General features: G+C 36.8%; 7 protein-coding genes and 1 long non-coding RNA gene across 11 annotated transcripts in view; 1 reads left to right on the top strand and 7 right to left on the bottom strand.

The window, feature by feature from the left end:
• Positions 1 to 6,380: 6,380 nt before the first annotated feature.
• On the bottom strand, positions 6,381 to 6,980 carry LOC109192151 (agamous-like MADS-box protein AGL61). The gene has a single exon (XM_019342739.1). It carries the CDS (start codon positions 6,978 to 6,980, stop codon positions 6,381 to 6,383), a length of 600 nt encoding a protein of 199 aa, XP_019198284.1.
• A 49,904-nt stretch (positions 6,981 to 56,884) lies between these two features.
• On the top strand, positions 56,885 to 59,497 carry LOC109192116 (cullin-associated NEDD8-dissociated protein 1-like). 4 transcript variants are annotated; one of them, XM_019342716.1, is made up of 7 exons: positions 56,885 to 57,091; positions 57,190 to 57,321; positions 57,432 to 57,482; positions 57,909 to 57,993; positions 58,079 to 58,180; positions 58,286 to 58,384; positions 58,897 to 59,497. In XM_019342716.1, the coding sequence occupies exons 3-7, from the start codon at positions 57,475 to 57,477 to the stop codon at positions 58,963 to 58,965; spliced, it is 363 nt and encodes a 120-aa protein (XP_019198261.1). In that variant the 5' UTR covers positions 56,885 to 57,091; positions 57,190 to 57,321; positions 57,432 to 57,474; the 3' UTR covers positions 58,966 to 59,497. The 4 variants fall into 4 exon arrangements, with proteins under 4 accessions (XP_019198261.1, XP_019198262.1, XP_019198259.1 ...); XM_019342717.1 differs by lacking the exon at positions 57,432 to 57,482; XM_019342714.1 differs by lacking the exons at positions 56,885 to 57,091; positions 57,190 to 57,321; positions 57,432 to 57,482 and adding an exon at positions 57,517 to 57,633.
• A 362-nt stretch (positions 59,498 to 59,859) lies between these two features.
• LOC109192150 (protein FAR-RED ELONGATED HYPOCOTYL 3-like) lies at positions 59,860 to 60,708 on the bottom strand. Its single transcript, XM_019342738.1, has one exon. The coding sequence runs from the start codon at positions 60,706 to 60,708 to the stop codon at positions 59,860 to 59,862; it is 849 nt and encodes a 282-aa protein (XP_019198283.1).
• A 412-nt stretch (positions 60,709 to 61,120) lies between these two features.
• On the bottom strand, positions 61,121 to 77,837 carry LOC109192149. The gene is made up of 9 exons (XM_019342737.1): positions 77,774 to 77,837; positions 76,252 to 76,386; positions 74,650 to 75,091; positions 73,636 to 74,561; positions 73,251 to 73,545; positions 72,971 to 73,113; positions 72,329 to 72,877; positions 70,888 to 72,240; positions 61,121 to 61,959 (listed from the first exon to the last, which is right to left on the bottom strand). The coding sequence occupies exons 1-9, from the start codon at positions 77,835 to 77,837 to the stop codon at positions 61,121 to 61,123; spliced, it is 4,746 nt and encodes a 1,581-aa protein (XP_019198282.1).
• Positions 77,838 to 79,608: 1,771 nt separating this feature from the next.
• Positions 79,609 to 82,442, bottom strand: LOC109192147. The gene is made up of 10 exons (XM_019342736.1): positions 82,337 to 82,442; positions 82,155 to 82,251; positions 81,950 to 82,077; positions 81,748 to 81,835; positions 81,516 to 81,648; positions 80,797 to 81,078; positions 80,278 to 80,514; positions 80,009 to 80,187; positions 79,888 to 79,911; positions 79,609 to 79,786 (listed from the first exon to the last, which is right to left on the bottom strand). Exons 1-10 carry the CDS (start codon positions 82,440 to 82,442, stop codon positions 79,609 to 79,611), a joined length of 1,452 nt encoding a protein of 483 aa, XP_019198281.1.
• Positions 82,443 to 87,771: 5,329 nt separating this feature from the next.
• On the bottom strand, positions 87,772 to 89,840 carry LOC109192120. The gene is made up of 2 exons (XR_002056059.1): positions 89,632 to 89,840; positions 87,772 to 88,249 (listed from the first exon to the last, which is right to left on the bottom strand). It is a non-coding gene; the product is annotated as an uncharacterized LOC109192120 (long non-coding RNA).
• Positions 89,841 to 115,813: 25,973 nt separating this feature from the next.
• On the bottom strand, positions 115,814 to 116,851 carry LOC109192146 (uncharacterized mitochondrial protein AtMg00810-like). Its single transcript, XM_019342735.1, has 2 exons — positions 116,696 to 116,851; positions 115,814 to 116,584 (listed from the first exon to the last, which is right to left on the bottom strand). The coding sequence occupies exons 1-2, from the start codon at positions 116,849 to 116,851 to the stop codon at positions 115,814 to 115,816; spliced, it is 927 nt and encodes a 308-aa protein (XP_019198280.1).
• Positions 116,852 to 143,913: 27,062 nt separating this feature from the next.
• The window catches only part of LOC109192166 (transcription factor MUTE), a 2,089-nt gene continuing 1,823 nt past the window's right edge, over positions 143,914 to 144,179 (bottom strand). The window contains exon 3 of the mRNA XM_019342750.1: positions 143,914 to 144,085. Within this exon, the coding sequence (XP_019198295.1) occupies positions 143,984 to 144,085 (102 nt within the window). The 3' untranslated portion in view covers positions 143,914 to 143,983. The remainder of the gene's footprint in view (positions 144,086 to 144,179) is intronic.

The following is a 144,179-nucleotide window of genomic DNA, read 5'->3' as shown; positions in this document are numbered from 1 at the left end:
AACGTCTCCGTCTGGACCAGTGACAGAACCTGACACAAGTTGTCCTGAACCTAATCCAGAGTCTCCTATGCCATCTTCCACGTCAACTCAACCTGAGCAAGAAACTGAGTCTGAGTCTGAATCTGACACTGAACACGGTAACATTGATATTCCTACTCGCATCCAGAAAGCTCATCCAATACAAAACGTAATTGGAGACCCCAGTTCCGGCGTAAAAACCAGAGGTAAACCGAAATGCGATTATCTTCAATTAGCAGGATATTCTTGTTATACTTCGCAGATCGAACCGAAGAATATCAAAGAAGCTCTAACAGACGAACATTGGATCAAGGCCATGCAAGAAGAACTGGGACAGTTCAAACGAAATAAGGTATGGTCTCTAATACCTAAACCTGACAATGTCAATGTTGTAGGTACCAAATGGATCTTTCGCAACAAAACCGATGCAGCTGGCAACATCGCTAGAAATAAAGCGCGGCTTGTAGCCCAAGGCTACTCCCAAATTGAAGGAATCGACTACGATGAAACATTTGCCCCTGTTGCACAGCTAGAGTCAATATGACTACTTCTATCGATTGCCTGTGCCCTAAAATTCAAGTTGTTTCAGATGGACGTTTAAATAGCCTTCTTAAATGGTTACCTCTCGGAAGATATATACGTTGCTTAGCCAAAAGGGTTTGAAGATACACATCATCCAGACTATTTCTACAAATTACAAACAGCTCTCTATGGCTTAAAACAGGCCCCAAGAGCCTGGTATGAGAGACTCACTCAATATCTTCTTCAGAACAACTACAAAAGAGGAGGATCAGACAAAACGTTATTTATAAAACGGTCAGGTAAACACATAACAATTGCTCAAGTGTATGTAGATGATATCGTTTTTGGATCCACACAACCAGGAGAGACAGACCAGCTAGTCAAGGTAATGCAACAGGAGTTTGAAATGAGCGTGATAGGTGAACTAACCTATTTTCTTGGATTACAAGTAAGTCAAACTAAAGAAGAGATTTTTATTTCACAAGAAAAATATGCGAAAAATCTTCTATCCAAATTTGGGCTTGAATCTGCAAAAGATGCTCGTACTCCTATCTCTACGACTTCAAAATTGTTCAAAGAGGAAAAAGGAACATCTGTAGACTCTACTATGTACAGAAGTATGATAGGCAGTCTACCAGATATTATGGTAAGTGTTGGTATGTGTGCACGCTATCAAGCCGATCCAAAAGAGTCATACCTAAAGGCGGTAAAGCGTATTATAAAATACGTTAAAGGTACGATAAATTATGGTATTTGGTACTCGAACGATACTAATCTGAATCTTGCAGGATACAGTGATGCTGACTGGGCAGGAAATGCTGACGATAGAAAAAGTACATCAGGCGGATGTTTCTTTATCGGAATATACTCCGACAGATAAAAATCTTGCAGATCTATTCACCAAGCCGTTAAACAAATCGAGATTTGAACTGCTTAGAGCTGCCCTTGGTGTTTGCAATCCTACAACTTAATCATCAACACCAGGTACAACAAATAATCTTTAATTAATTTTCTTTAATGTAGTTGTTGTTTATTTGTTGCAGGAAAATTCTAAAACCTCTCCAACTTAGTTTTAATTCTTCTCGCTCATATACCTGCTTATTTCCTTAACCGGCTCGGCTACCTTATTTATCTATATATTAATTCCACCATTACATAATGTGTATTGAAGTATTAATTTCAAACAACATCCACCACTCTCTCCTAGTATGACTCTACTACTACCCCTACAAACTAGTCACATCACTCATCCCATCCATCACAACTTTTGAGAAGCTCATTAATTAAAAGCCTTCTTGTCTTTCTTGCTCTTACACGTCAAACCCACACCATTCATCTTCATCTTTACCACTCTCAAACATCGAACCTTCAACAATGGAAGACGACAACCCTTTCGCCATTTTCACAACCAAATTCGAAAGATTGGAGCTTTTCCGCCACATCATCAACGCCGAATCTCCGCTTACATCTGATGATACGGATAGAGTTCTCGCAACTATCAAGCACCATGCACGCCTTCTTGAAGGACCCTCGGACAAGGAAATCAGACAGATCCAAGCTCTAGCTAGGTTCATATCTATGGAGCCATGGACTTTTCCAGCCGAATCAACCAAGCCGCCTCCGCCACAATCTGAGTTCGTTCAGGTCTCATCCCCGGAAACTATGGTAGTATCTTCACCTTTAGATGAATCTGTTTCTGCTTCTAGAAAATTAAATTTCAACATCCCTTTGCCGAATCAGTTTGTGCCTGTCTCTAGTGATGTGTGTGCCCCTTACTTTCCTTTAAAAGGAGATCCGTATGATTCTTCACATAAATTGGCTGAAAATCTTGTGCCTTTATCTGATTTTGTGCATACTGTGACCACACCATTCTCCATTCGAAATATCAACCAATTTGTGTCTCCCATGACTTGTGCTGCTTTTTCTATTCCCATAACTATTCCTGTCCCATCTTCCACAGTAGAGGCTCCCATACCGGTGTCCACCTCTCATAACACTGTCCCTATCGTCTCTGTGCCCGTGAGCAAATCTTCCCGAAAAGGGAAAGAAAAACTTACTGTTTCAGGTACTGCCGGGAAAAGAAAAATTGGAGCATTTGAGGATGTTGTCTGCTTGTCTGATTCCAAGCAATCAAAACGAGGGCCCACAGTGCCACCCAGAATGACAAGGTCTAGATCAGTTTCGGGCCCAGTACCAAGTCCGGCCCCTGCACCAGCAGCTGCTACTGTCCCCTCTGGCTCAAAGATGAAACAACCCAAGAAGAAATATCATCCTATTTTACTGTCTCCAGATTTGATGTCTGACTGGAGTGTTCATGCTACTAGGGATTTTATTCTGGAGAAATCCATCAATGTGGAGGAGTTGACAGAAAAATGCAACATTGTGCCTATTTGGCGAGATCAATACCTGCTTACCTCACTTGTTCATGTTGGCCCGTATTCCAGATGGCTCACTGCCGAGTTCTACACGAATTTAACATTGGATACTTTTTTCGGAGGGGTTACCGCGATTTCAACAAGTTTTTATTCGGGATAAATGGTATCCCTTAAGTCCGGCCGTGATTAATTCCTAATTGGGTACTCTAAATCATCAAGCTGCTCCTGACCCGAGTCCTAATCTCCTAGCCGCTGCTTTAACTCATAACAAGATCGTCACTTGGCCAAACACCGGACTTGAAAGCCTAAAGCTCACCATGGTCTACTCTGTTCTGTTACGACTTTCCTCAACAAATTGGATGCCGGCTGTTCGTCGTCATCTTGTCTCTGATCAGCTTGCTGCCCTCCTTTACAAGATCAGGAACCGACTTCCTTTCAATCTTGGAGAAATCATTTTTGGTCATCTTGCTCAATTCATGCGACATAGGGAACCTAAGGTACATCTACCGTTTCCTAGTCTCATTTTCGGACTTCTACAGGAACATGGGTTAAAGCCCTACACAGATGAGGTGGTGATTGCTAATGCCTCAGTCTATAAATATGATGATCGTTTAACAAATAAGGATCACTATGATGATAGAGCTACGCTTTTGATCACTCCCGACGAACCAACTGCCACGCCCTCTGTATCTGCCCCTGCATCATCCGCTGACACTGCCTCTGCACCGAATCCCCGTCCTACGGCAGCAATCAAGGAACCTCCGACGCTCATGGATCGCCGTCAAATTGTTCTCACTCTTCAAGCGTCAATTGCTCAAGTTCGCACATTAGTTGCTTCTCAACAAATAACCATTGATGGCTTAGAAAAGTTGTTGAGTGCTCGGTTGGAAGAAATAGCCAGAATAGAGGCTATCTATGCTCGGATTCGATCTAATACTGGCGCTGGCTCTGGTTCTATTTCTAAGAGCGATGAATCTAGGTCGGGCACCCCGTCTGCAAATTAATCCAATCCACTAGTATGATGTTCACCGGTTTGTTTGTCATTTATTTGGCAAAAACAAAGGGGGAGTATTGGAGAAAGGGGGAGTATTTTGGAATGTTTGGATGTTTGGTAAGTTTTTGGTTTTTGGTACTTTTTGGTATGGTATGATGTTAATCCTTAGTACGGTTCGGATGTTATTAATAATTTTGATATGACTATGAATAACTTCTTGGTATATTTGGTATGTTGATCACATGATATAAATTGGTTTTAATTGGAATGCATATGAAGAAAGGAAAGCTCCAAGTTAGGGGGAGTAATTCAAATTACAGTATGGAAAGCGTGACATATATGGTATGTTTGATACAACACTTTTTCGTGCATGAGTCACTATTAATTGATTGGATGAAGTATGTGAGTCAACATCAACCAAGGTTCAAAATAAAATCCAAGTATGTGAGTCAACATTAACCAAGGTTCAAAATAAAATTCCACACACAATTAAACTTTGGTCTGGTCATAAAAGAATTAAAATTGTATATTTATTTTTCTCTATATGTTCAGTACGTATGCTACGGGATATTAATAAAATATTTGAAATATTTGTTCTTTTTCCCAAAGTATAATGATACTATTGTTTTACCAAATAAATTGCCAAAGGGGGAGATCGTAAGTGTACAAATTAGTAAACATTAGATTGACTAATTTATTAGTTTATTTTATTAATATGTAATGTTAATGTAATGTTAATTAGTATGAGTTGTAATTTAATTATTGGACCAAGCTAAAATGTGTGGTGGAGTTTTATTTCTAATGAGTTGGACAAAGAAGCAAGTCTGAAGATCTCAAATTAAAGAATGAGTGGTTGAGAAGAATTCAAGCCACATATGAAGCTACAATCAAGGCTTGGTGGAATGGGAATTGCGTACAGTATATAAGGAAGGGAAAACGAAAGAGGAAGTTGCCAATTCTGAAATTCTGATCTCATATGCAAGCTTCCTATATTACTGCTTTAATATTGATTATATTATTTGTGATTTAAATCTGTACTGCAAATCAGTACCTGTGACAGCTGAAGCGATACACCAAAGGTGGTTATGGCATGCACGGTTCAGTCCTGAGTAGGTGTTTTAGAAGAGTTGTAGTGGTAAAGGCTGTGAGCCGTTTGTAGTTACCTCTTGTAATACTCTGTGGTGAACATCTAGTGGATTGGGCAGACGTAGGTTGCCCCGCAGACGTAGGAGAAGGAGCTCCGAACTGCGTAACAATTCTACTGTCTTTACTTTGTTTATGCTTTCAAATTCGTTATTTATACGTTGATTAAATTGATTTAATTAACCAGCGAAATTGTCTAGTAACATAAAATCAAGTAGAATCCTTAGTGTTAAATTGATTTCAACATACACGGGCTTTTTCACAAATATACTAATATTGATAAATAATCATTTACAAAATTTAAGTGTCAACAGCCAGTATTAATTAAGCTCTTGGAGAATTAATGGAAATTTCTTCACCTTGAAAATTTATATTTTTGCTCTCCTCTTCTTCTTTTTTAATAGGTAAACAAAACTTACTCTATAGATATATTGACGATTGATGAGTTTGCATGAGATACTACCACAATTTATTAATTACATCTAAAAAGGGTATTGTAATATAATACTCCGTACCATATAATTACTACCCAAAAGAATATATCTTTGTTGACGGCATGCCACTCTTTATTTTCCTTACATTTACTATAATGTGCTTTAATAGCACTTCTATAGTTGCCATTGTAACTTAAAAATAAAAAAGGTAATTGGTCAAATAATTTTGTCTTTAATTTTCATAACAATGTAAACTCAAGATATTCTTATTAAAAGATATCCAAAATGCACATTTGCGTTCATATTATCTCTTAATAGATCATCTCTTTTTTTTTAATAGGTAAACAAAACTTACTCTATCGAGATATTGGCTATTGATGAGTCTGCATGAGATACTTACTGTATTGTAATATAATACTCCGTACCATTTAATTACTACCCAAAAGAAAATATCTTTGTTGATGGCATGCCACTGTTTTTTCCTTTCATTTACTATAATAACACTTCTATAGTTGCACAGGTATTTTGGCCTTTTATTTAGTTTCCATTGTAAGTTTAAAAAAAAAAAAAAAAAAAAAGGGTAATTGGTCGAATAATTTTGTCTATTTTATTTTTTTTGAAAAGAAATAATTTTATCCTTAATTTTCTTAGCATTGTAAACTCCAGCTATTTTTTTTGATAAATAATTTATTAAAATATCAAAACTGTAACTTGAAAAATATTAAAAGATATCAAGAGTGCAAATTTGCATTCATATTGATCAGCTGTAATAACTTTTTAAAAACATAATAAAATGCAGAGAAAACATATAGATATACTACTCAAATAAAATTCATAAATATCTTATTGCTTCTAATTAGGTCCCTCCATCATCAATTGTTTCGTACTGGCTCTTTATTGGGCACTAGCACCACCACTTGGGCCAACATTGTCATACGCTCCAAATTGTGAATAGCCAAATATGCTGCTTGTATCAAGATGAGCTTGACCAGGAACTTGCATTAGTTTTTGCAGAACAAGAGATCGAAGTATTTCCATTTTGTGTTTCATGGATGGTAGCTCCGATAATGGAAGTTCAGAAATAGGAGGATTGACCTTTTCGGCCTCACGCAAAGCTTGATTTACTTTCATTTCTTCTTCAATCTGCATTTCCAGGTAATTAATTTGGGAAGACATGATTTGCATCAAGGCTTCACGGTGAGCACGCAAGTTTTGTTCGGCAGGGTTGGGTTGTGCTGTAGGATTAGCACCAAAATATTTGGTTAGGATGGCATCCATACCAGGGTTGCTGAAAGTATAAGCCTTGCCAGAAGACGAAAAAATCACCAACAAAATCTCCACGCCACATAGTGTGGATATCTCATTGGCCTTCTTGACAAGATCATTGCGGCGTTTCGAGAAGGTGACACTACGACTAGTCTCACTTTCAATTCTAGATAGGGGAATCCTTTGCCTACCTCTACCCACCCTTCGATTGGCATTATTGCTAGACATTTTCAAGAAAAATATAATTCCCTCACAAAAGATGTAGAGACAAAGTATATTGATAGCATAGTGGTCTATTTATAATTGGGTGTGGTTGTTATTCCTTGAACGCTTTTCAATTCGATATTGGAAATTTATTATGCTACTAAAATAAATACAAATTAAATTGGAAGTGTACAACTCAACGATCAATATAGGTTTTCACAATTTTTTGGTATGTCGGATCTCTAATTTGGAATAATCAATAAAGATTTTCACAACTTGGTATGTTGAATCTTAAATTCGTAATATTATAACGGAATTATATAATGCCATCTTATGTGTTGTTAGGTAAGATCTAGAATTTGTAATATAATAGAAATTTTGGCCGTTATATAAAATTTATGTAGTTAATATAAAAATATATTTATTAATTATTCATTCTTGTATATTGTGTTGCTTCTTAATCGGTATAGACATAGAGCCAACTATTCAAAATATTAACTAATTTCATACACCACACACAAAATAAAGTCCGATAATTTGTAATAATGTAATATAAACTATAATGCCAGCTCATCTGTTGGTAGGTGCAGTGAGATCTAGAATTAGTAATATAATGAATATTTTTACAGCCATATAAAAAATGTTATTAATATTTAAATGTATTAATTAATTATTCGGGGTTGTATATTGTAACGGCTTCTTAATCAATATAGGCATGGACACAACAGTTAAAAAAATTACAACTAATGTTGTACACCACACAAAAAAAAAAAAAGTCGATTTTAACAAATTGGTACGTCGGATCTTAAATTCATAATTATATAATGAAAATATATAATGCCATGTCATGTGTTGGTAGGTAAAATTTAAAATTTGTAATATAATAGAAATTTTGAGTCTCATATAAAACATGAAATTAATATAAAAATATATTTATTAATTATTCGAGGTTGTATATTGTAAAAGTTTCTTAATCGATATACGCATGGACCCAATTATTCAAAAATTACAACTAATGTCAAACATCACAAAAGAAAAAAAAAAAGATTATGGACCCACTTATTCAAAAATTACAACTAATGCCGTACACAACAAAGAAAGGGAAATAGAAAACAAAAATGGTAAATGATTTATTCTCAAACAACGATAAACGATAAAGTTGATTTTAATTAATAAATTAATATATAAAAAGTTATAAACGTGCACAACACATGATTTTTTTTTTTAAATGTCAAATGGATTACACAAAATTAATGCTGAAAATAAATAACTATTATGATAAATAATTATAAAATATTATTATAAATAATTTTGTAAACTCTATTGCTCATAGCACCGGTGCCTCTTGCATATGATATAATTACTTTAAAAAAATTGAGCTTTTATTTTGTGCAATTATATATCACTTGATACAATCCCCAAAACTTTTTGGTTTTTACCTGGTGTAATTGCAGAATAAAATATTAATGAATAAGTAATACATTAGGTATGAATAAATTTTTAAGTTTATACCAAAGTAAGTACAATGTACAAGTTATTTGGTTTAATAGTTCACTTTTTATTGCTTTGCAATCTAGCATTTACAATTCAGTTTTAAAATTTAGCCTTTTCATTGATTTTAAAAAATTTACCAAGTTTTCATATTTAGTTGTTAAAGATTGCATATTTAAGTGTTCAAGTTTGCATAGTAAAGTTGATCGATAATAATTATGAAAATGTCACTGCGTTTTTTGTCTCAAGTCCAAAATATGCAACTCCGCCTCATCCAATTGCTCGCAGGGATTATTGAAATCCCACGGCTTTTACCTCTTTGATAATGCTATTTTTTTCGCTCTCATCGTGTTATTAGGTGAATTGTGTTGGGATGAATCCCGGATTATGTCATTCTCAAGGGATGGCCGCTTGGAGTTACCCCTAAGTTGCTAATTTTTGAAAGTAACGACATTGATAATGTTTGCAAGCATGTCACGCGCACACAATCTAAAAATGTCATAGTGAACAATGAAATGAATGATAACAAACAATGAATAAATGAAAGATAAGTAGGGTTGAATTGCTTAGTGTGCGTGAAGATGCAAAGGGGTTCATTTTTCATAGGGAAAGAGGATGTCATTGCTAAGTCTAGGGAGTGGGTTACGCCCTTTCGTAACTTAGACTACTAGGACTTGACTTAGGTTTTTACCTAAGCCTTTTCTCGAATACCTTGCCTTCAACACCTTCCTAACCAAGCCCCGTAGGGTTCCTTGAGCTAAGAAATGCTAAGGATAGGAGCTTGGATTGACCAAGCATAGGTCAATCCCTCTAACACCATAGGAGGTGATCAAGTTACTAGGTTCCATACAAGACAAACCTCAACAACAAGACATAGAAGCAATGTTATCAATCAAACCCTAATTTGAGAACTAAGTCATGGATGAATCATAAACACACACTTCAGAATCCAAACCCTAACAAGACTAGCTTACAATAGACACGGAAATCATATTAGCATTCATATATCTAACCCTAGCAAAGCAAGTAGAAATCGAAAAGAGTAGAAAGTATACCCAAACGTAGATAAGGAAAATGAAATCAAGTCTTGCAAGATCTCTTGAAATGGATTTTGTCAAGCTCTTCCTTCAATCAATCTCTCAAGAACTAAGCTTGGAACTATAAAATCTTCTCTACAAATGTGTTTCTCTCTAATTCTAAGTGCTAAGCTATCTATTTCTCTTTCTAAAATTGTGTCTCTCCCTTACAAATCTGATCTAAAACACTTTAAATAACCCCCCCCCTTTCATTTCCATTCGCAGCCCCTTCAAAGCAGCCTTCAACTCTCGGATAACGTGCGTTGTTCGGGAACTTATTCTGCCCAAAACGCACGTTGTGCTTGGCGTGGAAGTTTCTGTAAAGCGTAAAGATAAGTGCGTTGGAATATCCAATATAATGCAAAACATAACTAATTGACACAATATTGCTACACAAAGGATTGTTTTTAGCCTATAATTCACCCCAAACGGACCTTAAAAGTGTGCGTCTTTGACACATATCACCACACATTAGCCTTGCTTGCCCTCAAGCGAGTTTCAATCAAACCAATTATCACATAAGTGTCAAAGATACACCTAACCTTACTCAATGTTAACTTAGTTCATCCAAAGGCCAATCAAGATAAGTGGCATGTCAACGGAGTGGGTGAAATCCCCCACATTATGTAATAAATATGCTAGTCATGCACCACTACTAAACTACTCTAGGAATATACTAAGGAAGCCTCAAATTTTTAATCAAAAGAAGGTTACACTCTCACACCATTCATCAAGCATGCAAACCAAATTGGTATTCACCTCTCATCTTGCAAAGGCCTATATTCGAGCAACACTAGTAGGAACGATGTGTACAAACCAACCGACCCCATCCTTATACCGCCAAGGTCCTTTACAAGAAATTTAATGAATGGTTTGGCATGGGCCACTCACCAACCTTAAGCCAAGGTCCAAAATCCTCTGGCACGGAGCTCCGTGTATTAACCCCAGGAAAACTTTTTGCGGTCCCGATTTAAGCGTTGGTTCTCACCTACTTCCACCCTTATGCCAAGGATCAACTTCCCGCGGCCTAGATCTCTATGTTTTTACCCGAGGAAGTCTTTTATAATCCCGGCATAAGCAATGACTCCCTCTTTTTGCTCTATTATTTTTTCTCATCTCCTAAGACATTGCCATAGGGACAACCGACTTCATGTAGAGCTCTACGCTTTTTCAAAAACAGCGTAATCAAATTGCCCCAAATCCTAGCGAGATGACTTACCTCTTTTCTTATCTCACGGAACGACCATTTATTTTTGGTCTTTGCCGTTTTCTCATTGTCATTCCCTACTTCAACACTCATTATTTTTCTTTTGGGATAAGGGAATTTCCTCACTTCTCTCCTCAAGGCTTCACCTTTTGCCCCATACCTTGCCAAAATTAGATTCATTCCCGACCTTTCTTCTCGTATATTTTGATGGTTCGAAAGCACACACTCCCACTTTGAGAGATCGTTTACTAAGGTCTAAGCAAGATATGAGGTGAAACCATACAAGCATGCATAAAATATAAACCTAGATGGCTTATCTATGAAATTCCTCACTCGGGTGTGGAGGGGGTATAACTTCCAAAGGATATTTCAAAAGTAAAAATTTTGGACGGGCACATCACTACCACATTTACCACATAATATGAACAACGACGCACACTCCAAATCCAATACACTCGTCAATCAAGCACCAAAGAATCAATTAAGTAACATGAGACATTTAAGCACATGGTGCTTCCCTTTTCACACTTTAAACCGAACATCACCCTCGATGTTCTTTAAATTCAAATTGCAAGTGTACAAATTATTACACATTAGATTAGCTAATTTATTAGTTTATTTTATTAATATGTAATGTTAATGTAATGTTAATTAGTATGAGTTGTAATTTAATTATTGGACCAAGCTAAAATGTGTGGTGGAGTTTTATTTCTAATGAGTTGGACAAAGAAGCAAGTCTGAAGATCTCAAATTAAAGAATGAGTGGTTGAGAAGAATTCAAGCCACATATGAAGCTACAATCAAGGCTTGGTAGAAGGGAAAACGAAAGAGGAAGTTGCCAATTCTGAAATTCTGATCTCATATGCAAGCTTCCTATATTACTGCTCTAATATTGATTATAATATTTGTGATTTAAATCTGTACTGCAAATCAGTACCTGTGACAGCTGAAGCGATACACCAAAGGTGGTTATGGCATGCACGGTTCAGTCCTGAGTAGGTGTTTTAGAAGAATTGTAGTGGTAAAGGCTGTGAGCTGTTTGTAGTTACCTCTTGTAGTACTCTGTGGTGAACATCTAGTGGATTGGGCAGACGTGGGTTGCTCCGCAGATGTAGGGGAAGGATCTCCGAACTGCGTAACAATTCTACTGTGTCTTTACTTTGTTTATGCTTTCAATTTCGTTATTTATACGTTGATTAAATTGATTTAATTAACCAGCGAAATTGTCTAGTAACATAAAATCAAGTAGAATCCTTAGTGTTAAATTGTCTAGCAAATCAAGCTATGGTCCTCGGAGAACCGTTCACTCAAGAAAAGTTGGTGAAAAAAATTCTACGATCACTACCACCTCGGTTCCGGATGAAAGTTACAGAAATCCAGGAACACGACAACTGGGAGAAAAAGACTGTAACACAACTAATGGGGAATCTAAGAACTTATGAGATGGAAATCTTAACAGATCACACAAAAAAAAAAAAAAACAAAAAACAGTAGCATTTACCGCTGAAGAAAATAATTGTGCACCTGACTTAGATGAAATAGGTGATGATCCAGTTGTATTTCTTACTAAACAGTTTTCTAAACTTTTGAAACAGGTATCAAAAGGTTCACGAAACAAGAATACGCAAAAGGGGGCGTCATCATCTAAAACGAGTTCTAAATCCGGATCATCAACCTTCAAGTCTTCTGGTTCACGTACAGGATAGTCCAAAGAGAAATCCACCAGTAAAGGGATCAGATGCTATGAATGTGAGGGCTTCGGACATGTGCAAGCAGAGTGCCCCACCTATCTTCGACGCAAGAAATCCATGTCAGCAGTTACTTGGAGTGATGATGACTCGGACGGTGAAACAGGAGGATCTGATTCAGACGAAATTTCTTGTAATTTTGTTGCCTTTACTGCACATATGGCTGCTGGACCGTGTCATGAAGATGTTGCTGACTCGGAGGGAGGCGAGTATACCTCTGCAGAAGATTTAGAATCAAGTGAATCATCTTTTGAAATTGAGTTTAATAAGTTGTATCCCAAATGGGCAGCACTAAGAAAAGAAAATCGTAGATTAACTAGTGAAATATGGATTGTAACAACTGCAAAGAAAGTGTATCAAACTCAAATAGCCGATAGGGATCTGCTTCTTAAAGAGGCATTGGCCCGAGAAGAAAAACTGAAACAAGAGGTATAGACTCTGAAGCAGGAGCTGAACACCTACAAACGCCAAATCCAAATGATGGATACCACGTCTACACTTGATGAGATCCTTGAGTCTGGAAGAAAGACTTCTGCAAAGTTTGGTCTAGGTTTCACAGGAAACAGCTCAAAGGATAAAACGGTGTTTGTCAAAGCGTCAGGCCCTGGTCAAGGAGATATTCCAGAATCTAGCACAGCGACACATCGCGTTGGTACAGTAAGATCACTCAAGCCATATTATAAATCCTATAACCTGGTCTGTCATTATTGCAGGTTACGAGGTCATACAAGACCTGAATGCTACTACTTCTACAAGGATCAAAGAATCGTGAAGTTCAAACACAAGAACATCCAACCCTTTACAAGACAAATCTGGGTTAAAAAGACAGATTATATCTCATTCGTATCTTTCCACTCTAAAAGTACAGGTCGAGAAGAAAAATGGTACGTCGATAGCGGGTGTTCACGTCACATGACAGGAAATGCTAAATTTCTGAGTAACGTAAATACAAGCAAAGGTGAAGTTACCTTTGGCGACGGTATAAAAGGACAAGTCACTGGTATAGGCACGCTAAACGTAGTTGGTCTGCCAAAACTAGAGAAAGTTCTACTAATCAAAGGGCTTCATGCAAATCTTATAAGCATAAGTCAACTATGTGACCAGAACTGGAACGTGAGCTTCACCAAAAATAACTGCAGTGTCCTAGACAAAACAAATCAAAGCGTTATGGAAGGTACAAGGTCAACTGATAATTGCTATATTCTCACTAACAATGTTTTGTGTTGCAGGATCAATATAGATGAAACTGAGCTTTGGCACCAAAAGCTAGGACACCTAAGTTACAGACTTCTTGACAAACTTGTAAAGATTGAAGGTGTTCGTGGATTACCCAAGCTGAAAGTCAAACCAACCATATGTGGTGCATGTCAAGCAGGAAAGCAAACCAAATCCTCTCATCCAGCGCAGCACACCATAAACACAAGTCACTGCTTGGAACTGATCCACATGGATCTCATTGGTCCAACTCAAACAGAAAGTGTTGGAGGTAAGAAATACATACTAGTCTGCGTAGATGATTATTCTCGTTTTTCTTGGGTTACCTTTCTCAGGGACAAGTCTGAGACCCTCGAAGCTTTCAAAACTCTGGCATTGAAACTTCAAAAAGAAAGAAATGAACCCATCATTCGAATTCGAAGTGATCACGGACGAGAATTCGACAACAATCTGTTCGATACCTTCTGCAACCAATCAGGAATCACACATGAATACTCAGCACCGAAAACACCTCAACAAAACGGAGTTGTTGAACGGAAGAACCGCACAATTCAAGAAATGGGACGAGTTCTGCTCAATGCCAAAGGACTACCTCAAAAATTTTGGGCAGAAGCTGTGAACACTGCATGTCACATCATCAATCTGGTCTATCTACGTCTAGGCACGAATCAGACTCCGTATACATTTTGGAAAGGTAAGAAACCAAACATTAAATACTTTCATGTTTTCGGATCACGCTGTTTTATCTTGGAGGATCGAAACCCTGTCGCAAAGTTTGAATCAAAAAGCGATGAAGGCATCTTCCTCGGCTATTCAACGAACAGCAGGGCATATCGTGAATACAATAAAGTTACCAAAACCATCATGGAGTCCACAAATGTTGTAATTGATGATCAACCGAGCGATATTATCACAACGTCTCCGTCTGGACCAGTGACAGAACCTGACACAAGTTGTCCTAAACCTAATCCAGAGTCTCCTATGCCATCTTCCACGTCAACTCAACCTGAGCAAGAAACTGAGTCTGAGTCTGAATCTGACACTGAACACGGTAACATTGATATTCCTACTCGCATCCAGAAAGCTCATCCAATACAAAACGTAATTGGAGACCCCAGTTCCGGCGTAAAAACCAGAGGTAAACCGAAACGCGATTATCTTCAATTAGCAGGATATTCTTGTTATACTTCGCAGATCGAACCGAAGAATATCAAAGAAGCTCTAACAGACGAACACTGGATCAAGGCCATGCAAGAAGAACTAGGACAGTTCGAACGAAATAAGGTATGGTCTCTAATACCTAAACTTGACAATGTCAATGTTGTAGGTACCAAATGGATCTTTCGCAACAAAACCGATGCAGCTGGCAACATCGCTAGAAATAAAGCGCGGCTTGTAGCCCAAGGCTACTCCCAAATTGAAGGAATCGACTACGATGAAACATTTGCCCCTGTTGCACGGCTAGAGTCAATACGACTACTTCTATCGATTGCCTGTGCCCTAAAATTCAAGTTGTTTCAGATGGACGTTAAAATAGCCTTCTTAAATGGTTATCTCTCGGAAGATATATACGTTGCTCAGCCAAAAGGGTTTGAAGATCCACATCATCCAGACTTTGTCTACAAATTACAAAAAGCTCTCTATGGCTTAAAACAGGCCCCAAGAGCCTGGTATGAGAGACTCACTCAATATCTTCTTCAGAACAACTACAAAAGAGGAGGATCAGACAAAACCTTATTTATAAAACAATCAGGTAAACACATAACAATTGCTCAAGTGTATGTAGATGATATCGTTTTTGGATCCACATAACCAGGAGAGATAGACCAGCTAGTCAAGGTAATGCAACAGGAGTTTGAAATGAGCATGATAGGTGAACTAACCTATTTTCTTGGATTACAAGTAAGTCAAACTAAAGAAGAGATTTTTATTTCACAAGAAAAATATGCGAAAAATCTTCTATCCAAATTTGGGCTTGAATCTGAAAAAGATGCTCGTACTCCTATCTCTACGACTTCAAAATTGTTCAAAGAGGAAAAAGGAACATCTGTAGACTCTACTATGTACAGAAGTATGATAGGCAGTCCACTGTACTTAACAGCCAGTCGACCAGATATTATGGTAAGTGTTGGTATGTGTGCACGCTATCAAGCCGATCCAAAAGAGTCATACCTAAAGGCGGTAAAGCGTATTATAAAATACGTTAAAGGTACGATAAATTATGGTATTTGGTACTCGAGCGATACTAATCTGAATCCTGCAGGATACAGTGATGCTGACTGGGCAGGAAATGCTGACGATAGAAAAAGTACATCAGGCGGATGTTTCTTTATCGGAAAAAATCTAGTCGCCTGGCTAAATAAAAAGCAGAACTCGATTTCACTGAGCACAGCTGAAGCTGAGTATATAGCGGCGGGTAGTTGTTGTACACAATTACTCTTGATGCGTCAGATGTTAACTGACAATGGTATAGAATAACAAAGTATGAGTTGATCGATAATAATTATGAAAATGTCACTACGTTTTTTGTCTCAAGTGAAAAATATGCAACTCCGCCTCAACCAATTGCTCGCGGGGCTTGTTGAAATCCCACGGCTTCTACCTCTTTGATAATGCTATTTTTTCGCTATCATCGTGTTATTAGGTGAATTGTGTTGGGATGAATCCCGGATTATGTCGTTCTCAAGGGATGACCGCTCGGAGTTATCCCTAAGTTGCTAATTTTGGAAAGTAAGGACATCGATAATATTTGCAAGCATGTCACGCGCACACAATCTAAAAATGTCATAGTGCACAATGAAATGAATGCTAAAAAATGTCGTAGGGTTGAATTGCTTAGTGTGCATGAAGATGCTAAGGGGTTCATTTGTCATAGGGAAAGAGGATGCCATTGCTAAGTCTAGGGAGTGGGTTACGTCCTTTCGTAACTTAGACTACTAGGACTTTGCTTAGGTTTTCACCTAAGACTTTCCTCGAATACCTTGCCTTCAACCCCTTCCTAACCAAGCCCCGTAGGGTTCCTTGAGCTAGGGTTCCTTGAACTTATTCTGCCCAACGTGCGTCAAAACGCACGTTGTGCTTGGCGTGGAAGTTTCTGTAAAGCGTAAAGCTAAGTGCGTTGGAATATCCAATATAATGCAAAATATAGCTAATTGACAGAATATTGCTACACAAAGGATTGCTTTTAGCCTAGAATTCACCCCAAATTGACCTTAAGCCTTGCTTTCCCTCAAGCAAGTTTCAATCAAGCCAATGATCACATAAGTGTCAAAGATACACCTAACCTTACTCAATGTTAACTTAATTCCTCCAAAGGACAATCAAGATAAGTGGCATGCCAACGGAGTGGGTGAAATCCCCCACATTATCTAATAAATATGCTAGTCATGCACCCCTACTAAACTACTCTAGGAATATACTTAGGAAGCCTCAAAGTTTTAATCAAAAGAATGTTACACTCTCACATCATTCATCAAGCATGCAAACCAAATTGGTATTCACCTCTCATCTTACAAAGGCCTATAGTCGAGCCACACTAGTGGGAACGATGTGTACAAACCAACCGACCCAATCCTTATACCGCCAAGGTCCTTTACAAGAAATTTAATGAATGGTTTGGCATGGGCCACTCACCAACCTTAAGCCAAGGTCCAATCTCCTCCGGCACGGAGCTCCGTGTATTAACCCCAAGCATCATCAAATCAAGATTTCAAGAGTTGGAGAACAACATCAATTCTTTCCAACCCTCAACTCTAAAAAAGAAGTTGATAGAGGCCGAGTAAACTCGATGAGTTGAAAAACCTACACAAGTAGCTGTCCGACTTAGTGATCAAGGAAGCTAGCTTGTTTTGTTTGTATTAGGAGTGATAGTGCAAACCATTTCACGAGTTGTGAAAGAAGAGTGGAGTAGGCTTTGTTAACAGCCGAACCACTATAAAAATCTCTCTCACTCTACTTTCGCTTAACTATCTATCTGGCATTGCATTCATATTAACCAAACGCTAAGATTTCCATAATCAAATTGTGCAAAGTTTAATTTGAAACAAACTTACATTTTTCCGCTGTGTATATCTTCCGAAAAGAATTATTTTCAAATTTCGAGTAGAGTCTATTCACCCCCCCCCCCCCCCCCCCCTCTAGACTCTCTTTCGACCCTACTTGGACTAACATATTTTCATTATATAATTACGAATGTACCAATTTCTTAATATCAACCTTTTTTTGCATGGTGTACAACATTAGTTGTAATTTTTGAATTGTTGGGTCCATGCATGCCTATATCGATTAAGAAGCCGTTACATTATACAACCCCGAATAATTAATTAATACATTTTAATATTAATTATATATTTTATATGGCAGTCAAAATTTTCATTATATTACTAATTCTAGATCTTACCTACCAACAGAGGCAATTTATATCATGCACCAGGGTGCGCATGCATTGTGCGCCCTGGTGCAAAACGACGTCGTTTTCGATTATTTAAAAAAAATCGCTATCCTGTGTCGTTTGTTAATTTTATTTTTTTAAAAAATCTCATATTCAAAAATGTACATAATTGTACACTAAAATGTACATAGTATAAAAGAATGTACATAATTCTACAACAAAATACACATTTAAAAAAAAAATACACATAATCTAATATAATACATAATACACATAAACTCTTAACATAATATACATAAACTTTTAATATAATACACATAAATTTCTTGTTTCGGATGTACATAATTGTATTAAAAAAATGTACATAATTGTATAAAAAATCTACATAATTGTATAATATATATATATATATATATATATATATATATATATATATATATATATATATATATATATATATATATATATATATAGGGTCAAGTTCCTGTGAGGTCAGGTCTTCCCGTGCGGTCAGTGCGGCATACACCATTAGGTATGCATAAATGCACCACACAGTGTTCGTAAATACACCATTAGGAGGAACTCCTCGTACATGGCGGCTCGCACGTGTGCCGGGTAAAACCTCTCGCGCATCCTATCCTTAAGCGCAGACCAACCGAACTCAGGCTCTTCAAGGAAGGTCGGACCCTCATGAATCCACCACAGATCAGCTTCATGACAGAAGTAGAACGTTGCCAGTTCTACCCATCTCTCCTCGGGACAACCCACAACCGCGAAGATCTTGTCAAACACTCTCATCCATTCTTCAAAAACCACCGGGTCTTCTTCACCCGCGAAGGTCGGTGGCCTGTGACCCGACACCAAACGACCTATGTCTCTGTGCCCAGCAGGTTGAGGAGGTGGCACGGGATGGTTGTTGTTCAGCAAAGCCTGGCTAAGCGTCTGCATCGTCTGTGTCAACTGCTGGAAGTTCTGAGCAAGCTGCTCATTCGTCGGGGTCTCCGGGGTTCGCGCTCGTGGATGAGGAGGCATCGCAAACTTCTACAACAACAACACGGTTACAAAAAAGACAACAAACAAGCACATAACTGAAAGCATCACTCAGCTCACCGCGCAACCTAGAGTCCTAAGCCTAACACTTAGATTCTTAAGGTCACTTTAAGGTCTCAAACCACAGTTAACCACTTAGAAAGTCTAGACTTAACCCTCCTAGGCTCAAACCTAGGCTCTGATACCAACTGTAACACCCCCCCTAATTTCCATGCTATTTAAAGCCTTAAACATGCAGATATCTAAACCAAAACAACAAACACAGCGGAACACTGGAAGAGGAAATATATAAACTAGAAGTATAGGGGTGTTATGCCACGCTCACCCAAGGGTGAACGCACAGGCTAACATCTGCATTGTTCAAAATCTAAAACCAAACATCATCAAGTACTAAGTCTAAATTGGCTCACAGGCCACAAAACATAAGGGAGGAGCTACTCTAGCTGGCACTAAACCGCGCACTCGTCTAAGCATCACCTGAAAAAAAGCATATAAAACATGGGACGACGCCCGGTCAGTGAATAATGCTGGTAACCCACCAATACATGTGAAATATCATACATAGATAAGATATAAGTTTGCAAACCCCTTTTCGAAACAGAATACATATATATATAAGTCCAAAACCAAGAGTAATAGTCAACACAAGACTCAAACACTCTCAAAAAGAACACGGGAACACATCCCAAGATTACGAAGAACAACAACGAATCACAAGAAGTCTCAAGGTATAATCTATCATCACACAATAGATTAATATCCGACATGCATAACTCAAAGGAATAAGGACACACCAAACGGCAACACATGCCTTTGTGACTACACACGTCACAAGAAGAGAACTCACAACAACGGCTACACAAGCCCTCGTGACATCACCCATCACGAGTTGATATGCCTTCCTTATGTCCGGTTCCAACCTTATGGCTACCCCCAACCTTATGTCTAGTTCCAACCGTTACCTCCAGGACCCATGTACTTCTTAGTCCAACCTTTTCCCTCCTGGGACCGTCGTCCCCCACCAACAAACCACCAACAAGACCACCAAGTTCATAGTACACGAGGTTACCGATCACACACACGGCGACACACGCCTCCCAAGAAATACGTGAGCCTGACACACAGGTCACAACTCCATAATCACGTCATGGCCACCACGAGGACCACCGCAATACCTTGGTGACTAGTGTCCCATACCACTAATCGTGCAATCCAGGTAAAGCCACACACGCATCACACCACAACAGGAATCAATCAACGGATTACAACGAAGATATGAAACCATACTCAATCAAGGAATGGATCACAGTCCAACAACAACGATGAATAACACAAGTCATCATCAACAATAGGAAGGTACAAACAACACACACGCTAGCATTTAAACACCGAACTAGCATGTTTATCAAACGGGTAAACCAAACGTAGTTTCGAAGAACACACAAGACTCATCACAGTTCAACGAAACACAATGTTGAACACTTAGCACGATTCAAGACACCAAAACCTACATGGATTCCTACCATATAGTTCTAGACATACGAAACATCAAGAAGATGCTCAAATAGTTCCACAAAAGAACATCGGAAAGTCAAAAGACCAAATACTGAGTCAAAAGAATCACGGGGAACAAATCCCGAACATACACTGAAGTGTACCCGCGGGTGGACCCACGGGTAGGCCCCTACCCGCGGGTACATACCCACGAGTCTCTTGTACCCCGCGGGTGGGCGACGGGTGGACACCTACCCGCCGTTCCGCCCGCTGGTACACACCTGTACCAAAATAATCCCTTCGGGGATTTTCAACTCCAAGCTCAAATTCAAGTCCAAAACATGCCAAATCTCACCAAATACAACAAAATGACTTGAATCAAAGGAATAGCCAAGCAATGGCGTACAAGAACCCTAAACACAAGCTCTAGATATGCATTTTCACAAGACAATGCATAAACACTCACATTTCATACCAAACACATGTAGAATCCAAGAAATCATCATATAGGTAATCAAAATAGATTTTGTAGAGCATGGGTTACCTCTTGAAGACAAAAACCTTCTATTAACACCTCACCAAGCTCCTAACAAAGCTCACCTTCCATACCCACTTCAAGAACACACCAAAAGATCATAAAGATTCTTTCTTTAAGAAAAGACACCTTAGAAAACACTAAAAACACAAGATGAACATGGATCTTACCCTCCTAGGTTAGCTTACAATACTAACACAAGGTAAAAAGTCAAGAATACCTTTACTAACATGAAGAGGTGTAAAGGAACAAGGGAACTCCCTACAAAGCTCAAGGTACAACTTTGACTTTGGGGTTGACTAGTCAATTACTAGTCCCCGACTATTGAATTTCCAGGATTTTAATAATTAAATTACCAATTGAAATAGGATTAGTTATTTAATTAATCCCTTAATCGAATTTGGAATTCGGGGTGTCACACCACGACCTAAAGTGATCGTCGTCTTGCAAGTCCAACCGACCCTTGGGAAATTTCCAAGGAGAGATGGTGAAGCAAAAGAGTGAGGCAAAGGATGTAAAAGAAAGGTTATCCAAGGCCATTAATGATTTAAAGAGGGATCAAGGATTTTTAAGGCAAGAAATCTCGCAAGAGATTAGGCAAGAGATAGCCTCGTTAAAGCAAGATTACACTCCTTCATTGAAGAATATTGAAACCCAAATGTCTCAAATGTTCCGGCAAATATCCGAAAAACCATGGGGAACATTACCAAGTAATACCAAGAACAACCCCAAGGAGAGAGTGAATACCGTGTCCTTAGTGAAGCCAAAAGAAGGAGAAAGGAAAGATGCAATGGAAAAGGTTTGAGAAGAAGACGGAACCAACACCGTGAAGGTCAACAAGCAAGAGATTACCTCTTGTGATCTCTTGTGTAAGGAGGAAGGAAAGGACACCTCTTGTGCCCTTAAGGAAATTGAGATGGAAACCACGCCATCAAAGAGAAAGGCTCAAACACCTCGTAAAACAAGGGTGAACAACCTACAAGGTTTGGTATATGACGAAAGGGAAGATTCTATCTTAAATACTCTTTATTGTGCATGTTTTGTTAATGAGGACTTTGATAGTGATGAAGAGGAGGCTTAGCCTCAAATTCATCTTGGTGCGGATGCATTGGCTATCCTTCACAAAGGATGCCCAAGTAAGCAAGATCATCCTGGTGCTTTCTTAGTGAAATGCATTATAGGGGATTGTGTTTTTAAGGATGCCTTAGCCGATTTAGGAGCTTCCGTTAATATTATGCCTTCCCATATCTATGAAAAGCTCAATTTGCCTTGTATAGCTCCCACACCTCTTGTTGTTCGGTTAGCCGATGGGACTACTCGTTTTCCCCGAGGTGTGGTTGCAAACGTACTTGTCAATGTCGGAAGGAATCTTGTACCGGTTAATTTCATGGTTCTAGATGTAGGGAAAGTCTTAGAGGTGCCATTGATTCTAGGACGCCCATTCTTAGCTACTTGCCATGCGCTGATTGATGTGAGGACGGGTAAGCTTATCTTTAGGATCAATGGGGAACAATTTGATGAGAACCAAGTTGGGAAGAAGGAAAATGTTTGCTTGGTGAGTACAAAAAGAGCCAAGAAGAAAGTGAGGACATGGTGGGAGATCCGAAAAGTGTTTGGGTGCCTAAGTGCCTAAAGGCCAACAACATTGAAGAAGGATGAAAAGGTAACACGTCTAGCCAATGACGCTAAATGTGGCTCTTCTTGGGAGGCAACCCAAGGTTTTTGTTTTCATTTTGTCATTTTTGCTTGTTTAGTTCTTGTGAATAAAGTGCGAATGATAATTGTGACCTTAATTGCTTTATTTTGGACTTGGAAAAAGCTAACATTTCAGGATGTGGAAGTGGTGAAGTTGAAGGAATCGAACAACGAGAGAAAAACCAAAAAGAAAAGAAGTGGGAAGTCACAACGTGGTCACAACGCACGTTGTGCCCTGCATTGTAACACAAGCCCTAAGTTCAACGAAACAGAGGATTCTACAACACAACGTTGTGCATTGCGTGGCTGAGCAAAGGAGAAAATCCAAAGTTTCCAGAAAGATCCACGTGCGGAACAATGCACGTTGTTCCATTCGTTGTGTAGACCAACGAGTTCTACAACGCCACAATAATGGGCATTGAGGGATAAGCTGAGAAGAGAAGAATTTCCATAAACATCAACGTGACTCACAACGCACGTTGTGAAGTGTGCCGAATGACCAACGCACGTCGCAACGTGCGTTGAAGCTCCAGAATTCAGGGCTTCGCGATTTAAACCCTCAAAACCTCTCATTCTCTCATTTCTCTCTTCTACAACGAAAAATCTTTCTCTCCCACGTAAGGTATTACTCTTCCTCTATCTTTTTCTTTCATTCAAACTTCAAGGTTCCAAGGGCTCATGAACTATGTCTACTCAATAACAAGGTAACCATCTAAACCCTCAATTTCCATTAATGAAGCTCAAGCTTTCTCTCTCTAGGTTGAAGATGCTAGTTTGTTTTCTTTATGATGTTCATGCTTAAACTTGCTAGAATTGCTTAGTTGTTTTGATTATGACATATGTTTAAGATTTGTTTGTGATTGAATGGTGCCATTTATGTTGTATGAATGCAATCATGAACCCTAGGCATGAATTTGGGGATTTTTTATTTTGATTGGTGATATGTATTGCATGTTGTAATTGATGATGAAAAAGTGCAATTGCACGCTTTAGATGATCAATTTTGCATAATGTGAGTGAATGCCACTATGATTTGCATGACCCCTTTGTGAATTAATTCTTCCATAGACTAGTTGGGGAAGATGAAGTTGACTTATTGACTTTTTAAATTAAGCTTGTAATGATGAATGTGTTGATTGTGCAAGAGTGATTAGTCATCTTTGTCTCATGTTTAAAGTGTGGAAATTGACCAGATTAGGGGGAACCATGTCAAAATTTCTATTGAAGTAATCTATCTTTGAATTTGATTTAGGAAATTGGAATGCCATAAGCTTATATTCAATGGGTGGCTTGTTATCTTGTGTATTAGCACGCGAAATTGAAAAACACTTCTCTTATACGCAATTGCAGGAAACATGACGCATGCAACCGAGGAAGAAGACACAATGATGCCACCAAAAAGGAAACTATCATACCCAATGCTTCCCCACAAATTTCCTGAGGATAATGACTTGATGACCTTGCAAGCTTATGTGTACCAACTTCACCAAAAATAGATGAAACAGATAACTGAAGTCAAGGGAGAAGTGATCGACGTGGCTCGTCAGATGATGCGATTGCTAGCACATCAACGTGAGGTTGTCTTCGAGCAACATGATCGAATCGGAGTGTTGCATGCACAGGTCGCAGAACTAAGGGTGATGCTGGCAAGAGCAGAAGGACAACCTACAGGGAGAATGGAGCCTTGGATGGCGGCATCATTGGCGTAGGCCGTGCATCATAGAAACATAATTGATATTCGGCATCATTGGCAAGTACATCGAGGGTGATTGTAACAGCCCGAAATTTTGAAACTTTTAAAACTTATATAATAAAGGTAATTCCTCATTAAATCCCAAAATCAAGCATAAGAGTATGGGGTGCTATGCCACACCTGAGCTAGAGAACTCAGGTGCACAGGCTAACTAACTAGAATCCTCAAATAACGTCAATACATAATCATGGCACGCAGGCCGAAAGGGAACTAGCTACTCTACGCCTCGGATCTCTAGCGCGCTCTGGGATCTACTCATCCACGCCTGAAAGCCAAATATATCTGTTCAGCGAGAGATGCTGGTAACCCACTCCAACGCGTTGAAATACAATATAGATAGATATATATAGATATACGAAAATCATTTTGAAGCAGGAAGATATATACTTAAGAGACACTAGTTTTAAAACCGGGAATAGACTCAACAAGTAGGGACAAGCACATCAAACAATGATAACCAGTTAAGCAGAGATAGCATTAGAAGGAATACGCATCTAAGGTCACAGAACACTTTTTGATTCACACACATCACCATTCAATCATCATTCATATCACATAATCGTTGATGGCGCCATGGGACCAATCGCATGCCCCGAACATGAGGGTTAATGCTTATAGCATTAACACGGCCCCGTAGCACCCTACCTCAGTACCGTGGTATGAGGGGAGTTGATCGCAACCAACCCTTTGAGAACCGCTGACGAACTCAACGTCGGACCACGATCCGACACACCGCTGATGCGCGCAGTCGGTGGACCGCGATCCCCTTTACAAGGGGGGACTTACGACCCTACACACCGTTGATGCATACAGTCGGTGGACCGTAGCGGATCAAGCCCGACACACCGCTGAGCTAGACTCAGTCGGTGGGCAAAAATCCTTGGAGACTACGGCCCTACACACCGCTGTCCCATCACTCGGTGGATCGCAGCCAGCCGTAGCCCTACACACCGCCTGATTACTCAGGTCGGTGGACTACAACCTTCCTCGGCTTATTGGCCCTACACACCGCCTGGCGCGTCCAGGTCCGTGGGTCATAGCACCGAGGCCCATGTGGACCGCAGCCCAAGAAGTGAATCAATACGGCCTTTAGCCAACTTCTGAGCCTTAGCTCAGGAACAATCCATTTGGCCTTCAGCCACTTCCGAACCTTTAGTCCGGGAACAATCCATTCGGCCTTCAGCCGACTTCCGAACCCCAATCCGGGAATCACCCAATTGGTCTGTAACCAAAATGGGGGATCATGCAACACATAACACATAGGAGCACGTAACAGCATATTGGGAGGGGAAAGACATATAAATAAACTCACGTGTGGTCATTCACATACTAAGAATAGCCCTAAGGGTTCATACAACTTCCACCTAGGTCAACGGGTTACCAATTCCACTAGCATGCAATTCCTAAGACTCATTTAACCTACGAATGGTACCCGAAATATCAAACTAGACTCAAGCACGACAACCGGGGTCCGTTGAGACACCATGGGGGAGCGGGGAACATCAAACGGGGAAGTCAAAGACCCAGGGTGGGGTATGGACTAGCGGGTAGCCGGTGAGTGGGGGTCACCCGCCGGCTACCCGCTGGAGGGCACTGTTCCGCGCAGCGGGTTGTCGGCTGCCCGGTGGCTGCCCGCTGCTGGGCGGTGTCCTTTGGGCAGTGGGTAGGTGGCGGGTTCCCCTACCCCCACCTACCCCCCACTGACTCTTTTCTCATATATTCGTCCCCGGAACCTTTGTGGAACCCGAAACCATGCTTAGACACTTTTAAACGCGAATAACGACACCATGTAGGCAATTAACGGATTAAAAGTAAGAATCACGTAGGACTCATCCTATCACGACTTCTAAATATAAACAACACCCGAACATGCGAATCCCCACCCAAATATATATCAAGAGCATCCCAACACAAATTCCCAATCCAACCTAGGGCTCTAATCCCACCGAAATCATCAAGATCATATTTTATATTAATTACATGTCTAGCATACGTGTTGTTTCATCACGAAAGAATTGATTTATTTTATGATGGAAAATTTTACAATGGACCGTGATTAAATTAATGTTGAAGCGTGGACCATAAAGTTAATTGATAACATTCTAATTATACTTTTGTTTCTTTGACAATATTACATTATTTTTTAGTTTAATTTTTTGCACACTAGTTTCATTATATCAATACCAAAGTATCATTTTAATAGTACTACAATTTCATTTGACAATATACATTATTGCATGAGCTCTATTTTTTAGTTTCATTTTCAGACACACTTGTTTATTTTTTATTATTGTTTTAATTACAGTCCAGGTTCATATGACAATATATGATATTGTATGACGACTCTAGATTTTAGTTTAATTTTCCACACACATACTAGTTTTATTATAGCAACCTTAAAGTATAATTTTAATTATGTTACAGTTTCATTTGACAATATATGTTATTGAAAGGATTTTGTTGTTTTTTAGTTTTATTTTTCACATACACTAATTTCATTATAGCAATACTAATGTATCATTTTAATTCACAGTTACATTTGACGATAATAGCCCACACAGCGTTGTGTGGACCATGGTCCATGTATAACGATTCTTATATGATGAGTTAACAAAGACTTTAAATAATAATTAAAAAATTAATATAATATAATAACATGTCAAAAATTAAATTTTGTAAAATAAATTGAAAATTTTGTAAGTAAATTACTAAAGTTCGCAAGTATTTAATTTACTAAAAAACTCATTCGTAAAATACTAAAATCATAGATATTTAAGTTGTAACCTTTTAATCTATTGCTAGCTCTGTTAGTATTTTACAACTTTTATGTGGTGATTTTTTAGAAATTGATTATGCTCTCTCATCTTTGTGATTTAATTAAATCTCCGCCGTTCATTAAGGTGGTGAATTAGTATAAATTAGAAAAGTCTCTCAGGGCTAGACATTGTAAAAAAATAATTTTTAAAATAAAATTATAATTAAATATTTTCATGATAATTTAAACACTCCTATTAATTGAATTAATTTATTTTTAAGAGAAACAAGATAAGGAGGAATAAAGAAAAAAATTATTGAACCTTTAGAGCAATGCCAAAATATAATGAAGGGGAACTCTAAAAAATAAGAGAAAAAGGTAGATAATTTGAGAATAAATCTATACTATATATAAAAACAAAATCCTAAACTTTTAACTTCCCGGCCAATTCCTAAAAAATCTCGCTTCCTAACAAAATATATAATTTTTCACTTTCCTATTCGTACTATAATTCTAGGTTAAAATTTCTATTCTTCTCTTCTCTTTTTTTTTTTTTTTTTTTTTTAGTTTTCCCATCCCGGGAATTAAAATTTCTATTCTAATATTATAAGATTGTGTAATACAATTCCTAATAAAATCTATTGTTTCCTACTTTCCAATTCGTACTATAATTCTACATTAAAATTCATATTCGTAATATAGTAGGACAATATAGCATTTTCCACCAAGTGGCTTATAGTCCATTGGTATCGAGTTGCTCCTTTAAGTGGGAGGTGTAAGGTTCAAACCTCAGTTGAGGCAAATAATGTGTATGTGTAGGGTATCCCCCTTTCTTATAAAAAAAATATATATATAACATTTTCCCGCCCAAAATCATTGTATTGGTCAAATTATTTAATTATGGTAAACAATGGAATAATTAATGATGGTAATAGAAACCCTAGAAGAATATAGAATATAAGAATATTTAATTATGGTTATATTATTATTGTGCCTCACGGTCATTATATACTAACAGAACTTAACAAGAAAGTAATAATAAAATAATAATGATAATAATAATATCTAAAAGTAATTAAGTGTTAATAATAATAATAAGAATATTAACGTAAGAATTATAACATAAAATAAAATATAATAATTAATCTATATATATATATATATATATATATATATATATATATATATATATATATATATATATATATATAGTCAAGGGTTCTGGTGCGGGTGGCACTGTTAGGTGCAGTTGTGCGGTTGCGAGGATGCCGTTCGTTTTTAATGAGCGCAAATATCTTGACCGTTGATCTCAAAGTTTGAAATTCGCGTACTTTTAATTGTATTCGCGTACTGAGGGACAAATTAGTAATTTAGATTAAAGTAACTTTCATCGCTGTTCTATTTCATCGTTCGCATTGCCGTCGCCGTTGTTTTTGCTTTTCAAAGAATCGCCCAGTTGTCTATCGTTTCTCGATCGTTTAGCATTGCGATGCCCATTGTTTTTGCTTCCAAATCTTTTTCAATTTTCTGTTGTTATATAGTATGTAGTTATCGTGGATATACATTTTTTTTTCAGAAATTTGATCTGCTTTATTTGGTTATGAAAATGGAGAACGATAAGTTATATTTTTGAAGGACATTGTGTATTACATCTACGCATAGTAAGAGTTAGACGGACGGATGTTCATTAATGAGATATGAGACGCATAGTAAAGATATAAGAGATGCATTTTAAAGAGATCGCAGACGCATATTAAAGAGTTACGAGACGCATATTAAAGAGACATGAGACGCATAATTAAAGAGATATGAGACGCATATTAAAGATATATGATAAGTATATCAAAGAGATCTGAGATGCATATTAAGGATATATGAGACGCATATTAAGGAGTTTTGCGAAATGATTTATTTTAATTGGTACTCAAACGTACGGAATCAAGAACTGAGATCCCGCACGTTGTATTTTAATAACTCGCACATAATGGTGTTTTTATACGCACATTAATTTATTTGAATTTATATTCTTTTTTTTATAGTTGTTTTTAATAATAATTATTTTCTATGTTATTTTAGTATGCAAACGAACGCTCATTAATATATGAACTTAAGCAATGTGTAATGTAATTTTTTATTTCAACTTTTCATTTGTCACGAAAATTAACGCACATTAAAGTTTTTTTAAAAGCACGTTAAAGGTTAAGTGGACGCATATTAAGAATATAAATTGTATGAATTAATAAGTTGATTTTTAATATGCGTTCATGCAACATACAAGATGCGTGAAAATATATATTAATGTGTTTCAATTATCTTACAAAGTAGGTTACATCAAGATTGGAATAATGTAAATTAATAGATCCTTTAACAATCAAAAATATTAATTATTTTTCGTACTTAATACCAGCCTTTTCCATGTTTTTTACAGACAATTCATTGATTTCAGCAGTCAAAATTGCTGTAATGTATTTGACCCTGAGGTCTGGAATATCTGATGTTTTAATTTCAGTGCTGTCAGTTTGAAAACCAATCACTCCACCCCCAATGTATGTTTGCATGTGGCACATTGCAAGTACTCCACAATCACCTTTCTTCTCGGGGCCACTACATTGGATTAGGATTCTTTCAAGTGTAGCTTTTCTAAGTCCGTTTGCAGCACTGTATGAATTCCTTTCATTCAAATATCTTACAAAGTAGTCTTTCTGCAAATAGATAGAAAAGCATTAAATACAAGAAAAACTAGATTTCATTAAAATGTTTTATAATGTGTTAATTAGTACTCACCAAAAGAAATGGTATTTGACCATATTTGGCAGTACAAGCAACATCAGCAGAAGAGCTGTCAAGTATGTGTATGCATGTATGATAGACATCCATATCAATGCATATGACATATATTTGATCAGCTGCAATCACTGGGAAAAAGAACTGCATTTTGTATTCTTTTAGTTCAGAGAAATTATAAATAGAAATGTAATTTAAGTATGTAGAATCTAATTTACCAAACGACACTTCATAGGGTCACCAGTAGCAGTGTCAATGTCATTATTAACGCTTTCTCGAAACTTTTCATACAGCTGATCAGTACTGTATCCAGGTGGTTTATACACAATAGAAGATGCCTACACGAGTATGATAATGTTGTTAGCATTGCAGTATGTGCTTCAAGACAGTTGTTAACGTGCATGAAATCATAAATCAATAATAAAATAACTTACAACTGTTGTCATTGAGAAAAAGAATCGTCTTTTGTTACAATACTTAAAGGTGTAGATTTTATTTAGAATTAAGCTCCAAGTGTCCAAAACACCTGCTTCCACATTTTCACCCTTTCTCAATGATCTCAACTCAACCCAATGTATGTTTGCATGTGGCACATTGCAAGTACTCCACAATCACCTTTCTTCTCGGGCCACTACATTGGATTAGATTCTTTCAGGTGTAGCTTTTCTAAGTCTGTTTGCAGCACTGTATGAATTCCTTTCATTCAAATATCTTACAAAGTAGTCTTTCTGCAAATAGATAGAAAAGCATTAAATACAGGAAAAACTAGATTTCATAAAATGTTTTATAATGTGTTAATTAGTACTCACCAAAGAAATGGTATTTGACCATATTTGGCAGTACTAGCAACATCAGCAGAAGAGCTGTCAAGTATGTGTATGCATGTATGATAGACATCCATATCAATGCATATGACATATATTTGATCAGCTGCAATCACTGGGAAAAAGAACTGCATTTTGTATTCTTTTAGTTCAGAGAAATTATAAATAGAAATGTAATTTAAGTATGTAGAATTAATTTACCAAACGACACTTCATAGGGTCACCAGTAGCAGTGTCAATGTCATTATTAACGCTTTCTCGAAACTTTTCATACAGCTGATCAGTACTGTATCCAGGTGGTTTATACACAATAGAAGATGCCTACACGAGTATGATAATGTTGTTAGCATTGCAGTATGTGCTTCAAGACAGTTGTTAACGTGCATGAAATCATAAATCAATAATAAAATAACTTACAACTGTTGTCGTTGAGAAAAAGAATCGTCTTTTGTTACAATACTTAAAGGTGTAGATTTTATTTAGAATTAAGCTCCAAGTGTCCAAAACACCTGCTTCCACATTTTCACCCTTTCTCAATGATCTCAACTCAATCATCAGTAAACGTTTGTCTTTATGTTTAAAAACAAATTCACACCTACAAAAATTTTCAGATATGAAGTAAAAAAATCAGTAATTAATACACACGCACATTAAGCATTACATAGACGCACATTAAGCATTGACACACATTAAGCATTACACAGACGCACATTAAGTAGACATTTCAGGCATATTAAGTATAAAACTCACACACATCAGTAACATTTAATAGCATACAGGAAAACACTAACTTGTTAAGAAACTCATTTTACACATAGGAATTTGAAATGTAACTTACTTATTTGTATTATTGGCGGTATAAACCCAGTTGTTGAGCATGATTTCATTCGGAGTGTGCGGTGCAGTGAAGTTCAGGTTCATTGTAAAGCATGATAGTCCATCGAATAGATCTTTTTGATTTGGGCACAGTGTGTTTGTAGTTTCTCCCCAACAGGTGTTGATCCTTCTTTTGCACTTCTTTAACACTTGTCTTATTTGTATTCTGAGTGTTATGTTTTTCAACATGTTCTTTATTTGGACTGTCAGCATTGTGCTCTTCGTCACAAGACTTATACTGGTCATTCCTGTTCCCATTCGAAGTATTCTGCTGAAGATCATCAACAACGTAGCAAGCAGCAATATTTAAAACATCATCTGAGATGCTGGTTTTGTCTGTGCCTCCTTTGGATTTGAAGTGGCAACGGAGGTCACTGTAGCAATATCAGCATTGTTGCAAGTGGGCTTGGGTTGGTGTTTTTAAAAGGTTGAAACTAGGAATTTCATACTGCTGTTCTTCCAAATATCTTTCTTTTTTGTATTGCAAGGTCGATTGCAATATATGTTTCTGGATCGCCCCAAAAGGAGTCTTGGCTGCTAAATGCTTCCCGCTCTTCCTGGGAGAGACATGATTGCACGCCTTGAACTACAGGACTGAGTGCCTCATAGCCATTGAATGCAGGGTTTTTAGATTCTCATTGTTTTCAAACATGGCTGGTGAATTTTTTGAGTAGTCAATCAGGGTTACCATCTCACCAGTAAACCTCTGCATAGACTGTACATAACCAGTGCAGAATTCCTGTTGCAAGAATTAATGTGCGTACGATTATGTCATAATGTGCGTGGAATAGGATCTTTAAATTTGCAAGCACATGAATTATTGTGTGTGTTATGGTAAACATAATGTGCTTTACAATTATACAGTAATATAAGTGAAAGTAGTTTGAATAAAAATAAACAAAAAACGTCATAGAATGAAGAACACACCTTCACTCTTTCAAGTGGCACAGGTTGTACTTCAGTCTGTTGTTGACCATTGACAGCAGGAAAAGCTTCCACTTCCGGTTGATTAGTGCAATCAAATTCTTCTGAATACGTTTGAGTGGGCACAAACTGTGGATTACGTTTATGAATTCTGCCTCTTCCAAAGCCCCAGACTTAAACTCTTCCAACTCTCGGTCTTTTAAATGTTTAGTTGTCCATCCTATTAAAGCTGGAATAGCTCTTTTAACAGGTCGATGGAATTGTAACAGAACACGATCAACATAGTGTACCTGAATACAAATGACAAATGTCAGCAAGAGAAGGTTTGTTTTGTATTTTAAATAGAACAAATACATATGTAACACTTACAAGCATGAACAGGAGGGACCCGGGGAAATAACCAGTCGGGGTTGGTTGCCAAGCAAGTACTGCAGTATTCAATCGCTGCAATAGGAAGCGGCACCAATTGAATTCATGGATTTTGGAGATATCATTTAATGCATCTAAGATGCGTGGACCAACGTAGCCACTCTTAGGGCCATCAATGTACATAGAGCTTAGTATCACCATGAAGTGGATCTTGAACCAGTCTCCTCCATCAGTGCACTCCATCATTGCTTTAATAGCCTCACCATACAGGATTTGGTTGGGTTCTTTGGTTGAATCTTGGCTTTCCAATCCAAGAACAGTGGGAGAGTAGGAGACAACCTTTCTTTCTCATATGCAATTTCAATTGGTCCCCTTGGGAAGCCCAAGGCAGATTCAACGTCATCTTCTGTCACATCAAGCTTTGAACCAGAGTGCAATGTTAAGGTTCCGTCCATTGGATCATAGTTATGGAGTATCCAATAGCTCAGCCGTATTGGAATTCAGTAATCTGCAGGCTAAGGATACTCCCAAAACCTATATCATTGACTGCAGCCCGTTGTTCAGCGCTAAAATCTTTCATTGCATCAACCAACTTAGCTGATGATCCCTGTTCTTAACTTCAGGCACACCGTCATAAATTCCTTGGTTTCTATTTTTGATCGCTGTGTTTGTTTTCCAACCTGTCCAGCCCCCAGATGATGTAGCAATAACCATATCTAATTTCTGCTGGCTTTTCCGTTTTTTACCTATTGTTTTTTTTTGAAAAAAATAAATAAAATGCAAGGAAGTGGTAAATGCATGATCAATGTGCAGTAAGTTGAATGTAGTTTGCACAAGGAAAACTACATAAGTTATGTGACATAAAGATATGGGAGTTTTGAAATTTAATGTGCGTTAGGATAGTTCTTTTTATGCGTGTTAGTATAACTTATTCAGTGAGTGTGAAATTTAATGTGCGTCAGGTGAGTACAGGTTATGCGATATTGTAGTACTTATTATGCGTTAGTTCGTAAAGTAAATTGAATAGAAACATTACTCAAGGTGTATGTTTAATAAAACCTAATGTATGAATTTGAAGTTCAGTCCTTTGAAAAAACATGTTTTGTGCAATTAGATACTAGTATGCGTCAATGAGTATATATATATGTATATATATTGCAACAATTTAGCTCATAGCATGGTTGAAGTAGCATGACGTTGTGTTTGCATCTAAACTTTATTTTTTTGTATCATTCTGAGATCAACGTGGAAATCAAATCGTGCGTGAAATTAATTAGTAAACGATATTATTGGGATTAACAGGGGTCGAATTTACCTTGCGCAGTAGCTGCTATTTGAGTAGATTTATCAGATTGTGGAGCATTTCCCGGCGACGCCATGCGTGCGATGTTGTTAAAAACAGTTTGAAATGGAGAACGACGGCTGTAATCTGTAAAATGTTTGAAAAGTGATATTGGAATCTGAAGAAGGCGAATGTAGGAAGATCTCTGTGGAGTGCTCATGGAGTACTAATTCAGTTGTCTTAGAACCGGAGTGCGCGAAATTTGTTTGAAATGATAGAGCAGTGATATTTTTAATTTGAATGCGCGAAATAAACTAACACAAATGCATACCGAAGTATTATTCTAACGGCCGCACATCAAAGAGTTATGATACGCACATTAAGGGTATACGAGACGCATATTAAAGTTATACGAGACGCATATTAAATATATGTGATACGCATATTAAAAAAGTAATGAGAGAAATGATTTATCTCAATTGGTACTCAAACGAACGCACATTAAGATATGAGGTGTCGCACGGTGTTCGTTAGTAAGTCGCACGTAATGATGAATATGAACGCACATTAATTTACTTGATTTTTTTTTGTTTTTAATAATTATTATTTTCAATGTTATTTTTAGTATGCAAATGAACGCACATTAAGATATGCAGTCACACAAGTTGTAATGTGCGCTAAAATATAACCTAATGTGCTTAACGTATTAAAAGGATTTTTATATAACAAAAATATATTAATGTTTGCTAATTACATAAACTAATACTAAGTGGGCTATTTTTTTCAAGACCAGCTTTTTTGCTGTTCTCAGCGGACAATTGGTTATTTTCAATAGTTAAAATCGCTGCAATGTACTTGATCCTGAGATCATCAAGATCTTTTGTCTTTCCCTTCCTGATGCCACAGTCCCAATCGCTCGATCCAGTCCCCATGTATGTTTCCATGTGGCGCATTGTAAATACACCACAGTCATGCTTGTTTGTTGTATCTCGACATCTCATCTCCAATCTTGTTATTACAGCTTTTTTAAGTGTCTCTGAAGAAGTGCGCAGCATCCTACCGTTCAAATATCGCGCAAAATATTGTTGCTGCAATAAAATAGATAATTATTTTTTTTAAAAAAAATTATAATAAAATGTTAAAGTTTGTATAATGACTTAAAATGTGTGAGTCAATACTTACCAATGTACGAGGTAGATTGCCATATTTCTCTGTGCTAGTACCACCAACAGAGGAATTGTCAAGTATATCAACCCGTGTATACCCAGGGTACATATCAATGCATATTACATAAATGTGATCAGATTTGATGACTGGAAAAAAGGACTGCAAGTTAGAATTTGTTTTAAATGTGTTAGCACAGAGAAACAATAAATACAAATCGTATTTAAAGAATTTGGAATGTAATATACCAAACGTCGGATCAAAGGACTATCATAAGCTTCAAGCTCCCCATCGACTTCTTTTTCGAACTTATAGTAGAATTTATCAGTGATCTCTTCTGTTGGTGCATTCACAATACAATTTGTCTACAAAATCATGTTGTTTAAATATTAATTATACATTTCATTAATAAGTGATGTTATTTTATATATCTTTTTCTGAAATCAAAACCTGCGAAAGCATATGTTAATGCCTAAATGAAAAAGTTTACAATTACAGTTTCAATCCTATAGATGCTTCAATATGTTATTAAATGTGCATGAAACTATAACTGGTTCAAATAATAACTTACCACTGGATTTGTAGTAAAAAAGAATCTCTTAACTGACTCTTTGGAACTGCAGTTATACTCCAAGTAGTTTAGGATCAAACTCCATGTGTCTAACACTGCCGACTCAACATAAGTTTTCTTTAGCAGTGATTTCATATTGATCAAGAATAGGATTTTTTCACCATCCTGGAACACATGATAACTACAAATATGCAGATAAAAATATTTAACATAAAGATTAGAAAAAAAACAAAAAAATAATAAAATAAAAAATTCAAGATATTAGCAGGATCAATTAGCAAAAAAAAAAAAACAAAAAACAAAAAACAAAGCAAAAACAAAAACAAAAAACAAAAAAAACAAAATAGGGATCTTATGTATAACTTACTCAATTGATTCATCTGCCTTTTCAATCCAAACTTTAAGTGCTTTTTCAGCAGTAGTGATTGGTGATTCATTGTTTCTGACCGTTTTCGTGTTCTCCCGTCCTCTCTGCTGATGATCTTCAGCAGGCTCTGATATAGCCTTTCCAGCTTTCTTTGAAGGTGCTGCTTCTGGGACTATGTCTGCTTGAACAGCAGGTGTCACTGCATCGGGAGGAAGATGAGCTTCTTGAAACTAGGACACGGCGTTGGTATGCTTACAAGTTCAGCATTCGCCCCAGCATCAATAGGTGACACTGTAAGATTTATTTCAATCTCACCTTGCCCTATGTCTGCTTGAACACCAGGAGGCACTGCATCGAGAGGAAGATGAGCTGCTTGAACACTAAGACACGGCTTTGGTATGCTTACAAGTTCTGAAAGAGAAACTGCATCCTCAGCGTCCTTCGCATTCGCCCTGGCACCAATAGGTGACACTGGAAGATTTATTTCAATCTCACCTTGCTCTATGTCAAATACTGAAATGTCTGGTGTGACTGTTAGGTGCTCTTCATTTCTAGCAGTCATAGTTTTCTGACACTCACCATCAGCATGTGTAACACTGTCCAGCAGTGAAACTTGTTCTGGAAGCTCAGCTTGCTCAACCTCCTTAAGTCTAGTGTTTTCTGCAACGTCTGCACAAGCTTTAGTGGCAACATCCTTAATGTGCTCACTATCAACTTCATCGGTTCTAGTTTGTTATGCAACGTTTGCTATAGCTTCACTGGCAACCTCATCAACTCCAGTTTGTTCTTCAACGCCCGCATTAGACTCTCTGGCAAGAGATGTAACCTGCTCACTCACAACCTGTTGAACTATAGTTTGTTCTATGACGTGTTCAACAGCTTCTGTGACAACAGCCTCAACCTGCTCACCCTCTTTTTCAGCACAGTCTGGCTGTTGGTCTGAATCCTCATGCCCCCCTTCTGAAACGTCGTCTTGTTGTTGTTCATGGTAGATAGAGGCAATATGTGCAATATCATACAGAGTATTTGTATGTGGTTGTGTTGGAATTGGTGTTGTTTGAAGGGGGCTAATTGCAGAGTCTGAAGCAGGGATATCACAAGTTTCCCTAATATATTTCACCTTATTCTGTATTGCAAGTTCAATTGCAGTACATGTTTCAGGGTCAAATGCACTTCTTTCCTCTTGGGAGAGGGTTGATTCCACCCCTGGAATTGCAGCAGCAAGTGCTTTGTGTGCAAGCGTTTTCAGATTCCTGACCATATCTGTGTTGTGGATGATGCAGGATGATCTGCTGTTGTATTTAATAAGATTGTTCACCTCATCACAGAAGTTTTTTAAACTCTGTTCATATGCATTGCAGTATTCCTGTGTGGGAAATGAACGTTTGTATGATTATTACATGATGTGTATCAATGTTAATTACATCTAACAGACCTTAATGTGCGTCCTGTATTGTGTTAATGTGCTTTCAAACCGATATGTATATAACCGTGGTAATATGCAAAGGGTTATCAACTAGTGTGCGCCACAGTAAATCCTAACGTGCGTGATAAAAATACTAAATGTGAGTATGGTTATAACTTTATATGCGTTTAAAAAAAAAAAAACAAACAAAACAAAAAATGAACATACCTCCTCAGCATCAATCCTAACATTCTGTACCTCAGGGATACTCTGAGCATTAACAGCAGGAATGTGAGAAGCTGGTTGGGTTGGTATATATTCTGGATTGCATGGCTCGACTCTTCCTCGTCCAAATCCACCAGCCACAGCTTCTGCTCTCTGCCGCTGTTTTAGAAGTCGAGTTGTCCACCCCACTAATGCCGGAATAGACCTCTGGACAGGTCAGTCGAAGTGGAGGATCACCCTATCAACATAATGCACCTGAATACAAATGAAAAGATCATTAAAATAAATATCTTCTACATTTTGCCATTTTAATTTTTTTGTAGAAATTTAATATGCTTCAAAACTTACAAGCATAAACAGCATGCAACCGGGAAAATATCCCTTTTCGTTTTCCCTCCAACTGACAGCTGCAGCACTCAAGGTTCGGAGGATGAATCTGCACCAATTGAAATGGGGAATTTTGTCTACATTGTCCACAACTTCCAGAATATGTGGCACAATATAACCATTTTTTGTACTTTCGATGTACATGGAGTTGAATAGAAGAATAAAATGGAATTTGAACCATTTCCCTCCATCAGTGCAAGCAAGCATTGCTCTTACAGTTTCCGAATACTTAACGGACGACAGTTTTTCTGCCACAATATTATCCTTCCACTCGTTGAACAATGCATTAGTAGAGGAGATCCTCTTTCCCTTGTATTTAATCTCAAGGGGTCCCCTAGGCAATCCTAATACAGCTTCCACATCATCTTTTGTTACGTCCAAAGTTTCATTTGTATGTAGAGTCAGCTTGCCTGCCATGCCATCATAGTGTGTTAGGATCCAGTAGCATAGGTAGTTCGGGAACTGTTTGATTTTCAGATTTAAAATACTTCCAAATCCCATCTCCCGAACTGCAGCTTTTTGTTCTGGACTAAATTTTGCAATGGCATTAACCAACATTAGTGATGACCCCCTGTTCTGAGCTTCTTCAAATTTGCTAAGAATGTCATCAGGTTTAGGCTTTCGTGATCGTTTCTTTTTTGAAGATCGTATAGGTCCATCATCCACTGGAGCCACAAGAATCTGCATATTAGCTTCCCTCTTGCGTTTGGAACCTATATTTGCAAACAAATACAAACTTTTGCTATTTTAAACTGCAAAAGAGACTAAATGCAGAATGTGTGTTCATTGTTCGAAGGTGTGCGAGTTTTTAATTTATGTGCGTCAGTTTACAGGTTAGTGTGTGTTAAAGATGAAAACAAAATGCGTACAACAATTTCATAATTTTTGGGGCTAATCATAAAACATAGAAATAGAATATGCGTATAAATAGTAAACAATGTGCGGCAAAAAAAAAAACACTAAGATAAATCCACGCGAAGTATACATTCAACGAAATAATATTCCTAAATTCGAATTTATTAGGGATTGTCAACTAAAATCACAATGCGTGAGAAACTGAAATCTTAAAATTATATATACAAGAGCTAACGTGCGTGAAATTAATATGTAAGATGCGCATGTGATATGAATGTATGAAATTTACCTTTTCTAGAAGGTCGTTGTTTGCTGGATACGGCCGTGTGGGTTGGATGCTCTTCAGACGCCATATTTGCTTCACGCAAGGTGTTGGTAGTTAAGCACCGTCGAAGTAGTAAAAGCTTGTAAAGGTTGCGCAGTGGGACTGTGAAACAAACTGGAAAATCGCGTTGTTAAAGGTAAGAAGCTCTGATAATGAGTTTCTAACCGGTCGTGGGGAAGAAGAAAGGTTTGCGTATTTTGTTTCCTTTTTTTTTTTAGTTAATACCCGGGGTGGTATTTTAGTTAATTTCCGTTGACATCGGACGAAATTGATTTGAATTGATCGGAATTCTAATCGACGTCTTTGAACACTCCGACTCCGCCCAGGATCGAATCCCTGCACCCCTCCCTTAAAAGAGTTAAAATGTTTTTGGCCGTTTGTTCGCACAGCAAGAACAGAATATAAGAATATTGAAGTATTAGTGTGCGCATACTAAAGATAAACTTCACGCACGTTATTTGAATTAATGGCGCACGTTCAATGGTGTGTGGACTCGCGCATGTAATGCATGTGTACACGCACATTAACGTATATACAATTAATTTGTTATTAGTTGTTAATTAAGGTTATGTATTTTTGGGAAATGAATGAATAATCTAACGCACATAAACAACTAAATACAGGCATATTGTTTCTTTTCATATTTGTGAAAAGTTGGCAGGCAACATATATTTTGGTATACAAGGAATAAATGGATGAGCGCCCTGGTAAAATGGTAGAAGTCTTTAAACACATCAACTTTGCCCAGGATTGAATCCCCCCAAAAGAATTAAAATTTTTCTGGCCGTTTGTTCGCACAGCAAGAACAGAATATAAGCATATTGAAGTATTAGTGTGCGCATATTAAAGATTAAATTCACGCACACTCGTTGAAGTAATCGCGCACGTTCAGTGGTGTGTGGATTCACGCATGTAATGCATGTGTACACGCACATTAAGGTATATACAATTAATTTGTTATTAGTTGTTAATAAAGGTTATGTATTTTTGGGAAATGAATGAATAATCTAACGCACATAAACAACTAAATACAGGCATATTGTTTCTTTTCATATTTGTGAAAAGTTGGCAGGCAACATATATTTTGGTATACAAGGAATAAACGGATGAGCCCACTGGTGAAATGGTAGAAGTCTTTGAACACATTGAATCTGCCCTGGATTGAATCCCCCCAAAAGACTTAAAATTTTTCTGGCCGTTTGTTCGCACAGCAAGAACAGAATATAAACATATTAAAGTATTAGTGTGCGCATATTAAATATTAAATTCACGCACACTCGTTGAAGTAATCGCGCACGTTCAGTGGTGTGTGGACTCGCGCATGTAATGCATGTGTACACGCACATTAAGGTATATACAATTAATTTGTTATTAGTTGTTAATTAAGGTTATGTATTTTTGGGAAATGAATGAATAATCTAACGCACATAAACAACTAAATACAGCCATGTTGTTTCTTTTTCAGATTTGTGAACAGTTGGCTGGCAACATATATTTTGGTATACAAGGAATAAATGGATGAGCCCACTGGTGAAACGGTAGAATTCTTTGAACACATCGACTCCGCCCAGGATCAAATCCCCCCAAAAGACTTAAAAAGTTTTCTTACCGTTTGTTCGCACAGCAAGAACAGAATATAAGCATATTAAAGTATTAGTGTGCGCATATTAAAGATTAAATTCACGCACACTCTTTAAAATACGGGCGCACGTTCAATGGTTTGTGTATATGCGCATGTAATCCATGTGTACACGGACATTAAGCTATTTGGCCACGCAAATTGTGACGCATGTTAATCCATGTGGATACGCTCATTAAGTTATACGTAAGGGTACATTTTACGATTGAGATAATTGGACGAATATAAATCGAAGTAACGGAATTTTTTAATGATTTTGTTAAAAGGCATTGATAGAATAATGTAACGCACATAAACAATTAAATGCAGGCATATAGTTTTGTTTTCAATTTGTCAAAGTATCAAGACGCATATAAAGTTGAATATTGATTGGATGGTGGTTCTGGAAATCATTGTAATTCAATACATGGTGGAACGACAGTGTGGAACAGTGTATCTTCATCAACACGAGGGGTTTGAGTTCTTGTGCTGAAACATTGGTGGGGATACTCACATCGAGATTCTGAAAAAGCTGGAGTTTGATTGTGGGAAGGGATGCATAGCCTCGCACGCGCCTAATACTGGGAAAACCTGCTCTCACGATAGTGTTTCTCCAGTCGTTTATAAAGCTCTTCCCCGATTTCCATCCGGTAATTATAGCCCCTCGAAGCATGCTTCATACCTGGGAAGCTGAATTCCGAAAATGGAATGTGGATATTCCCTTCCACAACTTGAACAATCCAGTGTTGTCGGGGTAGGGAAAACCGTCACCTGGGCTTCTTTGTCCAGGTCAGTTGTTTCAGGTTTAGAATGTGTCGCCTTAGTTATTAATTATGTTTAAAACAACAAGAGATGGGGTGGTAGGAGTGGTTAATATGAGGAGGATAAAGATTTCGAAGAATAAGAAGGAGATGAAGAAAAGATGAAGGATCCAGCGTGGGTGAGAAAGAGTCACCATACGGCATTGTGTTTATCCATGTATTGCAAAGAAACCAAGGAGTAATAAACAATTAGAAAATATATATAGGTAATGAATTTTGATGTTGGATTGTTGCATCTTACCTCCCTTTTATAGTCCAATAATAACATGGTACGGGGTGTGGGTGGGTGACATTTACTTTCGTGTTTATAGATCATCATATTTTAACATGCGCTTACTCAGTTGCTTATGTGCGTTTCAAAATAATACAGTGTGCGTCAACGTATAAGTTTACTATACGCATGGTATTGTTTTCATGAGCGGATATTAAGTAAACAATAAAAGCATTTTAAAGTATTTTGTCACGCACATTAAGCGTGTATCCAACGCACATATATAATTGTCATGCATAGGCAAATTAACCACCTCACCCCTATAAATCCTCGCTCACCACACACCCATACGGTGGGGTTGCATGGTCAAGCGACAAGACTAATCGTTGTCAGCAATTTATCTACTTCCCATAAAGGAAATCTTGGTAAATGTAACTTTTTTGAAGTCATCTCACATTATCAATTATTATCAACACGCACATTGTATTGTTTATTCGCGCATGTTACAGTGTAAATTAAAGCACATTAAAAATTGGTGGACACCGTCACTATTCAATTACCAGTCGTATGGGCAAGGTAGTTGAAAAGACTAATCGGTGTCAGTTATTTACCTTTTCCCCATAAAGGGAGTCTTCCAACATTGAGTTGTCATTTATGACTATTGACTATGCATGTGTAGTTGGCGAAACGTACAGTATTTTTATAGCGGTCATTCAATGCTTTAAAGGACTAAAAAAACGGACATTATTTTTTTCACGCACGCAGTACTAATGTTTGGCGCACTTTATAAATTTATGTGAAGCACATTAAATGTGTGAGCTCCATTTCATTTCAATGTTTATGAAATGTCAAAATAATAATAAAATGTGTCAAGTCAGGGAATGTGTACAGGTATTTGGCCTATAAAAAGGAATGAACACTCACCGACCGAGTATCAAGGGTTTTCTTTACATTTTTATATGTTGAAATGGCATCAATTCAGTTACCCACTCCATCTCAACAACAAGCATCATTTCTTCCTCGTCGCGCTCTTCATGTTGTTCATAATATTTACCCTCATGTTCTTCATACTCGCCCCCCTTCTTCTGGTTGTGATTGTAATTAGTTACAAAAACAACACATTCTAAACCTGAGAATAAACATCCCATTAATGAAATACAACACCACAATAATTCAGCCATCCCCAGATGCCCCCATCTTTCCCCACACTGGCCCTAGAGCGGGAAGTTAGCATACTCAGCCACTCCCTTACGTCGCCGAGCAGTTACTGCTACGCTTCGACATCCTTTGAGTAGAGCTCGGCGGTGGTAGCTGTGGTGGACCGTGTGGTTATATCAACTAAGACGGCACATTCTAAACCCGAGAAGGTTCTTTTATGGGTCTAAACCATAACAAATCCCGATGTTGTTGGTCTCTAATAAGTTGCACGTAACTGTTGGAGCAATTTAACACTTTTGGATTAGTTGGGGTTTACATTCATTGAAGTCAATCTTCTCAGGTTTAGAATGTGTCGTTTTAGCCTAGTCATACGGCAGGATCCTCTACTCCTTGTGGAGATATATCCTTTGGTACCTTAATGCAGGCTTAACCAAAAGAAATATCTCCAAAAGGTGTAGACGGATCCTGCCGTTTGTCTGGGGTTCTTTAGCAATTAAATAAGCTATCTTCGGACATTTGATTTGAATTGTTGTGTTGGTTGGTGTTGATTTAGATCGTTAGGGGGATGTTGTTTATTATTATTTTCATTATGTGAGTGGTAGTGGCAGATCAATGTAGAAATTAGTTCAATGTAAATAATAAATCTTTTTTTGGTTGTTATATATTTTTTCTATTTATTTACTTGATAGTCATTAAATAAACAAACAAAATTCAAACACGCGTTGTTATTGTTATATTTTTATTATTATTATTAATTAATATTATTATCAACACAAAAGGAGTAAATACCCTTTTTTTGAACGTGAGTGGTGCAAAATCCGTAATATGCGTTGATTTGGTGTTTTAAATGCATGCAATAAGAATAAAATGTTGCATACTTAAATTATTAAACATCTAAATATTACTGTTCGCATATTAAGAACTAAGTTAACGCATATTCATTAAGTTAGTCTATAAAATACATTAAGGCCGTAATGTGCATTTCACACAAGCTTATTAATCTGTGATCAGTTGAAAGGTTACATATGTTTTAAGATACAATAAATAGAAGGATGAGCTTAACGGCAAAGTGGTAGTGTTGTTTGTCCTTATCAACTCCGCCTAGGATCAAACCTTCCCCTACCACAGGATTTTAATTTTTTTTATTCAAATAAAGAAATTCAGAGTGTTAGTAATCAATAAGGCAAATTGTCTTTGATCATTTGTTCGCACACTAAGACCTGACCTTACGCATAATAAATTAGTATTTATGTGCGCATGTTAGAGATGAAAATCACGCACGCTTTTTAAAGTATTGGCGTACCGTCAATGGTGTATGCATTCACGCATGTTAATACAACTGGTAACGCACATTAATATTTTCATGGACAGACTGTATACAACACCAATTATAGGTAAGTTAAAGATGGAAAGAATATATTATTTATTTTAAAAAACGGGGTAACACTGTATTTTTCAAATTATTCAATTTAACCTAGTTATTCGCCTATAAAAGGGGAGGAACACTCGTCAAGAAAGCATACGTCGTAATGGCATTGTTTGAGTCTTTCACTCCATTACCACAACCACCATCAGTCCTTTATCGTCGTATTATGTACATTCTTTACAGTGTGTACCCTCCTCATCATATTCGCCCTCCTTCTCCTTTGTGTTGTCGTTGCAATTGATTTCAATAACAACACATTCTAAACCTGAAATCAAACATCACTTAATACAAACATCCATCCTGAGATCGATGGAAGTTTGGGATGTTCTCTGCCACCGATTCCAGTTTGATAGACGTGGTCTGCCCACCCATTCAGAGCAGATCCAAGAAACTTACAAGCTCGCAGAGGACATGAACGTGGTGTTTTTTTTTTAATGTTTTTTTTTTGTGTTTTTTATTAAGAACGGGGATAATATTGTATCTTGGCAGTTTGCGCATGTTAGATGTTATGTAACGCATGTATTTTCATTAGATAAATTTATTAATAAAGTAAAGTTTTAATACACAAGCCAACTTGCAAATTGTTTATTTGTTACGCATATTAAGCGTTAATGTTCCGCCAATTAATTATATACACATATATATATTTTATATTATATTTTATATTATTTCTTTATTTTTCGTATGCACAATATAATATTTATATACGCATGTTATACAATTCAACGCATATAAAGTGTTTAATATAGGCATATTGTTTTCCTTTTTTAACGCAGATAATGTTTATTGTTGCGCAAGTTTTATGGTTTGTCAACGCATTTTTTATTTTCATTGGATCTAAGTAGTTAGCATACAGTCTAATGCATACATTGTTTGAAAAACATGAATAATAAAGTATAAAAGTGCGCATATTAACGAATAAATTGACAAATATGCTTTTAAGATCACCCCAAAGCAAACTGTAATATTAATAGACACATTTAAATTTTTTTTTCTCAAAAATATATGTTAAGTTATACATAAAGAACACGCATGTTAAGTTCATATGTAACGCATATTAGGGCAATAAGTCCCGTCAAAGGTGTTCCCATAATGGGAATCTTTTAAAGTTGTCTAGTCATTCAATCTTTAAAAAAACGTACCCATTGTTTTTTTTAATCTTTATTTTTATTTTGTCCAAGTCAACGAGTATATAATGTCTCGCACATTAAGTAGGAAAGACACGCACAATAACGTTTTAACGTGCGCATTTTAAAATATAATGCTGCACATGTTAAGTAATACGTGCATACGCCATACAATTATGGAAACGTATTTAAAAAATGGAAGAAAAATATTTCAATATGTGAAATAATATAAATTGAAAACGGAAAAAAAATAAAAATAAAACTTTATTTGAATAATAATACCCTTTATTATAATAGGAAACGGATTCTTCAATGGGTGCGTGTTATTAGGCTTCGTATAAGCAATCCACCTGTTAATAACTGTACACATTTAAGTTATTCGCCTATAAGAGTGGTGTATCTCATTACCATACTGTATATATATTGAAACGAGTATATAATCTCTCTCGCACAATAAGTATGAAAGACACGCACAATAGCGTGTTAACGTGCGCATTTTAAAATATATTGCTGCACATGTTAAGTAATACATGCATACGCCATATTACAATGGAAAGTTATTTAAAAATGGAAGAAAAATATTTTAATATGTGAAATAATATAAACTGAAAACGGAAAAAAATAAAAATAAAAATTTATTTGAATAATAATACCCTTTATTATAATAGGAAACGGATTCTTCAATGGGTGCGTATTATTAGGCTTCGGATAAGCAATCCACTCGTTAATAAACGTACGCATTCAAGTTATTCGCCTATAATAGTGGAGTATCTCATTACCATACTGTATATATATTGAAACATTGTAATTTGAGTTTTACAGAGCATTCATAACGATGTTTACATATTCTCATCTTACTCGCCCTCCTTCTATTTGTTTGTCAATGTAGTTGATAACAATAGCAACTTTATTCTAAACATCCCATGTATCAAATACAAAATACCACAAACCCGGAAGTTTATACGAGGAGTTACAGGAGATATGCGCGAAGCAGTCGTTCTTCGTGCAGAGCACATGTTTTAGTTGTTTTCATCTAAAACAGCACATTCTAAGCCTAAGAAGATTTTCTTCTGTGGAGCTAAACGCTAACTGATTTGGATGTGTTGGATCGGTTAGATTTTAGCTTCACAAATGTCGATCTTTTCAGGTTTAGAATGTGTCGTTTTAGCCCAGACATACGGCAGGATCCTCTAATCCTTTTGTAGATATATCTTTTGGTACCTTAATGCAGGCTTATCCAAAAGAAATATCTTCAAAAAGTATAGATGGATCCTGTCGTTTGCCTGGGTTTTTTTTTTCTTTTTTTCTTTTTTCTGTTATTTAAAATAAGCTCTCATGGCTTCTTTATTGTGTTTGTTGGTTGATAATAAGTGGGATGTTTCCTTTATTATTGATGTTCTTGTTGTTGTTATTATTATATTATTATATTTGTTGAAGTAGCAATTCAAAGTGTAAGTTATTGCGATGTGAATAATAAATCCCATTGCAATTTATTCATTTTTGGTCAATTGGTTATTTTTCATATTGGGTAAATAAACATGCAAATCCGAGTACCTTTAGACAAAATTCAATTAACGCACATTAAGATCAAATGCCACGCATATTAATATCTCCGGAAAAAAACACCCAGACGTACGTCTTATTTAAAGTTCATTATGTTACTGTATTGCGCATGTTAGCCTTTTTTTGTATTTCCAACGGACTAAACTTTTAAAACATAAACCAACGCACATTATATTGCAGTATTACCCATCCTAAGCGTTCGTATAGCATTTCAAGTAAATGTAATCAATTTTTATTCTTTTTTTGTTTTGATTTTCTAGAATTGTTCTTTAATATATTCTATTTTATCGCATTTGTTGGTTTAATGCTGCGCAAGTTAAAGGGCTTATCAACGCATATGTAAGCACCGTGAAAACAACCAAGTTAATCATAATAAACATAAAATTTATATTATTAAAATATTAAATAGTGGACACTTATTACATCAAAACGTAATACTAATAACGTGTGTCCACCATAACATGCATGATCAAGCTTAACCTGTCCTTTATTTCTTCACGAAGACTGGCCCGTTTTTTGAGTCGACTTCTTCCTCTTCAGCAGCTTCCTCAGCTGCTAGGTAGGCAAGAGCCTCCGTTTTCCAGGTGTTGTAAGACACCTCTGTTCCTGTGGAATCATCAGAGGTGTCCTCACCGGGGAAGTCGTCAATAAAAGCCTCGAACCTTTCTTTGAAATTTGGATCGTTTAGATCCTTTTTCAGGTCGGGTAGATGGGGTTTTGGTATTTTGGAAAGTGGTTTACGGGGTTGCCTGGACTGGCTGTCTTTCTCAGCATTTTTTGTTTTTTCCATCTTTGATTTGAGATGATAAGGTGTGATGGACTGATGGATGATCCATTCTTTATATAGGCTCTTCAAAGGTGTGATGTAGAATGGAAATGAACTGGTGCATGTTAAAATAAGTGACAACTGTATTTCATTGTCAGCAGTTTTTTCATTTCCCATAAAGGAAATCTGTTAAAGTTGAATGGTCATTCAACTTCTAAAAAAACGCACCTATTAATGGTAATCTTTTCGAAGTTGAATGGTTATTCAATATTTGAAAAGACGCACCCATTTGATATATATATATATATATATATATATATATATATATATATATATATATATATATATATATATATATATATATATATATTTATTTATTTATTTATTGGGACTAAGTCAGTTAGTAGTCAATGTATAAATAAATAAATTGACTCATATCCTTTTAAGGATATACCAACGCACACTGTAATAGTAATAGACGCATTTTAAATATATATTTGTTCCGTGAAGTTTATGTTGTCTATACACGTACACGCACGTTAAGTGTAAATGTAACGCATATTAAAGTATAAACGTGCGCATATTAATAAATAAATTGACTCATATCCTTTTTAGAATATCCCAACGCACATTGTAATAGTAATAAATGCATTTTAAATATACATTTGTTTCGTGAAGTTTATGTTGTCCATACACGTACACGCACGTTAAGTATAAATGTAACGCATATTAAAGCAATAATTTCCGATAGATTTGTACTTGGCACTGGAAATAAGTGAGAAGTCAATTTCTTTGTCAGCGATTTTTATATTTCCCATAATGGTAATCTTTCGAAGTTGAATGGTGACTCAATATTTTAAAAAGACGCAACCATTGAATTTTTGTTTTTTTTTTTATTGCGTCTAAGTTAGCGAGCGTACAATATCACGCACATTAAGGATGAAAGACATGCATATTAACGTGTTTAGGTGCGCGTATGAGTGAATGAATCGACGCATTTTGCTATTTAAGCCCACCATTCTGCTAGTCTCAAATCTCTCACTTACAAACACATTTTGCATTTGCATTTTCCCTTTTAGGCAAATTTTCAATGGCCGCTGAACTTCATTCTCAAATTGTTGGCAACCAACTTAGGATAGATCTGCGGTGGAATTACATGAAGGTCCGGGTGGTTCGTGTTGTTAGGCTGCCAGAATCAAGAGGTTCTGAAAACATAAAGTCTATTGAGTGTGTGTTGCATGATTTCGAGGTATTTTTTTTATTTACCGTATTATAAATTTTAATATTTTAATATTTCTAAAATTTAGTGTTTATGCATTTTTTTTTTAATAATTGCAGGGAACTGTTGTACACATGCACATTCCATAAGCGCATGTTCAAAGGTGCCTCAACAAATTTGAAGTAGGCAAAGCCTATCTAATGCATAGGTTTGACGTGGCGGATAACACCTATAGAAACAAAACTTCGCCTCTCAGGTATATGTTGGTGTTTTGCGATAGAACTCGCGCAGGACGGCTGAATGATGATGAGTTGCCAACGTATGTTTATGATGGAGAAGAATACAACTTCGACGAAGAGGTGACCTATTGCATACTTAAATTTTTTTTTAATATAATTTTATTGATGTATTTACAGTTTCATAACTTTCACGATTTTATGGATCAACAGGTGCCGGACGCCACAGTTGCAAATTTGCCTAATGAGGAAAGAAATAACGAGGAGGCTGCATGAGGATGAATAACGATGAATGTGTGAACATTTTATGTTTTTCATGTTATTTTGTTATTCTGTATTAATGTACTCCAACAATTTTTATTTGAATGATATATTATGGTGATATATTATGTCATTATTGACGAATCTTCTTTTAAGAACACCCCATCGCACATTGTAATATTAATAGATGATGATAGATACGCATAATAAAGTAAGTGAGTGTACAATCTCATGCACATTAAGAATTTTAGATACACACTATAAAGTGTTAACATGAGCAAATTAATGAATAATAAAGTTTTCTAAAGTTGACTGGTCATTCAATACGTAAAAAATAATAATAATAATAATAATAAAAATGCACATTATGTTACTATATTGCGAATGTTAAGTTTTTTTTTTTTTATTTGCCACAGACTATAGTTTAAGTAGATAACGAAATGCAAATTTTGTCGCAGTATTACGCATATTGAGCGTACGTATTGCGCATGTCAAGCTTTTTTTTTTTTTTTTATTTATTTTCAAGAATTGGCTCTTTAAGAATTGTTTAATATAATTAATTCAACGGATGAGCCTACTGGCAAAATGGTAGAAGTCTTTGATCAAACCAATTCCGCCCAGGATTGAACCCCCTAAAGGCTTAACTTTTTTATTATATTTTATTTGTTTTTGGTTTAACAAAATACAATAAACGCATGTTAAAGTGATATTTCGCGCTCTTAAATTGGTTTCCCCACGCACTCTAAACTTTTGGGTTCAAAAAATATCGTTTTTCGATAAAAGTTAATTAACGTATATTTGAACGCATATTGTTCTTGACCTCCGCGCATGTAACAGAGCAAAGCAAAGCACATTAAGTGTTATTCGAAGATATTTGATGTCAGAACTTTAAGGCATTGGCAGTTGGGGAGACGGATAACATTGAAGGGTTATTCAATGCCTTAAAAAACGTGCCCATTAAAATGGCTTGAATTTTTTATTATATTTTATTTGTTTTTCGTTTAACAAAATACAATAAACGCATGTTAAAGTGATATTTTGCGCTCTTAAATTGGTTTCCGCACGCACTCTAAACTTTTGGGTTCAAAAAATATCGTTTTTCGATAAAAGTTAATTAAACGTATATTTGAACGCATATTGTATCTATTCTCTGCGCATGTAACAGAGCAAAGCAAAGCACATTAAGTGTTTTATAACAATCCACGCAATATTCGAAGTTAATTTATGTCAGAATTTTAAGGCATTGGTAGTTGGGGAGACGAATAACATTGAACGGTTATTCAATGCCTTAAAAAACGCCCCCATTAACGCAACATTGAAATCTTCAAAATCAGTTCATTGGACCAAGTTATTCGCCTATAAATTGGAAAGAACAACACACAACCGAGCATCAGTTTTCATTGAAATGGCCACCTCTCACGTCTCCGCACGTTCAGTAGAACCATCTCCTTTTATTCCTCATCTTGCATGCCCTCTTCACCCCCCCTCGCCCTCCAGATTGTAGTGATTGTAAAGAAATACAAAGACAACACATTCTAAACCTGAGAGAAAACTTGTCGTCCTCAGCTGCAAGCTCCTCATGCTGCAACCAAACATCATTCAAGGCTGAGAGAGTTTAGGACATCCGACATCCCAAATAACACCTACGGCTGCCAGGAATCTATCATACACAGCAAGCTTAGAGACCACGAGCCTATATGCATCCACACTCCTTGCTCATGTCCAAATCGAGGTTGTCAAGGCTTGTGGGAGGCTGACAGCATGTCGGATGATGCCGGAACTAGAAGAAATGCCTTCAAAGCACTAGAAAAGATGCATTGAATGTTATTGGTGTTGTTTCAATGTGTATTTACGTTTACAAATACTAATGTACTAGACTGTAAATTATTATTTTTATTAATATAGAAACCAACGCTCATTGTGTTCCAATGTCACGCATTTTAAATTGATATGTCGCGCATGTTAAATTCAAAGCATATATTTGTCATTTTAAATGCAAATTATTTCACAATCAAACAAACGCACTTTAAATTTTGCAATCACGCATTCTGGACTAATTTTCAACGCAATGTCTGAATAATTACGTTTTTATACATAGACCAACGCACATTACGTTTACCGTGTTACGCATATATAAGCCGCAGTGTAGTGCACCTTTAAAGTGTAAACCAACGCATATTAAGAATTAAATAGAGGCATATTGCTTCTTTTAGATTCGTTATTAGTAAGTAGGCAACATATATTTTGGTATACAAGGAATAAACGGATGAGCTGACTGGCGAAATGGTAGAAGTCTTTGAATATATCGAATCCGCCTAGGATCCAATCCCCCCCTGCAAAGACTTAAAATATTTTTGGCCGGTAATCAACGCATCTAAAGACTTTGGTGTTTACGACGGACCAAAGATTTTATAAAAAAACCAACGCACATTACGTCTACGCCTTACGCATATTAAAAACAAGCTCTCATGTCTTCCTCTGTTGTTGTTATTAATAATATATTATATTCAAAGTAACGGATGAGCCCATTGGCGAAATGGTAGAAGTCTTTGATTAAAATGATTCTGCCCAGGATCGATCCCTTGTAAAGACTTGAAGTTTTTATTATATTTTACTCCGTACTTGTTTTTTGTTTAATAAAATATAATACACGCATATTAGACTGATATTTCCCGCACATTAATTGGTTTCCCCGACGCACATTAAACTTTTGGCTCTAAAAAATCATTTATTTTCGATGCAAATTGATTAAATTTATATTTACACGCATGTTGTTCTTGTAGGTCGCGCATATTAAGTCTTTTATACCAATCCACGTAACATTCAAAGATATTTGATGTCAGAACTTTAAGGCATTTGTAGTTGGTGGGGGAAACGGATAACATTGAATGGTCATTCAATGCCTTAAAAAACGCACCCATTAAAGCAAATCTTGAAACATTGAAATCTCAAATCAGTGCATGTGACCAAGTTATTCACCTATATATAAATTATTACAAGGAACAACACACAACTGAGCATCAGGTTATTGAAATGGCTATCTCTCACTTTTCCGCAAGTAGAGAAGAATCCTCTTCATTTATTATTCATCTTCTCTGGCATTTTCATCTTCATCGCCCTCCAGCTTGCAGTGACTTTAACTAAATACAAAAACAACACATTCTAAACCTGAAGCATCATTCGTCATTCTCTTCTTCAAGCTCATCGTCTAGTTTCCAAACAACATCCGAAGGCTGAGAGTTGAGCAATTGTGGGTGGCTGGTGATGTGTCGGATGATGCCGGAACCAGAAGAAATGTCTTCAAAGTACTAGAAGAAATAAATATGTGCAATCGTTTATGTATGTATCATTTTGTCTGCAAATTATTTCATAATTCAACGAACGCACTTTAAGTTTTGCTGTCGCGCATATTATACTTATCTTTAACGCACTTTATATTAACTAATAATTAAACGCATATTAGGCAAAGAAAGTGTTAAATATTGCATTTGTACGCATATTAACCTTTAAAGTCGCGAAAGTTAAATGTTAATCGACGCATTTAAAGACGTTGGCATTTACCACGGACCAAAGTTTATATACATAAACCAATGCACATTCTATTTTTGTATTACGCATATTAAGCCTTAATGTAGCGCATTTTAAAAGTGTAATAAACGCATATTAAGAATTAACTTTACGCAGGTAAAGTAGCAATAATACGCATAATAACGTGTTTAAGGTGCGCATATTAGTGAATAAATTGACGCATTTTCGTTCAATTATACCCGATCGAACATTTTCATATCAACAGTCGCGTTCTGCTAGACTTAAAGTTGTCACATACGAACAGTCGCATTCCTTTAAGAGTTTGCTATTTAAATCCACCATTATTCTCGACCTAAACCTGTCTCTTTCAAACACATTTTTGCTTTTCTACTCTACCTTGTAAAGAGAGTTTCAATGGCAGCCGAACCCCACACTGAAATAGTTGGAAACCAACTCCGCATAGGACTGTGCTGGAATTTAATTAGGGTTCGAGTGCTACGAGTTGTTCGTTTGCCAGAAACTAAAGGTTCTGATAGAATCCGATCAATAGAGTGTGTACTTCACGATGTAGAGGTATTATTTTTATTTAGTGTAATATAAATCTTACGGAGTAATATTTTATATTTATAAAATATACTGTTGATGCATATGTTTTTTGTGTTTTTTTTTTTTTTTGTTTTTAAATAATTTCAGGGGACGTTTATTCATATGCACATTCCACAACCATTTGCGCAAAGGCGCGTCAACAGATTTGTGGAAGGAAAAGTTTATCTTCTCATTAGATTTGAGGTGGCCTATAGTACCTACAGAAACAAGACCTCTAGTCTCTGGTATATGCTGATGTTCTGTGAGAGAACTAGTGCAGTATTACTGAAAGACGATGCTGAGTTCCCAACATATGCTTATGATCGAGAAGATTATGATTTCGATCAAGAGGTGATCTATTGCATACTTACATTGTTTTTTCCTCTTTTTTTTTTATTATATAATTTTATTGATGTATTTAAAGTTTAGTAACTTTCACGATTTGATGGATGAACAGGTGCCTGACGCTCCTGTTGGAAACTTGGCTAATGAGGATGTAATCAATGAGGAGGCTGCGTGATAAGGATGAATATTGACGAAAATATCAAGATTTTTATGCGTATTATGTGACTACTTGTTGTTATTTTCGTCATACAATTTATTAATTAATAAAATTTATATATTATCCTTTTATGTCTATTATGTTATCATTAACGCATATTCTACTTGCTTTTTTTTTTTTAATAAAATATAATAAACTCATCTTAGAATGATATTCCGCACACTTTAATTGGTTTCGCGACGCACATTAAACTTTTGTATTTATTAATAAAATATAATAAACTCAGCTTATAATTATATTTCGCGCACCTTAATTGGTTTCTCGAGGCACATTAAACTTTTGGATTTATTAATAATATATAATAATCGCATATTAGATTGGTATTTCGCGCACTTTAATTGGTTTCACGACGCACATTAAACTTTTAGCATTAAAAAATCATTTATTTCGATGCAAATTAATTATATTTATATTTACACGCATGTTGTTCTTGTATCATTTTGTCTGCAAATTATTTCATAATCAAATAAACGCACTTTAAGTTTTCTAGTCGCGCATATTAGAATTATCTTTAACGCATCGTATATTAACTAATAATTAAACGCATATTAGAGAAAGAAAGTGTTAAATGTTGTCTTTGTACGCATATTAAAGACGTTTACCACGGACAAAAGTTTTTATACATAAATGAACGCACATTCTGTTTCTGTACTACGCACATTAAGGTTTAATGTAACGCACGTTAAAACTGTAATCAACACATATTAAGAATTAACTGCACGCAGGTAAAGTAGTAATAACACGCACATTAAGCTAGCAGTGATTGTGTAAAAACAAATCAGTGATAAAAACAAAAACAAGTATCTCAACTGTAAAAAGCGTTCTGAAATGAGTTAACTAAGTAGTTGTGTTTCATATTTGCTATCCATTTTCATTCTCGACTGTAAAGGTGTTGAAAAAATAGTCTGCTATGCCTTTTTCTTACCCTTTTGCCAGTCCTTATTTTTGGGGTTAAGTGGGCAAGTCCTGGTGTCATGGTGATCTCCTCTAACACCACAAAAATTGCACTTCCTGCCCTCTTGTTTTTCCATTGCCAACTCCTTGCTGCTTTTGATGCGCTTGTCGTTGCCCTTGTTCCTTGCCTGTTTCGGTGGAAGTATGTTGATCTCTGAAATTTCTGTTGATCCACAATATGATTCTATAACAGTTCTCCTGCTTTGCTGAGGGGACAATTTCTCCTTGCCTGACAGTAGCAGTTGTTTCTGTTCATTAATCACTTGGGAAAATGCAATCAATTGCTCCATGCTTGAACCTGCCATATCCATACAACAGTGTATATCAGACTACACTTTGTTCAGCAACATCTTCTTTTCATCCTTTGGTCCGTTCTGATCATAAATGACACCATCTATTTCAAATGTAGCTTTCACTAGTACAAAAATTGGAATAGACACCCACTTTACAAGACACCTACACAATGAAGGTGTCTCAAAAAAGAAATTGTAAAACTTTCCGTATCACCAATCAAGTAAAGGTGCCTCGGAAATAATATTATTAAAATAATAATAGGGGAATCCGAGGCACCAACTGAAAAGAGGTGCCGCGAATATTAAATTAATAAAATAATAATATGGGTATCCGCGGCACCTTCTGTAGTAGGTGCCGCAAATATTTTATTATTAAAATAATAAAAATTGAATCCGCGGCACCCTTCAAAAGACAGCGCCTCGTTTTTATTTTTGTATTTATTTTATTTTTTTTTTGTTCTTTCTTGTAGACGACCCAAATCTCCCAAATCTCACAATCCCCAAGTTAGACGAACATCTCCGCTCCTCCGCCTCCGTCCATCGCGTCTCCACCGTCCGCTCCAACCGCCTCTCGTCGCCTCCTCGCCAACAGCCACTGCAACGCCGTCCGTCAGCCACACCGCCGACGCAGCCACCATTGCCGGCGAGTGAAGGTAATTTTGATTTAAAGTTAAAATAGCTTTCTGCACCTTTGGTTCACTGCTTGCTTGCTTGCTTCACTTCACTCTTGATGATGCATGAAACCCATTGTCAATGGAGAGAGAGAGATAGATACTCGTGGGTAGAGAAAGACAAAAAGAAACATGTATTCTTCCTCCTAAAGATCTGAGTCCATTTGGTCATTAAAAAACCTAACACCTTTTTTGAACTTTGATAGTTTTCTCCTTGTTACTAATAGGCAAGTGCGGTTCTGGACCTATTTCTCCCTATTGTGATCATATTTTGCATCTTACTCTGGAATTTCTCAGTTATGATCCCAATTTCACTGATAATATGGAAGAAGTTACTGATGATGAAATTCAGGAGGAAGAGGAGGATGAGTAAGCCATTTCTTATTAATTGGAGCTTGCTAAGCCCTGATATTGTTAGTTAGTCTTGATAGTTTATGCTGAATGTATGATCCTTCATTGAATTGTAGTGAGAGTGCTGATGAATACACAGACGATGAAGATGTCAGCTGGAAGGTTAGAAGAGCTGCTGGCCTGCTGCTAAATGCTTGGCAGCACTGATTGTTTCTCGTCTTGAAATGATTTCCAAGCTATATGAGGAGGTACATTCTGAACTGCTTCTATAGCTTTTGTTTGTCTTCTTGAAAGAAGGTAATTTTGTTAACTGTAAGTAAACATATCTAACTGCCTAACTTTATTTTTGTTTAATTAGGCTTGCCCAAAGTTAATTGATAGGTTTAAAGAAAGGGAAGAAAATGTCAAGGTGAAATTGAGCATTTGACTGATTTCTTTGATGGTTTATTCTCGGCTTTCTGAGTAGTTATTCTGCATATGTTTATGTTCAATACATTCATTGAGTTGCTTCGGCAAACAGGAAATGTAACAAAGGGACAGACAGACTTCAACCAATCCAGGCAAGATTATCTCCACCTCTGGCCTCAATGAATAAAATTCCTTAGACTTGAGTTCTGATCTTCTTTTCATTGTAATTATATATCTATGTTTACTAAGCTGACAATCTCTAGTGGCTCCAACTCATAAAACTGCTGACATTTACACCAACAGTCTTTTACATTTTTTAGGGAAAAGGCTTTCCTGAATGCATAGTTTTCTCAGTACAACTTCCAGTAATGATGACACTGGTTAAATGAATAATCATTGAATAATTTCTCTTCGGCTTGTCATGCAGTCCCAGATGGTTGTTGAACCAAGAGGTACCCAAAATTGTTAGATCTGTAAATAAGCAGCTACGGGAGAAATCTGTGAAAACAAAGGTATGTGTTCTTACTAATTTATACTCCATATTGTTTTTTCTTTGCTACTGGCCTTCATCAATTGCTTATTCCATTCTTCCTGCAGGTTGGTGCATTTTCAGTTTTGAAAGAACTGGTGATTGTGCTGCCTGATTGCCTTGCAGAGCATATTGGATCACTCATACCTGGGATTGAAAAGGCATTATGTGTAAGTTGTATGCTTGAGGGGTTTGTACCTAGTCTTTTGCTCTCCCTTCTTATTTGTTTGTTTATTTTTATTTTAACTATTTTCATTTTTTCATTACTGTATCAGGACAAGTCATCTACCTCAAACTTAAAGACTGAAGCTCTTATATTCACAAGATTAGTATTGGCTTCACATAGTCCTCCTGTTTTCCATCCACACATTAAGGTAATGACTTGGTATTGGTATTACTTCTAGACTTCATATGTTCTTCGAGGAAACTGAATTTGCATTTGTGAAATTCTCTGCATCAATATGATCTCATCTATGCGTATAAGGTTTTAGAACATAGCCTAAGTTATGAGACCCTTAATATTTATTTTTATGAAGTGTGATTTAAATATACTTATGGTTAATACTCATTATATAGAGTTAAGAGAAAGTATCTTGAATGGTGAAAGCTTGAGAAAAAATATTTCATGACTCTATTGTTTACAATAGAAAGTTGATTATTTGTGTTACAAAATAATACAACTTATACAAAGGTTATCATAATTGATTCCTGGTTATAAATACTTATCAAGGATGAATTAGCGAACAAGGTATTTTCTCTTTAAACTTCCCTGGGTAACATAGCGAACAAGGTATTTTCACTTATTTTTGCCACATTCTGTGCTTCTGCTTCCTAACAGATCAGGGACTCATCATATGGCCTCCTAAACTCAAATTAGACCCTACAGATTCTGCAGGTGCACAGCTTCAATTCCAGCTTCAATAATGCTACCAATCCTACCATAGATCACCAATAATGCCACAGATTCTGCAGGTGCACAACTTCAATTAGACCCTCCTTATACCTCCACGTTCCATGAATCAATATATATTAAATTGCTCTTCATCAAACTCCCAGAGCAACCAGAACAGTCCTCAGGTTTCTAGCTCCAGACATCCACCTCAACCAAAACTTTTTCTTTGTAGCTCTACTTAAGATGTCATCTCCCAAGGAGGGATCCATCCTAAGGCAGCATTAAACTCCACTTTAAAAGCTTCACTTAGATGCTGCAAAGATGTATTTCAACACCTACCTCTGACCTCATACAATCTTCATCAGAAATGAATCTCATATTTTTGCTTCTGCTTCTGTTACTCAGTAGGTCAGAGGATTGAGTTGATGACAGATTTGATTAGTATTGGTTTGCACTAAGGCAATGTGGCATTATGGATTAGTTAGTGGTTTGTATAGGCATTATGCCCTTGTGGGGTGACCACTTTTGGGTCATATGTAAAACATTGTTTTGGTGGCAATGAATAACTGCTTAAAAAAAACATTTCTTTATTAAACTTTTCTTTTTTGCTGTAATTTTTTCTTTTATATATATATATATATATATATATATATATATATATATATATATATATATATATTTTTTAAATGGTAACTTTCCGAGGCACCCACTTGTAAGTGGGTGTCTTGGAAACAAATTAATAAAATAATAATAAAAGACTATCCGAGGCACTTGCAGCGGAGCAGGTGCCTCGGAAAGTCCGTATTAAAAAATTAAAAAAAACCATTTTCCGCTTTTCGAGTCACCCTTTACGGGTGACTCGAAAAGCGGAGGAGAATCACAGTCTCCAAGATCCGAGTCACCTGTACAGGTGACTCGGAAAGTGTTTTATGGGTGACTCTAAAAGCTTTTTTTGTACTAGTGTTTTAAAGATGCATCCTTAGTCCACCGGTTAACCATGTACTTCAGAGGGATCCTTTCAAGGTCTCTAAAGACCACAAATACATGTCTACACAACAGTACAACCATCTCAAACATCTTGCAACTGCATTTGGCCTCATGGTCATTTACATTGTGCACCACAGTAAATCTTTTGTTCTTTCCATCCATAATATCATAGTGCAACATTCCACCGTCTTCTCTAACACTCAACACCATACATTTGAAACAGGAGGCACATATTTCTTCCTGAACTTGATAGAAAACAGTAATGGTGTAGACGATTGAAGCGTGCTTTTCAATCCCCAGAGGCGTCTTCATATCTGGATTGTACCCTTCGTTGTCACTGTTGAGCTTTGCATTTGTGTTACGTTGTGATTTAAGAGCAGTGTCAAAGTTCATCATGAATTCAACTAGGCTTGATTGGGGACCAGTAAAACGGTTGTACGTGTAGTTCTCACTTTCGGAATGAGAAGTTGTCCTGAGTAGTCCTCCCATAAAGACATCTCTAAAATACGCTGGAATCCAATGCTTTCTAGCCTCAAACATAGTTTTAAACCAGTTGTGTTCGACTAAGTTGTACTTTTCCATGAGCTCTCTCCACTGCTTCTCAAAATCAGGAGGTTCCAAAGATGACGTCCAAACGATTGAGTTCAGTTTGTTCCTGAATTCCTCATCCTTGTTCAGCGTAGGACCCACCTTTTCCCCAACCTTACACATGATGTGCCACATGAAATAACGATGCCTGGCTTGCTTGAAAACTGTTGGAATCGCCACTTTCATAGCTGGATCTTGATCGGTGACAATTATTCTTGGTTCCATACCCATTGCCTTTTTAAATTTTTCAAAGAGCCAAACATAAGACTCAATGTCTTCTTTCAACAGTAGTCCAGCACCGAATGTTATACATTTTTTATGGTTATCAACTCCGGTGAAGGGAGTAAAAACCAGATCGTACCTGCAAGACAGAAAGCGTCATCACAGTATGCAGGTGTCAAACTGCCGAACTTAGAGAATGATAGTAACGCACAGTAAGTATTAAAATAGCACACGTATGTAATTGAGGTCTAATTCTGGAAATTCCACATTTGTATTTCAATTCTTTTTCTATAAAACAGTGAACGTGTCTAAATCTTAACATGTCTCAACAGATCAGGCAATGCTAAATGTGTATTAATTAATGAAACGTATGCAAGAATGTGAATAGAACAGTATATACCTGTTTGTTGAGTACGTGGCATCAAAAGAGACGACATCTCCAAATGCAGCAAAATTCTTTTTTGACATTGGATCTGCCCAAAACAGTCTGCTCATCTTCATCAACCTCGTAGTCAAAAGCAAATGCAGGGCACATCTCTTGTTTCTTAATAAGATTATGCACCAGTATTTGTGCATCAGCTCCCAATATGTATGCTCTGAGATCCCTTCTGACATTTTTAAAGTCCACTACAGTTGCTCCAACTTCAGAATAATCCCCCACAATATTACTGTATAAACCGTGTGATTTTGATGCTCCAATATTTGCTTTAGCGCAGTCGAGTATAAACTTCTGGTGAACACTGGAGATGTTTCTATTTCCTTTTAAAAACTGCCTTGCCAGAACCGAAGACATGTTGTGATTATGTTTTTCAATAAAAGTGGTAATTTGGTACCCAACTGCTCCAATGTACCTAAACATAATCCTAGCTCTGCAACCAGTTCTGTTTGAAACCCTTCGCCGCTTTGGACGGGAAGGACCTTCTCCTGCATCTGCACTTGACTGCGAGGGACAATGTTGAGCTCCTGTATTCTTAAATCCTTCTCTGTTGCAAACGATATGCTTTTGAATTTTTGTCCCGTCACGTGCTGTAACGACGGAACTAGACCTCGTGTCAAACCCGACTTTGGCAGCATAATGTTTGTAGAATTCAATACCAGCATCCAATGTTTTAAAAATCATGTCTACTGCTGGTTTGATTTCATCTTCACAGTGAGGAGTCCAATACTGTGTCATTCCAGGAGATATGGTCAATGTATGACCATTGCTGCTGCTGCTGGGACTCAAACTGGGGTTGTTGGTAGATTGAATGTCAATTGGAACTGTAACATATAAGCATGAAGTTATGATCGTGTTGTTGCAAGCCTCTACGTGCGTAATGTGAACACTTAATATGCGTTAAGTTAATCAGATCATTGTCAATATGGAAGATTTATAAAATACTAGAGTATGTGCGGCAAGTGAGAAATTAACGTGCTTCAGGGTAATAGTTAATGTGCGCATGTGTAACAGTTAACATGCGTGAGTGTTTGTTAAAATATTATGTCATTACTTAACGTGCGTCAGAGAGTCCAGTAACATAACATGCGTTTGGAGAGGAATTAATGTGCGTGTGATCAACGTATAACATGTGTGAAGCAAACAGTAATATGTGCATTTTTAAAAATTATCATGCGGCAACCTAATCATCTACGTGCGTAAGGTTCTAGGCTCGGATTAATTAAAGTAGCTCAGTAATTCGGTGGTTAAGTTGCATGCTTAATGTGTGTGTAATTAATACAAGAATGATGCCAATACAAATGCAGATAAAATTAATTGCAGAAAAGCGACAGAATTTGGGTAATACCTCGATCGAATTCTTCCATTGTTCTTCGGTTGACGTTTTTGATGGGTTTAGGGTTTATTTTGACAAATATGATATTGAACGACGAAGAGAATAGATCTTATTGCCAATTCCGTAGAGATCGTAAATTCGTCTGAGATTAGGAAATATAGAAGATTAGGAATCAATGGTGAATTTTGAAAATGCTCGAAGAAGAAGAAGAACAGATTTTTTATTTTATTTTTTAATATAATCAAAAGGACAAAAATGCCCTTAATAAGCAATTCGCGCTTAATTTTTGCTATTAATCTGATTCGTTCGATCCAGAGCTACGTGGGGCTCAGATTTAACCTCATTATTCACGGGAAGGAGTAAATGCATGGGAGCCCTTCCCTCTATATATATATATATATATATATATATATATATATATATATATATATATATATATATATATATATATATATATATATTGTTCAAGTATAATAAAAACCATATGTAATAATATAATAATAAAATAAAATTACAATAATAATAATAATAATAATAATAATAATAATAATAATAATAATAATAATAATAATAATAATAATAGTCCAAACAAAACTACATACAAAATAAAATTAAAATTATTTAAAAAAAAAATAAGAAGAAGAAGAAGACAAAGGCCTCCCCTTTGTAAATGATGTGGGATCATTTTGATCCCGTATCGAAAATGTTTGGAAAGAAGCGCTCTTGAGGTCTTCTATATAAGAGGAGCAATAAAAATAAAAAAAATAAAAAATAAAATAAAAATAAAAAAACAATAAGAAAAAGAAGACAATAGCATCCCCTTTGTAAATGATGTGGGATCATTTTGATCCCATATCGAAAATGTTTGGAAAGAGGAACTCTTGAGGTCTTCTATATAAGAGGAGCAATACTCCTCTTACAAACGTAGTTGCTTGCCCATCAATTTTAGTATGTATTGAGAGGCATATTATGTTGTCGAACCGTGTCCACCTTGATTTCAAAACTGTCCATAATTATAAATATATAGTTCAAAAATTATGAACATATAGTTTTATAATTATGAACATAGATTTGTGAACATAATTATGAACATATAGGTCTGTAATTATGAATATAGAGATTCAATAATTGTGAATATGAAGTTTAAAAATTATGAATATATAACTTTATAATTATGAACATATAGTTCAATAATTATGAACATATAGTTAAGTAATTATTAACATAGAGTTCTATAATTGTGAATATATAGTTCAAAATTATGAATATATAGCTTTATGAACATATAATTCAGTAATTATGAATATAGAACCGTGTCCTTCTTGCAAGGTGGACACGGTTCCACAGCACAAAGATTAGTATTGAGAAGCCAAAAGATTTTTATTTAAGAAGCTTTAGCTTAATGACTTCTTATTTTAGTTTTATTATTATTATTATTAGGGGGTTTGGGAAAGATGAACCCAAAATGTATGTGTTGTTTTAGTTTTTAGCAATTTGGAGTAAAATGCTGAGTTATTAAATAATATTTTTGGTGTTTTGAGTAAAGACAAAATGTTAAAATGACAAATTTGTTAAAATTTTGGCATGTCAATAATTAAACAAGACCATTATCTAATAATTATTATGGCATTTAACAAATTAATTGTATAGATATTAAAGTTCGTTTGAAAACTAGGAAAATAATTTTTGAAAAATGAGTTATTTTTCAGAAAACATTTCTTTTTAATGTTAGGCTGCATAGCAGAAAATTGTCTAAAAGAAAATTTATATTATTATTATTATGAAATAATAAAATAAAATTGCAATAATAATATTAATAATATAATAATAATCAAAACAAAACAATATACAAAATAAAATTAAAATAAAATAAAATAAAATAAAATAAAATAAAAAAACAAAGGGGAATCACGAGCTCCCCTTTGTAAATGATGTGAAATCATTTTGATCCTACATCGAAAATATTTAAAAAGAGGGGCTCTTTAGCTCCTCTCCCAAAAATAATTGATTGTCCATCTACGTGGGCAAGTAATGAGAAGCCTTAACTTAATTGCTTCTTATCTTTATTTTTTTTCTAGAAAATATTTTTTTTTAATGTTTGGTTGCACAATAAAAAATTGTCTAAAAAAATTATATTATTATTATTATTATTATTATTATTATTATTATGTAATATTGTAATAATAAAATAAAATTACAATAACAATAATATTAATATTAATATTAATATTAATAATATAATAATAATCAAAACAAAATTATATACAAAATAAAATTAAAATTAAATTTACAAAAAAAAAAAAAAAAAAAAAAAAAAAAAAGACAAAGTGGAGCCACTATAAATGACGTGGGATCATTTTGATCCTACATCGAAAATGTTTAAAAAACGGAGTTCTTGAGCTTCTCTATATAAGAGGAGCAATGATCTTCTTCTAAATATAATTGATTGTCCTTCAACGTGGACAAGTATTTGAAGTCAAAAGACTCTTATTTAAGAAGTCTTAAATTAATGACTTTTAATTTTAGTTTTTTTTTTTTTCAGAAAACACTTTTCTTTTAAAAGAAATTTTATATTATTATTATTATGTAATAATGTAATAATAATTTAATAATAAAATAAAATACAATATTAATGATAATAATAATAATTAATAATATAATAATCAAAACGAAACTATATACAAAATAAAATTAAAATTGAAAAGAAAAAAGACAAAGGGGAGCCACATGCTCTCTTTTGTAAATGATGTTTGGAAAGAGGATCTCTTGAGCTCCTCTGTATATGAAGAGCAATGCTCATCTTCCAAATATAATTTTTTGTCCATTAATGTGGGCAAGTATTGAGAAGTTAAAAGGTTCTTATTTAAGAAGTTTTAGTTTAATGACTTCTTATTTTAGTTTTTTTTAAAAAAAAAAAATTATTTATTAGGGGTGTTTGGGAAATATTAACCCAAAATGTATATGTGTTGTTTTAGTTTTTAGCTGTTTGGAGCAAATTGCTAGTTATGTTTTTTTGTTTTTAAATGAAAAAATTGTTATATATCTATACAAAAAATATATCTTCCATACAAATGAATTAGGATAGCAATTAATTCCTATAACTGAGTTGTTAGAGAAGGAGCACATTCGCCTAATTTATGAAAATACTAAACAATGATAAATAAAATCTTCAAAGTTATAACACCGCATGCGTACATCTAGACATTAGCTATTAATTTGAACAATTATTTGCACAAATTCAAACAATGATAACATCAAAATACATAAACGATACAAACCATATCTTAAGTACACTATATAATATTTGATGTTATAATTTAAATAATTATATATCGATTCAAATATTATTAATATATTACAACAAATTCATTCCGTGCATCGCACGGGTGAAAATACTAATTGAGAATACTATTCCAGGCTTATTCCATTCCCTATGGAATACTATTCCTATTCCCTTAAATATCATTCCGTGAACCAAACGTGCTATAAGAGAGACAATGGGGGAAATTAGGGAAACCATAACGGTTGGGTAAGGTTTCATAATATTAGGTAACCTTGTATGTGTTTGGAGAAGAAGGTAATCTTGTATGTGTATCAATTAATTTCAGTTAGTAAACGAAACTTAAATTTCTAAACGAGGTAATAGCAAATATAGTCCTCGACTATAGTGATTGCACTCAATTTAGTTCTAAATGACTTTTTGTACTCAATTTAGTCATCGACTTTGATTGTTTTATACAATTTATTCCTTTGTTAAAAATTCTGTTAGTTGACTATTAGAAATAGGGTCCTAATGATAATTTCTCATCCCCTTATTAAGATTCACGTAGAAATGCAAATCTTCGTACCCAAATCAACTTCAACCCTAAATTTAAAAAAAAAAAAAATGTAAACAATCTAACAGTCAACTAACAGAATTTTAAACAAAGGACTAAATTGTGTAAAATCATCAAAGTCGAAGACTAAATTGAGTACAAAATGTCATTTAGAAAAAAATTGAGTAAAACCACTATAGTCAAAAACTATATTGGGTATTAACTCTTTACTCATTTCTAAACACTATTGAAATTGTGGACTTATTTTAGCCTTTAGGCGGTAAAGGATTTGGGCATTATATTCTTTTGCAATGTAGTGCATGACTCCTTATCCTATGGACAAGGGTGCACAATGTACTATGGATCTTGGTGTATACCGTGTATGTGTTTGTCTTTTGTGTTGTAATTTTTTATATTTTGTGTTGTGAAATTTTACACCTTACGAATATGAATTCTATATCTCGTCGTTTTGATTCAAGATCCATAATGTTATGTAAACCTTGGTACATGATTTAAATTGTTGTAGTCAATCGTTATATCGTAGACCAGAGTCCATAGTACACTGTGGACCTTGATCCTAAATGATGAAATTTTAAATTTTAATTTTGACGGTTTGATCTTTTGTTGTTTAAGTCACGTTATATATATATATATATATATATATATATATATATATATATATATATATATATATATATATTTCTTTTTTTTTTTTTTACTGTAAAGCATGTGTACATGTTTCTACCAGGTTATTTTTTATAATAATAATAATCATAATAGAACCCAAGATATGTTTCTACCAGGTTACTCAATCAAATAATCAAAATAATAGAGTCGAAGCTCAATCAATAATCAAATGGAGTCGGAGCTCCACCTCCAACACAATCCAATCAATATGACAATCTCCAAAATAATACATTTTTATATAATTTCCTCCAAAATAATAATAACATTTCAAAATACGTTTTCATAAACATTTTCATTGCACGAATGCTATTTAAATATAGTTTTCAAGAGTAACATAGGGTATAATATATTTTGGAAAATAGTATTTATCCTCCGAATATAAATATAGTTGATATCTTTCCAAAAATAAGTATAGTTTCATACTCCTCATTTTCCATAATATTCTCAAAATATATATATATATATATATATATATATATATATATATATATATATATATATATATATATATACAGACATATTAATAGATTTGCGAGTCACGAGTTAACACCAAAAAATACATATTTTACTATTTATCATACTTTGAAATTAGAACACATTTTTAAAATAGTTTTAAGGACACAATTCAGATAAATAGCACATTTAATAAGGCAAAGTAAATTTTGAAAGAACATAGACAATTAGACACTTACCTTAAAACATAATCACTTCAACGGAGAACCTGTTAGCCAATCTAATCTTTATTAAATAACTAGTTTTTTACGCGCATTGCGCGATTGGGATAATGCCTAATATTTTTTTAAAATAAGTATTTTAAAGTATATCAACGCAAGATTATATTGAAATTGTTCATGCATAAATAATTGAATGTTGAATTTGCGTATTTAAATTGATAATTTTAAGTCTACAAATGCAAGATAATATAGTCAAAATTGATTCTAATTGTCAATAAAATAATTGTATGAATATGGTTGGAGATGGTCTTACGCTCCATTGTTGTTCTGTCGTTTGGCCTGGCTTCGCGGTGTAGTGGAGGAAAATGGGCGGCGAGTTTTATGTTCCTATGTTAGTGTATCTTCTCCTGTACATATGCATTGGGTTAATGCAGTATTTATACTATTAAGGGGAAAACCACTAACCAGGCGCTAGTAGGAGAGATAGTCAAGAATTTAAGAGAAAACAGCGGTCCACTTCTGTCAACGCTACAACAAAAACCAACGCCAAAGTCCAAAACCCTGTTTTCTTTTTCTTCTTTTTCCGTATATATAAATCCCCATTCAAAAGTTCTTTCAGGGCCAGAGCCGGTTTTTAGATTTTGGTGGCCTTGTTCGGATAAATAAATAAAGCCCTACCAAAATTAAAATCTATAAAACTAATACCGTAATTTTATTATCTAAATATATAACAAAAAAATTATCCGTGCATCGCACGCACATCGCACGAACACTCCACGGATAATTGGGCAATTATTTGCTCAAATTCAAACAAGGATAACATAAAAAAACATAATCGATACAACGCATTTCATCAATTGCACTATATAATATTCGTTGTTATAATTTTAAGATTATAACAAATCTTTTCCGTGCAACGCACATGTAAAAATAGACATTATGAAATAATAATAATAGTGTGCACACATTCATATAAACCTAAACCTCGAATTATTTTAAACACAAAAGGCTACACATACCAAACTCAATACTATATCCAAGCCTTTCCAATCCTATCAGAGAACCAAACATCGCAACACCCCAACACATACACAGAACAGAAGTCAATATATTATATGAGTTGAACTTATACATAACAGAGAGCCCACATTCATTTTTCTCCAATCCAAATAACAAAATCAAAAGACTCGAATTATTTTAAACACACAAAAAAACCCCATTCTCAATCCCATCACAGAACCAAACACCGCCACCTCTTATGTTCTTCTTTTCACAGAAAAGCAACACCCAAACATACACACAGAACAGAACTCAACATATTATATGAGTTGATCTTATACACAACAGAGAGCCCACGTTCATTTTTCACCAATCGAAATAACAAAACCAAAAGATTCGAATTATTTTAAACACACAAAAAAAAAAAAAAAAAAAAAAAAAAAAAAAAAAAACCCATTCTCAATCCCATCACAGAACCAAACACCCCCACCTCTTATGTTCTTTTCACCGAAAAGCAATACCCCAACACACATACACACACACTGAACAGAACTCAACATATTATATGATTTGAACTTATACACAACAGAGAGCCACCGGAGCCAAAATTCATTTTTCTACGATCGAAATAACTCGAATTATTTAAAACACAAAAAGCTACACAAAACAAACCCCATTCTCAATCCTATCACAGAACCAAACACCACAACTTCTTATGTTCTTCTTTTCACCGAAAAGCATCACACACAGAGAACAGAACTCAACAGATTATATGGGTTGAACATATCCAAAATAGAGACCCCACCGGAACAGTGGGTTTGCATACAAGCAATCCAACACGGGAATGAGTAAAAAAGAAATTCAACCCACAACTCTACTTAGGCCATCTCCAAGGAGACGGCAAATCTCCAAATAGCCAAAAAGTTTGGCGTAAAGCAGCAAAAACACAAATAATATGGTGTTGATGAACACTGTTGCGCCATATATGGCGCGACATGTTCATCTACGCCATTTTCTGACTACCTTTTTTCTTTTTATTTTATCCCAGCTTTACCCTTTATCTTTTTTTATAATTCCTTTTGTATCATTTTTTGTTTTTATATAATCACATATTTTGTTAAATATTTAAACATAAATTGTATATTATTTTAAAAAAATTATATCATTAGAAAGCTCTCATAAGACGATTAAAACAAGACTAATATTGAATATAATTTAATTAAAAATAAAATTACATAAAACATAATTAAAGTTTAGTTTATTCAATTACAATATATGTTATATTAAAATAATAAAAGTATCAATATAAACTTTTAATTTATGAGAATATAAATTATTTTAGTGTAGGAATAAAATTTGGTGTAAATGGGTTGGAGATAAAAAAAATTTTAGTGTAAGAAATATACTGGAATTAATGAGTAAGTTGTTTGGTGAACTAACAGAAATTAACGGAACCTAAGACCTTTCTTATTGAAATCAATGAGTAAGTTAACGGTGAACTAACAGAAATTAACGTAAAATATAATATTTAACGGAAAAGTTAACGGATAATCATATTCATTAAGGATTAATTAGGGAATCTCAATAAAAAATTAAAATCTGATCAATCTGAGCCATTCATTTGATTAAAAAATTTAACCGCCATTTTTTCTACCTATTATAGGCCTAACTCTCTTGGGCTCTTATTAGTATAGTAGATAATACAACCATTTTTTTTAAAAGTCAAACTAGTGTTTGACCCGTGCGATGCACGAGATGTAAATTACATATTATTAATTATGTTTATGTTATGTTAAAAATTGGTTGAAGCAATACAGTAAGAATTTGGAATATAATCATTAAGTATATTTGGGAGCTCAACAAAAACCAACTGAAAATGGTATGTTAGAAATAGTAGAAAGGTGATGGTAATATAAAAATAATACATTAGAAAACTACAAATTATTGAAAACTTCATGATATACAACATTAGTGGTTGAGGTTGTAGTTGAACTTGAGTCTTTTGCTATCAATATTTTGAGACCGTCTGGATTATTAACCCGAGATGCAGCTACGTACAACTGACCGTGTACAAAAACCGGTTTCTTTAGTACTAAACCTACATGAGTCAACGTTTGGCCTTGACTTTTGTTTATGGTCATCGCATATGAAAGCATCAATGGAATTGTCTTCGTTGAAACTTGAACGGCAATCTTGGATCCGAGGGTGCCATTGACATTCGGGGGATTAACACTTTTGTACCTTTGTTGGGACCAGTCAGAATCTCGCCTTCAATCACTTGATCTGCTAGCTTTGTGATTATCAACCGAGTTCCATTGCACAAACCAAGAGAATGGTCAATATTTCTCATTAACATTACTGGTGATCCGATTTTCAAAGTCAGTGTATGATTTGGTAGACCTGAAACCCGAATGCTATTTAGAAACTCCGGTGTGTGTACGTCTCCAAATATACCGTTATCGCCATCGGCTTTGCTTACTGCGTCTGAACTATAGTATGACCTACTTTCGGCATTGTGCAACTCAGTCATATAGTCATTAACAGCGTTGACAACGTCGAGCGTTGGTGCTAATATTGCACGACCCAACAGGTGCTCGGGGTCAGTGTTTCCACTTGCAAAAATAGGAAATGTACTGTGCACAATTGCTTTAATGTCGTCCCCCCCGGATGATACTAACATGTGCATTGGTATTTCAACATCTGCAAACCCGTTATTCCGCCCACCAAGCTTCCCATCGCCGATATTGGCAATCCAGTCAGCAAACTCTTGTAACGCCTGTCGGTTTCCACCATTTGGTACCGAGCTGAGCCTGAGGTTTTTAGTCAACCTTAACACTTTGCAACTATCCCATAGGTATGATGAATTGATTGCTGAAGAAACAATGTCTTGTCGTGTACCTTTGGGAACTACTGGAAGAATTTGGCGGAAATCTCCACCCAGAACAACTATTTTACCACCAAACGTCTTCATTTCACTATTAGGGTCTACAAAACGCAACAAATCCCGCATGGTTCTATCTAAAGCTTCAAAGCAATGTTTGTGCATCATGGGAGCTTCATCCCAAATTATCAAGCTCGTCTTGATCAGCAATTCAGCCAAGTCGCTACATTGCTTAATGTTACAGGTAGAGTCCTCATTTATTGCAATAGGTATTGCAAATCTCGAGTGTGCAGTCCGGCCACCTGGTAACAACAAAGAAGTTATGCCACTTGAAGCGACATTTAAAACGATTTGGCCTTTGCATCTGACTGCAGCTGATAAAGCTCTCCACAGGAAAGTCTTTCCTGTTCCACCGTAACCATAAACAAAAAATAAGTCACCCTTCTTGTTCTCAATATCTTGGATAACAGTATCATATATGAGACCCTGTTCTTCAGTTAGTTTGGCACAAAGGACCTCAGAATCTGTCTTCAACTGTTCCGAATCGTAAGACAACTCTTCAAAAACCAATCGATTTTGAAACAACCGTGAATTATCAGTACTTGGTGTTGGCATCGGGGGGTAGTCTTTTAAAGACTTGTTTTGTTGACCCAACAGGTTTTCCAGTTCAATTAATGCAAAGTTCTTTTTCTCTTCCTCTGTTAAGAACAAATCTGTTACAATAACAGCATCAAAATAGTTATAAGTATAATCTAGTAAAAATGTTGAAAACTTTATTGTATACTAAAGAAGTAACATTACCTTGTTGTTTTAATACTCTCCTTTGATAGTGTTGAGCATCTTCAGACAAATGTTCCCACACTTGATTCCAAACATTTTCGGGTCTAATAATTGATGATGATGTTAGTAAAACAACAAATAGCTTCCTCAATGAATGCGCATTGGACCAGTAGCTTGCTTCATTTATAGCATCAATGTACTCTTTATCATCGTCTAGCAATCCATGAGCATAACACGCATCTCTAACGGTTAAGTACTCAACACCGTTACCTGTCCTAATATCTTTGTAACTTGTTGGACCACGGACTATGTTCAATAGACACCTCAAATAATATATTTCCCCTGAAGCTGGAGGTACATAGAATATTCTACCAATTGAGGAACCCTTCTTTCTTGGATGCCATTCACGGATGTCCTTCTTCCACACAAATTTGGTAGGCATCTCGATGTACGTCAGTAAACTCGCTTCTTTGAAATTCTGATTGGCTACAAACCATGCATTAAACATACTTTTCCCAACGGTTTCCCTATTGAGGACATTATCAATCGTATCATCGTCTTGGAAAACAACTGATTAGCAGTCCGGCAAGTGAAAGCTTAATCGCTCAACCGGGGGAGTTCTGTACTGTACTTCAAAACTAAACAACCTCCATGTTGCCTCACATGCAGATACGTATCTGCAATCATAATACATGTTTATCTCATCCACAATCTCGTTACCAACTCCATCGATCGTAGCCTTATAAAACTCAACAGTGACCCGGTCGTTGCCCTTGTTTACATACTTGAATAAGTACTTGATTGACCTGGATTGGTTACACCACTCAACATTAATATCGGATTTGTATTTCAAGAGCAAGTACCGATTATGTGGTACAACATATCTATTATCCAACTCTATTCCATTTTTTTTATTGTCCTCTTATCATCCCTCCTTCGGTACAACTGGTAACCATCTTGGTCAAAATGCGATGCATCAATGTATCTTTTTGGAAAATGCTTTGAACACTTGCCATTTGCCATGCACGGTGATTTAATCCTGGCAGCACCACACGGGCCGTGCAACATGAATTCTCCAACATGTTTGTAGTATTCATTCTCTGTCACCTTGTCGGGGATCTCGGCTGAAATGATCGTGTCCATAAAGGTCGGGTCTGCAAACTCGTTGTTCGCTTGCAGGAACAGTAATATGTGAGCATGCGGAAGACCACGTTTCTGGAACTCAATTGTGTATATAACTGTTAATCATGTATTGATATTGTCAGTTATAAGGTTACTATATTAATTATTAAGCGAAAAAAACACTTCGTATGAAATACGTTACACACCTGCCTTTACGCGACCAAATAGTTTCCCATTTTTTATTTCTTTTATTAAACAGTCTAGCTTCATTTTGAAAACACGGCAAACAATGTCCGAGCGGTCTTCAGCTTTCAAGTTTCTTTTCTCCAAGAAGCGTTCTATCTCAGGCCATTTAGGATTACATGTAAATGTAATAAAAAGATTGGGATAACCTATAAATCTGCAAATTGCCATGGCGTCTTGATAGTTTTGTATCATGTACCTTGCTCCTCCAGTGAAACTTGAAGGTAATATTATTCTTTTACCTTGAGAACTGGGTTGAACTTCACCTCGCGTCAGCGCATCAGAGAGACCTTTGTACGCCTCACACCTCAAAGCTTTTTTATTTAACCGAATATAGAGTAACCTCGAAAATTCAACCATAGTATATGCATCAACCAAGAATTGTTGGAATAACCTTTTAGCATACATTATAGTTGAGGTCTCATTTGATCTTTCGTGTATACGGAACGCGAAGTACTCTCTTTGTGAAACACTCTTTCTTGAAAAGTCTTGTTTAGTACGATGTGGAGCAAAATGTATATCTTCCCTGAAACCATCCTCTCCATATGGAAATAATATTGGGTATTGCAATGGTAAATAAGTTGGGTTTAATTCACTTATTCGTTTGAGGACTCCAGATCTAGACTCGACAATAATATCACGCTGTCCCATGTAAGGGTCTATATCTCCAACAATGAGAGCGGCAACCTCGGAAGTAGTTGGAAGTGCATAAATTCTGGCATCTTTGGTCCTCTTCCCTATTAATCTCGTTCTTATATGAGTTTGAGGATTAGATTCAATAAACGACTTGGCCATTCGGAATGACTTAACCAACACATTGTGTTCATCTAGCGTTTGCTTAATGTCGTGTACTACCTCAACATGCAATGTAGAACCATTGTTTTGCGCCCTAAATAACGAAGAATATAAAATATTAGATATTCCGTATTCAGCCATGATCTAACTAAAATATATTTTATTAACACTAAACAGTATACCTCAAAGAGTTGAATCGATTTTCTATCTCATTTTCTGTATCGTGAATGTATAATTGGGCAAATTTAGGTTGAATGCCAATTGAAGGGACTAAGCTCCCAATGCGATGAAAATTTTGACCATTAATACGGAATATAGGCGGTGATGTTCCGTTGTTAATAGTTCTATCAATTTTCCCACCCATGGACGTGAAGCAGAACATGTTGTTGTAGGACCTTATATTCTTTAAAAAACATTTATTTTTATCACTGGTGGTAAAGAATAGGTCATGCAACTTCTGAGGAGGCTTTGTCATTAATGGAAACTTTATCTTCCCATTGACACAACATGCAGAGTATTTTGGATTTTCAGAGCCCCTGGAATTGCTTGACCGTTCATTGTACCAAAAAAACGAATTACAATGCTCGCAAACATAATCTGGATCACCAATATCAAAATAATAACCTAGTCAAAAGAAAAAATGTATTAGTTCGTATATAAAATAATAATGTAAGATAGTCCCTTAATACAAAGAGAATACGTTCTGGTCATAACATATCTCAAATGAACTCACCATTATTTGAGGGCATATTGTCATGTAATGGTTCAACAACTTCCTGAAAATCATGCATCAAATTTTGGCAATGCTCGATGGGTTGACTCTCCGGCTCTACAACGACTATTTGCATATTATTGTCATTTGTAATACAACAATTACTTTCAAACCCTAAAAAAATAATATGAAATACAAAGTCAAAATGATTACATATTTACTTAAACATTATAACTGCCTAAATTTAAAAATCTATCCTTCTATCCCTCGATATATATTTATACCTAGTTGCAAATTTGGTGTTCGGTTTAAGTCGAAGGTGCAAGTTTGACGGTTACAGGTAGGCGTTTTGCCGTGGTCCTCATTGACTGTACCGCAATTTGCTATAATGAAAAAGATATTTTAGACAAAGTTTGTTAGACTAATAAGTAAACGATTTGACTATATACTCTTATTACAATATTTATATTTGTTGAAGTTCATACTATTTGCTACGTTGCTAAACGGCATTCTGCTACTCAAATTTTGCGTTGATGTAGTATATATTGTCCTTCGTATCGGAGAAGAAACTGTCAAAATGCAGAAACAACGACTATTATTAACAAATAAATAAGAAAGATCCTTACAAAAAACCTAACTCAAGGGTTTTATTTTAATATAAGTAATAAGTACATTATTGAATTAACAATTTATACCTAGTTGCGAATCCGGTGATCTATTTAAGTCGAACGAACGATTGCGGCGCTTTGTACTAAGTGGTTTATCACGATCCCCCTCATCTCGAGCGCAATTTGCTTTAATTGTATAAAAGCCACACAAAACAGATGTTAGAATGTTAAGTATAGCATTTTACTAATTCCATTTTTTTCATCTACAAAACTGAACTCGAAAAGTAATGGTTGAGATTCGTACTATTTGATATGTTGCTTAACGGTATTCTGCAACTCAACTCTTGCAGCGGTGTATTCCGAATTGTCATACTAATTACGCTTGAAGTTGTGAATTACAGTATGAAGTATATATTAACAACTTATTCACTAAGGACATACATTGTGTTAAAGGCCAAACTTACCATTTGTAACCATACTTAATGGCGTACTTAGCGAACTTTGGAAAACACCAATAAGCGGTTTACTATTGCCTGCATTCCGGCTGGATTCAATTGGCGACATGTAGGCTGCATCAATGATATTACTATTCTCATTCGCTGCAGCGTAAACACATATGTATATCAAATATCATAAATTGTTCGTTGGATCAATTTTTGACAATAATAACAAATTATACTGTAATTATACAATAAGAGTTCGTAAATGATGTCACTATTGTACTGTATAATAATACCGATAATTTTAAACCAATATTGCAAATTTTATATTTAACCATATTATCACATTATTTTTTTCGTAATATGTCATGATAATATTATATAATGACATATCTATTAATAATATAATAATAATAATAATGCAAATCTTTTTGTATAGCAATGTCTCGATTTTTAGAAATAAGGAAAATGCTATTAATCTTCGTAATAGTTTTATTATATTTATTACTAAATAGCATAAGTGGAACGCATTTGTTCTTATAATAAGCACATTAATGATGGAGATTAATATTTGGCTAACAATTATTTATAAGAACAATAATAACCAAAATAATAATAATAACAATCATACTAATAATAGAAATCATCAAAAACTTTTAGACTAATAATACTATAACAATTATACTAATAATAATAATAATAATAATAATAATAATAATAATAATAATAATAATAACATTAATAATAATAATAATAATAATAATAATAATAATAATAATAATAATAATGTAAAATGGAAATGACAGTGAGATGGTCCGTCGATGATGTCGCTTTCCTAATCCCCTTGAACGCTCAGTTGTGAGCTCATTTCGCCGGGCAATCAAGCTTGTTTCTCTCTCTAAAAATGGAGCTGAGTAAGGGGTTAGGGTTTGATTGCTGAGTCTTGTGTACTCTGTACTATGGATTGACGATGAAGATGATGTTTATTTGGAGCATCGACTGACAAATAACTCTCGGCATACTCGACGTCTGAGTGTCCATAGTACGGTCACAGCCACAAATCGGAGGTTTGATCTGGACTATCAACGCACTGATTCGATCCGGTGAACACTATAGTCGCCGGAGTTCATGGGTACATAGAGATCGGACATTCGTGGACATAAATGTGTGCGATTCGAGTCGGTGACCATTTTGCAGAATCGGTGGTTCAGCTATTCGATTTGGAAAATAACAACAAAACTGGGTATGTATTTCTAACCTAATTAATCTACGTTGTTCAGATCTATATATAAATAGGGATATTGATACCGTTTATCTATTAAATCTGTAGAAGTAATCCGAGTATACAACACATGCATATGAATTTTGCTAACCGTTTAATTTATAGGATGATTTTTAATTTGGAGTCCGAGAAGTTGAAATCCGTTGTTTAATAAGTATATTTTTTTTTTATTTTTTTTACAATGTACCCAAAAATTTCTTATAATCTCTATCTATATAGGAAGACAGATAGCTATAATAAAGATAGAAGTTTATATAGATTTACCTTCGTTGTTGCTGGGATGCTTCCTCTTCGAACCAATGGTGGTTGTAGATGTAAGTTTCCTCATGTGTTCTTAGGGAGATGTATTGGTTAGAATAAGGAATTGTTTAGGTGGTGTTTAAAACAGGTGTTTAATCTCTCTGTGTTGATTATATAGTTGTAAAGAACTATTTAATTAATATTTGGAGACAACTTTGAAAAATGGCAATTATAATGGCTTTTGGAATACTCAAAGGGTTAGTTGTGCTACTTAATGCACAGGGAAGTCCAGTAACATAGGTAGATGAATATTATTAGTAATTTCTTTCATACTAAACTGTAATTATCAAATTTGATTGGAATGTAAATAGGTTTCTTATTTAGCTAACATAATATCATAATATATATTTTGTTTTGCAGGTAGACAGTAGTCGGATCAAGCCCACAAATACTCATGATTGTGATAGGTTTTATTTGATAAAGATCTGTGTTTGCGACTGTTGTATTTACACATGCTTCGGGGGCCTTAAAGATAAGTTTGAAGTCCATCTAATGTGATTTACATTAAAGATACACACGAATAATGATATTCTTTGAGTGTTCATAAATTATCTAATGTTAATGATGCTTTAATTTGTTTAATTGTAATTATCCAATTGCAGGTAAGCTGGTACACCTACATTGTATTTATCTACAATAATTTGTGGATGCTTCATAGATACAAAGTTGGAGTCCAGAATATTGTATTAACAGTTGCTTCGGACGTCTAAAAGATAAGTTTTAATACCCAAAATCGGCTTAATCTAATGTGATTTCAAATGTTAGTTAAGCAGAATAATTTCCTTTCATTGTTCCTAACCAAGTAGTACTTTAAAGCAGTTATTCAGTTAATTCCAAATCCTCCAAATGCAGGTAAGCTGCACATCAAAAGGTCTTCACCTAACATTAATTGAGGACGCTTGCTTTTCACCAAAGTTGTTGTCAACAATTGGTAAGTCCCTAATAAGCACTAAGATCCTAATTAAATTGCTGCAAGTCGTATTTTTAATTTAATGGTTGTTGGTTCCACTGCAGGTAAGATGCAACACAATCTATATTGTATAAAAGGTCATTGAAGAGATAATCAACTGTAGATTGTTGTCAACAACTGGTAAGTCCCTTAGTTTTCAATTATGCGTACTTGGAAACACATTTTTACTTTACTTTCCAACAATAGCTTTAGGTCCCTGATAGTTGTTACTGTACTTCATTGAAAACTAATGTATTATATAGTTTACTTAATCTAGTGTTGATATTGTGGAGTGATAAGACTATTTTTTATATACACGTGTGACTTTGTTATTTTGTTTACTATTATTTGTCCATCTAATATGATTAAGTGATATAACTTTTTTTTGCTTTTATCACACATTCATTTTTTAAATAATTGAATGCCTGTTAATTTATGACACTTTGCCAAATTGTTGAGAGATCAAATACAGTTGCACTGTATTGTTTTAATCCTAATACGAAATACATTTGGATTTACAGTTGCAGTGTAGTACTACTAACTTTGGCTGCCTTATATGATCTACTAAATTTAATATTCAGTTTTTATTAGTTTAGTTACATTTCTTTGGATGACAACATGCTTCCATGTGAGTGTATCCAGCTGTAGCAGTGACATAATTAACAAAGTATAGACTTAGGGATAACCAATAATTATAAGTTTTACAAATAGTTATCAGAATAAAAATAGTCTTATTTAATCATTAATATTTAGAGCACAAAAAACTTCCAAAAATAAGACTTGTATGGTCCTAATGAGTACCCTACACTAATCTTCCTTAATCTTACATAATTATAAAGTGTCAGGTGTATTACATGCTAACATAAACCATTTGATGGTCCTTTTGAATGCTGATTTCAGCTACTTCAACTGATTTGTGTGCCATCAGTTTGGTCTTTAGGGATATGCATGCCATCTGATTGATCTTTTCCCACCATGTCTGCAAGCCTTTGCATTCTTTTACCATTATGTCTGCAATCTTTCTATGCCTGTGCCATCAATCAATTTCTGAAAAAAAAAAAATTTGCAATAGGAATATCACAAATCGAGTACGTTTAACATGTTTGGTACTAAACCAAAAAAACCATACTGCATATCAAAAGGTTCAGTCCAGCTGTTGTTGGAAAAACACAATAATGTCACCAAAAAGCATTCTTCAAAAAAAAAAAAAAAAACCAAAAGAGCACATTGTCAGCCATTTAATTCATTACAAATCTGTTTCTTTCTCAATCTTCACAACACTGTCCTTGCTTTTTTTCGAACTTTGTGTGCTGGAAAACTCATCAATTAGCGATCTCTTCACGGTTCCATTCTCAATACTGTTATCTTCGTTCAGTCTCTGTGCAACAACTTGGAGAGGACTTTCAGCTTCATTTGCTTGGTCTATATCCTACACAACCAAATGTTCAAAATGTAAATGTAAAATACTCTTAGTTTATAAAGTAATTCTTATAATATGTTTCTGGATCAGCAAGTATACCTCTATATCCCATAGGTCCTCGTCCGTAAGCTCCAACTCCAACTTTGATGAGAGGTCCCTGTCCCTAACTTGGATTAGCTCTGGTGCGTGCTTCTCTACAATCTTTTCATCAGTGATGATTCTCATAACAGGGAAAGCATTGAGATAGTTTTGGAACTGTTCCTTACGCACAGCAATTCGAAATAACAGATTCAGTCCGATTAGAGTTTCAAGCTCCTTAGGTAGACCCTTTCTTCCCTGCAGGTAATTCAATTAGTTAACAGAGATACAATACTTATGAAAGTTATAGTATATTAATGTTTTTCATTTAGGTGGTCCAAAGAGAATTATTTGGATACTTTGGATGTAACTGGATAACGGTTTATAAGATAATAGTACTAAGTTAGTAGTATGTTAATGTTTTTCATGAGATGACAAAGTTAGTAGTAATTTGGATCATTATATTAATGTTTTTCATGAGATGACAAAGTTAGTAGTATTAAGCTAATAGTATAGGACATGATGAAATAGTATTAGTACCTTTGTATGGGTATCCTTCAAATCATCTGCACTAATTCCAATTAAATCGAGGCACTCCCTGTCCCATAGAAGAAAAAGAGTATTGCCATCCAAGTCCACAACCCTAACCTTAACTCTGTACCTCAGTGTCCCATCACCCCAATTTCTGTCACATGTACTACACCACAGCCACTTCCCTTTCAGTTTAAGCTTTTTGTTGCAACCCTTGGTTCGACACGAAGCATAGTACCACTCTGGATCATCAATGAACACAATCCTAGCTGCAACCCAGAAATCTCCAAACTGCATTCAACTTTATACAATTAGAGATGCAACTATAATATAATATATAATTCTGAAAATCTTTAGCTAACAGTAATTATTAATCATCATTAGGTTATATAACTAACAAATATCAGTTCTGATTTTGCAGGTTTGGGTTTATTAGAGAGTATATGCTTGCAAAAACCAAAAAACAGAACTGCCACAACAGATGGTGGTCTCTAATTCTTAAATTAGATAAGCAACCAATGTTAGGCTCTATAAGATTTTATCACATTCCACAATTTGTGTTACCATTTATCTGATCCAAAATATGAAATGCAGGCATAAGACTACAGATTGTAGTGCCCAGTGTACTGAGGAGTTCAGCAAATGCCATTCAGACATGACAATTTTTCCAAATGTGAAGATGCCAGCATATATCTCTTAAAGTAAGCACAAATTTATGTAAATACTACCTCCTTGTCTCTGTAGATCTCACTGATAGTACGCACTTCCATATCACCAGATAGTGCAACTGAATATGAACTACATTCCTTAAAACTTGATTGCGATATAATAGTGCGCATTGGAGTCTGTTCATGACTCGTCCTGTAATATATAAGTAATACAGAACATAAAATAAGAATTTGAGATAAGAATGGAATATAAATGTAACTGATAGTAGTGCAATAATTTTAATTGACTAACCTCTTCCTGAACTCCTCAAAGGGAAGAGATTCTTGGTTGAAAAGCAGCTGTGTTACATCATAGGAGCTACAAATCTTGACATCACCACCTTTAGAAAATAGTATCAGTACACATTAGGCTATAAAGATGTTTTAAGAATACTTTTTAAGATGTAATTGATAATATAAGATAGTTACACAGACACAATATGTAATCTACTTACTTTTTAAACACACCCTTGCCCTACAAAACTGTACCAAGACCAACAATGGTTCTTGTGAAGTAGAATTGTAGAATGCCTCAATCTTGCTTACGTGTTCATCCCACAAAGTACACATTAGTTGTATTCCACTACAATTTTTTTGATAATATATTAGAAAAACAGCATTAATAAAAAATGATAGAAAGGCAGTGATTTTCAGTAGTACTTGGTGTCTTCAAGAGTGAAGTCAATCAGCCTGGAGTTCTTCCCATTAATTAATTTCTCCTGTGGGCAGTGTATTTCAATAACTCGACCAATAACATCTACAAAATAATGCATTAGATGATATAATAATAGTAAAATTACTAATTATTTGGAAAGGATAGACTGAATGAGAGAACAGATTACCAAATATGTGTTTCTCATCAAGGCCTTCATTAGACTTGATCTCTTTAAAGGTCTTCAGCCGATACATTTTCATAGGAAACTTCACATGCTTTAAATCCTTAACCATAGTCTGATAGTTAAATTTTATCATGTACTTTTGTGGACTGGTTTTGTATGAGTAAAAGTTTGTGATCACACAAAATTTTTTTTATAGCATACACTGAACCTTCTGAAAAACAGCTAAGGTACTTTTCAACATACTCTTTTGGTACATGAGCATGCAAGAAGGAACCCTGTGTGTTTGTAAATAACAAAAATAGGATCTGTAAATATATATATAATCTATGTGTATAGATAACAACAATCATCACTGTAAATGTAAAAAGACGGTATGTAAGGCTCTTTAAAAAACTATTATAGATAAGCTGGACTGCTTATCTCTATCTACTGTTAGATGGTCCTTACCTCTTCATTATGAAAAACAATTTCTTTTGATCTAATCTTCGATGGATCATTTTTCTCAGGAATCTGATATGCTTGCACCACCCGTAGCCTAAGAGCCTGCCTGGTATTCATTGGAGATATTTGGCTAGCAAGGACAAACATTTTGTGGAAGGGAAGAAGAATCAGAGAGTATCTCTATCTATGGAAATTTCGAATGTATTGAGTAGCTTTGTATATGGAGTATGTGATGTATATATAAACAGCTAGTAAATACCTAGAGAATATGTATGGGTTCGTGGACTCAATCTCCCATATGTCCCATAGTAAATACCTAAGATTATGTATGGATTAAATACATCCTCCAATCCAATTGGATGGGAGAGTGATCAGCCGTAAATATATTTTAAAAAATAGGTTTTATATAAACTGTAGGTATTATACTCAATCGGAGACCTTTCGTTTTTCGAAGCTTTAACAATAAATTATCCGCCTTTGTCAAAACGTCGCTGTTCCATTTGGGCGGGATTTTTTTGCTCCCTTTGTTTTGCTTTAATATAGATAGAGATAGAGATGATACAACCATTATTCTCATTGAATCATCAACTTCCTAATTATTCCAAAATCATCCCTCTATCAACAACAAATCCGTTATCACTTATACCAATAATTAATCCATCATTACTCATCATTAGTCCAATACTCCAATATTAATCTACATCATGCTTCATAATTAGTGGAATCATTATTCAATAATCACCATTAAATCATTATCAACACGACAACACCCATAATCACACATCATCATCATCAAACTACCATAGCATCATCATCATACCAATCACGACCTCATCATCATAATTACCATAATCTATCATCTTAATCATTAATTCCCATTAGCGTGCTAATCACCCTCTTTAATCAATTAATAATCCATAAGCATTATCAACAACATAACCATTACTCATTGCTAGCATTATTATACCCATCATTCAGTAATCATCATCAACATATAGCTTCATCATCATCAAGCTTCAATAACATCTTCTGACCTAAGCATTCGGACCACCGCCACAACCTATTGCCAGAATGTCTTCACCGTAACTGCCGCCGGAGAGTGAAGATTGCCGTCGCTGCTTCTTCGTCACCAACACCCGCTGCTCTGCTGCTAGCCGCAGAGGAAAACAGGGGATGCCGCCAATCCACTGCTAAGTTGGGAGGGATCGCCGGAGGAAAAGATCTACCCGCTGCTTCACCAGGCTTGTCCACGCATCACTGCCGAAATGCTCTGTTCTGCCGAAAACAGGGACCGTCAAGGGAATAGCAGCTTGCCGGAAGAGGTCTGATGGAATTAATTAATCCGAGATCCGGATCAATTAACTCGAATAAATGATTAACTGTGACAAGTCAAGGATTAAACGATAATAGGGGTTTGGAATTATGATACGAATATAATCATGCGGACTAGTATTGCATTAATTGTGTATAAAACGCTATTACAAAACTATGGAGAATGTAATAACGAGACAAGTGTGTAATTAAGACATGAGATGTCTGAACAAGACACAAGTGAGGGTTTTTATACTCAATGTCACCCCACCAACCTCAGAGGACGCGATGGGAGCCGCTTGGATCACAACCGCCGCCGCAAGACCCAGTCAACACGAGAACCCCGTCCCTTGGCCGAGCTCGGAGCTCAACCAAGCGAAGTGCACGAGGTGGCCGACCTCACCTCAGCCGACCCTAGGCCGACGCCGGGGTAGTGCCCAAGGTCCTTTGGGAGGCAGACCACTTTATGGTCTTCCCGAGTGCGTGCGCAGTCAGGTCGGATATTAGGTCTGATTCGCTCCATATCACGTCGTTCCGGATTCGCTCCGTAATTATTCCATCAAGGTCCAAGTCACTCTACCACTAGTTTCGCTAGTGAAGGAAGTTCAACGAGGGTGATGGTGCTGTCTTGATCAAAGAAGAAGAATGGTGAAGGGGAGAAGAAACGCCGCCATCATGAAAAGAGGAAGGGATGAAGGTGAATACAAAGCTGCCGATTCAATAAGATGGACAAAGCTATTTTATATATATATATATATATATATATATATATATATATATATATATATATATAATAGGATTACTACTTTGGTAGGTGGGCTATATATTTAAAAAATATTCTACACATTAGACTAAATGTATAATTAGAAATTAGGCTAAATATTTGAACTTAGTAATTTTTAAGTTCAAAATTAATTATATTTTATAATTAATCTTGAACTCAAATTATTCAAGCCCAAATATTTAACCCAATTTCTAATTATAACCCTAGCCCAATGTTTAACCTATTTTCTAAATATATAACCCACTATCCAAAATAGGGCAAATTATATTATGCACCGCGGTGCATAATCGATTATGCACCGCGCGTCTTTTTTTTTAAATGAAAATTAACAGTGTTTATTTCCGCCGTTTCGCACCCTTTTGCAAAAAGTAACTCTGTTATTCAGTGTCATTTTGTATACACTGCAGTTTCAGTTGAACACAACTACAGTTTCATTTCGATATAACTATAGTTTCATTCGATATTTATAGACTCAAATATGTGAAAATGTTATTTAATTTTATTTTATATACACTATAGTTTTATTAAAACACAACTACATGATCATTTTGATATAATTACAGCTTCATTGTACAATATACACTCAAATATGTGAAATGTTATTCAGTTTCAGTTTATATACACTGCAGTTTCATTTCACTATAACTACAGTATCATTTTGATATAACTGCAGTGTCGGTTTGAATATACTGTAATGTCAGTTAGTGTTTAATAGACCAAACAAACGGACTCCGTTAACTCTAACGGCGGACTGTTTCTTTACTTAAAGAAACGGCGCCGTATATGGGCCGCGGTGCATAATCGATTATGCACCGTGGTCTATAATATAACAACTGCCAAAATAGTAACTCTACTACAAATATATATATATATATATATATATATATATATGTGTGTGTGTGTGTGTGTGTGTGTGTGTGTGTGTGTGTGTGTGTGAAAAATGCAAGTCACTCATTAATTGACTTATGATTTAATATTAACCATAAATTAACTTAATGAGTGGTTAAAATCCTTTAAATAATATGAGGCATAAATTACTAGGTCTCTATTATTTAAATAGACCTTTGCAATAATAGTTTAAGCATCATATTATTTAAAGGACCTTAACCACTCATTGGCTTATATTTTCCGTATACATACATATATATATATATATATATATATATATATATATATATATATATAGGGAGAGCTTCATGTAAGAACCATTGTTAGGTAAGAACATAAGAACTAATCCTAACCTTAGATTAAAAATTAATCAACAGTTTAGATTAATTAATCAATAATAAGAAGCACATTAATGTAAGTAATTACTAGGGATACACGGGTAATTTCCAGCACCCCTGGATAAATAAATAATATTAAAACTCAATTTTGTCCTACAATATAGCAGACAAGATTACAAAGGATCCTAATTCTTCTCCACTTCCACCAACGACAACTCTGATTCGAAAGCATCTCCGACGAGGGACGGCATCGGTTAACCACCGAGCGTGTGCAACAGAAAACCATCCAAACCCGTGGTCCTAGTTTTCTTCTCCGGGTAGAACGATGGCAAGAGAATACAACGCACATAAGTTATTTCTGCCCTATGAATTCGTAACGATGGCTGTGTTTGTAATTTAAATTTGATGGGAATGATAATGGAGTGTTTAAGCATGCACTGACACATTAAATTGAATCCCATAGAACTATGGAAAACGCATGCCAAACGTGTGATGTTCAAGCCCCCCAAAATGAGTTCGCCATCCCCTTACGGAACACACAGACCTGGGCAATTGTGGCTGTGTGCACCCATATTGACGGGGTAGTGCACATTGGCTATAGTGGCCACGTGTGCACCTGTGGGACGGGATTGTGCGCATTGGCAATAATGGGCGTATGTGCACCTGTGTTGTGGTCAATGTGCACATTGGCAATAATGGGCGTATGTGCACCTGTGTTGTGGTCAACGTGCCCATTGGCTATACTCTTGATGCCGCAACAGTTACCTACTAACTGGACTAATAAATTTGCAATCCTCAACAGGAGAAGACAACGTACGAATGGGGTCAACCGGGTGTTTGATGAATATCTCTCCCGGATCAACGAAGTACTGGACTCCAGTGTGTGAACAGGCGAAGAAACCTACTACTACTGGGTTTGATGTGCGAATAATTGTCAGCAAAATAGTTTTAATATAGCCATATACGTGTCAGCATGATTTCATTACAACCAATCCGTTCTAGAAGTCAGTCTTGGAAAAATGAGAATGTACTGGGCTATGTGCACCTCCAACAAACAGAGTGTGCCTCGCCTGTTGATCCGCTTGCAATTCTAAAAACAAGACCGTATGTTACGGAGCACCTTAGGCCAAGAGTGTGTGGCACTCAGAGTTTCTGCACTATAGATTATTTAAATTTCTTTATTAGTTCTTTTGTGTTGGAAAAATTGTTTAGAAACGGGCCTAACAGAATGACCTGATGCGTTGCTACTGAGCACCTCAGGGCTAACAGTGTGTGCCATTCAGAGTTTAAGCCTTACAAATTATTTAAATTCCTTTATTAGTCAATTCGTGTTAGAATAATTGTTTAACATACTGTTTTCACATAGTTATATCTATGCCAGGATGATTTTAATAAAACCCAACTGTCTTGGAAGGTGCTTTTGAGAAAAAGTGTTTATAGTGGTGAATGTGCACCGTATCAAACAGAGGGTGCCACGCCTAATGAACTCAGACCATTCCCCTCAGCACGGCACAGTCGACAATGCTGAAGTGCACAGACGGGTGAAAATTTATGGTTGTGCACCCCCTACCCGTGCGTAAGTGCACACACCTACCCACAGTGCTATGGCATTGTTGGTTCTTCTTTTGAACCCCCATACCCATGATGATCGTAGATGCACTTGTAACTACCATACATTGCGAATTCGAATACCCATTTATTCAGATAAAATGTGCCAAATGAATCAAAAAATAAGCTCCTGAATACCATAATCTAAATACAAAACTAAAACTAAACAAAGTAAGCTTAATAGCTAGTGACCTAGCTCCACCCAAATAATCGTATCTATGTTTCACCCTAACGTCACGGTATTCAACTGCATTCTGAATGTTTTTCGAATGATGTATGTTTAACTCAACCGACAAAAGTTGGTGCATATAACTTCCCCTCAATAAATCGACGCCCCTACTATCACCCTTGCGCAGACCACAATCCCAAGCATTTACCAATTGCCCCCAAGAAGGTCTCCATGTGCCGCATAGCAAAGACCCCGCAATCCACTTTGTTAAGCATATCCCGCCAATGCATTTGCATTCTCCTAGGGGTAATCATTCGTACAACTACCCCGTACCATATATCAACCACATCATCAAGGAACACGGATAAAAAATCTTTCTGTCAAAGCACGCAAAGCATTAGCAAGACACGATTTAAAAATGCACCAAAAGTAAACCAAGCAAGAGGACACAAGTGGTGGGACATTAAACTCATTAAAAACCAGTGTGAGCATACATGAGTACATGTGTGTGCCAAACCGTGAAAACCAACACCAGCAGAATGTTTTGGCGTAGACATCGTGCACTCAAGTGTATGTGTGTGCCAAAGGACAAAAATGCATGGGTATTCCAACACAATACGAGAATGTTTTGGCGTAGACATCATGCACTCAAGTGTATATGTGTGTGCCAAATGACAAAAATACGCTGGAAAAATTGCATTACGAAATAACAACGAAATGAAAATTACATATACCAATCCCACACAATCTAATACGCTAAATTCCAACCTGTGACACACGTACTGCACACATCAATGGCCACAAGGGCACCCACAGAAGTACTAAAATACACACGCTAAATACAAAAATAAGTAGGATGCACCACAATTGAATAGAGAAAATTCATGAATATAGGTGTCAATTCTATTTTGCATATTCAATGTCGAAATTGAAGAGGTTCTAAAAAAATGTCGAAGAGTAAATTGCAACAAAAAAAAAAGGCCGGCACTAACACACGAACCTACTAGATGACAGAAAAATTTTTAGGACTAACAATATAAATTTACACACCAGTGTAGTCTATCTTCGACAGGGAATTGCAGAAGATGAATTGGACAACCTTGGACTCACAACCTTGTTGGACCAACAAAATACTTAATAAAATGCTCACAACCACACCCAACTCCATTGCAAGACCATACTGTTTATATGCTTTTGAATTTAAACATGAGCTCGGGGGGAAATAATGGGGAAATTTAAGATAGTAGACAGAGTTGGATAAACCAACCAATGTATTTTTTTTGTTCTGGTTTTGTATGGACTGTTTTTAGTCTTACCAAACTGCAACTACACTACCTTGTTCTGTTAAAACGATTACTATCAAATATGTCTATCTCATACAAATTAACTACATTGAAGCCAATAGACTAGAACAAACAAAACAAGCAAACATTAAAAAAAAAAAAAAAAAAAAACCAGAAACCGGCGGTGCAGCAGTAGCCGACGGTGAACCAAACCCCCCACCCCCCCACTCCCCAAGAGATACGTCGGCAGCCCCCACACCCTCCACTCCCAAAGAGATATGCCGTCATCCCCCACCTCAAAACTCACCATATTACCCGACAACACCACCAACCAAAATTCCTCCTCCACTCCTAAACCAAAACCTCACAACAAAAACACACATGGCAGCACCGTCGGAACAGAGACAACACCAAAATAAAATAAAATAAAATAAAATTTAAAAAAAAAAAAAAGAAAAAAAAGAGAGAAAAGGAACCTGGTGCAGCAGCCGACGTCATCTCCGACCGTGGACGATTAGGGTTCCGACCAACGTTTCCGGCCATCTCAAACGGGAACTCAATCGACGAGGACGAAGTTGATCCGGAGTCCTGAATACTGACCTACGGACCTACGCTGCGCAACTCCAACCAAACAAAGATAGCGAAAGATCTGCGATTAAAACTCACTCCACGCGCTTCTCAACTTGCACTGACAAAAATGCCCCTACACGCGCAAATAAACCCCTATTCTGCGCAAAAAACTAAAACTCAAAAATAATTAAACATATACCGTAGATTGATTTAAATAAATGATTCAGATTAGTTCTTACGTTCCTACCTAACAACGGGTTCCTGTATGATTTCTATTCTATATATATATATATATATATATATATATATATATATATATTTTATAGTTATTCTTGAACCCAAATTACCCAAACTCAAATATTTAGCCTAATTTTTATTATAACCTAACCCAATATTTAGCCCATTCTCTCTAAATATATAACCTGCTACCCAAAATAGTAACCCTACTATGAATATATATATATAATTATACCATTGCTTCTTCACCATCATTCACCTTCGAATCAGCAACCCCCTTCCCTTCTCTTCTCCTCACTTTCGCCTCGACAACCAGAACCGCGTCCTCCTTTCCTTTCTCCCTTCAGTCAATGGAAAATTAGACCCGCAAAAATACGAATCTAAAGGGACGGGCTAGAATTGACCTTTAACCCACACAGGCTACAAGTCAACCAATAGGCCAAGAAATTAAAAATATATATAATATATATAATTATATCTACTATATCTACAATCTACAAATCTACAAATTTAATAAGAGCGAATAATGTTAGGCCCTTAACTGGAACAAAAAAAATGTCGGTACTAATTGTTTCTTAAAATGAATGGTTCATATTATTTCTACATCTACAAATCTACAAATCTACATCTACAAATTTAATAAGAGCGAATAATGTTAGGCCCTTAACTGGAACAAAAAAAATGTCGGTACTAATTGTTTCTTAAAATGAATGGTTCATATTATTTTGATTTTAGTATCTTTTAATGATTTTCCTTATTTACCCTCTATTATATTATTTTTTTCCCTTAAATAACCCTAAATTCCGTTAGTTTAAACTTTAGTAACGGAATATTCCGTTAACTATTTATTATTCTTAACATACTCTTAATTTATATAAGGTCTTAGGTTCGAACCTCATCACAAGTATAGTTGGCATAATTGTTAAACATATATTATGATTATGAATATTATATTTGTATAAAATACTTGATAAATAAATAAATAAATAAATAAATAAATATGTTATTTATTTATTTATTTATTTATTTATCAAGTATTTTATACAAATATAATAAATATTAATATTTTGTTCAATACTTTCACATGATTACCTACGACACACATCTCACAACACATGAAACATGTAGGGAAAAAACTACCACTACTAAATATCAATAGGTGTTTGTACGTTAAAGAGTTCATATTACAACTAAAATCTCAGTCATATACACAGCAAGGCAAATCTAAAACTTCCTACACCCTAATCTCATTGCATGATGAATCCCTCTATGCTTCTACCAGTAACCTAATTGCACATGACACACTACCAATAAAAAAAAAAAAGGACATGTACTGAACTCTATGTTCATAATTACTGAACTTCATATTCATAATTATTGAACTCTATATTCACAATTACAGAACTCTATGTTCATAATTACTGAACTATATGTTCATAATTATAAAGGTATATATTCATAATTTTTTAACTTCATATTCACAATTATTGAATCTCTATATTCATAATTACAGAACTATATGTTCATAGTTATCTTCACAACTCTATGTTCATAATTATAGAACTATATGTTTATAATTTTTGAACTATATATTCATAATTATGGACAATTTTAGAACCATGTCCACCTTGCAAGGTGGACACGGTTCCACAACATAATTTGCCCACTTTATTGCTCTTATTACTTAAATTAAAAAATAAATTAGTAACTACAACAAAAAAAATACATACGCATTTAATTAATTTAGAATTAGATGTCTCACAACACATGAAACATGTAGGGGAAAACTACTACTACCAAATATCAACATGTGTTTGTAAGATAAATAGTTCATAGCACAACTAAGATCTCAGTCATATACACAACAAAACAAATCTAAAACTTCATACTCCATAATCTCATTGCATGATGAATCCTTCTATGATACCACCAATAACCCAATTGCACATGACACACTACCAATAACAAAAAAAAAAATAAAGACATGTACTGAAGATGAAAACAATAACAATGCTACCCAAAAGAGAATTAGAAAAATTTAAACCAAAAAGAGTATTTATTTAGACTATCGCTTTTAGACTTAGTACTTAGATTAGCGTTATTACAAAGTAGCAAACATTTATTTTTGTGACAGTTATATATAATCAACCTCTCATATATTATCGTGCATTTATATACTTTAAATTACCGATTTAAATAAACAAATTCAACATTTATTTACTTATGCATGAACATCTTCTATATAATATTTCATTAATATACTTTGAAATACTTATTTAAAAATAAGTATTGGGCATTATCCTATTCGTGCAAAGCGCGTAGAAAAACTAGTATACTAATAAGAGCCCAAGAGAGTTAGGCCTATAATGGGTAGAAAAAATGGCGGTCACAGATTTTAATCAAATGAATGGCTCAAATTGATTAAAAAATTGATCAGATTTAAATTTTACACTCAAATTTCCTAAAATACCCACACACCATTACTAATTCCGTAAAAGTTTTAAGAATTGTCGTTAGTTCACCGTTAACTTACTCATTGATTTCAATAAAAAAAAAAAAGTCTTAGGTTCGAACCTCATCCCAATCAAAGTTGGCATAATTAGTACTCTATTTTACTCTTATTAAATTATATAAATAATAATTTAGTAGTTACAACAAAAAATAATACATATGCATTTCTTTAATTTAGAATTATGTGTCCACAATGCCTTTATTCAAAAAAAAAAATATTCATTATCAATAAATTAAATAAGAGAAATAATTTTATTAGTTATATTGTCTTTATTTTTCTTCAATATAAAAATTCTTTATATTCAAATTTATTAATTGATTATATTCGCTACATTGTCCTTACAATGGCTTTATTCAGTGAAAAAAAAATTATTAATTATCAATAAAGTAATTAAAAGAAATATTTTCAATTAGTTATATTGTCTTTATTTTTCTCAAATGTAAAAATTTTTACATTCAAATTCATCAATTGATTATATTCACTACATTATCTATTATCTTTTTTGTGCACTATTTTTCTAATTAAATATCAAAGTTATAATACAAAATAATGCTATATATTTATTTACCAAGTATTTTATTAATACCATGAAAAAATTTAAAAAAATATAATTAATAAAGCCAACCATATTAACTACTTGAGAGATTTTGTGACAAAGAGAGTATTCAAATCACACAACAAATTGAAGTGAGAACTACCTCGCAATGTCCTTGTTTGACAATCAACGGTTAGCGTTAGCGGATTATACTAGCGGATTTGACCAGCGAATTTATTCAATTATTAACATTGGGTAGAAAAAATGACCGCCAAATTATTAAATCAAATGAATGGTTCATATTGTTCAGGTTTTAATTTTTTTCTTTTAAGATTTTCTAATTTATCCTTAATTATATGATTATCCATTTATCTTTTCCGTTAATTCACCGTTAGTCTAATTCTAATATTAAAGTCTAATATAGAATTATAACTACAGCATTAATCTAATTCTAATATTAAAGCCTTAATAGAACTTAACCACAAATCTTAATGTTGGAATCTCCTCAAACAATATTAGTATATATTTAATATTTTATGCCCTAATTTTTATTTGTTCTCCCTTATGTCCCGTATTTGGTTTCAACTATACCTATACAATTATTTTATTGACAATTATAATCAATCTTGACTATATTATCTTGCATTTGTAAACTTAGAATTACCTATTTAACTCGCACGGGCTTAGCTCAATGATTTAGTGGATAGTATTTGGGAGAAGAGACCAAGGTTTGAACCTCGGCGGCGGCAGTGCGGGAATTATGTCCAAAGTGGGCAGATTCCTTGTGCGTATCAGCATTTGGCCCTGTCTGTTGAACCATTAAGTCACCGTGATTTACAACTTTGGGGTTGGGACTCAACCTTTGGGAGAAGAATTACCTATTTAAATACGCAAATTCAACCTTCAATTATCTATGCATGAACAATTTTAATATAATCATGCCTTAATATACTTTAAAGTACTTATTTAACAAAAACATATTAGGCATTATTCCAATCGCGCAATGCGCGTAAAAAACTAGTAATTATATAAATAATTAAATACTCCCCATCCTAAACCTAATCCACCCAGCGTGTGTTAGGTTGTTTGTATTTTTGTTTAGTTTTACTTGATACAAAACGGAAGCTCCACAATCAATTGTCCCACTCACATCAATAGAGGCGGTCCCAATCACATCAATAGAGGCGGATGACGAGGTTCTTTCAGGTTTCGCATGAATGCTCGTTGCCCCATGATTAGGCAGAAAGACATCGCTTAATGGAGACTTTGACACCCGTGAACGTGCGAGCAGACGAATTACCTGCAAATGAATGACAAGTTTTTACTAAGTATAGTTTCAATGGGGTAGTTCAAGTGGCAAATGAGTGGAGAAAAAACTTCAAGATAACCCGAGTTTGATTCCCACAAATATCCTTCGAGTCAACTCCCATGCCTTCCGGAACGAGCGAACGTGATTAGTCGGGTGAACCTGGACCATTAAACAATTAGAGAAAATCCGAACCACCTCGTAGTTTACACTCAAAAAAATAATTTCATTGTTCGAAATACAAACAGATCAGAGAACTAAGCCAACCCATAAGGCCCGCCAAGCCGCATGGAACGGACTAGGGTTCATTGGCCAGGCCACAAAAGTTGCAGTAGAGTCTGCCGACCCACTTTGACAATACTAATTATAACCCATCAATATTCATATTCTTCAAATAGGATTGATTTATAAAATAGTATTTGTCCTCCAAAGTAGGATTTATTTCTAAAATAGTATTTTTCCTCCAAAATAGATATAGATTATATCTTCTAAAATAATAATATAATATAATTCTAATAATCTCAATATACTTAAGCTTTCCAATATAATTTCACAAAGTAAGAGTTCTCATCAAACTCTTATAACAATATAAATATGTACCACCAAACGTAAAACATTCATACACATCATAGATTATACACCTCTCAACAAAATACTTATCTCAAGCTAAGCACCCTCTTTAGACTCAACTTTTAAACTAGTGACTTTAACAAGAAAGTTGAGAACCAATCAAATCTCCGTTCACTTATAAATACTATTATTATTATTATTATTATTATTATTATTATTATTATTATTATTATTAATCAATGTCATCATACTATCATTACGGACTAGTCATCACCATCATTAACACCAAAATCATTATTCCATAATCACACATCATCAACTAACTATTATCATTGATTAACCATAACAACACCATCATTATCACTTAATCAATATCATCATTTTCCTAATCATCATTAAGCTTCATTAACCCAATAAACCTCATTAATTAATCCTTATCACTAATCTTAATCATTACCACAAACATGAGCTCGGTCGCCGGAGGAGTACCAGCCACCACCGCCGGTCACCCCAACCGCACTGCCGCACCACCACCCCACTGGAAGGATGGCCACCGCCGCAGCTGCTTCGCCGGGCAATGACGTCAGCGAAAGGGAGAGGGGGAAGACGAAGTCGTCGCCGACGAGGGAGGACAGTTGCCGCCGCTGCTTTGATGAAGAATACACAACAATCAGCTGAGATCTCTTGCTAAGAAGCCTGCCAAAGCTCTGTATCTTGTGTGTTTTAAATCTGTTTTGTTAGTTAAAGTCCCTAAGGGCATTTCTGTCTTTTCCTTACCCGGTTAGTTATAACCGTTGCTCTTCATCTCCTTTTGTACTGATCCTTCCCATCAATGAAGTGTTAGACTCTTTTCTTCTTCAATCTGTTTCTTCCCCAAGTCTATCTGTCCAAAGCACATGTTCTAGTCCAGCTCAACATGGTATCAGAGCTCCATCGGAGCTACGCGGCGGCAGTCGTGATGGATAATTCCGGCAGCGGAAACCAGGTTCATCAAGCAGCAGGTTCATCTAGCCAAAATCAAATGAATCAGCGGAATGATGATGTTGACGATCCACTGTACCTGCATATCAGCGAGAATCCTAATGTGACTCTCGTCTCCCCTCCTCTTTCAGAGATCAATTATGCCTCATGGAGCAGATCCATGAGGATTGCTCTTGAGGTTAAAAACAAATTCGGTTTCGTTGATGGATCTGTAGCCTGTCCAGAGGAATCCGATCCTAAGATTGCAGCATGGAGAAGGAGCAATCATATTGTCTGCTCATGGATTTTAAAATCCCTCAACCCTACCATCGCAGAGAGCATCATGTACTTCGATAAAGCCTCTGACATCTGGAAGGCACTCAACAAAAGGTATTCACAATCCGATCCTCATAGAATCTCAGAAATCCAGAACGAAATTTTCAGAAATACTCAAGGAAACATGTCGGTTAATGAGTATTTCACCAAGTGTAATGCATTGTGGCAACAGTTGAATGCATTAAGACCCCTGTTGTTATGTGAATGTACTCCCAGATGCTCCTGCACTCTAATGACTAGAATGCAGAAGGAAAGGGAGAATGATCAGGTGATAAGATTCCTTGAGGGATTGAACGATGAATTTGAAACAATTAAGTCAGGTGTTCTGGTCATGGATCCCATGCCAGAGATGGAAAAGGCCCTGAACATGACCCTTAAAGTGGAAAGAAAGATCAAGGGCTCAGTTAGTCAAAGAAACATTGACATTATCCAATCAAATGCCATTCAGAACAGTCAAGCACAATCTGAAGAAGAACTCAGTGTTGTTGCAATGTCTTCATCCAACAATAGAAAGAAGTTCAACAACAGTGGAGGGAAGAATGTTCCCAAATGCACCTTCTATGGTATGACTGGCCACACCATTGAGAAATGCTACAAGAAGCATGGATATCCACCAGGCTGGGTGGCAGGGTATAAGACCAAGAACAAACAAACTCAAGATGTGCAGCAAACCTCCAACAGTTACCTCAATCAGGTTGGAGATGTAGGTCTTTCTAATGACCAGTTTCAAAGATTGTTGTCCCTCTTGCAGAATCAAAGCAAGGGAAGTCAGGGATCAGTAAGTGCTGCTACTGTAACAGTTGCCAATCCTGAGATGAAATCAGACTTCAGGAACTCCATGAATAACTCCAATGAAGGCAGGTTTATCTCTAACTCTTATATGGTTAGTGCTGTGTTAAATTCACCTGCATTGTGGATACTAGACTCAGGGGCAACTGATCACATTACATGCTCTCTTGAGTATTTTGATAAATGCTATAGAGTTCAGGGAATATCTGTGAAATTACCTAATGGAGAGACAGTGAATGTCACACACATAGGACAAGTGAAACTGAATGAGAGGATAATGTTGCAGAATGTGTTATATATACCATCTTTTACTTTCAACATAGTTTCTGTCAGCAAACTGTCTAAGCATTCAGATTTTAAACTTGTGATGGGGGCTGATTCTTGTGCCATTCAGGGCCTTCTTGGAGTGATGGATGGTTTTGCTAAGGAGAAAGATGGGCTATATGTGATCAGTGATCCTCCTGTCAAGAAAAGAAACCAGCTCACTAATGAAATTAATAGTGTGCAATGTAATAGTTTAGCAGTCCAGTTGTGGCATGACAGGCTTGGCCACTATCCTGTTAATAAAATGTTTCTTTTACCTAGAATAAAGTCTGATTCTGTGAATAAAAGTCCTACTTTTGTATGTGATATTTGCCATTATGCTAAACACAAGAAGTCCACTTTTCCTGTTAGCAACAATAGAGCTGAGAGATGCTTTGACCTAATACATATGGACACATGGGGGCCATTTGCCATGCCATCTATTAAAGGGGAACACTACTTTCTAACTATTGTGGATGATCACAACAGGTTCACCTGGCTACATTTAATGAAAACTAAGTCAGAGGTCAAAACAGTCTTTCAGAGTTTCTACAACTATGTCTCTACTCAGTTCTCAGCTAAGATCAAAACTGTTAGGACTGATAATGGAAGTGAGTTTATGATGAATGCTTTTTATAATAACAAAGGAGTTGTTCATCAAAGATCATGTGTTTACACACCTCAACAGAATGGGATAGCAGAAAGAAAACATCAACACATTTTAAATGTAGCAAGGGCATTAAGATTTCAATCTGGCTTACCTACACAATTTTGGGGTCATTGTGTATTGCATGCTTCATACCTCATAAACAGATTGCCCACTGATGTAAATAATGGCAGCACTCCTCTAAAAATCCTAACTGGAAAGGACATGGAGTATGATAAGCTGAGATCATTTGGCTGTTTATGTTTTGGTGCCACTATTGCACAAGGAAGAAACAAAATGCTACCAAGGGCAAGAAAATGTGTTTTTCTTGGATTTCCAGCTAATGTGAAAGGTTTTATTCTCTATGACCTCACTGACAATGATGTTTTCATTTCTAGAGATGTTAAATTCTATGAACAAGTATTTCCTTTCAGGAAGACAGATTCAGAAGATGATCTAGGGCATGGCTCATCTGGGATGTTCAATCCTTCCCTACCTTTGGTTCCCATTTCTGTTGATGATGACTTCTCCCCTCCAGTTTATATACAAAGACCTGTAACTACTGAGAATAATATAGAAGACACTTGGGAATTTAGACATGAAAGTGATCAGGAAAGTATGGGAGTGAGTGATGAAACAACTCATCACAGACATCAACAATCAGATCAGCTGACTGATATGACTATTGGCCATGAAGCTAATGAGGATGATATGGTTGCTGATCAACCCAGGAGGTCAGCAAGGATGAGACACATTCCATCCAAGTTAAAGGATTATTACTGCCAGACTGTGATCTCAAACAAAAAGACTTCCCCTCATTCCATAAACAACTTTATTTCCTTGGATAATCTGAATCCTGATCACAAGTTCTGTGCTTCTGCCATCTCTTGTGCCCATGAGCCAAATTCATACAATGAAGCAGTAAAGCATGAAGTATGGAGAAAGGCAATGGAATCTGAAATTAGTGCCTTGATACAAAATAACACATGGTCTTTGACAGATTTACCAGCTGGAAAAACTCCAATTGGTTGCAGATGGGTGTTTAAGATTAAACACAAAGCAGATGGGTGTTTAAGATTAAACACAAAGCAGATGGGTCAATTGAAAGGCATAAGGCTAGACTAGTTGCAAAAGGATATACTCAGCAACTAGGAGTGGATTACTTAGAGACTTTCTCTCCTGTGGCTAGGATGACCACTATCAAAACCTTCTTGGCCATAGCTGTTGCTAAGGGTTGGGATATTCAGCAACTGGATATTAACAATGCTTTTTTGCATGGTGATCTAGAAGAAGAAGTGTATATGGTATTGCCCCCAGGTTTTAAGAGTGACAAGCCCAATCAAGTTTGTAGGTTGCTGAGATCTTTGTATGGCTTAAAACAGGCTAGCAGACAGTGGAATGCTAAACTTACAAAAGCTCTTCTACATAATGGTTTTGTCCAATCCTCAGCAGATCCATCTCTCTTTACCAAAGATCAGCAACTTCTTTCATTGCCTTACTTGTGTATGTAGATGACATACTTGTGGCAGGAACAAATGGTGATCAGATCAAGGAATTGAAGCAAATGTTGGATAATTCCTTCAAGATCAAATATTTGGGTAAGCTAAATTACTTTCTGGGTATTGAAGCTTACAGAACTCCCAATGGCATCAATTTATGCCAAAGAAAGTACACACTGGAAATCCTAAAGGAGAACAACTTCTTGGATGCTAAGCCTACTAAGACTCTCTTCACAACAGGTCAGAAACTCAACAACACAGATGGCAAACTGTTAATAAACCCTGAGGAGTTCAGAAGATTAGTTGGTAAGCTTCTATATCTCACCAACACCAGGCCTGACATATCTTATGCCACTCAACAGCTGAGCCAATTTGTGGATAAGCCTAGAGACATTCATCTGATTGCAGCCCACAGGGTACTAAGATACCTCAAAGGTTCTCCTGGAAAAGGGTTGTTCTATCCATCAAATTCTCCTACTAAGCTGCTAGCCTTCTCTGATTCAGATTGGGCCGCATGCACTGAAACCAAGAAGTCTGTTACTGGGTATTGTGTTTACCTTGGGGAATCTCTCATCTCTTGGAAAACTAAGAAGCAAGCTACAATATCAAGGTCCTCAGCTGAAGCAGAATATAGGGCTCTTGCCTCCACAGTTTGTGAGATTCAGTGGTTATCTTATCTCTTGACAGATTTGTTGGTCACAATTGACAATCCTGTTACTCTATTTTGTGATAGTAAGTCTGCCATTGCTATTGGAGAGAACCATGTCTTCCATGAGCGCACAAAGCATATAGAAATAGACTGTCATGTGGTAAAACAAAAGGTCCATGAAGGCACTGTCAAGCTTATGGCTATACCATCACACAAACAGATTGCAGATGGTTTTACTAAACCCCTACCAAAGCCCTTGTTTGACGTTTTCCACTCTAAGCTGGGCCATCAAGATGTTCATGCTCCAGCTTACGGGGGGGTGATGAAGAATACACAACAATCAGCTGAGATCTCTTGCTAAGAAGCCTGCCAAAGCTCTGTATCTTGTGTGTTTTAAATCTGTTTTGTTAGTTAAAGTCCCTAAGGGCATTTCTGTCTTTTCCTTACCCGGTTAGTTATAACCGTTGCTCTTCATCTCCTTTTGTACTGATCCTTCCCATCAATGAAGTGTTAGACTCTTTTCTTCTTCAATCTGTTTCTTCCCCAAGTCTATCTGTCCAAAGCACATGTTCTAGTCCAGCTCAACATGCTTCTTCATCCGAGGAGAAGCTCTGTTTGCGCCGGATGAGAAAAAAGCAGATCTGCTGCTCTGCTGCCGGGAATGCTGGTCACCCCGTCAACTACAGCTACCGTCGTGAAGAGTGGAAGGCTGCCATGCTGCGTCGGATCTGCTGTGCTCGCCGGTTGAGGACGCCGTTGCTGCCAACATTCGTAGCCGCTGGAACCAGCTGTCGTCGTGGCCACCAGCTCGCCTCCGTCGGTCGAGAGAGGTACAGAGAGACGAGAGGAGGCTGTCTTGCTGCTGCTTCCCGCTGCCAAGAAAACTGTTACGCCGGAGATCGAGAAATCCGGCGAGAGGAAGAAAGATGAACCGTTGTGGCTGCTGTCCGAAGGGAGAGAGTGAGAGACAGAAGGAAGAAAAGTATATATATATATATATATATATATATATATATATATATATATATATATATATATAGATTTAAGATCATATGAGAACACTTGCTTAGGTGAGAACGTGAGAAAAAAAATCGTGTGCATACATCTAATATTTTTAATGGTCTAGATTAGATTAAATGTATGCGAACATGCATTAAATGTGTGCAAACGCGATTAAGTGTATTTGCACACATTTAATGCGCGTTCGCACACACTTAATCTAATCTATACCATTAAAGAATATTAGATGGATGCACATGATGTGTTCTCATGTTCTCACTTAAGCACATATTCTCACTGGAATCCTACCCCCCCCTCTCTCTCTTCTCTCTCTCTCTCTCTCTCTCTCTCTCTCTCTATATATATATATATATATATATATATATATATATATATATATATATATATATATGGTTTTAATTTTAGGGTTTAGTAATTGGGCTAGAAATTGTGTTAGGGTATTTGGGCTGAAAAAAATTATCGGGCTTAGAAATTAAAATGAGTATGAGTTTAGAAATTAAAAATCATTTGAGCTTAGGTTATTTTGATAGTTATAAAATAAGGTTAGCAGACTCAAACTCAATTATTATTGTGTGGACCATATTTTGTATACTATAAAATAATGTACATTTAATACAAAAATAATGTATAATCAGTACAAAAATAATGTACATTGTATTCAAGGGATGTACATTATTTGTGTACTGAGTATACATTATATTGTATAATGTACATTCAGTACAAATATAATGTACATTTAGTATATTAAAAATGTACTTTTTGTTATGGTCCACATAACACTGTGTGGACCATGCCGACTCAACTCAGATAGGTTTTGGATAGAAAATAATGCAATCATTATGCTGTGGAATTGTGTCCACCTTGCAAGGAGGACACGGTTCTATGTTTATAATTACTGAACTATATGTTCATAATTATAAAGCTATATATTCATAATTTTTGAACTTCATATTCATAATTGTTGAACTCTACTAGTTTTTTCTATGCGCGATGCGCAAAAACACATATGTCCAATATTTATATATTTTTAAAATAACTAACAAATTCCTACTAATTAAAATCTATATGCGCGAGTCCCCTTACAGAGACGGCCCCTGAAACGATGACGACGCCGGCATGCATGAACCCACTGTTGCCAGCAAACTACAAACTCAGCTTGCACAAATTCATGACATACAAGAAAGACGACCTTGAAGGACTGGAGGAGGATACGTCTGATGATGTAAGCGCTGATGAGCAAGAAGATCCCGAATGCCCAAGAATTAGGTTAACTAGGGAGGAGAAGATTAGGATTAGGAGGCCATGGCGGAGAACCCTCATCATCCATCTATTGGGAAAGTAAGTCGGCTACAATTTCTTGATTCGCCGACTACGCACTCTCTGGAAACCGGAAGGTCACTTGGAGTTAATAGATCTGGAGCACGATTACTTCATGGCTCGCTTCGAACTACAGAGGGACTATGAAATCGCAAGGTGCAAAGGGCCTTGGATGATCCTGTGACACCCCGTAATCCAAATTCAATTAAGGGATTAATTAAGTAATTAATCCTAAACCAAGTGGTAATTTACTTCCTTAATTTCCTGAAAATTCAATAGTCGGGGACTAGTAATTGACTAGTCAACCCCAAAGTTGTACCTTGAGCTTTGAGAGGAGTTCCCTTGTTCCCTTACACCTCTTTTTGTTAGTAAGGGTATTCTTGACTTTTCACCTTGTGTTAGTATTGTAAGCTAACCTAGTAGAACACCCTCATTTCTCTCCTTACACTTTCCAAATTCTAGCTCCACCTTCTCTCTAAAAAGGTAGATAGCTTTTCTTCCAAGCCAAGTTGAAGCTTTGTCAAATCTTCAAGAGTTGTCTCCAAGATTCTACCTTTCATACATTTGGGCATCTAGGAGGGTAAGATCTATGTTCATCTTGTGTTTTTAGTGTTTTCTAAGGTGTCTTTTCTTAAAGATAGAATCTTTATGATCTTTTGGTGTGTTCTTGAAGTGGGTTTGGAAGGTAAGCCTTATTAGGAGCTTGGTGAAGTGTTAAGTGAAGGTTTTTGTCTACAAGAGGTAACCCATGCTCTACAAAATCTATTTTGCTTACCTATATGATGATTTATTGGATTCTACATGTGATTTTGCTATGAAATGTGAGTGTTTATGCATTGTCTTGTGAAAATGCATATCTAGAGCTTGTGTTTAGGGTTCTTGTATGCCATTGCTTGGCTATTCCTTTGATTCAAGTCATTTTGTTGTATTTGGTGAGATTTGGCAAGTTTTGGACTTGAATTTGAGCTTGAAGTTGAAAATCCCCGAAGGGATTATTTTGGTACAGGGTTACGTACCCGCGGGCGGAACGACGGGTATGGGTCCACCCGTCGCCAACCCGCGGGGTACAAGAGCCTCGTGGGTATGTATCCGCGGGCAGAACCGCGGGTAGGGGCCTACCCGTGGGTCCACCCGCGGGGTACAATGTATGGTTGTGTGGGGATTTGTTCCCCGTGATCCTTTTGACTCGGTATTTGGTCTTTTGACTTTCCGATGTTCTTTTGTGGAACTATTTGAGCGTCTTCTTGATGTTTCATATGTCTAGAACTATATGGTAGGATTCCATGTAGGTTTTGGTGTCTTGAATCGTGTTAAGTGTTCAACATTGTGTTTTGTTGAACCGTGATGAGTCTTGTGCGTTCTTCGGAACTATATTTGGTTTACCCATTTGTTAAGCATGCTAGTTCGGTGTTCAAATGCTAGCGTGTGTATTGTTTGTACCTTCTTATTGGTTGATGATAACTTGTGTTGTTCATCGTTGTTGTTGTTGGACTGTGATCCATTCCTTGATTGAGTATGGTTTCATATCTTCGTTGTGATCCGTTGATTGATTCCTGTTGAGGTGTGGTGTGTGTGGCTTTACCTGGATTGCACGATTAGTGGTATGGGACACTAATCACCAAGGTATTGCAGTGGTTCTCGTGGTGGCCATGACGTGATTATGGAGTTGTGACCTGTGTGTTAGGTTCACGTATTTCTTGGGAGGCATGTGTTGCCGAGGCATGTGTTGCCGTGTGTGTCATCGGTACCCTCGTGTACTATGAAATTGGTGGTTTTGTTGGCGGTTTGTCGGCGGATGGGGACGACGGTCCTCGGAGGGAAAAGGTTGGACTTGGTTGTACAGGGGTCCTGGAGGTAAAGGTTGGAACTAGATATAAGGTTGGAACCGGGCATAAGGAAGGCATATCAACTCGTGATGGGTGATGTCACGAGGGCTTGTGTAGCCGTTGTTGTGAGTTCTCTTCTTGTGACGTGTGTAGTCACAAAGGCATGTGTTGCCATTGGGTGTGTCCTTATTCCTTTGAGTTATGCATGTCGGGTGTTAATCTATTGTGTGATGATAGATTATACCTTGAGACTTCTTGTGAGTCGTTGTTGTTCCTTGTAGTCTTGGGATGCGTTCCCGTGTTCTTGTTGAGAGTGTTTGAGTCTTGTGTTGACTATTACTCTCGGTTTTAAACTTATATATATGTATTCCGTTTCGAAAATGGCTGTACAAACTTATATCTTACCTATGTATGATATTCCACATGTATTGGTAGGTTACCAGCATTATTCGCTGACCGGGCGTCGTCCTATGTTTTATATGTTTCTTTGAGGTGATGCTTAGACGAGTGCGCGGTTTAGTGCCAGCTAGTGTAGCTCCTCCCTTATATTTTGTGGCCTGTGAGCCAATTTAGACTTAGTACTTTGTGATGATTGGTTTTAGATTTTGAATAATGCAGATGTTAGCCTGTGCGTTCACCCCTGGGTGAGCGTGGCATAGCACCCCTTTACTTCCAGTTTATATATTTCCTCTTTCAGTCTTCCGCTGTATTTGATGTTTTGGTTTAGATATCTGCATGTTTAAGGCTTTAAATAGCATGGAATTTAGGGGGTGTTACAGATCCAAGATCATTACCTAGTTGTTCAGCAGCGGAAGCCAAACTTTAGGCCACAGACAAACAAAACCCAAAAAATCTGTGCGTGGGTTCATTTGCCCGACATTCCGATTGAATACTTTAATGAGGACACCCTAATGAAGGAGGGGGATATGTTTGGGAAAACCATCAAGATAGATGATACGACCAGTCTTGCCTCGCGAGGTAAGTTTGCCCGTATCTGTGTGGAAATTGATATAACTAAGCAGCTGTTAGCTAAATTCACAATTGAAGACGAGGAGTACCCGGTAGAATACGAGGGCATTCATCTCATCTGTTTCAAGTGCGGAAAGTATGGCCACAGGATCGATTCTTGCAACCAAGATTTGCAACCGGAGAAGGGCCACAACCCAGAGACCATGGAGGAGGATGCATGTAAAGACACGGCAAGTGGCCGATCACAGAAAGCAGCCCCAACTTGTCAGATGGACCCATCCAAGGCGCATCTTAAGGAGAGATTTGGTTCATGGACGCTCGTGACAAGGAAGGATCGACGACCCTCCAAGAGGAACGGTGGCAGCCCCCAAAAACAGATTATCACAGAGAAGTCCCAAGGCCAAATCCGGCAAGAGGTCCTAAAGTCCAGAAGTCTAACTCCAGGTTTGGTCCTTTGAGTGATTTGAATGAGGATAATCAGGAGGAGGCTGAGCCAGAGGAGAACACTGCTAGACAAAGGGCAACTGGGAAGGCCCCAATGGTAGACCCACAGTCCAGTGGCCAACTCAATACCCGTCCCCCACCCAATCAGCAACGAGCTAGGGCAAGACCGCATCACCCAGCGAACAATCGTACTATTAGGGAGGCCTCGACATCTCCCGGAAGAACCACCATGGAAGTCGGCAGTTCGTCGGGCAGAATCTCGCCGGAAAAGGCTCCGGCCGGAACTACTCAGACTAATGGCGACCCCACTGGTCTCCTCTCACCCACTCGCCGGCTCCCGGGCATTAGAACAAACCAGTCGATCCTTCAAGAACGGAGGGGAAGACCTTCCACCCCCCGCAAGGCAGCAGCGCAAGATGAGAATACTCTTGTAAGAGGATCTGTCAGAGGACAACCAGTTTCAAGAACTGTCGTGAACCATCGGCAGATTGACCCCGGAATTCCTGCATTTCGCTTGACAACGAATCACAACTTTGATGTGCCTCCGGATGATGGAGCCGACTTCTTCGACTGTGATACACTAAAGGACGCAATGGAAGAAGAACTTTTGAATAAGAGCATGCCTAGATTGGCTATAGGGCCCCCTCTGCTCAATTGAGCTTTCTTTTCTTCTAATTTTTTTATGAATGTCTTAGTGTGGAATTATCAGGGGGCGGCATCCCGAGTGTTTCGCCGTACCCCTAAACTTAACTTGTGTGAGTCTAAGCCATGCATTACGTGCCTACTCGAGCCAAAAGTCTCCGGAGACCAGGCCAATGAGATCTGTTTTGATCTTGGGTATGATGACTGGCTGGGAGTTGAAGCTTTTGGCTTCTCAGGGGGGATATGGGTTTTTTGGAGAGTAGATACTGCGGTTGAAATCTCCTCTACTGATAAGCACAATTTATATCTTTAATTTAGATTAGTTTCTATAATAAATTAATTTTATTAATTTTATTTATTTAGTATTATATTTATTTTGAACTTTATTTTATCTTTCCCATTAATATAATAATTGTGTGAAAAATTAGGCTTAAATAATATTTTTTGAGTTATTTGGCCCAAAACAATGATTTAAGTATTTTAAGGGTTATGAAGCCCAATTCTCAATTAGTTTTAATTAGCCTTTTCTATTTCTTATTGTAATCTCTGTACGTAGGATTAATAAACTACAGCAGCAGTACAGTTCGACCGCGACTCCATCGGCAAGCAGAAGACTCCGTCCGTGATTTGCTTTGATTAACGAGTCCAGGGGTGAACGACTTTTGCGAACTTCTGCGACGAACGGCGCTTGCAAATTGCGGTGGAGATTTAATGGCTATCAACTATTTCGTAGAATCAGGCGATGAACGAAGAGCTGGAGATTATTCTGTTGATTTTACCTGGTGCGTAGAAATTAGAAAATAGATATTATTTATTTTCTAGTTTTTATGTTGTTGAAAGAAGTGTAATTAATTTGTGGATGTTAGGGAAGTTAGGGATGTTTTTGGGAGCCTGAACTAGTATAAATATGGCTGAACTTTTCAGTAGAGATGGTCAATTTATATAGGATAATTTTATTTACTCTGTAAACACTCCCTGCAATGTACTGCTGAGTTTTAATTTTCCAATTCAAGGATTATTGAAGTTTGATTCTACAAGACCAGTGAGATTTATTTAGCTTAATTTTATTCTCTGCACTTTATTATTTATATATCTCCTGTTATATGAGTTTTAATTATTGCTTGATTAATTGTTGCAAGAGGGCCCATTGTTCAATTGTCAAGGAATTATATTGCTAATTAGAACTTTGAATCTATAATTGTTTAAGTGTTCTAAAGCTAGTAGCAAATAACATAGTTGATTATAAATTAGATTTTCAATCTTATGTTATGAAGATATATAGTCTAGCTTAAATGAACCATGCTTTTGAGTTTGTTGGCTAGAATTGGTAATCTTTCTAATTCTTTTAATGCTGTTAGTAAATTAAATCCTAAGAGCCTGTTTAGGATTGTTTATTAACTAGGGAAGTAATCAAAGAGCTTGTTTTGATTATCGACAAAGTAAGGAAAGATAGGTTATTAGAGCTTGTTAATAACCATAACCAATTTGGTCAAGAGTAGAGTAATTATTTCTTAGAAATCAATGATCTGTCTTGTTAGTATTGAATTGATATTATTCCTTGAGTTGGATACTAGTTGCTATTGATTATTTGATATTTGATATTTGGTATCGTTTGCATTTTTATTGTCGCTATTTAATTTTCAATTCTCGTCTCATTCTTTGTTAAGTCTTTTGGTATAAAATTTAATCGAACCAATCTCTGTGGGTACGACCTTACTAATCACTACTGCAATTAATAAGAGTAAGTAATTTATTATTTGTTGGATTCGACACCCACCAAATTTTTGGCGCCGTTGCCGGGGATTGGTGTCAAATAGATTATTTTTATGCCACGTTCTTTTCGTACAGGTCAATTGCAATACGATCCTGAGATCGAGAAGACTGTTAAAAGGTTGAGAAAAGAAACTAAATTGCGCAAAAATCAAGCCCTGTCATCAACATCCCTTCAATCAAATACCACAACTGAATCAACTGCCTCTTGTTGCAATTCTGAAGTAAGGCAAGCAATGGCCGAAGAACAAAGGACCTTGCGGGAGCTTTCTGCACCAAATGTTAATCAACAACCGCTTCGTATTCAACATCCTGCATTAGAGGTTGGTTTTGAATTAAGGTCAGGTTTGATTCAATTACTTCCGACTTTTCGTGGACTTGAAAATGAAGATCCACATAAGCACCTAAAGGAGTTCCACGTGGTGTGTTCGAGCTTCAAACCACAAGGAGTGACAGAAGATCAAATCAAACTGCGTGCCTTCCCATTTTCATTAACCGAGAAAGCAAAGGATTGGTTATTTTACCTCCCTCCTAGCACAATAACCACATGGGCGGATATGGTAAGACTATTTCTTGAAAAGTTTTTTCTAGCATCACGAGCAGCTAGCATTAGAAGAGAAATATGTGGCATTAAGCAAAGAGACGTAGAAACCCTCTACGAATACTGGGAACACTTCAAGCAACTGTGTGCAAGTTTCCCCCAACATGGAGTTTCTGAACAACTCCTTATTCAATATTTCTATGAAGCATTGCTGCCCATGGAGAGAAATATGATGGATGCAGCTAGTGGAGGTGCTATAGTAAACAAAACTCCTCGTGAAGCTAGAGATTTGATATCCATCATGGCTGCTAATTCACAACAATTTGGATGTAGACAAGACGCATCTCCAAGAAGAGTGAATGAGGTAAATATTTCTTCCCTTGACAATAAATTATCTCAATTAACTACTCTTGTGCAACAGTTAGTTGTAAGAAATGTGCAACAAGTAAAAGCTTGTGGAATTTGTGCTGTTACTGGCCATCCAACTGACATGTGCCCGACGCTTCAATACAACTCTTGTGAGGATGTCGATGCAGTTGGAGGATTTCCGGGACAACCACAAAGAAATTATGATCCCTACTCAAATACATACAACCTAGGATGGAGGGATCATCCTAATTTTAGCTATAAAGCACGCCCACAATTTCAACAATATCAGCATGTTCCACAACAACAACCTTCATCCTCACAACAACCATCTTCTAATTCAGGTACGTCATTGGAAGATATTGTTAAGTCACTTGCTACTAACACACAACAATTTCAGCAAGAAACAAGAACAAGTATTCAACATTTGGAAAGTCAGGTGAGCCAACTAGCATCTACCGTGAGTAGATTGGAGTCTCAAGGTAAATTGCCATCACAAACTGTTATGAATCCAAAGCAAAATGTAAGTGCAATTACAGAACTACTTAACATTACAACCACTGAGAATCTGGGAAAATACTTGGGGGTACCTTCTCAACATGGTAGATTAAAAAAGGACTCATTCCAGGGCCTTATTGATAGAGTTCAAGGCAGGCTGGCAGGATGGAAGATGAATACTCTCTCCATGGCAGGTAGGAGAATTCTCGCCCAACCAGTCCTCTCTGCGGTTCCCATCTACGCTATGCAGTCTACGGCAATACCACTAGGGGTGCTCAGGAATATTAAAAAGCTAATTCGAAATTTTTTGTGGAGAGGGGTTGCCGGGGAAAGAAAGTGCAATCTTGTGGCCTGGGAGACAGTTACAAAAGACACTGGGGCTGGAGGCCTAGGAATAAGGAGATTAGACAGCATGAATGTGGCATTCATGGTCAAGCTTGGGTGGAGGATCCAAATGGGCGAAGAGGGGCTTTAGGCACAGACTTTGAAGGCCAAGTATAGTGTGCAGAGTCTTGACCCCAACACGTGACAACCGAAAACTCTTATGTCTAATGCTTGGAAGGGAATTCTTAGAGCAATACCAACACTCGTGAAAGGTCACAAGAAAATCGTAAGGAATGTCAGAAGCACCCTTTTCTGGGTTGATCCTTGGATTGACCATCAGCCCCTGCTTGAGTATTTAACAGTAAGCCTACCCTTACCAACATTGTATGCCCAGGTGGCAGATTATTGGGATACCTCTATAGGTTGGAAGTGGGAAGAAATAACGGATCTGCTACCACACCAAGTCCTACAGAAATTAGCAGCCTTCATTTTAATAGAGAATGAAGAGTTAGAAGATATGAGTGGTTGGGGCCCTAGTGCTTCTGGGGAGTTTTCTGTGTCTTCAACATATGCACTATTGACCAACCCACAGTCCTCTCTTGAAGAACGCCATTGGAGTAATATTTGGAAGCTGAAGGTCCCGAGCAAAATTCAGATCTTCTTATGGCTTGCCAGACACAACAGGATCATGTCAAATGAGAACAGAGCTAAAAGAGGATTTACCGATAGCAACAAGTGTGACTTGTGTAGTAATGTGGTAGAATTAACAGAGCATATCTTAAGAGCTTGCCCCAAAGCTAGGCAAGTCTGGACTGCACTCTTGCCTAACATGGCTAACAGTACACAAGGTATGCCTTTCTTGAGTGGCTTGACGCAGGACTGGAGGGTTGGAGCTGTAATAGGCGCAGGCACAATAACAAAATCATTTTTGCCGTCACCCTTTGGTGGCTATGGAAATGGAGGAATGACAGAGTATTCAATGGCAAGGATTTGAGTGCCACTTAAAAAAATCTATTGGATTCAAAGGCAAGTCAAAGAGATTAATGAGGCATTCAATAAAACCAGCCTGGTGAGTTCAAGGGCTTCTGCGCATAGCTGGAGGCTCATTAGGTGGACTAAACCCCCACATGGGTGGGTCAAGATAAACATAGATGGATGTTACAATCCCACCACCAAACAGGCTGGGTGTGGAGGTCTAATCAGGGACGATCAAGGTAGCTGGATCAAAGGGTTCACCTATACAGTTGGGGCTGGTTTGATCGACGTTGCTGAAGCCTGGGCACTGCTGAAAGGTATACAGTTAGCTTCATCCCTCAGTCTAAAATAGGTTTGGTTTGAGAGTGACTCCATGAGTATTATGAAGGCCATTAACCAGGATGGGATAGTTGACGCGGATGCAAACAATATCATCCATGCATGCAAACATGAACTCAAAAACATCACGAACTGGGTAGTTGCGCATGGACCAAGAGAGCAGAACATTGCTGCTGATCATTTGGCCAAATCATCTAGAGCTACAACAGGCTTAAGAATCATAAACACAGCCACAGAGGAGCTCGCCCATATAATTGAAGAGGATAGATTTGGTGTACCCATTTGGCGTCAAGTTGACAGTTCCTTCTTGTAATATCATGGGTTTCCCCCTTCCATTTATTCCAAAAAAAATTATTTATTATAATAATCGATTATGTATCGCGGTGCACGATATAACGACTGGTGTTAATACATGTTGAAGATTATTGATGATGGTTATGGTTTGATGATGAAGAGATTATGGATTAATGATGGTTTAATGATGATTATTATGGTGTTGATTGGTTATTAATGATGGTGATTATGCTATGATATTATTATTTAATGATGATGATGAAGTTATAATTGGGGATAATGAAGTTACATGATAATGCTATGATTATGGTTAATGATTGGCTAATGACAAAGCTTGATTATGATTAAGGGAATAAGAGCTAATGATGGTATTAAGATTTAATGATGATGACTTATTATTGATGATGATGATGATTATGGGATTTATGGGTAATATGGATTCATTATGGATGTGGTTAAGATTAATGATACTTATGATTTAATGATCATCCTTAACCAAAAGTCAAGGGTTCGATCATTGACTTTGGGAATGGAGCAGCCTTAAATCTCCAGGTCAGCTATCTCACTCAAAAGAGGTGCCTACAATTTAGCGAGGGGATTAGTCACAATTTTCGATGGTAGAAACTCTGGGTATACCCAAAAATGGATACTTATGATGATTGGTTGATAATGATATCATGGACTAATTATGGATTATGAATGTTAATACTCCCGTCGTCCCGAATCGGTTGTCTCATTTGCTTTTTGCACGCTTTTTAAGGAATTAAAGTAAATGCTTTGTGTTTTCCAATTATGCCTCACTTTTTTCACTTTTGGAAACAAAGCAAAAGTCATAAGGGTAAATTGGAAAAAGTAGAATGATGGTGATGTTCAATTTTGGAAAGATGACAACATTTTGGGACAAACTAAAAAGGAAAGTAAGACAGGTAAAATGGGACGGATGGAGTAATAATTATGGACTATAATGATTGATTAATTGTAATGGAATTATTGTACATTTATTTCTGAAGTAATTATTATTATGGTATTAAATGATGAGATTTGTTGTTGAAAGGGGAAGATGTTGGAAGGATTATGATGATTTAATAATGATAGCGTTATTTCTGAAAAGGAAGCTAGAATTTTATTAAATCAAATGCTCAATACAAGTAGGAATAGAAAAAAATCAAATAGAGGAACCAGTTTGAGAACGAGCAACCCTAGCAAGAACATGGGCAAACTTATTCACTGATCTAGAAATGAAACTAACTGACATTACTTCGAAGTGTCTTCGAAAATCATTGCATTCATTAATAACATAGCCGGCATATGATAAATTCACTGATGATCCATTAAAAAGATTGCACAACGTCTGACAATCAGAAAGCACCATAATCCGCGTACATCCTTTATCCTTGGCCCAAGACAAAGCTTCATTCACCGACATGGCTTTTGCAAGATGCACATTATTTAAACAACGAAACGATCCATCTTTTGCTGCCACATAAACACCATCCCCATATCTCTGATTACAATACCAAAGTAAGCTTCTTCAAATTTAGGATATAACACCGCATCCACATAAAACTTCAACAAGCCTTCAGAGATATTAGAGGTACTAACCGATAGAACATGAGTAGGAGTAATTGCATCAGAAGCCACCTCATTATGCATGATGTGCCATGCAATAGCAAAATGCAAAGCTTCAACCTGAGAAGGAGACCACACCCTCGGTGGCATAAACAATTTGTAGTATAACACTAGCACTTTCAAATATTTTCGTGTCCTTCGGTACTGTCTGGCCATATGTGTATTAGTAGTCGTGCGCACACTGAATTCCATGAAATTATTGGACGTATCAAAAATACCCACTGTAATCACTTTTCTTCAAAGCGTGCATGCTGCTGCTTTCCATAAGTGCCTGTGTACACTATGCAACAAGTAATACTTATAATAATACTAAGAAAAATAATAATAATAATAATAATAATAACCAAAATAATAATACTAATAATAACAGTAGTTAGAATAAGAAGCTTAATTTGTGTATACAATACAACCATTGATGCATAATATATGTATATAAAATGGAAATCTAGACCATACAGTCTTAAATGAATAAACAAATATTATTATTATTATATTATATGGGTTGGATCCTATGAGACCACCTTTGAAATTAATGGTTGAGATTGAATTAAAAATCTGATTTATATAAGGATATAATTAATACATATATAAGGGTGGCATTGTAATTTCATTTTGTTATTTGAATTTGGTTATAAATGAAATAGAATATTTTCTTAATTTAAACGGATCATATCCATAGTAGAATAAATTCTAGATTTTTAATTTTAAGTTTTTTTTTTTTTTTTTTTTTTTTTAAAACACTAGCGGTACATAGAAGAGTCTGCTACTGCTATCGGCTAGAGTGCACCCATGGATGAAGACCTCGCCTGTAAGTCACGCTCAATTTTTTTTTTTTAATTGTGATGCGTCGGCGTGTACCATTAGGCATGTGCAAAATGTTGTGTGTAACTGTTTCTTATGTGAGATCCTTTTTGCCGCGGGTGCGACCGTACTGGGTGGTGTGTGCAACTGTGTTTGGTCGCACTAACACAATTCTATGTTTGTTTTTAATTTTCCAAAACAATAAATTGAGTTGTAGGTGTGGTTAGAAAATCTACAAGTATAGTGGGATCAAAATATATGTGCATGAGTATTCCCCGAATGTCACTACACTATACATACCCCATTGCAACTCGAGGTTGAGTTCTTCACAAGATTGGTAGAATGATATGGGCAAAATGAAAAAAAGTGAAATTGAGATTCAGTTAGATTATTTTCATCTTGTGATATATAAATAATATTATAGTGTTAAACAAAATCAATATTCAATTTCCTAAACTTCTAAAAGCCTCACCATTTAAGAAAGATGTACAATGCATGTCTAGTCATGTTTTCTTGTCATTTTTTAATAAAGACGCATCCTTTCATGGGATTAACCAATCTACTCAGACTATGTTTGGTATAGTTTAACTTATAGCTTATTTTAAATTACAAATAAACAATAACCCCTGTTTGGTAAAACACGATGATGAAGCACTCACCAAATGCAGCGAATACTCACCAAATGCAGACAACTACTGATCAACTAAGCTTAGGGACTTTTCTGTCTTTTCCTAATCTTAGTTAGTTATAACCGTTCTTGTTTTCTATAAGAGTAGCTACTCCTTCTCCATTGTATTCTTGATACTGATTTTACACACCATACTTTTCAATACACAAGTCAGTTTCTGTTTTCTCTTCAACATGAGCCTTCATGTTCTCGTAGCTTGATCTGAGAAGATCCATCATGGTATCAGAGCTTCATAGAAGCTACGCCGCTATCGCCATGGCCGAAAACACAACCGGAAATGGAGATTGAGTCGAGCATGCAGCAGCTTCATCGAATCAGAGTTCGATGAACCAGCGCACTGATGAGTTCGACAATCCTTTCTACCTGCACGTTATAGAGAATCCTAACTTGATTCTCATTTCACCATTATTGACTAAAATCAACTATGCCTCTTGGAGCAGAGCAATGAGGATAGTGTTGGAGGTCAAAAACAAGTTCGAATTTGTTAATGGAGTCATTCCAAGCCCAACTAAGGCTGATCCGAAATATGCAGAATGGAGAAGGTATAACCGCATCGTATGTTCATGGATTTTGAGATCTGTCAGCCATACCATCGTAGGGAGTGTTATGTATTTCAACAAAGCCTCAGAAATCTGGAATGCTCTCAGCAAAACGTATTCACAGTCCGATCCTCATAAGATATCAGAAATACAGAATGTAATTTAAAAAATGTTCAAGGCAATATGTCTGTTAATGAGGATGAGAAGAGAATTTCAAAATCAATTACTGAGAATAACAGTTACAATACTAAAAGGATCAGATAACGTAACCTGCTCCTATCTAATAGCCTAGTCTAAGTCAAACAGACTAGCACTACATAAAATAATAAACCTATTACAATAGAAATAACATAATGAATAAATAATATTACTAACACACCCCCTCAAGCTCCAGGTGGGTGTGAGACTACATTGAGCTTGCCTTGGAGAGCAGCAAAGCGCGGGCCTGGTAGCGGTTTGGTGAGGATATCTGCCAGTTGATCTTTAGTGGATACAAAGTTGACAATAAACTCCCCGGAGGCGACTTTGTCCCGTACAAAGTGGCAGTCGATCTCAACATGCTTCGTCCTGGCGTGGAAGACGGGGTTGGCGTAGAGATATGTAGCACCCAAATTGTCACACCATAAAGTAGACGATTGTTCGGAGTGTAACCCAAGTTCACGGAGCAGGGACACAACCCAAGTGACCTCAGCTGCGACATTGGCTAAGGCTTTGTATTCAGCTTCAGTGGAAGAACGAGCCATGGTGCGTTGCTTCCGTGAGAGCTAAGAGATGAGGTTGTCGCCTAAGAAAACAGCATACCCACTAGTGCTCTTCCTGTCTACCAGGCAACCAGCCCAGACGAAATCCGAGAAGGCATGAATAGCCGTGGACGCAGAAAAGGAGATACGCAACCCATAGTCCAAAGTCCCTTTAGTATACCGCAGGACCCGCTTGACAATAACCCAATGCTCATCCGTGGGCGAGTGCATGAACTGACAGAGATGGTTGATAGCGTTTGACAGGTCAGGACGTGTGATAGTCAGGTACTGCATGGCCCCAACGATACGGTGATACTGAGTTGGGTTTTCATGTGGTTGTGATGACGGACTTACGACCTGGGACACAGCAGCTGGGGTTGTAAGAGGCTTGCAATCTATCATCCCAGCCCGGTTGAGAATGTCACCCATGTACCGTCTCTGCGATAGGAGTAGGCCACCGTATTCCCGTAGTGTTTCTATACCAAGAAAGAAACTTGGCGTCCCGAGGTACCGAATCTTGAATGCTACAGAAAGACGTTTGAGCATGACGTCAAGAAGCGCATAATCATTGCCCATCATAATAATGTCATCGACGTGGACAAGGAAGAAGACCCGAGATGTTCCCATTGTGTAGTGGAATAGAGAGACGTTAGTTTTGGATGGTAGAAAACCTGCAGAAACCAAGAAATCTTGTAGTCTCTTGAACCAAGCCCGAGGGGCCTGTTTGAGACCATACAGAGAACGCTGAAGATGACACACATAGTCAGGATGGGCTGGGTCCTCATACCCTGGTAGCTATTTCATGTACACAGTTTCAGTGAGATGGCCGTTTAAAAAGGCGTTGTGTACGTCTAACTGCCCTAGTGCCCAGTCTTTGGACACAACAAGAGAGAAAAGGAGTCAGACCGTGGTCGGCTTGACGATCGGGCTGAAGGTGTCAAAGAAATCTTCCTCGGCGACTTGGTTGAAACCTTTCTCCACAAGCCATGCTTTGTAGCGCTCAACTGACCCATCTGCAGTGTGTTTGGTGCGGTATACCCATTTGCACCCACTCACATTCATTGTAGGTTGGGGCGGTATTAGCTACCAAGTGCTGTTATGCAGCAATGCATTGAACTCTTGGTCCATGGCGTCGCGCCACTGGTGGAGGCCCACAACTTGCGAGTAACATGTCGAGTCAGTATCGGCAGTTAAGGCCTGAAATTGCTCATTTGTGCCCTGAGTCATGTGATGTAGGCGCATCACATGCCCATGGTCTTGAGGCACTGGCTTGCGTGGACCTCGTTTCTTAGCCCTTACGGTCTGTGTGAGACCCTCAATGGCCAGCGGTGCGGGTTCTTAAAGTTGCAGAGTGGGCCCCGGCGAGGGCGGAACAGGTACGAGAGGCAGGCCCGGATGTGTCACAACTGACCTGGATGCCCAAGGCATAGACTGACCAGTCTGTTGTGGTTTGTCCTGCATTGTTGAGTCTGAAAAAGGGAAAATAGACTCGTCAAATCGGACATGGCGACAAATATAAATTTTTCCACTTGTTAAGTCCAGACATCTATAACCCCTATAAGACGGTGGGTAACCTAGGAAGACATACGGGGTTGAGCGATACTCTATCTTGTGCCTATTGTAAGGGAGCAGATATGGGTAACACTGACACCTGAAGACTCGAAAGAAATTGTAAGGTGGAGGTGTTTTATACAGGCGGTAATATGGACTTTGAAACTGTAATGCTGAAGAAGGCAGGTAGTTTATAAGGGTTGTAGCTGTTTCGAAGGCATAATCCCAATATTCAAGGGGTACTGAGCCTTCGGCAAGGAGAGCGAGGCTGGTTTCGATTATGTGCACGTTCTGATGCTCAACCCTGCCGTTTTGTTCATGGGTGTAGGCGCAGGATTTTCTGTAGTTAATGCCAAGAGTTTGGAATATTTTATGTAGTTCTTGATATTCACCCCCCAGGTCGGACTGGATTGATTTGATAGAACGCTCAAATTGGCGTTCTACCGCGACCCGAAACAACTCAAAAGCTTTATAAATATCTGATTTCACCCGTAAGGGATAAAATCAGCAGAAACGAGTACAATCATCTACGAATAAAAGAAAATATCGAAAACCACTACTAGAAAGGAACGGAGCCGGACCCCAGATGTCTGTATACAACAAGTCCAGTACATTTTCACTAGATTTTAACACCCTATCTAAAGGAAAATGGGAGGCTTTCCCGAGATGACATGCGGTGCACGAACTCGTGGACTTGGACTTATTTCGATCAACCGGACAGAATTGCAACACTTTATTCAGAACTTGACTGTGAGGATGGCCCAATCTGCGATGCCACATCACGGGAGTGGTACGGGAAGTAATGAAAGCAAAATGAGACTACGGTAGCGGGAGCTTATACAAACCGCCAGAAGTGGGTCCTTTAAGTAGAATTGCCCGAGTTATTGAATCCTTCAAAACGAAACAATTTTTATGAAATTCAAAGAAAAAATCATTTTCGTTAGTAAATTTTTGAACAGATAACACCGGGACCGACAAATTTGGCACATGTAACACATTTGACATACGTAACAATTTAGACTTAGAAGGAATAGACGTGGACCCAACATGCGAAATATTTAAACCCGTACCATTACCGAATCGAAGTACGTCCCCACCATTGTAGTCCACGGATTGTGTCATCATGGAGGCGTCCGGCGTAGCATGAGCCGACGCCCCCGTATCCGGGAACCATGCGCTGGCCGACACCACCTCATCGCCGGAGACCACAACATTCGCCGAGTGCCGTTCATGGGTGGCTGCTTGGTGTACCTTTTATAACAATAGACCGCTGAGTGGCCGTTCGCCCGGCAGATTTGACACCGGAGCTGTCCGCCACCACGTCCGCCACGGCCTCGTCCGCCCCGATTTCCACGACCACGGCCCTGGTTGTTGGAGCCGTGTCGACCACCGGACGAGCCATCACTGGACTGGTTTCTGCCGCGGCCTGCATACATCGCTGTTGGAGGACCGCCGGTAGTGCCGCCACCAATCGCCGTCGGCAGTTCATCAGAGTAGATGAACTCCTGCGCCTGTAGAAAGTCAGCAAGTTGGGGAAGAGAGACCGGCTTACCATTTACTGTAAGAGAGGCCGCCATGGATCTAAACTCCGGTCGGAGCCCTCTTAAGACCCACAAATTCTGCTCATCGAGCGATAGTGGACGGCCGGCGAGCGCTAAAGCTTCGATGAGGAGCTGCGCTTGGCCGATGTAGTCCGTCGATGAGGAGTTGCCTTGCCGCGGCAACTGGAACTACCAAAGGAGATTGAGGCAGCGAGCGCGCGTGCTAGACCCCAAGGCGGCGGTGATGGAGTCCCAGACCTCCTTTGCCGTGTTCCGGCCGACCGCAAGGTGTAACACCTCGTCGGCTATGGAGGAGACGAGGAGCGACAGGATGGATTGGTCCTGCTTCACCCACAACCTGTACGCCGAATTCGGGACTTGACCGGTGGTAGCCACGCCGGATGCAGATTCGTCGGGAGGGGAGGAGGCGAAGGTCGGCGGTGGACATTCAATCTCGCCGTCGACGTACCCGAGTAACTCTTGACCCTTAAGGAACGGGACGAGTTGTGTATGCCAAAAGAGGTAATTCCTAGAGGTTAATTTAATCGACACAAAGTGGTATGCCGAGGAGAGGGGATTGGAAGTGGTGGCCGGCAGTGGGGCAGTGGTGGTGATAGTTCTTTCAGAAGAGTTGGTCAACATTTTTGGGTGGAGGAGAAAAAACTGGAGGATCTAACCTAAAGCTGAACTGATACCCAAATGAGAAGGGAATTTCAAAATCAATTACTGAGAATAACAGTTACAATACTAAAAGGATCAGATAACGTAAGCTGCTCCTATCTAATAGCCTAGTCTAAGTTAAACAGACTACTTAAAATAATAAACCTATTACAATAGAAATAACATAATGAATAAATAACATTACTAACAATGAGTACTTCACTAAGAGTAATGCATTATGGAAACAGCTGAATGCTTTAAGGCTTTTACTTTTATGTGAGTGTGTGCCTAGATGCTCTTGTACTCTTATGGAAAGGATGCAAAAGGAAAGGGAAGATGATCACATAATCAGATTTTTAGAATGATTGAATGATGATTATGAGACCATAAAGTCTGGAGTTCTGGTCATGGATCCCATTCTAGATATGGAAAAAGTCCTCAATATGACTCTGAATGTGGAAAGGAAGATCAGAGGGGCAATTAAACAGAAAGCCAGTGACCTCATTCAAGCTAATGCCATTCAGAATAGCCAAGTCTAGAATGCAGAAGAACAAGCTGTTGTGGCTGTTTCAACTTCTAATAATAAAAAGATGTTCAACACCAATGGAGGAAAGAACATACCTAAATGTACCTTCTGTGGCATGCTTGGTCACACCATTGAAAGATGTTACAAAAAGCATGGTTATCCACCTGGTTGGGTTGCAGGCTACAAATCCAAAAATAAGCAGACTCAAGACATGCAGCAGCTCCCAAACACCTCTGTGAATCAGGTTGGAGACATAGGATTGTCTACTGATCAAAGACAATTTCAAAGACTGTTATCTTTCTTGTAGAGTCAAAGCAAGGGAAATCAAGCCTCAACTAGTGCTGCTGTGACATTTACCACCTCTGGAATCAAGCCAGATTTCAGAGACTCTGTAGAGGACCATAATGAAGGTAACCTTTATATCAGTGCTGTTTTAAATTCACCTGCTATGTGGATAATAGATTTAGGTGCCACAGACCATATTACATGCTCTCTGGAATACTTTGAAATCAGTCACAAAGTCTGTGGAATTTTTGTCAAATTGCCAAATGGAGAAACAACAAATGTCACACATATAGGACAAATCAGGCTTGATAAGAATATACTACTCCAAAATGTGTTGTATATTCCATCATTTTCTTTCAATATTGTGTCTGTCAGTAAGTTGACAAAACAATCAGGTTACAAAATCATTATGGGAGCTGATCATTGCACTATTCAGGGCCCTCTTGGAACAGTGGATGGTTTTGCTAAGGAAAGGGAGGGGCTCTACTTGATAACTAACCCTCCTATCAAGAAGAAAAATCAGCATGCTGATGAAGTCTTCCTTAGCATTCAATGTAATGGTTTGACAGTTGAACTAGGGCATAACAGATTAGGGCACTATCTTGTTATTAAGATTCTATCTTTGAATGGAATAAAAATTGTTTCCCCTTTAAAACACTCTGAATTTGTGTGTGATGCCTGCCATTTTGCCAAGTACAAAAGGTCTGTTTTTCCTGTTAGCACTTCTAGAGCTGAGAGATGTTTTGATTTGTTACACATGGATGTATGGGGTCCCTTTGCTGTTGCATCCCTTAAAGGGGAACACTACTTCTTAACTATTATTGATGATTTTAGTAGGTTTACTTGGCTGCACTTAATGAGGAACAAGTCAGAAGTCAAAACTGTGTTCCAAAGCTTTTACAACTATGTATGCACACAATTTTCTGCTAAGATCAAGACAATTAGAACATATAATGGAAATGAGTTTATGATGACTACCTTTCTCAATGAAAAAAGAATTGTCCATCAAAAGTCTTGTGTATACACACCCCAGCAGAATAGAGTAGCAGATAGGAAACATCAACACATATTGAATATAGCTAGAGCCTTGAGTTTTCAGTCTGGATTACCTACAGAATTTTGGGGCCACTGTGTGATGCATGCATCATATCTCATTAATAGACTGCCAACTGAGGCAATTGATGGAAAGACTCCTTTTGAGCTGTTCTGGTAAAAGAATGAACTATGATCAGCTTAGATCTTTTGGTTGCCTGTGCTTTGGTGCCATTATCTCACAAGGGAGAAACAAAATGCAACTAAGGGCAAGAAAGTGTATTTTTTTTTTTGGGATTTCCAGCCAGTGTAAAGGGCTACATTCTATATGATCTAGTTGATATAGCTATTTTTGTCTCTAGGGATGTCAGGTTCCATGAACATGTCTATCCTTTCAAAGAACTGAATTCAGAAGTCAGTCTAGAGCCTACCATAACTGAGATGTTTAATCCTCCATTGCCCTTGGTCCCTATTTCTATTGAAGCAGAATCCATTCTCTTAGAATGCACAAACAGTCCTGTTGATCCCAGGCTAGGGAATGACCAGAATGGAGGTTGTGAATGAAAATGACAATGTTGAGAACATTGTGCATAATGATGAATTGAGCAATGACATAACCAGTGATACTGTTTCTTTATGACGGTCTATCAGTTTTAGCTGAGTAGCCACATGATGCAGCTTTTGGCAATGATTTACCATATCATACTGATCAACAACAAACTAGAAGGTCAACAAGAGTAAAGAACATTTCCTCCAGACTGCATGATTACTACTGTCATTCCATGATAACTGATAAACCAGATATAAGGACCTCTCCTCACTCCATAGATAAATTTATGTCCTTTGACAGTCTATCTGCTAATCACAAACTCTGTGTATCCTCCATCACCTCCACACATGAGTCTCAATCTTACCATGAAGTAGTGCATTATGAAGAATGGAAGAAAGCTATGCAGTCTGAGATTGAAGCATTAGTCTAGAATAACACCTGGATCCTAACAGACCTACCAGTAGAGAAGTTACCAATTGGCTGCAGGTGGGTGTATAAGGTGAAGCACAGGGCAGATGGCTCAATAGAGAGGTACAAAGCAAGATTAGTTGCTAAGGGATATACTCAACAACTGGGGATGGATTATATTGAGACATTTCCCCCTGTGGCCATGATGACTACTATAAAAACCTTCTTGGCTGTGGCAATTGCTAAGGGATGGGGATATTCAGCAGTTTGACATCAATAATGCCTTCTTGCATGGAGGCTTGGAGGAGGAGGTTTACATGGTGCTTCCTGCAGGTTTCAAGAGTGACAGACCTGATCAGGTATGCAAGTTACTAAGGTCCCTATATGGCCTAAAACAAGTTAGCAGACAGTGGAATGCTAAGCTCACAAAGGCTCTATAAGATGATGGTTTCCACCAGTCTACTGCTGATCCCTCATTATTCACTAAAACCTCAGGAACATCATTCACTGCACTCCTTGTATATGTAGATGACATCCTTGTAGCAAGAACAAACTCTGTTCAGATGAAGGATCTGAAGCACCTTCTAGACAGATCCTTCAAGATCAAAGATCTTGGTCAATTAAACTATTTTCTGGGAATTGAAGCTTTTAGAAATCCCAATGGCCTTAACCTCTGTCAGAGAAAGTACACTCCGGAAATTCTGAAGGAAAATGGTTTTTTGGAAGCCAAACCAGCTAAGACACCATTTACCACAGGACAGAGACTCACCAATAGTTAAGGGAACTTGCTTAATAACCCTGAAGTTTATAGAAGACTTGTAGGCAAACTCTTGTACCTGACAAATACTAGGCCTGATATATCATATGTTGTCCAGCAGCTGAGCAGTTTGTGGACAATCCTAGAGACACATAGCAACTCATAGGGTGCTGAGATTTCTTAAAGGCTCTCTTGGAAAAAGTTTATTCTATTTTTCAAGATCCCCTATAAAACTACAAGGCTTTTCTGATTCAGACTGGGCTACCTGCACAGAAACTAGAAGGTCTATCACTGGCTATTGCATTTATCTTGGGGAATTTCTCATTTCTTGGAGGACTAAGAAGCAAGCCACTATGTCAAGGTCCTCACCTGAAAGCAGAATACAGGGCTTTGCCTTCTACAACTTGTGAAATCCAGTGGCTTTCATATCTATTAGCGGATTTAAGGGTGAACATTACTAGTCCCATTGTTCTATATTGTGACAACAAATCTGCAATTGCTATAGGGGAGAACCATGTCTTCCATGGGCGTACTAAACACATTAAGATAGACTGCCATGTGGTGAGACAAAAAGGTTCAAGAAGGTGCAATCAAGTTACTGGCTATTCCTTCAAATAAACAGATTGTAGATGGCTTTACTAAGGGATTGCCTAAGCCCTTCTTTGATATTTTTCACTCTAAGCTGGGCTTGCAAGATCTTCATGCTCCTGCTTACGGGGGGGGGGGGGGGGGAGGGGGGTGATGAAGCACTCACCAAATGCAGACATCTACTGATCAACTAAGCTTAGGGACTTTTCTGTCTTTTCCTGATCTTAGTTAGTTATAACCGTTCTTGTTTTCTATAAGAGTAGTTGCACCTTCTCCATTGTATTCTTGATACTGATTTTACACACCATACTTTTCAATACACAAGTCAGTTTCTGTTTTCTCTTTAACATGAGCCTTCATGTTATGGTAGCTTGATCTGAGAAGATCCATCACACGAAAAGTTTAAAATAATAGCTTATTTTGAAACGCTACTTAGGCTAGTGTTTAAAAATAAGCTAGTAGCTACTAGCTTTTATACTTTTGGCTTTAAAATTGTTGGAAATTTTAGCTAAAATGACAATTTTGAGTGACTATTATGTGATACAAATATATGTGGGGTCTACTTCTGATTTGGGTTGGGTCAATGTGGATTTGAGTTTTTCGTAATGAGACAAATAAATTGATATATTGTATGCTCAAAATGGATAATAGGTGAATGAGAAATTGATTCTCAAACGAAACCTATTTAAGAGAAATCAAAAGATGATTGTTAAATTTACTTTTGGGTAGTACTTGGTGAATTAGCACTATTCGGTGCTTATTAAAACAAATCACCGTTTGGTGCTTAATGCACCATTTATGGCACGTTTGGTTCCGGAATGAATTTGGAGGGAATATGAATATTATTCCATAGAGAATGAAATATATAAGGAATAGAATAAAAATTGTACTCTATTGTTTGGTTCGCTAAAAAAATAGACTTTAGGAATTGTATTCCAAGCGTTTGCTTGGTTAAAGGAATAGAAATGGAATATATATTTAAAAGACATTAATGTCCTTCTACACAATATATTGTTATTATTTTTTTTTTTTTGAAAACATATATTGTTGTTATTATTATGCTCTTACTGTCTAACAATTTATATTCCATATGTCAATGAAGCTAAGAATACCAAATATCATAAATTTAACGGAGGAATGGACAATCTCCAAGGTATATATGCATTGAATGTAGCTAGCCAACTTGCATGAGTTTTCCCCGAATGTCACTCCACTACTATACCCCATGGCAACTCGAGGTTGCCTCTGATTCATTACAAGTTACATATCATACTAACTAACAACAAATGTAACCCAACATGGTACCTCAAGTGGTAAATGAGTTCTCTTTGTGGGGAAGAATTTCGAGATAACCCGGGTTTGATTCTCACAAGTGACAATTCCCTTTGAACCAGCTTCTGTGTCTCTCGGAGCGAACCGGGTGGACCTGGACGGTTAAACGAACAGATAAAGACCTGGACCACACTAAAAAAAACAACAAATGTAAGAGTCAGTATAGAGAGCTCAACAAACGTAAATAAATGCAGCAAACAGATACAGAATCAAATCATGCGGCAAAGATGATGACCACGAATGTTAATGAAAGAAATCACAGAAATCACATGTTAAGGAAAGAAATCACAAGTGTTGAATATTAGGAAAGTTGTCTTACTTTCCTATTCTCTTCCTTGGTCCATAGAAGTATAGAAGAGACAGAGAGAGAGAGAGAGAGACAATCTATTGTATTCTTTCAATATAATCTATTCTCTTGTTCTTTGGTTCTCACATATCTTGCTTCCGCCTTACTGGCGGGTGGTGGATATTCTCCACCCGCCAGGTCTCTCAAATTCTGATTCTTTTCATGGTATCAGAGCTTTTGGTTTATTATATCTTGTGGATTGTGTTGTTTGGTTAATTATTGTGGGTCCATAGGATTAGTCTCATATTTTGGTATAAGTTGAGTCATTGTAGCTTGTTCAATGTCAATCAGTCCAGGGTGCTGCAGTGATGGGCAGCACGGATGCTAGGAGGGATGCGGACCTAGCATATGCCACGGCAGTTATGGGAGGCTGATGGTTGAAGAAGAATTGGTTCGGGATGAACCAATTGTCAGGGTGCTGCAGTGATGGGCAGCATGGATGCTAGGAGGGATGCGGACCTGGCATATGCCACGGCAGTTATGGGCGGCTGATGGTTGAAGAAGAATTGGTTCGGGATGAACCAATTGTCAGGGTGCTACAGTGATGGGCAGCACGAATGCTAGGAGGGATGCGGACCTGGCATATGCCACGCCTGTTATTGGAGGCTGATGGTTGAAGAAGAATTGGTTCGGGATGAACCAATTGTGTGCACCAGGAAAACAGGAAAACACTGTGTTGGGCAGCGCTAATGATGGTTTGTGGTGCGAGAGGCAGGAGCACTGTGGTGTTAGGCAGTGTTGATAACGATGTGGGGTGTGAGTGGCAGGTGCGCTGTGGTGTTTGGCCTGTTTTTGGCTTCGTAGAAGCTTAGTTAGTGCAACAGATTGAACGGTGGACTGATTTGGCACAACGTGGTTTGAAGATTGATCAAGTGGTTCGAGACATGGGTGTTGATCTCGAAGGTTATGACTCTAGATGTGAAGTCCTATGGCTCATGTGATATATTTGTAATGTTATGGAATATAAATATAATATTTGGAATCTCTATAGATTAGGCAGTCTTAGAGATTTAGACACGGAGGTCGTCGACGCTGACAAGAGGGACGCTAGCAACAACGTCAATCAAAAGTCTCTTATTCCCCTGTTGGGCATTTATCTGTTACATGCTCCAACTTGAGGGGGGGTGTTAAGGAAAGAAATCACAGAAATCACATGTTAAGGAAAGAAATCACAAGTGTTGAATATTAGGAAAGTTGTCTTACTTTCCTATTCTCTTCCTTTCCTATTCTTATTAATTAGTAGTTTCCTAGACTAATTTAGTATCTAGTTTAGTATATATAGAGGTCCATAGAAGTATAGAAGAGACAGAGAGAGAGACAATCTATTGTATTCTTTCAATATAATCTATTCTCTTGTTCTTTGGTTCTCACATATCTTGCTTTCGCCTTACTGGCGGGTGGTGGATATTCTCCACCCGCCAGGTCTCTCAAATTCTGAATCTTTTCATCCTCACACACAATCCAGTTTGTACCACTTATTGTTAGGATCAATGGCTTACCACTACGCCAAAAATTATAATTCAAAGTGAAAGTTCGACATTATTTCTTTATATACCGCCACATTTTCAAAAAGCAGGGTGCTGGACTTGGTCCTTCACGGACTTCCGCCCAACAATTTCCCTACCCAGCATCACCGACTTAAATAAGTCGTATTTAGCCTATATAAATAACAAAAAACTACATATAATTTGGGAAGTCTAACTTCTTAATATACACTACATGTTAAAATCATCAAAATCTAATACAAAAACATTCCTAACCACTAGGCTCCACAAAGATTGCACTAATAGAAATTTAATTAACAATAGAACCAAGAGAAGCCTTATCTTTGAGAGCATTAGCTGTAGACAATAAAGTCAAATGTAGGAGCTAAGGTTTAGGCTAAGGTTTTGTTGCGACCATATGAAGCAATAATTTACTGTTGGATTATTTTATAATTAGTTTTATTATTTAATTAGTAATTAAATTAATTAGGATAACTATTCTAGATATAGTTTGTTATGCTTATTTTATTATTTTTATTTATCTTAAGATTAATTTTGTATTTATCTATATGTAGTTTGTTGAGATTTTAGTTATTTTGAGGATTATAGTCCTAAATTACTAAAACTCTACGACTATAAATAGGGAGACAAGTTATGAATAAAATAGATTCGTGATGAATTTTTGAGAATGAAAACTGAGATAGTTTTCTAGAACTCGGGATGAGTTCGGTCATGAGTGATTCATGGCATTCCTGACTTATCAAGTGTAAAACTCCACTTGTGGCGTCAAATCATTCTCATATCGCTCTATAACCGGGCGTGGGGCGAGAATCAATTCAAAAACCACAAAAACAACCCTTACCCAACCTAAATTATTAAACCTTCAAGTCAAATTCCACCTAGCCTAATAAACCTTTCGAAAATATTATTTTTAATTCGAATGTGAAGAGAAGATCGGGCCAACCAGATTCGTATCAGGTTTGGAGGATTCAAGTCAGATTTCACCTAGCCTAATAAACCTTTCTAAAATATTATTTTTAATTGGAATGTGAAGAGAAGATCAGGCCAACCAGATTCGTATCAGGTTTGGAGGAGCAAAGGCTTGAGTAAAGGGAATTGTTTGTGATACAACCCTGAGGTTGTATGGGTTGCTCTTCTTTGAGTCAAGAGCCAAACTCCATGGCTGTGCTTCGAGTGACAGCCGAACTCCATTGACTATACTTCGAGCGATAGTCTAACTCCCAAAATGTCTCCAGACATTCATAAATATATTCTTCATTCATATTCTCCAAATACACATATAGCTATATATATATATACAGCATCATAGAAACTATCCACTACCCCTGTATCCCACTACTTATAACTACCCATTATTCCACTATAAACTAAACCACCACCACTAATAATAATAATAATAATAATAATAATAATAATAATAATAATAATAATAATAATAATATTAATTATAATAATGATAATAATAATAATACTAATACTGTAGCTCATGTGGTTGTATCATTTTCCCGCCCATCAAAATCACCTTGTCCTCAAGGTGATCGTCCACAGTGAATTGTTTCTACAGTTTCCATGTGCATGAAGCTCCGCATGCAGATGGATGGTTCCGTAAGCTCTCAAGCCCCTTCCGATCTTGCCGCGGCGGCATCAACGGATGTGGCTACACCACGAGGAGTAATGTTGCTCATGTCTGTTATTCTGTTTATCTTCTTGTTCTTGTTCTTGTTCTTCTTCTTCTTTTTTTTTCTTTTTTTCGATCAAGCCTGGAAATAATTTTTCCAGTTTTTATACTCTCAACGAGAGCACCAATTGATACAACCCTGAGATTGTATGGGTTGCTCTTCTTCGAGTCAAGAGCCAAATTCCATGGCTGTGCTTCGAGTGACAGCCAAACTCCCAATGACTATACTTCGAGTGATAGTCGAACTCCCAAAATGTCCCCAGACATTCATAAATATATTCTTCATTCATATTCTACAAATACACATATAGCTATATATATATATACAGCATCATAGAAACTATCCACTACCCCTGTATCCCACTACTTATAACTACCCATTATTCCACTATAAACTAAACCACCACCACTAATAATAATAATAATAATAATAATAATAATAATAATAATTATAATAATGATAATAATAATAATACTAATACTGTAGCTCATGTGGTTGTATCATTTCAATTGATACAACCCTCAGGTTGTATGGGTTGCTCTTCTTCGAGTCAAGAGCCAAACTCCATGGCTGTGCTTCGAGTGACAGCCAAACTCCCAATGACTATACTTCGAGTGATAGTCGAACTCCCAAAATGTCCCCAGACATTCATAAATATATTCTTCATTCATATTCTCCAAATACACATATAGCTATATATATATACAGCATCATAGAAACTATCCACTACCCCTGTATCCCACTACTTATAACTACCCATTATTCCACTATAAACTAAACCACCACCACTAATAATAATAATAATTATTATTATTATTATTATTATTATTATTATTATTATAATGATAATAATAATAATACTAATACTATAGCTCATGTGGTGTATCAGTTTGGGTAGAGGTTTGAGTAAGGAGAATTGCTTGGGTAAAGGTTTGAATAAGGAGAAATGCCTCGGCTAAGGTTTTGAGTAAGGAAAAGTACTTGTAGGAGAAGAATTGCATTTAATGTTGCATTAAATGTTTTGCAAAGCTCTAGGCATTGGGTTTGCTATATATAAATAGGCAACGTACCCCTCTTCATTGTAAATTATTCCATCAGAGATAGAAATCCTATTAGCATAGCAAAATCCTAGAGAGAGATAGAGAGTCATATTTGTAATTCATATTGTAATATCCTTTCGCCAATACCGAAAATTCTTTTCTTCAGATTGTGTTATTGTGTTTATGATTTATTCTAAATCTTACACTAAAAATATTCTCAACATTTTCAATCCAAGTTGTTATTATAATTTAGTGTTATGAACTCGTATCGATCCTAATATTTGCGTCTTCAATGTTCATGTAATGGACCAACTCGCGTCGTATCTTTTTTTTTTTTTTATATATATTTGAGTTGATTGTGGTAGCCTAACCAAGGTTCAAATAGTTTCTCGATTGAAACATTGACATGCATATTCATACATCTTCATGACTTCAATCAAGATGCCAAGACTAACCATATTCCCAGTACTCATGGGCTTGCATATATCACCTAGCTAAGCAACAAAATCATTACTGCCTAACAATTTATATTCCATATTTTAATGAAGACTTTATCATAAATTTAACAGAGGAATGGACAATCTCCAAGGTATAAATGCATTGAATGTAGCTAGCTAACTTGCATGAGTATTCCCAGAATCGCACTCCACTGAGTTTTTTGCAATTTTGGTCCCACGACTATAGTGGCACTAGCAGAATTGATCCACGACTTTTGAACCTTGCAATTTTAGTCCATGACTATTGATTTTTTTGTAAAAATGGTTCTTCCGGCCACTTTTCCGTCAAAATTCCACCGGAAATTTTTTTTATCCATTTTTAGCAGGGCTAAAATTGACATTTTACTTATCTCAAAATATAAAGGAAATACATAAAACGGAAAGGTAAAAGCGATTGCATTTGAGAATCTCCGCCGCTTCTCTCGCCGGAAATCTATACAACGAAGCTTTTCCGATGTCTTCGGATGATCCCGCAGGCGTGCTGGCTCCGCCTCCAATGCTGCTGCTGGATAACCCAACTAGCCCGGGGAACGCCATGGCCGCTCCGCCGCTTACTGACAGCCTTACCTGCTCCAGGAACTCCGTCGCCTGGGGCAGTAGTATGTAGCCCAATAATATTGTATGTAGTCAAATGTCAATTTTTTTCTTTTATTTTTTGAGATAAGTAAAATGTCAATTTTAGCCCTGTTAAAAATGGATAAAAAAAAAATTCCGGTGGAATTTTGACAAAAAAATGGCCGGAAGGACTATTTTTGCAAAAAAATCAATAGTCGTGGACTAAAATTGCAAGGTTCAAAAGTCGTGGATCAATTCTGCTAGTGCCACTATAGTCGTGAGACCAAAAGTGCAAAAAACTCTCACTCCACTATACCCCATGGCAACTCGAGGTTGAGTTATTCTCGATCAAGAATGGTAGAGTGGTATGGGCAAAATGAAGAAATCATTATTCAAGTTCCTAAACTTTTAAAAGACACAACAATTAAGAAAGACGTACATTGCATGTCTAGCCTTTTTTTTTTTTTTTTTTTTTTTTTTTGTAATTTTTTGATAGAGACGCATCCTTTCATATGGGACTAAGGCATCTACTCAATCATTCTCCTTAGTCACCTTTTCGTTCAATTATATTCTTTTATATATGATACTTCACCAGTTCACCATATCTAAAGGGACATTCATATTAGAGAAATCAATACTTTTACTTTCTCAATTATTATCGTAATATAACTAAATCTATCACCTTAATTTATTAAGTGGACATATTAGTAATGAATTTGATCCCTAAAAACTGAATATATTATTTTAATAATAATTAAAAGACAAAATTAAATCTACATTATAACCACAATTGAGGGATTAAAAATTCTAATTCTCCTTCATATTATTGCATTTTATAGAAAATCATATAAAGATTAGTCTCACTTATATTACTTCGTTAACTTTGGTAAAAAACTAAACAAATCAACAATCAAGCTATTATATTGAACATATACTACAATGTAATAGAGTCAGTAGCATTAAAAAAAAAAACTATTATATTAAAGTACAAGATTGCATATAATAATTAATTTTTGCTTCTATAATTTTACATATTTTCTCGAAAGTTAACTACTCCTCACACTTGACATACAAACCAAAAAAAAAAAAAAATAATAAATAAATAAATAAAAATCCGATTAAGAATTTAACATTTTTGAATAGGAAAACAAGCTAGGTATAGGAAATTACTAAATATTTCAATATTAATTTCTTAAACTTGTTTTAGTAATAATTATTAATGTAAGTGTAAAATTAAAATTACACTATTGGCTATTTTAATTGGTTTTACTAGTTGTAAAAAATAAATGAGTGTAATTAGTTTTAGTTATTCACGGACCATGTGAGTATGAAATGAGTGGTTAGCATGCTTTGTATAATTAATCTGTGAAGAAGCTTTCAAAAGGACAAGAATAAGTGGTGGAGATTCATTCGAACAAGTGGTGGCTACAGAAAAGGTTATTGCTAAGGATCCTAACTAATGGTTCAAGAAGTGCTATAAATTCACACGGTTCGAAGGAAGCATTTGCCAACTTTGAGAATTATACACTGCTAGAGCTCTCTTGACTTTACAAAGCAATTTATATTTTGAATGTAATTTCTGATTTAATTCGTAAGAATATTTATATTGTACTGCATGATCAGTACGTGGTACTGCTGAAGCATCTTGTGAAGATTGTTCGGGTATTCGTGTGTCAGTCCTGGATAGGTGTTAGAAAGAGTGGTAGTGGTAAAGGTTGGAGGCCGTATTCAATTACCTCTTGTAATACTCCTTTGGTGAACATCTATAGTGGATTGGGCAGACGTGGGTTGCCACGCAGACGTAGGAGAAGGAGCTCCGAACTGCGTAACAATTTCCTTGTGTTTTTATTTTATTTATGCTTTCTGCAGTTATTATTTATACTTGCTTAAACGAGTTTAATTAATTAACTAAATTGGTGCTTAACTCAATTAACGTATAAAAACACATATCTTTTATATTTCAAGTATCACGGTACAATTTCAATTGGTATCAGAGCCTGTAGACTTAATCTATTAGTCTATTGATCTGGCGAATCCGTGCATCTTGAATTTATCTCTTCAGCGGCTCTTTTTCCTCTTCTGTTTATTGCTTATTTGTTTGATCTCACGGGGTATTGAGTTTTGCAGAATGGACCGAACTAAAGTCCTTCCCCAATTGACTGGCGACAACTATGCATATTGGAAGGCTCGCACCCGTACACATTTAAAAGCTCAGGGTGAAGCTGTATGGCGATCTGTGGTGTCAGGATGGACACATCCCACTAAACCCAGTTCCAACGCAGATGGAACAGAGGTCACTAAACCAGAAACTGAGTGGACTCAAACAGAAATAACCAATGCAGGAAACAATGATAAAGCCTTAGACACAATCTATTCTCTTATGCATGAAAGCCAGTTTTCAATTGTTGCAGGTATTCCTTCAGCTAAAGGGGCTTGGGAGGCTCTTGAGTCTACATACGAAGGAACTACTTCGACAAAATAGTCAAAGCTGCAACTGGTCCAGTCACAATTCGAAGAACTGCGCATGAACGAGGATGAGACTGTCATCGACTTTCATACACGCATACAGGAATTGGCAAATCGCGCAATCGTCCTTGGTGAACCATTCTCGCAGAAAAAACTTGTTAAAAAGATACTGAGATCTTTACCGCCCAGGTTCCGAATGAAAGTCACAGCCATCCAAGAGCATCATGGCTGGGAGAAAAAATCTGTTACTCAGCTAATGGGAAATCTTAAAACATATGAAATGGAGATTTTAACTGATCATACGAAAAAACCAAAAAAAAATATTGCTTTTGCCGCTGAAGAAAATAATGTAGTATCCGATACAGATGAAACTAGTGAAGATACGGTTGCATTCTTAACTAAACATTTTTCTAAAATTTTGAAACAGGTATCCAAAAATACTCGCAACAGAAATTCACAAAAGGGAGGAACGTCGTTCAAAACTACACCTAGGACAGGGACATCAAACGCCAAGCAGTCTGTCTCACGTCCAGGACAGTCCAAAGAAAGGTCCAACAACAAAGGCATCAAGTGTTATGAATGCGAAGGATTTGGGCATGTACAAGCTGAATGCGCCACCTATCTTCGACGCAAAAAGTCTATGTCAGCCATTACCTGGAGCGATGATGAGCCTGACGTTGAACCAACTGGGTCAGATGTCGAAGAAATTTCAGGTAATTTTGTTGCATTCACAGCACGATTTACTGACAGTTCAGAACTTGTTGAAGACTCAGAAGGTGGTGACTACGTCTCTACAGAAGATGTGGAACAAAGTGCTTTATCTTTTGAAGCTGAATTTAATAAGTTGTATCCCAAATGGGAAGCATTAAGAAAAATGAACTGCAAACTAGCTAGTGAAATAGAGATTGTAACGAATGCAAATAAAGTATATCAAAATCAAGTAGCTGATAGGAATGCTTTGCTTAAAGAAGCAGCAGGTCAAGAAGAAAGACTACAACACGAAGTACAAACCGGAAAGGTACTTCTTAAGGAAGCAGCTAACCGAGAAGCAAAACTCCAACAAGTTCAAAATTTGAAACAGGAGCTCAGCACCTACAAACGACAAATCCAAATGATGGATACCAGTTCAACACTCGATAAGATTCTTGATTCCGGCAGGAAAACTTCTGCAAAATTTGGCTTGGGCTTCACTGGCAATAACTCCAAAGATAAGACTATTTTTGTCAAAGCATCTGGAACTGTTCCAGACGACATCCCTGAATGCAGCACTGCGAAACGCTCTTATGGTAAAGTAAACATACATAAGATGAGTTATAAGCTATATAATCCTGTTTGCCACTATTGCAGGTTACGCGGACATACCAGACCTGAATGTTATTACTTCTACAAAGATCAAAGGATTGAGAAGTTCAGGCACAAGAACGTTCAACCGTTCACAAAACAGATTTGGGTCAAAAAGGCTGATTATATATCTTTTGTTTCATTTCATACTAAAAGTGCAGGACGAGAAGAAAAATGGTATTTTGACAGCGGGTGTTCCCGTCACATGACAGGGAATGTAAAATTCCTAAACAACGTCAACACCAGTAATGGTGAAGTTACTTTTGGTGACGGTGTCAAAGGTCAAGTAACTGGCGTAGGCACTTTAAATGTAGCCGGTCTGCCAAAATTGGACAAAGTGTTACTTGTCCGTGGACTTCACGCTAATCTTATTAGCATAAGTCAATTGTGCAACCAAAACTGGAACGTGTGCTTCACCAAAAACAGCTGCAGTGTGATGGACAACACAAATCAATGTGTCATGGAAGGTAAACGATCAACTGATAATTGCTATATTCTAACCAATAATGTGTTATGTTGCAGGTCCAGCATGAATGAAGCGGAGCTATGGCATCAAAAAATGGGGCATCTTAGTTATAGACTTCTCGATAAACTTGTAAAAATCGAAAGTGTTCGTGGGCTACCAAAGATGAAAATAGAGTCAACTATATGTGGTGCCTGCCAAGCTGGGAAACAAACCAGATCAGCTCATCCAGCTCAACACACCATAAACACAAGTCGGTGCCTGGAATTGATACACATGGACCTCGTTGGACCAACTCAAACAGAAAGTTTTGGAGGTAAGAAATATATACTAGTATGTGTAGATGACTTTTCTCGTTTTTCTTGGGTTATGTTTCTCAGGGAAAAATCCGAGGCACTTGAGGCATTCAAAACACTGGGATTAAAACTTCAAAAAGAAAGAAACGAATCCATCAGGAGAATCCGAAGCGATCACGGCAGAGAATTCGAGAACTAAGTATTCGATGACTTTTGTAACAAATCAGGGATTACACATGAGTATTCAGCACCAAAAACTCCACAACAAAACGGAGTTGTGGAAAGGAAAAATCGCACTATCCAGGAGATGGGTAGAGTTTTGCTCAACGCCAAAGGACTACCTCAAAAATTTTGGGCAGAAGCTGTAAACACTACGTGTCACATCATCAACAGAGTTTATCTACGTCCGGGTACAACGCAAACTCCGTACGAGCTTTGGAAAGGTAAGAAACCAAACATTACTTATTTTCATATTTTCGGCTCACGTTGTTTTATTTTGAAAGATAGGAATCCTACTTCTATATTTGAACCAAAAAGCGACGAAGGAGTTTTTCTCGGATATTCCACCAACAGCAGAGCCTATCAGGTATATAATAAAGTGACCAAAACCATAATGGAGTCCACAAACGTCGTCATTGATGATCAACCCAGTGAAATTACTGAAGTTATTCAGTCTGATCCAGTGACAGAACCTGAAACTGATCGACCTAAAACTCCTACCGCTGATACTCCAGAACCAGACCATGAGTCACCTTCTTCATCACCCATATGCAATCAACCTGAATCTGAACCCAAGACAGGATCAGAAAATGAGTATGAAGATATTGACATTCCAACTCATATCCAGAAAAATCATCCAATTCAAAATGTAATTGGAGATCCAAGTTCAGGTGTGAAAACTAGAGGCAAACCAAAACGTGACTATCTTGAACTAGCAGGATACTCGTGCTATACATCACAGTTTGAACCAAAGAACATCAAAGAAGCCCTAACTGACGAGCACTGGATCAAGGCCATGCAAGAAGAATTGGGGCAATTCGAAAGGAACAAGGTATGGACTCTAATTCCTAAACCGAATAACGTAAATGTTGTAGGTACAAAGTGGATTTTCCGAAACAAAACAGACGCAACCGGAAATATTGCTCGAAATAAAGCAAGGTTAGTTGCTCAAGGGTATTCCCAAATTGAGGGAATCGACTACGACGAGACGTTTGCTCCAGTGGCTCGCCTGGAATCCATCTGGTTGCTACTCTCCATTGCTTGCGCGCTAAAGATCAAGCTCTTTCAGATGGATGTTAAAACAGCCTTTCTAAATGGCTATCTCACAGAGGATATATATGTAACACAACCGAAAGGATTTGAAGATCCACAACATCCAGAATATGTATACAAGCTTCAAAAAGCTCTATACGGACTAAAACAAGCTCCACGAGCCTGGTACGAAAAACTTGCCCAATATTTACTTCAAAATAACTACAAACGAGGTGGTTCGGACAAAACCTTGTTCATAAAACGATCACGTAAACACATAACCATTGCACAAGTTTACGTTGATGATATTGTGTTTGGGTTCACACAGACAGGTGAAACTGACAAACTGGTCAAAGTTATGAAACAAGAGTTCAAAATGAGTATGATCGGAGAGTTAACTTATTTTCTAGGATTACAGGTAAATCAGACAGAAGAAGGGATATTTATTTCTCAAACGAAATATGCGAAAAATCTCATATCCAAATTCGGTCTTGAATCTGCAAAAGATGCCCGAACACCCGTCTCTACAACTACAAAATTATCTAAAGACAATCAAGGAACTTCCGTTGACTCCACCTTATACAGGAGTATGATTGGTAGTCTGCTATACCTAACTGCTAGTAGACCGGACATCATGGTAAGTGTGGGTATGTGTGCACGATATCAAGCAGATCCAAAGGAATCGCATTTGAAGGCAGTCAAACGTATCATAAAATATGTGAAAGGTACAATTAATTACGGTATTTGGTATTCTACTGACACAAATCTTAGTCTTATAGGTTTTAGTGATGCTGACTGGGCGGGTAACACCGACGATAGAAAAAGTACGTCCGGGGGATGTTTCTTTATTGGGAAAAATCTGGTTGCCTGGCTGAGTAAAAAGCAAAATTCAATATCACTCAGCACTGCAGAAGTTGAGTACATAGCTGCATGCAGTTGTTGTACTCAATTACTATGGATGCGACAAATGCTGACTGACTATGGGTTTGACCAGAAAAATATGGTACTCTTCTGCGACAACACGAGGGCGATCAATATATCTAAAAATCCGGTCCAACACTCCCGGACAAAGCACATAGACATCCGTCATCATTTCATCCGTGAACTAGTCGAAGAAAAAGAGATTAAATTAGAATACATTCCGACTGAAAAGAATCTTGCAGACTTATTCACAAAACCGTTAGACAAATCTAGGTTTGAATTACTTCGTGCCGTTCTCGGAGTTTGTACGATTAATATTTAGTTGCTCCAACAGGTAAATGCTTTAATTTTTATCAGTTTATTTATTCGCTTTCCCTTCGTGAACTAATTTTTCTTATTTTCGAATTTCTTTCAGGGATAAAAGTGATTCCACGTGCTGAAAACTTTTTTACACTCAGAAATAATTTTTTTTTTCGAAACTACTATGCTTAAATTGAATTTGTCTCTAAATTCTTTTTGTTTTATTGTTTATTCGAATCCTTTTAACCATCTAGTGACTTATTCAAGTCAAACTCCTTTTCTTATCCTAATCCCTCTAAATAGCCTTCATAATACCCTAGTCTTCATCATCACCTAGATTTCTATCCATCCCATCATCCGCACATCTTTTGAGAAGCCATCAAATCCATCTTTAATTCTTTGTCTCTTCCTTCCCGTCCACCAAGCCTCAACAAGTGACTATACTGCTTTGCCTTCCTTCTTCACCACTCGCTATTCTCTCAAAGCAGCCATTAATGGAGAACCCTTTTCTCTCTATAGATTTCACGCATGCACGAGTTCATCTCCTTCGCAAAATCATTGATGCAGATTCTCCTTTCCCACCTGAGGTCACGGATCGCATTCTCGCTACCATCAAAGAACAATCGGCTTTGCTTGATGATCTCTCGGAAAAGGAACAACGTCAGTGTTAGAAATAAAATGTGGCTCAAATTGTGTGGCTCAAAGTCATGAAGACCACTCACCATGAAACTAGCGTTGTTCATCATCCATGTTTCACATCTTCACCTAATTTCTTGGGTCTTCTTACAATCACCACATTTGTCTCTACTTTTTAATGTATAAATAGCTTTGCTTGTTTTTGTAATCACACATCAATTCATTTGAATTCATTTATATATTTCTTCTTTTGTTTCCTTACGTAGACATATATATATATATATATATATATATATATATATATATATATATATATATATTTTCCCAATTTAGTAATTTCTTATTCTGTTATTTATATAGTTTTCTTCATTTACATATTTTCCCTATTATTTAACTTCTATAATTCTCAATTTTCGATTCTTCGCTTCCGCATTATTCCGCTATATTCCTAACAAGTGGTATTAGAGCGGTTTAATTGAGAGTTATTTTCAAAGATGTCGACTGTTACCAAGTTCGATATCGAGAAGTTCGACGGGAAAATTAGCTTTTCTATCTGGAAGGTTCAGATGGAAGCCGTTCTAACCCAGAACGGTTTGAAGAAAGCGCTAGCTCGGAAGAAGAAGAAACCGGCTACAATGACAGATGAAACTTAGGAAGATTTGGATGACAAGGCACGTTCAACCATTCTTTTGTGCCTGTCTAAAGAGGTTCTACGTGAGGTAGTAAGTGAGTCGACTGCGTCAGATTTATGGTCCAAGTTGGATACGCTTTACATGGCCAAAACTCTAGCGAACACGCTACGCCTGAAGGAGCGTCTGTACACAATCCGTATGACGGAAGGTACTTCTATTAAATCTCACTTGGATGAATTCAATTCTATTTTTTGGACTTGGAAAATATTGATGTCATAATTGAAGATGAGGATCGCGCTGTTTTATTGCTTGTTTCTCTCCGTAAATCATAAAAGCATTTCGAAGAAATTATGCTATATGGTAATAGTAGTGATACCCTTACTTTCGACAATGTTAAGTCAAACCTATTGTCCAAAGAAAAGTTTGACTTTGAAATTAAGTCTGAGGACAAAGGTGTAGGCTTGACTGTAAGGGGTCATTCACTTGAAACAGAGAGTAGCAATAAAAAATCTAGATCCAAGTCCAACAAATCCTGTAAGTACTGCAAGAAGCATGGTCATGATGTGACTGAATGCTTCAAGCTGAAAAACAAGCAAGAGAGAGAAAAGAAGTCCGCTGAAGCTAGTGTTGTTGAAAGTGATTCAGATGGTGATGTGTTGTTATCTGTTAGCTCTGGTGAGAAACGGAGTGAAACCGAGTGGATTTTGGACTCTGGTTGTACATTCCACATGTGTCCCCACAAAGATTGGTTCATTTCTCTGGAACCGATTGATGGTGGAGTTGTCTTGTTGGGTAATGATACCCAATGCAAGGTTAGTGGAATTAGAAGTGTTCAGATTAAAACTCATGATAACGTTGTCAGGACTCTTACCAATGTTCGGTATATTCCTGATTTGAAACGCAATCTGATATCATTGGGCACCTTGGAATCTCTGGGGTGCAAGTACACAGCTGAAGGTGGAGTTCTAAAGGTCATCAAAGGCTCTTTTGTTCTCATGAAAGCTTCTCGTTCTGGAAGCTTGTACGTCTTGCATGGCAGTACTGTGACAGGTTCAGTTGCGGTATCCTCATCAATGTCTGATGCATCTACTAGCATCGTACCTCTCGTCGAGCCACAACGAGAGTATTCCATTACTATGGATCGTCGGAGGACGACAATTTAAAAAACCTGCTAGGTATGCTAGTGATGATGAAACCAACATGGTTGCTTATGCTCTTTTAGTCGCATAGGAAGTTGATGGTGATCCATCCTGCTATTCTGAAGCTTTTCCTATTGCTAAGTTCAAGAAGTGCTTGAGTTTAGTCGGCTGTTCCAGTTGTTAATTATACCATGAATTTGATCCAAGGTGGAGATTGTTAGAAATAAAATGTGGCTCAAATTGTGTGGCTCAAAGTCATGAAGACTACTCACCACCAAACTAGCGTTGTTCATCATCCATGTTTCACATCTTCACCTAATTTCTTGGGTCTTCTTACAATCACCACATTTGTCTCTACTTTTTAATGTATAAATAGCTTTGCTTGTTTTTGTAATCACACATCAATTCATTTGAATTCATTTATATATTCCTTCTTTTGTTTCCTTACGTAGACATATATATATATATATATATATATATATATATATATATATATATATATATATATATATATATATATATATATATTCATTCTAATTCTCTTGTAAGAGATTAATATATATATATATATATATATATATATATTCCCAATTTAGTAATTTCTTATTCTGTTATTTATATAGTTTTCTTCATTTACATATTTTCCCTATTATTTAACTTCTATAATTCTCAATTTTCGATTCTTCGCTTCCGCTATATTCCTAACAGTCAGCTTCTTGCCCTTGCCCGCCATGTCTCCGCCGTGCCTTTTCCCATCCCAACCGAGACAACATTCGTGCCTGCTGTACCGGAGCCAATACCAGCGTCTGTCTTTCTTTCTCCGGTCAATCCAGTGGTATCACCCTCATCTCTTTCACCTCTTGAACGAAATCTATCTACTTCTCGTAAAATTGATTTCAATGTCTCTTTACCTGAGCAGTTTGTGTCTTCTGTGCCTACTTGTTCCATAAATGTACGCTCTCTACCTTTGCCTAATGATCCCTATGATCCGGCTTCTCATCCCGTATCCCGCTTTCCCGCTCCTTTAATTTCTTTCTCTGATTATGTGAGCTCTTTATCATCAAATTTCTCTATTCGTAATTTAGCTCAAAATTTATCATCTCCTGTTATGCCTATGTCGTGCTCTGCTTTCTCTATTCCCATTCACATCCCTGCTTCTGTTCCAAAATCTGAAACCGTACCTATGCCTTTGTCACCAATGAAAGACTCTGTTCCCCTTATTACTGTGCCTTTATCTAAGCCTTCCCGCAAGGGAAAGGAAAAATTGTGTGATGCAGGTCCTACTGAAAAGAGAAAGATTACCGATGTGGATGCTATAGATGGTCCAACTAACCGAAAACATCAAAGAAGGGGGTCCACTCTTCCACCCAGGATCACTCGATCCCGAGCCAATGTTGATACCCCTATTATTCCTCCTTCATCAGGTTCCAAATCAAGAAGTTCTGGCAAGGTCTACAAACCCAAGCTGCTTCCACCCGAGTTATTGACAGTTTGGCAGACTCATGTTCACCGAGATTTCATCATTGAAAAGACAATCAATGAAGCAGATTTGGCTGCCAAGTGTAACATTATCCCGTTGCTGCGTGATCAAAATTTGCTTGCTTCCCTCCGGCATGTTGGTCCGTATTCTACTTGGTTGACGGCGGAATTCTACACAAATCTGACTTTGGATACATTTACTGAAGGCTCCGCAAGGTTTCATCAAGTCTACATTCGTGGTACATGGTATCCTTTTGGCCCTACGGAGATCAATGCTTATTTGGGTACCCCGAATAATCCTGCCTCTCCGGATCCGAGCCCTCAATTGTTGGCCACTGCTCTCACTCATAATAAGGCAGTTTCATGGCCAAGGGATGGTCTTTCAAGCTTGAAGCTAACTACGGTCTATTCTGTGCTTTTGCGCCTAGCTTCCGCGAATTGGGTCCCGGCCGTGCGTCGTCACCAAATTTCTAAACAACTTGCTGGGCTCCTATACAAAATCCGAAACCGCATTTCGTTCAACCTTGGCATGGTTATTTTCTCTCATTTAATGTCTTTTTTTTTTGCAGAAAAAGGAGGCCAAAATACATCTACCATTTCCATGTTTGATCTTCGGAGTCCTTCAAGATCACGGTTTTCAACCATATAAGGAGGAAGTCCTTACAACTCTCGACAATGCCTATATTTTTTATGATCGACTCACTCAACGGGGACATTATGATGATCGGGCATCTCTTGCTCAACTTCCGGACATTCCACCTCTGGCACCATTGATTTCTGCCCCGGCTTCTTCAGCTGACACTGCTTCGGCTTCTCGTCCAGGCGCTAGACGTGTTCCCAAAGAACCCACTACATTGATTGATCGCAGGCAGATTGTGCTCACACTTGAGGCCTCTATTGCACAGGTTCAACAGTCAGTTGCTTCTCAACAAGCCACCATCGCTGGCCTGGGAAATCTTCGTGATATGCAGCTCAAGGAAATCGCCCGCATGGAAGCTATTCACGCTCAGATTCTTGCTCACACTGGTGCTGCTACCTCGGGGTCTGACTCTGAAGAGGGTGACGATGATTCTGACTCGGGCACCCCGTCTGCACGGTAATTCTGGTCCACTATTTTGATGTTCACCTGCCTTTGTCATTTTCTTTGGCAAAAGGGGGGGTGAGGAGTAAGGGGGAGTAGTACGGATGTTTTGGAAGGTTGTTTATTTTGGAAGTGTTTTGACTGCTACAATATTGATTTTGGTTTGGCTATTTTGGACATGATTATGCTAGTAAGGTAATAATGGACTGACATTAGTTAGGGGGAGTAATAGAAGTGTTGGTGCTCCTAACTAACAGTATGAATTTTTTGGTATGATATCTGCTCAAGAAAATCGTTGATTTGGTATGCTATGGTTTTTATGTCTGTATGTGATTCAAGATTTGAAGTGTTTCAATCAGGTTTTCAACTCACATGTGGTCCAAAAGAATTAATTTGCTAATTGTTAATTTTATATTTCTATGTCTTGTTAAGTGTCTATACTAAGGGCCATAAATAAAAATAGTTTTTAATCTTGCCCAAAGTATTTGATACTCAAGTTTACCAAATAAAATGCCAAAGGGGGAGATTGTAAGTGTAAAATTAAAATTACACTATTATTGACTATTTTAATTGGTTTTACTAGTTGTAAAAAATAAATGAGTGTAATTAGTTTTAGTTATTTACGGACCATGTGAGTATGAAATGAGTGGTTAGCATGCTTTGTATAATTAATCTGTGAAGAAGCTTTCAAAAGGACAAGAATAAGTGGTGGAGATTCATTCGAACAAGTGGTGGCTACAGAAAAGGCTATTGCTAAGGATCCTAACTAATGGTTCAAGAAGTGCTATAAATTCACACGGTTAGAAGGAAGCATTTGCCAACTTTGAGAATTATATACTGCTAGAGCTCTCTTGACTTTACAAAGCAATTTATATTTTGAATGTAATTTCTGATTTAATTCGTAAGAATATTTATATTGTACTGCATGTTCAGTACGTGATACTGCTGAAGCATCTTGTGAAGATTGTTCGGGTATTCGTGTGTCAGTCCTGGATAGGTGTTAGAAAGAGTGGTAGTGGTAAAGGCTGGAGGCCGTATTCAATTATCTCTTGTAATACTCCTTTGGTGAACATCTATAGTGGATTGGGCAGACGTGGGCTGCCCCGCAGACGTAGGAGAAGGAGCTCCGAACTGCGTAACAATTTCCTTGTGTTTTTATTTTATTTATGATTTCTGCAGTTATTATTTATACTTGCTTAAACGAGTTTAATTAATTAACTAAATTGGTGCTTAACTCAATTAACGTATAAAAACACATATCTTTTATATTTCAAGTATCATAATACAATTTCAATTAATATATTGAAATGTATTTGGATAAAGTGCTTGAACTCTAGCTAATTTTCAATCTCCTTGATATAAGCAGCGGTTTGAGAGCGAAAGCTTTGTTGAACTTCAAGTGCAAGATCCTCCACACTGAGTTGACATTCCAGCCCAATCTGTGTAACATGTCATCATATCAACAATGTCATGCAAGTGATTAATTAACTAAAATCAATTTTATGGTTGAATAGGAAAGCAAAATTTAATTAT

This window comes from Ipomoea nil, unplaced genomic scaffold, assembly GCF_001879475.1.
Source record: "Ipomoea nil cultivar Tokyo-kokei standard unplaced genomic scaffold, Asagao_1.1 scaffold1769, whole genome shotgun sequence".
Classification (NCBI taxonomy): Eukaryota; Viridiplantae; Streptophyta; class Magnoliopsida; order Solanales; family Convolvulaceae; genus Ipomoea; species Ipomoea nil.
The sequence above is the reverse complement of the archived record's forward strand: the minus strand, read 5'-3'. Positions and strand labels throughout refer to the sequence as shown.

Excerpts from the sequence above, each read along its gene's own strand:
- LOC109192151 (XM_019342739.1), bottom strand. The coding sequence starts at position 6,980 with ATGTCTAGCAATAATGCCAATCGAAGGGTGGGTAGAGGTAGGCAAAGG.
- LOC109192116 (XM_019342714.1), top strand. The coding sequence starts at position 57,551 with ATGTTTATGTTCAATACATTCATTGAGTTGCTTCGGCAAACAGGAAAT. Across the intron at positions 57,634-57,908 it reads ACAGACTTCAACCAATCCAG|TCCCAGATGGTTGTTGAACC; the intron begins GCAAGATTATCT and ends CTTGTCATGCAG. Across the intron at positions 58,181-58,285 it reads GGATTGAAAAGGCATTATGT|GACAAGTCATCTACCTCAAA; the intron begins GTAAGTTGTATG and ends TTACTGTATCAG.
- LOC109192150 (XM_019342738.1), bottom strand. The coding sequence starts at position 60,708 with ATGGGTATGGAACCAAGAATAATTGTCACCGATCAAGATCCAGCTATG.
- LOC109192149 (XM_019342737.1), bottom strand. The coding sequence starts at position 77,837 with ATGAGGAAACTTACATCTACAACCACCATTGGTTCGAAGAGGAAGCAT. Across the intron at positions 73,546-73,635 it reads ATTTGGTCGCGTAAAGGCAG|TTATATACACAATTGAGTTC; the intron begins GTGTGTAACGTA and ends CATGATTAACAG. Across the intron at positions 72,878-72,970 it reads TTGCAGATACGTATCTGCAT|TTGTTTTCCAAGACGATGAT; the intron begins GTGAGGCAACAT and ends ACTGCTAATCAG.
- LOC109192147 (XM_019342736.1), bottom strand. The coding sequence starts at position 82,442 with ATGGTTAAGGATTTAAAGCATGTGAAGTTTCCTATGAAAATGTATCGG. Across the intron at positions 82,078-82,154 it reads TTCACTCTTGAAGACACCAA|TGGAATACAACTAATGTGTA; the intron begins GTACTACTGAAA and ends AAAAAATTGTAG. Across the intron at positions 81,079-81,515 it reads AGATCTACAGAGACAAGGAG|TTTGGAGATTTCTGGGTTGC; the intron begins GTAGTATTTACA and ends AGTTGAATGCAG.
- LOC109192146 (XM_019342735.1), bottom strand. The coding sequence starts at position 116,851 with ATGAATGTGAGTGGGTGCAAATGGGTATACCGCACCAAACACACTGCA. Across the intron at positions 116,585-116,695 it reads CGATCGTCAAGCCGACCACG|CTACCAGGGTATGAGGACCC; the intron begins GTCTGACTCCTT and ends TACATGAAATAG.